Below are 132,452 nucleotides of genomic sequence, written 5' to 3' on the forward strand. Positions count from 1 at the left end.
TGTATATGTATATATATATATATATATATATATATATATATATATATATATATATATATATATATATATATATATATATATATACAAAACATAAAACCCAGCTAAAAGCGTGCAAGAGTGGTGAATTGAATATTGTTATTGGTTTAAGATAGACTTTCAATCCTGCCGTAGGGCCCCCTACTGTGAGTAATGGAAGAGCTTACGCAGCGCGTAATTAACTCAGCTTGTATTCAATTAGAGATATTTCGTCAAGACACTACCACTTCCGTTAGGGGTAATTAAACCTCATCATATCATGGTTCCACTTTCACGCCGTAGTTTCTGGTATTTTGGTCAGGTGTATCGACTGATGATTTCAACACTCGATAACCACAATCGTCCAGAGTTTCTTGATGCTTGCAATAATAAACTTGGCCTCTTTTCCTCTCTCACAAATTCATAAACAAAACTCTTCTTCTTCTTTGTCAACTTCCCTGTAAAGACACGAGCAATGTCTGAGACGAGCACCGAAGAAGAACCGCCGTTGGTGGGTAGAGCTATTGTTCAGTAAGTAATTCATTCACTGTGTTAGTAAATAATTTAATTGTCTCTCTTTTATTTTATTTTTCTTTTGTCTGTTTTACTTTAACTGAGCGGAAACCTGAAAGATATTGTTGTATTGAATACTTCGAGTTTGGATTTCGAAATATTTAATTCTTTAATGGAAATATGCATAATGCCATCCGTATTATATTAACCTTGTCAATTATGCTCAAAGTTATGTCTGTTTCATTTCAACGGAGAAGAAAACAAAAGATGATTTTGGTTAGTTAGCGAAAAAAATTAGATTTCTCAATATATAACTTAAACATATGTCATTTGAAGTTTCTTTCATCGTAACTGCCTAACACAAGGTTACAGCGATCCATTTTTGTTTTATTTTCAATGTAGCAGGAAAATTTTAACTCAGTAACTTAAAGAACAACTCATTTTAGATTTCAACTTTGTTCTAGTCTATAAATGCACTATAAATAAATTGAGTATCCTTTTATCTTAACTACATGAAAAAAAAAGATGCATGAATGAATGAATGAACAGATGATTGAAAGTTTTTTTTCTTCATATGGGCAGAAAATCTTGGTAATTTAATTATTAAATAAACAACAGTTACTTTGTAGCTCAATTTAAAGAATGAATATGCAAAAAAAAAACTTTCAAGTTTTACCTAATATAATGATCATGTCTCCACAGAAATATTTCAGTAAAAAATTGTTTCAGCTTTTTACGCCCGGAGCTTACACCTTGGACTGTTAGCGTCAGTGGTGTGATAAAAAAAATGGGGAGTGGGGGAGGAGGGACGGTGGAGGCATGTGAAACACACCCCAAAATGTTCCGTGCCCTTCCTCTCCAGTACCTCCCCCAACCCCGGTCCCCTCCCCGCCAATTGAATTTGCTATGTCCAAAAAAAAATCAGGCAGGGAGAAACACAATTCTTTTATTTCTATGGAATATAATTATCATGATTATTGCAATATGTAATTATCATACGTATGTCTCAAAAAGTCTGCTGGTTTGAAAGGTGATATAAGATCTGGAAACGAAGAAAACCGCAAAACTATAAAGTTTTTTTAAAGTAATTTTCATCACCTAGAGTAATTAGTGACCAATCTAGCAGAATGTTATGGGGAAAGCATACAGATTTGATACTGATTTCGTCTCATTTCATATCAGTTTTTATAAACTTTGTATCAAACATCAGACAGTTACTTTTAAAATATTAACAATATACGAAAAGTTTACAACTCATAATGGACTAAAACGTCTGAATTATTACTGGAATATACGGTAGGTCGGAACATTAATATCGTACAATTTATTCTTTAAACTTAAATTAGTTGATGTATAGTCATAAATTCATAACAGAAATTGAGATATAAGGGTCCTTGAAAAAAATGCGTATTCTGTTTTATTTATATTGGAAACATATGAGCATGGCAGGGTATAAGGGGTGTGGAATTAAGTTAGTTTTTACGTGTTGGATCTCAAATTTAATCTATTAATTAATTAATTGAATAATTAAAGATTGTCAACGATTGACGAAACGGTTTTATATTGAAAGAGGATGGACAGAGAATGGAATAGTGAAAACTGTGATGCCGGAAAAGTATTGCATCATTCTCGATGTTCAGGCCTATTTTTTATTTGGTGTTAATATCCATGAACTTACATGTTACATAGATTTCATTTATAACTTAAGACAACTGATGTACATGGAATTGCTTGACCATGTATTAGCGAGAGCCTATATACCATTGGGAGCTCTCAATTTTCATGTATTCATATGAAACACTATTCCGGTAGACGTTCAACGTGTTCAGAATGATATAAACTGAACCAATTTATTTCATTAATTAAGATCAATCAAATTTCCTACCGGAAGCACGATCTTGTATTAGTACTCAAATATTTAAAAACTCGTTAAATTATACCATAGGCATATAGGTATCGTTCGGGAAGCTTTATAGCTGGAATATATCGTGTATATGCACATTTGATTTAGCGTTTTAAGTCTTTGGGAGTTAGGGAATGCCTTTCGGGACGGAGAGTGGGTGACAAAGTATGAATGTACCAATGAGAGAGACAGAGATAGAGAAAGAGAGGAAGGGGAAGGGGTGAGGGGGGTAGGGGGTAGGAGGATGACTATAACCCACCCCACCCTTTCAGTAATCGTTAGTGTTTAATAGTTTGCTTTCAAGCCCTTTTTCAACTAGTTAGTGCACAGCTATATGGTAATGTGCCCAGTCTATACTTTGATGTATAACGTACCATTAGGGAATAATATAGCACCAACGATCTAATGATTTCTAAAGAAATCGATTCATCTGAAAATATCATCTAATTTTCTAAAAATATTGAGCGATCAATTCATACGATAATCCCCACCTCCCTACATCTCCCGTCCCGCCACTCTTTCTCTCATCAAACGTTGGACTATATATAAATTTGTACCATTCTAAATTCTTACCGAGCTAAATGTCATATTTGTTCACCATTGAGTGCTTCTGAATGTAACCATGTGATCTATTGAGTTACACTAATTTTGATTGCTTTCATATATCAGCGATACCACTAAACCTAACACAGAAGATGTGGTGTATAATTTAATGCAATGTATTGTAACATATGTATTACAAATTTAATTTGGAAAATCGTTTAGCGGTTTGTAAACCGCAATGGTTTCTGCCTGCTATCTTGGGTGACCACTAAACTTCAGTATGTTATATTCTTTGTCGTTATCGTATCCCATATTTGTTTTACGAGTGCAACGACGAGTCCGATTCCCTAGGCGTTAGTAGAGATGAGTATAGGCTACCAGTACTAGGCTCAAAGCGCGAGTACACTGGTATATAACAGTACAAGTTAACATTGCGATAGTTTCTATATACTACATTTTCAAAATATCCCGAGTATTCGAGTACAAAATTTATAATGAAAGTGAGTACAAGTGCGGGTACCGTTACGCTAGAATACGAGTTCGCAGACTCAATAATATGCACTAAGTTTTATCATTCCATTAACAATGAAATTTTGTTCCGTCAGATTGTTATAAATTTCACGCAAACTGCAACATTATTTTAAGAAGGTCGCCAGGATTCAAGGTAGTTTAGTAAATTACGTATACTCCCTGAAACAAAAGAACTATTCCCTCTTGAATTGTAAAACATCCGACTCTTATCCGATATCCGATATATATATATATATATATATATATATATATATATATATATATATATATATATATATATATATATATATATATATATATATTATGTATCCCTCAGTCTGTTAATTCCACGGTCCGTAATGTAAAACAATTGCATATAAAGTTTACCATGTCATTTATAGACGCGACATTTACAATCTTCTTGATAAATTACTTTTAAATGTCAAATGAATATTTTGTTATCTCTTGTATCGGATACATTACCTGTCTTGATGTTCGTGCTAAAGTAAATTGAGTTGATGGATGTATGTAGGCTATATGGCGGCAACACACATATAAACGACACGTAGGCTATATAAATAACCATAGTCGACTGTTGGTATAGTATAGGACACATATTAAACTTTTATAATTGGCTATAAAATATTCTTGATTTCACTTGTTCATTTTCTCACCCTGTCATGATGAAAGAAATGTATACTTTTTTAATATTACTTTTATTATTATGGGTTGAGTTTTTAACAGACTGAGGTCATCAAAAATACCGTAACATACCTGAGGATATGTGTGGGGGGGGGGGCGGGCGGGGGCGTATTCAGCGCCCTCTGTTGGTCTGTTTCAAGGGAAGCTGTTTATATATATCTCGACAAATACGGCTTACTTAATCTCTTGCGCAATCCTTTGAATATCAAGCATTGTTGAATTTACGTCCTAACCGTATGACGGCACTGCCATAATGTGAAACATTCTAAAAATGTTCAAAATTATATATGATCTGTTATTGTTGGAAAAATACACAGTCTTCTATTATAAGTCGGGGTTTAGAGTTAGTCTGGACAAATCGTCGGTTAGTCTATAGACGCCATGACAAGAATACAACACGACTATTGATTGTAACTGATTAACCGTGGTCATTATTCTTATCATTCAGCCTATACTCAGATACCAACAATCAACTATACCGAAAGAAGCAACAACTGTGATGCAAGTCGATCATTTATAGTATCTTTCGCAATCTTCTTAAACTTGTTCAAGTCGTCGCTTCATGTCAATGTGAAATATAGTGATTCGAGTCACACGATTCGTTGCAATACTGTCATATGTAATGTATAGTGTACCTATATAGCCGTGATACGTCTGGTGTTTAGGGAATATCCGGTACTCAAATCGGTCGCTCCGGTAAAATTGTTCTGTAACTTTAATTACCGGCGGTATACAAAACTGTATGATTGATTGATATGTATGTGCATGTTCTGAGCAGCTATATAGTAATTAAACGCGCCGTTGTTAAGAGTGTTTGTCAGTTCAATGTCACTACATCCGGTGGGACATTCTATCAGTCTTATCACATTCAGCATACGGCTATTTTTGGACAGCATGGGCGTAATTACCCGCCGCTTAAATAATGTATGTTTATAGATCACATTGATATAGTAACGTCAATATAACCAACTGAAGTTTATTACATATTAAATTCGTTGTTTTCCGACTGCGTAGGTAATTATACGCTGTTCAGTAGCCTATATACACGGTGCATATTAAATGGACTATGAAGTGAAGCAGAAAGAATCATGGCTATTTGATGTAAAAAAAAAGAAATCAGTGAAGACTGCCTACCTCACTTTACATCACCATGACAACTTGATAAAACAAAGATTATCACAAATGTTATGGGTGCCATGCAAATTGAGTACCATGCAAATTGATATTTCAAATCTGTCAGAGAGAGAGCCCGGGCGTTGGTGGTCAAGTCTGGTTAAGGCAATGGGCTTGATATCTAGACGATTGTAGGTTCGAGTCTGTCCAGACCGTTACGTTGTGACACTGGGCAAGGCACTTTATCTCCAACGACTTTCTTCACCCAGGTGTATAAATTGGGACCCGGGAGGTAACTTGTGAATATATTTGCGTGCGCCGTGTGGCTGCACCCTATGGAAATTCCCTCGAGGGACACGAAGATGTGGCGCACTGCATTGCACCACGGTGGGCGACCTTTGAATTGCGCACACTTTAGTTTGTAGTCGTGACAAGTTACCAACGACCAAGGGCTAAGTGTTATCAAGTCGTGACAGAAGGCATTGGCCTTGAAGCAGACTGTAAACCTTCAAGCTGCAAGCTTGAAAAGAAATGTTACAATCATATACAGGGCCTCATCGTGTGAGGTGGCGGTATATAATGTGATTAATATGATTAATAAGCGACAACTGTGAATTTAATTTATCCCTCTGCTCTGATAGCCTGATTTGCAAAAGTTCATACCCTGCCTCCTAAGCATGTAACAGCCCTGAAGTACGATTATTTTCTTGGCATCAGGAGAGTACATAAGTTTGTACTCATGTTTCTATGTGTTAGTATTCAAACGTCCAAGTACGAGTACGTGTAATTATGCAAGAATACGAGTAAGTACTCACTGTATAAGTAGGCTTCCCACTCTCGTCGGTGATGGAAGTTTGAATACTTTTTCTATGGCTTATATCTGGGCGTTTCTTTCAATATATATATATATATATATATATATATATATATATATATATATATATATATATATATATATATATATATATATATATATATATATATATATATATATATATATATATATATATATATATATATATATATATATAAACAATACGCATGACGTTCGCTCACGAAACTTTTAACCGGGATATTATACAAATAATGAATGGTTATGTGTGCAATAGTGCAAATATTTCATGAGTTGAAAGATGTAATTCGTTTCACACATAACCATTCATTTTTTGTTTTATACAACACCTTCAAATTTGGATATAATTGCATGTAAAATGCACTCATGCAACAGATTGTTTTGAACAGACAGGTTTCTCTGCTCTCTTACCATTGAAAAAAGTGCTATCAAAAAAGTATAACGAATGGTTCTATCATCATAGCGTGCAATAGAGCGGATTTTGCATGCAATCGACGAGCAATTGACCAATCAAATGGCCGGAATATAATTAGGTGTTGTATAATATGTAATATCTATTCATTTTCGAAGGCTTTCGAAGGCACCTCACATGACGTACCGTAAGTCCTTAATACTCACACGGTTATAGGACGGGCATGAGGTAGGATCAAATTGTTTGGTTTTCTTGCCCAGGCGCTATCTTGGGTGACAGTTCTTAAAAAGACTCACAAGTAGTTTATGATGAGCGCCATCCCAATATTGTCACACGCTTTCCCTTCGTAGGGTAATGCTCACCTACCTGTGGTCTATCTTGGTTAGACCTAAATTCATGCAACTGTCCAGGGGTGAGTTCGGGTAGATAAAACAGGTTAGAGTGTTCTCGCAACTGTTCTTTGTTTGCTAGATTGACTTATTCATGACTGCAGAACACGTACAGAGTCTCAGTTATGGGGGTGCATATGTATATTATTTCCCCTGTCATAGACCTACCTATATCGTACTATAGCTAAATCCGTAAATAATTTCTAATTAAAAGTGTCAAAGAAAAGTACTTGATTCTCAAGCTGCATCTTGCGATGGGTTATAACTTTGCATCAGTCTGACCATATAATATTCATACGTACAATGACGTAACGTCAGGGCCTAGTCGAGATGGGGAGAAGTACCGGGCCCGGGCCCTGATTGGCCTATAGTCTAGAAAGAAAAGACATCGGGTTCACACAACACATTGCGTTGATAAACAATATCATCAAAGAAAATGTGGGAACCGAATCTCAGCTAGTGAGGTCGCACCATTGCTCACTTCGATAGCCTTGAAGGCCCATCTAATCCTTTGCCCACGGGCCCCGAGTTAATCATAACGATGCTGCGGACATAATAGAGAGTCCCTCAATCAAATATAAGAGATCCATGGTTATCACCATTCGGATGCTCCTAATTTATGATTCAACTAATTTTTGTCAAACAAATTTATTGCCACGTTAAAAACCTTTGACAATCATTTAAGCATTATGACATTGAAGGTTCCTTGCATGAACTGTTGAAACAATTCCAAACACTTTAAATGAAAACGATGGTTCAAAGAAAATGTCAACTGCATATTTTCAACAATCAAATTAACCCAAACACAATCTACTTCAATCCAACATTTCTTGTTTAAGAACGTAATGCAGAGTTTCCCTTGACTGTATCATTGAATTTAATTCGTACACACTCAAGTCAATCGATAGAAATAACTGAATTGTATATTTTGATTTCACTTCATTACACAATTCTTTGTCTTTCTATATAGCCTGCCACATGTATTCAAACAATTTAACCTGGATTTCCTGGCAGGCCTTCTTTCATCCATGGTCTGTAATTACATGCACAGTTTGTTGTTAATGTTAATCTAATGAGTTTCTGAATGCATGGAATTCCTTTGAGATAGGATTGGTGAATAAAATTGCCACAGCTGGTTTAAAACAAACCTGAGAATGACCCTGCCTTACTTCATCTGACAGGAGTATATATTTGATCATAATTTCTGGATTTATTAAAGCAGCCAGTTGCTATATATATATATATATATATATATATATATATATATATATATATATATATATATATATATATATATATATATATTTATATATATATATATATATATTTTTATATATATATATATATTTATATATATATATATATAGTTTTTTCACTGTTTTCACTGAAGTTTTTTTCATTTTTCACTGTTCTTGATTTTCCAACTCATTACGATTTTCATTTATATGTATATATATATATATATATATATATATATATATATATATATATATATATATATATATATATATATATATATATTATAGTGTATGTATATTTATATATATAGGCAATTATCTTAACATCCCATTGCGGTCATTGTAAGGGAATGGTCCGGTAATATAATGGTCACAATTTATTACTCAAGTTTTAATAGGTATACATCGTTCAGTAGGATGGTACATACAGTCACGTCCAACACATGACTTCATATTCTATTTTAATGGCGCCATAGACGAATGCATACATCCCAAAATCATGTTGTTATAAGCGAACCTGTCACATCGTGGCCTCATAAGACCGATTCGATTATATTCCGTCATGTGTTATCCATACAATGATTGTTTATGTTGAATCGGAAGCTATAGATTAGATGTAATAGACATGAGCTCTGCCTACGTGCACGTCTTAAGTTGTATCTCATGGCCTCACTATACTTATTTACATTGAAAAGAACCGGTAAGGTATCTCCCTCTTTCTCTGAATCAGCTCACAAGTATTCACACACGTCTACTGTAGATGAAGGTTAACTATGGACTGAAGGTCTGTTGCCATGCCCATTTATATATATCTCTGTGTTGGGAGGCTAATCCCTATTGGATGTTGATACACATTCCATTGCGCTTGTGTTATGCCAGGTTGATTAGGTTCAATTCTGTTGACAATAACCCGTCCTAGCAGTGTCACATTTGACAGTGTAGCTCAAGGCTAGAACTAATTAGAATGTTACAAGAATATGGTTAACGTGATTCAAGTAACGCAAATACATTGTCAACTTTCTCGGAAGGGAAATCACAAGGGGATGGGGGAGGGAAGAAAAGAAGGAAGGAAGGGGGGGGGGGAGTGAAGGAGAGCTATGGAAGGAAGGAAGGAGGGAAGGGGGGGGGGGGTTGTTTGTGTATATTTCGAACGAAAATTACAACTTAAGTTTGATGCCAGTAAATTCGATTACCAGACAAACTTATAATTTTGTTAAAGGCTTACCTGGTGTAGTGCATCCTAGTTTACAGTCGCTGAGATGAGATGTGTATATGGTACATATTATTTCATTTTATTTTATTTTAAAAAGCAATGCTAAGAAGGCCCAGGGTCTTTCCTTTATCACATATCTTTTCCCCCCGCTGAATACGTCTGTCAGAGTTGAATCTCAAGCCGGAAAGAAGTTTATTGTTATTTTTTATAATCTTGCAGTTATTGAGCTTCAGTGCTGACAGAATTTTCATACATTCTTTACGTTTTTCAGAACTACCCTGAAACAGTAATAACAATAATCCATAGTGCCCATTGCAATTTACATCCCATAATGTTCTCTTTCCCAGTGGGGTGTAATTGGAAATGTCTTACATGATTGTTTCATAGCATGATCTTCAGTACCCTTCATAACCCCCCCCCTTCCCCTTACATAATAATTGTGTCTGGTATTGCAGTAGAAATAACTAATACACCAACACCACATTGTATACGGTAGGCAATACGCAGAACCTACATAAATTCGCACATAACAATGCACACGGCATATATCGCTGTACACTATAGTGTATATCGATTACATTAAAGTATATCTCAAATATAGGCCTACTTTAAAACTATCTTTATTATAGTATGGCGGAGTGTATAGCCTAGTGGTTAACGCCGGCGTCTCCCAGTCATGAGATCCCCGGTTCGATTCCCCGCCGACAGCAATGTGTGTCGTCTGGCAAGGGTGTTGTTCAATAACAACTTCCCGACATGGACGTTAAATGGATGTGTGCCGAGAGATTGGCTTCGGTCAGCTTGCGAGTCTACAAGCCTCCATGGCTTCTTTCGCGAGTTCCTGCTTGCGGGAAGATCACATATACATACATACATACATAGTATGGGGGTGGGTAGCTTTAGATCACACAATGTAGCACAAGTTTGCAACTAATCATTCTACCAAACTTTCTGAAAGGGGAGGGCCTATGCCTCCCATTTAACGATATAACATCTTCTCCCCCTCTCCGCCCCTCCCTCAGTGCGTATATTGTGGTTGCGCCCATTTATATAAGGTTCATCCTATGACAGTTGTATCATGACCACGTATAGACTGTACTGAGGCCTATAACCCGTTGTGGATGAGCCATAATTATAGTTGTTTAAGGCCTATATACGGTAACTGTTCAGGGATATTGCACGCATATTTATAACATCGAATTGATTTCCCTGTAGTGAATAATTGTCTCCATTATAGTAATCTAATACTGTGTCTTCACTTAACTATTGCAACACACGCCATAATATAGCACATATAGCGCTATATATATACCTGGGCCCTGAAGGCATTACGAGGGAACCTTATAGTGTGTAGGTTTAAACTGTATCGTGTATATTAAACTGTACCTTATACTGCTTCATATATACATTATATTGTATATAATGTAATGTATACAATTTGTAGAATGTATTGTATTTGTATATTATTAATGTAATGTTTAAAGATTACATTGATTGGATTTCTCTCTAGTGAATATTTTTCTTATTAATAGTCTATAGAGTTTATCCCAAGGACTGTCTGATGGAATTCAAATATATTTAGGGATGACGATCGTTATAGGATTCGCATGTTTTTACCTAGTAACATACTGATAAACCCCCTTCTTGAAATTCATCTACCCCAGATGAAATGATACATTAGCTCAGCTTATGACATCCCTTCTTCGATATATAAAACTACAGTAATGGAACCATGTGTTTGTTTAATGACTTTGACTAATGTACCCACAATCAAGTACATCTTACCAATCTTCTGTGGATGAAATTCATCTCACGTGATGTGCTTGCACATATTTCCTGTCCTTCTCTATAGGATGCTCAAATGCAACCACGGTGTTTATTTATAGTAACTTAGCTAATGTGCCCGCACCTTTCGATAGGCCTACATCACCATCTCTGGATGATGATAGCTCTGCAGTTGTCTAAACAATCACTGTCCTTGAATTAGGTTAGTATGGAACACCCACGTGTCATAGACAACTGGTGGATGTAACGTGCAATATGCACACGCATCTCTGGCATAGCTGCTGTATGATATAATCATCATACGATGAACATATATAGAATGGACTGAATAACATATTTTAAGCTTTGACATTACCATTGCTATGCATTCCAGAACATTTTACTTGAAGAGAGTCCATTTAAACCTCTCTCCGAAATTTTGTCTTAAATTTCGTTTATGTGCCTCTGCCAAATGATTATTCAACCACAGATATTTGTAACCGTGGCAACAGTATATCGCCCTCATATAGTTTATCCCCCACCCCAACCCTTTCTCCATCTTGTATAGAGGGCGCAGGTCTTTGAAATCGTGCAATTTGCATTTTACATGAACATCGGAGGGTTGGCAGCTTTCAGATAGCGATCCTGCTACGTATGCTGAATAGCAGCCAAGTAATCAGCGAAGACATATTTAAAGTCCTTCTCCGAATCAATTAAAGAATTACATGTAAGTTTGCTCTTTGTGTGTGTGTCGATGTTGGATTATTCTGACCTTAATTTGACCGCTATGACAGGTCGTATGCATGAATGCAACACATCACACGGGTTAGCCTTTAGAGAGGGAAATACCTATAGCCGTGGGGAGATGGGATTCATTTCGATTCCTGGAGATGAATCGTGAATGGTTTTCATCCAGAAATAATATCTATGGCATTAAATGCAGAGTTGCCATATACACAGTTGCATGCCTGTGTACACCCCAGGGGACCAAATATGAGGTTTAAAGGTGGGTGCGTAAAGAGTCACGATCCATGACTTTAATAATTAAAAAAAAAGACAATGGGCTGGGTATAACAGTTATAACAATTGAGGCCTCTTCTGGAAAGCAGTGCATCTGCACTGAGCATGACTACTCTCATTAAAGATGACAATAATAAAAAAGAAAAGAAAAAAAAAAGAAAACAATAACTGCCCTTAATTTAAGTATGGTAATAATGTAATAATGCCATAATAATGCCATAATAATGCCGTTGTAACACCAATGATTTATCTTAAATCCTCATTATTACAGCAAAGATCCCTAACAAATAGCGAAGTAGTATGAGTCCAGTAGTATTGGCCACAATCAGTGGTGTAGAGCTAAGGGTCAGCCTGGGGTGCATGACGACCCCATTTAATCACATAATGTGACTGAAGTGGACGAAAACCTTGCTCCTTTGTCGATAGTGCATTAACTGGTTCTTTCGATTATCTATAATTAATTGTATCGTTGAGATCAGAAACGGTTTGTCTCCAACACGGTCCATCATGAGCCAGGACGAGGCACAGGGGGACCCTGCCTGACCCCCCGGTGCACACTACTGGACCCCTCCCCCGATGTGAGGCACCATTAAGTATACAAAAGCTTTGTTACAGGACACGGATATAGTGCCACCTTAAATTATCGGTGCCCCGCTCCTCAGGTTGTTGTTACCGCCCATCCTACTCAGAATTCCTGGCTAGGGGTCTGTCTCTTACCCCTCTCTTACCCCCATCTATCCTAGCTAGTCCATCTAACTCCCTTCAGTTGATCTCAATCATTACACCCTGCATGTATATTGTATCCTCTGTCATATGTTTTGATTTGAAGACTCCTATTAATCGTTTCGAAATGACGGTAGGCATTTAAGACAATCCTAGTCTATAGTGATACCAATATAACGTCGCTTCAATTCTCTGATCAGTCAAATACGGTAAAGGGATGCGTAGAGAGCATTTATACACAGACGGCTGTCCATGATAACTGCATAAACTGTATATGTATACACTTTATCACAGTATATAATCACAACACTATCATCATCATTATTATCATCATGATGTCTCGTGGTAGAAGAGTGTCAACTTTTACGTTGGATTTAAATTATTTAAGTTCACTTTGGCCATCTGAGAGTAAATTTCTTGTCCGTTCGGGGGACGGACCACCAATCAATTTAGAAAAGACATCTCGTAATGAAGATGATGAAGGAATTAGGTAAGTTTCGTTTTGGGACTAACTATGTTATCTTGATGGTTCATTGTGTATAGAGAATTTGACTGCATAATAGTTCAATATAAATATACCGTCTGAAATGAAGACTTTACTTATATACATGTGTTGGCGGGATGGATCTCAATGGTATTCTTTCGGTATGTGAGACTGCATGTGTTCAATCTGGTATGGTTGAATATATGATAATTGTATAGACAAAGCTACGTGTGTGGCATGCTAATAACCATGGTATAGGATTTGTTAACAGTTCTCAGTATACTAATAACTGTAATATCTTGATTAGGCTATATACAATAAAGATATTTAAATTTATTGTGTATGGAAACTTCCCTGTTAAAAAAAAAACTAAACGTTTCGTTTTAGTTATTATCATTATTAATATTTACAAGGAGCCCCAAGTAGGGTAATTGATTCCTCTGGAATTTTTTTGCAAGTATGCACAAAGGGAAAGGAACAGTAAATCTGCATGAGTGATTTAAGTGTGATTAAGAAAAATAACCTTTAAGTTGAATTATCTAAATGCAATATTAGTTATTATATATATTTCAAGTTACTTTATGACTGGTCATTATATTTGTGTTTTGACCTACGCCGTATGCTCGTTTATGCTGACAATGCCCAGTTACGTCTTTAGAAATTGGGGGTACCTATAGACACTGTGGAGGTAGTTGGAAGATCCCCCCTTCTCCCCGCCCTCCCAAACACCCACACAAGCACGTGCATTTGTATCACCATTGGATCGGTGCATGGGAGGATTTCTCGTAACAGTTTCACTGAGGTCAGTCATATATATCCTGATAGAGATATCTTTTAGAGAGTCTGAAAGGTTGAGTAGCTTCAAGAAATTCACCCAACATAGAACCATGCAAGCACTTTAAAGAATATTCCGGGGGCAATGTGTCATTTGTACGAAACAAAATAAATTATTGTTCTTTAAGTAAGTACCCCGTGTTTTTATCATGTCCCTAACTCAAAATATGGTAATTATTTGGTAATTGTATGGTTAAAATATTGGGTGAATGAATGCAACCGATGTTGACTGGCTCCCCCCACCCCCCGATTCTTCCGTGACGTGGAGCACTGTATAAAGGTGGTCTGTGAAGCCGCTATAACGGCAAAAGTTCTTCAAAAAACTTTACATATACTATAGTATTGTTGTTAGTTTATCCTTGAAAAACTAATAATTTCGGAGAGTCTGCTCGGTTGTGTTTTTTTTAATACCCAAACGCGCAGAAATATTTATATAGGTTTACGAAGCACTCAACGATTTAGCACTTAAATATTCTTTTAAATTTAAGCGGAAAGCTGACTGTTGCCTTTGAAGTTCTAGGAAAATGATGATAAATATAATTCAGGCGAGTAAGTGAGATCGGTTTTTCCCTTGAGCTAGAAGAAACTATATACATCTGTGGTAGAGGTCTTTGTATACTTTCTGTGCTCTTCTATCGGGAGGAGGCATATATATATATATATATATATATATATATATATATATATATATATATATAAATATATATATATATATAAATATATATATATATATATATATATATATATATATATATAAATATATATATATATATATATATATATATATATATATATATATATATATATATATTATAATAATAATAATAATAATAATAATAATAATCAGCAGCAGTTATGTTTACGACGCTTAAAAGCGAGGGCTTATGGATTACAACTTACACGTCGGGTGACATCCAATTCCATATTTAAACTCAAAGTTGGAATCTTTTCAAGTTTAGAAAAGTCATTTTCAGATGGGAAAACCGTACATTGCTCTTGGATGAAAAACCCACCTTATTATGACCCGGCCGGGCATCGATCCCGGAACCTCCCGATTGCTACGCCTCATTGCTACAAATGCCACCGCTTTTATCCACTCGGCCACAGCACTGGCTTTGGCGTATGACTAATGAACTATAGTGTCAAAAACCCCGAGTCCTGTATCCTGTACTACCAATAATGCATTTGATTTCAAATGGCATACATACCTGAGCTTACGATTTTCAATAATTAAATCGGCAAAGAAAAATATATGCCAAATGATGTATTGTAAATTATAGCAACATACTGGTCACGGTTTTAAGAAGTTGTGTCAAACTTCGTTAAAATATATTGACTGTGTATAATTAATTTTGAGTTAACCTAACTTATAATAATAAATATAAATTTGTTTATATATCTTCCTATACATCGCGGTCCGTAAAACTTGCATTGTTTACCTCATAGACGCGTTCTTCTTTCTGCAGGTAGTAAATGACATGTTGATGTATTTTTAGATATTACATCATTCAATATAACCTGTACTATATATATATAGATTCTATAAACATTAATGTAGACGTGACGGAATTACATACCTTAAACTTGTATTCAGTGAAACTCACATGGACAGAATAATGTTATACTGTGACTGCGAGACGCATGTCTGGGTAAAACAACAAAAGAACAGAATTCTGATGGTATATCTGCATCTGGTTTTTCTGCCTCCTCAATCGCAGTATACTTTATCTTTTAGATACGTTATTTCGACAATTATCTGCGTTAATTCGGTCAGAACTCTAAATGCAAATGTCTGGATCGAGACAGTGTTGTAATCAAGGAGAAGTTTCCCGCTATTTGACATCGCGCTTACGTTGAAATTTGCAGTATGATTAAGGATTCCGGAGAAGAAAACTTTACTACATATAAATCAATTTGATGTCCTCTTGTTAAATATTGGCAGTGTCTTTCGTCCGGCTTGTCTATGGAATTTTTGACGGTCGATTAGGTGGTCACACAACTCGACATTCGCAGGATGTCAACTTCTTTTGCACCCAAATATTTCAGAAAATCAAATAATGGCATGGGGATTGGGGATGCAGGAACCCTTTCCACCAATACCCTACGATTCAGCCATGACGTCATAAATGCCGCTAATACTCAAACTTTAAATAGGTCCTTTCTTCTATCACCATGAAAGCACGTTGCGTTGTGAGACATTCAGTGATCTTGGTATTCTACAACACGCTTCAATGCTTGGGATAATTTCAAGGATCAGTATACTCCAAGAAAGTTTTTTTTTTTTTGTGGTAGATATACTGGCGACCTCAACTACCATAAGTATCGGATATGGAATGAGAAAATATAGAGCAAACTATTTGTTATTTGTTTTTATTATTATTGTTTTTTTTATGCGTAAAACCAACTTTTAGTTGCCATATAACAAACTGAATATTTCACGAGAATTATTGCTCACCCGACCCCCCACCCCCCTCGAGTCTTCCAGCTCCTGAAAGTCATTATTATCGTTCTCGTCATAAAAAAGATTATTTGCGTTCCCAGCTATCCCTGAAAATAAGGTCGTCCAAATTGATATCCGAATGAGGCGACAATTTGGCCTACTCAGGTTAATGTATGGAAAAGTGGCAAGTCTGAATATGAATGGCGCCATCTACTTCTTCTGGTCTTCCAATGAAATAGAAATAGTGATGCTGATTGTCCAAAATCGTGTATGTATATATATATATATATATATATATATATACGGATCTGCACCGGTCGTAATATTTTCTTTCGCCTGTATTGGTTCAAGAGTGTAAATTATATGTAAACAGTATTCATTGTTGATGGAAGTTATGCCGTCGTATTATTGAATACGAATTAATTGTTTCATATTAAATTTTCGATCTTTATTCGTTGCTATCTCTGTGTTAACTCTCAGCTCGCAAGCTACCGCTGGGGCCGGGCCAATATGCTCCTAACTAACTATCTAACCCTGTTCATCAACGCACGCCCCCGTCACCGCCACTGCAGTGGCAACCATTGTGATTTTTTGTCTTAAATTTTCCGTACACTGACAATGCTCTTTTTTTATTTTATGTTTATTTTCAGTGGCTATGATCCCTGCGAGACAGTGAGACTCAGTGCCGATAGAGGATATCTTCTCTGGGTCAAACCAAGAGGAACAGTACAAGTTAAATTTAAATATGGAAGAACTGGAGACGATTTCAAGTAAGCTACTCCTAACCACTCTCTGAAAGAAAACAAAAAACACACTATTCTTTACATCTCATGATAGAAAGAATCAATGAACACACGAAGGTTTCTATTAACAATTTTCCGTGTTTTGTTATATCTCATTTGTAAACATGAAATTTAATGATCCATTAAGTCCTAAACTTTGTGAGCGAATAAGTATATACCACATAGTTGATTGTCTGTTGACAAGCCAATTGTCGGTTACACCTCATACTGAATAGAACGTTAGGTATATACGTTACCCATTTATACTCCCAATAAATGGTACGTGGAGACTTCCGTACATTGAGTACTGCGAAGATTAACACTGTTCAGTTTCCATGGCAGGACTTCCTATACCACATGTCTCAAAATGAGTAACTCTCACTTTTCAACGATTTAAATTAACCCAATCGTATTTGTCAACTTTTACAAATACTTTTTACACAAACCTCGTATGTAACTTTCAATTCATGGGAGGAAGAGCGCCGGGGGGGGGGGGGGGGGAACATTCACAGAAGGAGAATCTTTACCCATGCATCATACCAGAAAAGGAACAGAATCATCCGTTTTTCCACAATGCTCACAAATTGAAGTTTGAAAAGCAAATTTACAATTGGTCGAGAGGAATTTGTTGCGTGACCCTCTCCCCCCTTCCCCTCCCGCCGTCTCCCCTTAGCCCTACATGGTTCGTTCTAAGACAAAAAGCTACGAATGAGGTCAGAAAAGATAACAATCTTAGATATAGTAAGCTGTATGAGACCTTTCATTGCATCCATGATTACATCAACAGTTGAGCGTTTGTCGTTTCACTTTTTCATTTTTCATTTTGTTTTCGTTTTCTGGAAAGCTTAAAGAAAAGTTGGGTTAGATTGGAATTTGGGTTATTTAGCCATCGACTTTCTGCATAAACCATGTGGTTTGCTGGTGATGCTAGTTAGAAGCTCTGGTACCTTGCATACAGTGTCACCAGGAATCACATGGATCTAGGGAATATACGAATCTAGTGAACCCCTCTTGCTTTCTAACTGGATGGATGAGGGTGGTACATTGTCCAATTTACAAATAGTATAATAAATAAATATCGTTTTTGTTTTTTGTTACTGTTTGAAATTTCTCCTCAGATGTTTCGTCAATCCGGAGCATAAAGGAGTCAAAGTTTACGAGATGAAAACCGTCGGGAAGGAATTGATCATTGATGGTGCAGTACCTTACGAGGAGAGTACTAACCCTCACTATATGAAGAAGAGTGCAGTGAGACCCAGAGAAAATAACTTCCAATTCCAATCAAGAAATGGAGAATTAAACTTACAGCTTGAAGCAATCAAAGACACCCAAGATGGCAATACGCTCCCTGCATTCAAACTGAACTATGTTTTAACTTTATAGGCTAAACATTTCCATTGTGAGGCTGAGGAAGGCGGCTTTCATTTCCTTTAACTCTCTCTCTTTTTTAATTTTTGTTATCTTTGTTGGTTTCATATACTTTGAACGACGCGCGCGCATTGATTAATTGCTTTCGACTGAGTTGACAGACAAAACTAATTATTAAGAAAGAAGTTGAGGTCAGTAATACACGAGACACAAACCCAACAATCGTTATTTGTAGAGATTACTATCTTGCACAACGTCCCCATATACAGTCAAGAAAATTGATGTTTATTCCATTTGGGAGATATCACAGAGTTAATGTGTTGTCACACACAATGCTAAAGACTTGGTCAAGTCTAAACATGACATCATAGAGCCACATAATGTGCTTCTAATTGTTTATGTTTGTTAGAACAATGATTATGTCTGTAATCGAGATGGGTTTTGCAAATGCTAAATCAAATCTATTGAACCTTTAACGTGACATATTGATGTCATGGTTTGAATATCAAAACTATTTACGTTCTACCTTGAAACATAGAAAGGAAAACAAACAGCGGGGTGAAATGTTTCCGTTCCTCATTGAGACATCATAGATTTTAGAAAATGACATCTTCAAAGAAGGATATCTCCCTATGGAACAATATGTTAGTTACATGTTTGGGGGAGAATTGTTTTCCATAGATCTCTGTCATATAAGCCAAAGATAATGGTTGGCTTTGTGTCCTATTTAAAGTTGGTTTTGAAAAGCGGTCAAATCTACACCAGGTGAGAAAAGGAATCTTAAATATTGATGTTGGATGAAGAGGGGTAAGGTAACAGTTATGACCAACCGATATCCCCGGTAATAACTTATGTCTACCACGCAATATCGAAGCAAATAAATCATTAAGTCGTTTCACAACGTTCTTTAAAACTCTTTTTTCGAAACTCGTGATTGTGTAGCAGAACTGGTATAACTTTAGGCTCTCCCACTGTTATCGCCCCTGGTAGATTAACCCTATTTACGCACAACTCTAAATAAGGACTAAAAACTATAGGCCTTGTGAAAATATAAAATACATGCAGAGAAAAGGAAATTATTTTAGAGAGTTTGTAAATATTAGAAATTTAATAATTAAAAGTGTTTAGTGCACGCAATGTAAAGCCAGCCAGTCAGCGCGTCGCTATCACTCACGTGATGCCTTTGTCAAAAATTTGTTGAAAGTAGCGTCTTGTCGGCATAGACACCAACATCAAATTTCCCAAAGGTTTAAAAAAAATGTAGATATGATTTTTTTTATACATATAAGAGTTTCTATTTCGATTTGTGATATTTTCAGCACAAATTGGAAACGTTTGATGACAAATTCAATATTTCTATATTTATTAATTTTTGACAATATATTCGCATGTTAATTTTTAAGGATATTGCTGACGTCAGTTTATGTATTCGTACCTCATATTATGTGCCATCGTTGTTACTCTAATAACCCTTAACCCCCCCCCCCCCCAAATAGCCAATGGAAACGGATATGAAATGAAATTCCTAAAATAATATTCATGAAAATGGGCGATGCAATTGAAAGATGGTTTTAGAGATCACAAAACAATTATACTGCACCTTTCGAGCGGATTAAATCACCAGTTGGACTAAACTAGTTACGCCAGTCGGTTTGTCTGGTGAGTCTTCTATATCAACGGACTAGTTTCTAGAAAAGTAATATGTTATTGAAACGTAGCATGCACTGATGGTGTTGTTGGTTCTAGTGGATTTGTTACATTATATACAAATGATCATTTTTACTAAAATTCATTTAGCCTTATTTCTTTCTTTATATCTCTATCATCAATTGGAAAATTATCCTTTTGGATACAGACATTTAAGAGAGAAAAATGATGTAAACGCTTTTTCTGAATGTTGATGATTTTATTATATCTAATGTTCTTTTCTATTTTTAATTTTGCAATATATTTGAGTTATTATATACGTCTTGTAAACTATGTGTAAAATTTTACAAAAGTGTTTTAAAGCAGAGAAATAACGTTTTTGACGATAAATGGAACAAAAGCAACAACATGAAAGTCAATCAAAATATTAGTTACATGTAAACAAAAATGTTCATCAGAATGACATTATTTTAGAAAGATTGTTATCGTTCAATAGTTGTAATACGCAACTGTCATATTTCAGAAAAAAACTTTACTTATTGATCTTAATATTTTATTGAAGTTAATGTTATTCAAGTTGATCCATATAATTATTAAATTGAAATATGAAATATAAACATATTGTAAAGATTACACCAGTGTTGCTGGTTCAAGCACCTTCCCCCTCCCCACACCATATCCACAAATGACCTAAAACTTGTACCGATTAGAAGACAGTGTACCTGCAACGCACAATTAGGAACGCCTATATCATATACCGTCCGATCAAATAATAAACCCCATCCATTTTAATGTAAGTTATACAGGCCCGCAGCCAGCTCCTTGATGCGAGAAGAAAAAGTCATAGTTGTTGTCCTCTTTTTTTTAAGAGTCAAAGAATCTAAGTTTAGTGAACGCTATACAATGATGACTTTTGTTTCTTTAATGGGGCTCAGAAACAAAATAGTGCTATCATTTTAACTATATTTGTATTTTTTCGACTTTGCGTCCGTAAGCAATTTCTTGGTTCGTCCTTGCTCATTCTGTGTGTGTGTGTGTGTGTGTGTGTTGGGGTAGAAGGTGGGGGGGGGGGGGGGGATTCGCTCCCAATGGCTAACTAAAAAGGTCGCTGGATTTGGCACTAACTATATAGAACCAATTTTGTTTCATGATAAGAAAACAAAATATTATACTTTGATCGTACCGACCACCAAAGTCCATTTGCGATTGACACTGCAGATATGTATTTATTAATACATTTCTTTTCCTGTTTGTATTTTAGTTGATCTTGTTGTTATATAGATGAAATGAAAGTTACTTGTATTAAATTTATTTAAACACTTCGTGGAGGAGCAGTCATAGCGTCGAAATATAGGCCTATTGTGTTATATTTTTGTAAAAATTTTGAGTATGTTAAAAAAAGTTGTTCTTATTTAAATCTTGTGTTGTTAGTTTCCTAATCTGTTAGGTTTAAGAATAAAAGGTAAATTGTTTCGTCCCATATGCATGTTTTCAGAAAACTGTAAAGAAAACAAAGACGTATGTTTACATAATAATTAGGAGCAAAAATATTTAAATTTAAGTCCATATGTTATGATAAATATCCAAGTACTGCCTCAGGAGGCTGCCTTCTCTGTTAATCTATATGTATAATATATAATGTAATAAGAACTCATAAACATTAATTTTAACATTTGCTTCGTCACTAAAGAGTAGACGCTCCCAGGCACACAGGCGTAGGATATTTAAACAAAAATGAGTCTCATAATATATAGTCATTGTTTTGGTTTTATTTTATTTTATTTTAATAAATGTTTTATTAATGTGTACCTTTGCCTACAAATCATCTCTCGCCATTTTTTTGCAACTTTGTGGTAATAGTTTTTATTTCCTTTACGTTGACGCGAGAAAGCATAAACAGAAACTTTGAAACTGTTTGTGTGAACACCATGAGCTGGTGGGATAAGGAAGGAAGGAGGATATTTGTATGCTGAAACGACAACCCCTCCATCCCTTATCGTTCGGGTGACTCCTATAACTACCACCCTCCCCCCCCCCCTCATTCAAACGAGACAGATATCGCTAAGATGGAGGATTAACCCCATTCTCTCGCAACTTTACATTTGTCAGTCAATTGCAAGGCTTCCTCAATTAAAACATTTTTCAGAGTTGTTACAGAAATATTGTTGAAGTACGTTTACTGACGTTGTTTTGATTTATTATAGAAATGGTGTAACGGACAACTGAATACCATATTCGTTACAAGGAAATAGGGAGGTGTGAAGAGGGGGGTGGGGGTTTATATAGTTAGTGATATGACTGAGGTGTTTGTCTGTCTAAATACTGCGATGCTTTAGTTGTACTTTTATCTGAGATATCAGCTCACCTTCTAACGCCCCTCTCACACTAACGTACTCCACCCACACGGTCACACCAACACACATGAGAATGTGAAAAAATAATATAAAATTCATATGAACATTTAACATATATATATATAGAATTCTCACCCTATACCTTGTAATATCGGACCAAATCCTATACACTGTGCAATTATTCTAATACATTGTAAAATAGAGCGGAATTCATGAAGGATGATGTCTTAGATGCACATTTCAACCTATATACAGTTTTGAAAACATTCGCAAAAATATATTATGATTTATTTCAAAAAGGTACCGTTTATGCATATTTTCCCCGCAAAATTTACTGTACAAACATTTCAATCAAAAGAATAAAATATCATTAGATTTCGTTCAAATCAAATAAACACTCTGTAATATATAGCCTACATTACATTACTACTATTATTATTTTTTTTACATTCATACATTTTCTTGGAAGACAGGGCCAGGGACTAATGTCTGTACTACCGAGATTTCGACCAAAATGGCGGCGCATAAGACAAACATTGGCAACAAGTAAGGAATGCTTGAAGCAAAGCCGAGGAAGGAATTTTGGAGTTCCCCAAAGGAAGCCTTAGTGCTTGCCTTAAAGTATGTTGCACTTTGGTTGGTTGAAATCTTCAGTTACGGAGTTTAACCTGTCCCTTGAGCTGTATATTAAGGCACGTATACGGCTTGATAGATAAGCTTTATCTTGTCTTTACAAATGCCAAGATATCGTATCATATACCCAAGCAATTATCTTTTCCACATCATCCTGTGAATTCATCGTCTGGAAGTAAAGTACCAAATTAATTACCTGTTGGTCTATGGTTATCACAGCATTGTAGATAAATCTCTGTATAACAAATAATAATATATTTGAACTTGTCTGCATATAGGTAAGGTCAGAGTTCACCGTAGGTACCGGTTATCTTCAAAATGTATTCAACTGTGTGTTTGCGTGGGTGTTAACAAGTAGGCCTTACTAGCTATATATTTTTTATTGCACTGTGCATGTTGCCTATAATTATTTCTGAGATTAAAAACCTCAACCAAAGCCCATCGAGAATTTTTTTTCTAGGTTTCCCCGAAATTTTCTTCAGCAATATTATCAGCTGACAGTGTGATATAATACAATTGAAACACACTCAACTGATTGTGAACATTCGTGCGTTCACATGATTAGGGATCCCGCGCGTATGCATTAGTCATGTGATGCACAACGTTGCTATGGTATCAAATTACAAAGGAAATTACAGATTACAAAGGAGAATTACGCATTACAATGCAATCCACAATAAAAATAAAATTCGGCTATATCATGCTGGTGGTAAACCTACACTTTCCGATGAAAATTGAACTTGTTTAATACTCCCAGACCAATATATAGTGTTAATATAGTGTTACGTTTGCAGTCGGAAAATTAATTTGGACCTCTGTTCTTTTCGTTAAGTTACGGTATGTAAATCAATCATAACTCTAAGATCGGGGAGACTGTAATATTGTGCCACTGGAAAGCCAGGAAGGTTATCACGAATGGACTTCTTACGGTCGTTGAATCGTAAGGCTTTACAACTCATCTGTTAGAGCTAGAAAATAAACAGAAAACGAGAGAAAGAAAGATAAAGGCAGTAATGGAACACAATAGACTACAATAGGATTAAAGAAAGTTACTAATTCATTCAGCATTAGAAGACTTTACATGTGGATTTATTTGATGTTTGTTTGATGAGACTTTCTAATAAATGTTTCTTCTTCTTTATGTTGCTATTATTTATTCCATCTTTAAAATGTTTACCTTTTAACTTGTACTACGGTTTGATTACTTATTTCCCTATGTATACAATCACCGTTTGCCTCTAGCATGAAATAAATTATGATGAAAAGATATGGAGAAGGCGGTACGGTATACTTTAACTAAAATGCATATGCAGGGTTCTGCCGCTGCCGGTCGGCGCCGGTCGGGCCCGACCAGCACGCTGAATTACCGACCACCACAATCTGCCTGAGTGACTTTTGCGACCGGCACTTATTTTCGATAGGAACTCCAAAAAACAGCTCCATAGCCGGAGGGTCGAACGTACAGAAACAATCTGTTTGAGACTAGGGGAAATCCAGTTCATAACTGTTCAAATTCAAAATATCCAACACATCACAGTGTCATACTTAGTAAAAATTACCAGAGTTCCGCATTCCAGACCAATGACTGTTTCCGTTTCCAACTCCCGATCGTACTTTTGATAGTTTCATTTATATCTATTTTTATCGCGCGAGACACAGGCATTATCCAGCTAGCTAGTACACATACGGCCGTTAACCTTCGTAGCGGGTGAATTTACATCATATTGCATTAGGCACGACCAGCGCACTCCGCCTCGTAGTGACTATACGTGACGGCTACACGAACTAGTCAGCCACGTGCACGGTGCATTGCTATTGCTTTTTAGTATACTTAATAGGCACCACCGGCTGGTCTGTACTCTGGTGCTCCAGATATTTGTCCTAACTTTTTCATTAATTATGAAAAATTCCAGACATGAGATCTCATTTCAAAGCTGTCTATATGTGGCTCAGAATACTCGGGAAGGGCCGTTTCCGGCCATCTGGGGGGTTTCCAAAACCCAAAATTTTCTTGTACGCTCCGCGCCAACCGATGGTGGCGCTCCGCTTAGATAGTCCTGCCGGCACTCAATCTACCCTGGGCAGAACCCTGCATATGGTGTGTATAGTGTGTGTGATGGGGGAGGGAAGTTGTGGGGGTCTAGTTTTATCACTAATTCAAACTTTAAAAGGTCATCAGTATTGCTCAAAAAAAGGTTTAAACAATGGCTTAGTGTGTACGGTATATGCTCAAAATGATACATTTTTTTTTCTAGTCACATTTAATGATATGGCATTTTACCACCGAAATTGTAATGAAATGTTATGATCTGATATGTAATCTTCTTTACAACTGAACACACATTTTGAAGGCTAGTATGTTTATATTATTTCAGCATTCTCAACTTGAGGACAATATTTTCAATGGCATTATGATTACCATTACTTTATATACGCAATGGTCACACGTGGACGTAGAAGATACGTTCATAAATAGAAAGGTATTGTCTACTCTTAACCTGTATGATCCCGGTCTATGTATGATCAAACAACAAAAGGACTTGTGTATTTAATTGTTTGACTAAAAGAGCAACTCTTCGCATTTCGTTATGCAGTCCAGGAAGTATCCAGCCGAATGGTTAAATGGTTTCCTATACAGGCATACCGGAAATCCCTTCAGTAAACTCACATGCATTTTGCTGAATTGATTAAAGCAGTAATACGCCTCGGCTTGGGTAAAGTGTGGGACGGGGGAATCATTTGCAACGGTCAATTTAGAGAGGGAGGTATGGGAGGTGAGGGGAGAGAGTTGTAAAAGTGGTGTACTAACTTTTATATACTGCAGTGATGGTGCATTCTTTCGATGCCCCTGTTGGATCAGCAAACATACAATGGAATGAGCCCTTCTTGCTGTTGTGAGTTAGTTCGTACAGTATTCTTAGTCTTCCCATTCCTGGTCCTTCCGATCTTGGGGAAGAAGTCAGGCTTGTAACGTAGATATTCTTGGGATCCATCACCGTACAGTTAATATTCGTAACCGACGGAGATTCCGCAACGCACGTTAAACTTCCTTTACCTCTCACAGCTGGTATTTCACAGTGAACACTGCATTCGGCACAGTCCTTGGCGGAAAACTCCGATGGGCCTGTCGGTAAAAACAAAACAAAAACAAACTTAAATTACTTTTCTGAACTTCAGCAGTAACAGGCGTCCGCAAATGGTTTGGGTGGGGACAGGGGGTATCAAGATTGTAAAAATACTAAAGACCGTGTTCTCTCACTAAAATTATGGTCAACCTGCTCAATTTGACGGTTAGCCAGCTAATCGGTTAATTCATTTCAATCATCAACCGTTTAGCCGGTTATTCTTTCTTCTAACCGGTTATCGATTAACCAGAAGTGTACTATCCCTTCCCTCCACCCCCTCCACAGTCTGTATTATGTTCTCCGGACGAATCTTTTACACAAGTATATAGATTAGTTATTTGGGAACATATTTTGTTTGGAGAAAACAGGTACTGGCGAAAATGATTCTGCTGGCGAGATGATACCACAATTACTTGGGATACGCGTGCATGCAATTGCAGTCTACAAATTGCGTGATATACTCATAGGCTATATAATCATAAGTTCCATGTGTGTTACAATATCATTACAAAATCTTTACGATATTCAGCCAAATCTTGCGTGAAAATCTCTAAAAGCACACAGACAAATACATGCACGCAAGCAGGAAGTAGGGCTACCATTCATTATCTGATTACTACATACGTTAATTACATTGGGTGTAGTGAGCATTTTACAAATTTTAGCAACGACATTCGTAGTTGCTTAATTCTAATCACTGTTAAAATTATTAAAATGAAGCCAATGCACAAGAACTCTTTCATATGTATAAACATATAATTAACCCTTTTAGTTTTATCTTCTATCATAATAATTATAATAATTATTATTCTTGCATTTTGACATCTGAATTTTTAGATGCGGTATTGTAAGGGATGAGTGGTGTGGTAGAATGTCCTGCCTAACAACCCCCCCCCCCCCCCTCACACTCATGAAACTGGCTGCAGAGGTAACATCGGAATGGATGAAGCAGTCCAATACAAGACCGAAAAGGATATTTAAAAAGGTAATGAAAGTCATGAAACAACTTTATAAATTGCTAAATAAGTGTTATTTGATAATATACTCTCACATCGAGATATAGGGATGGTATAGGTGGTAGACGCTTCAACGGGCTAATAGAATATGGAAGACTATCTAAACAAATTGTTTCCGGTGGACAGCCCCCCCCCCACCCATCCATTCCCTTACCTGGTGAGGAGTAGGCATGCGAGAACAAGGCCATAGTCACAGCCACAGTCAAAACGAAAACATACTTCATTTTTGCGTTCTGTAATTGGACAGTGGAAAAGGAAGTAAATTAAAAATATCTGTGAAAAGCTTATCTGTGTATAAAAAAAAAAACGAATCAATATTGACTTAAATGATGAGCTTCTACGCACTTCAAACTTTCAGACAGAAACAGTAATACATGTTGCGTGTCTATATTTAAATATTGCATCCAATGTATGGGCGTGTCTTTATTCAAAGGCTGCATCAGTAATGAATAGTAATGAGGCTTGTCTATATTTGTTTTACTGCATCAAAAATGTATTGGGGTATATGTCTATAGTCAAATATTGTATCATGAATGCAATTGGGCTTGTCTATATTCAGAGATTGCATCACTCATGTAAAGGGGCGTGTCTATATTTAATGCAGACGCAGGTGATGTGATATGGTGTGATGCGATTCCGTGCGATACCGTATCGAGATAATGTGATGCGATGAGATGTTTTGTGGTGTAGTGCAATGCGATGCGGTGTGTTACGTTGTGATGTCTCGCAGTGTGATGTGATACAGTGTTATTTCAATGCGATACGATACAAGTTCAGGCATGACTCTAAAATACACATATTTATATGGTACGATATTACGTTATCGATACATCCTTCCTTATTGAAGCTGTTTGCGCTCGACTTTAAATTTGATGAAATTTGACATATGAAGCATCCAAGATTGATAACATTAAATAAAGACTAATCAATGAGTAATAATCGAATCCGTTTAAAGTGATAACATTTTGTCATCCAAGCCTTACTTCATATTATTACTGACCATGCACATGTAATATAAAGCAAACTGGAATTCACCAAATTGTTTAACTTTCCTTCATTATACTTATTGAAATGAAACTTGATTAGTTATCGAACAGCATCGAAAAATGTATCAAAACGAACTCAGAAAGTAACGTGAATAACTATTTTTACCTTTACTATTTCTGTCTCTGGTGGTGTATATGCTTCAATCAAATCCTTTCTGGTTTACGATTCTGATGCGTTTGACGACCGTGTCCTCTAATATTACTTTACATACCTACTTCTTCCTATATATATAGGCCTACGTTGTTACTTTATCAACCAGATTTGTTAAGTGTCCAATACATGGTATATCATAAGAAGTCAGACTTTGATCAATAGATATTAGACCGTATTGACAAATCCCAGTGTGCAATCATACCGTATCTCTTTATTGAAGTTCTCTATTGTTGTTTTCATTAAATGGTGTACTTAACCAGACGATAACAACCTGACAATCCTTATAGTTTTCTTTTCCCACGGTGTCTTGTAACATAAGGAAATGACCTACCTTGAACCTTTCAAAGTTGATATTGCTGTTTGAGAATTGGAAGAACCATCATATCCGTAATACCGATGGCAAACATGTATTAACTCAAAATATCAATTTCAATATGAATGGATGATTCTTAGTTGTGTCCTTACCTTTCATTGGCTGTTGAGGATACAATTCGGTGTATGAAGTTAGTTATATTTGTAAGAGATCATTGCGTCTTTAAATTTAATGTACAGACGGAAGCTAAGATATCAGGTATGAGTAAATAGAGCTGGATCAGTGCATGGTCAGAGTGACAGACCTGTTCGAGCCGTGCAAGGCCCGGCTCCTGCAGGTAAGCTGGGTCAGTCAGGTCTGTAAATTACTTTATAGTCCTGTTCGGTAAGTGGTTCACCTTTAGGGAATGTGCTACAGGGTCAAAGGTTATTTCAACTTATTTGTAATAGTTGTTTCTGTACTGGTGGCGCAGGTACATGCGCGGTGCGCCAGGCCATGTCGTCCATAGGGACCGTGGTGGGCGAAGCCCCTTGAAGCCTTGCGGATTTCATCATTTCCAGAACTTATATAAGCTTTAAATCAGCAGATCTGTGACGGTAGACGTAAGGTAAATTGTAGCTGCAGAAGAAGAAACCAGGATGCAATATGCATTAAGGTTTCGATGACTTCATTGCAGCTTGTTAACCAGAAATAGCTGTCAAAATATAAATGGTTAGATCCACTATTTTGATGTACAATTACACTATGGCATGGTATACGCAGGTCAGTCTACTGTATGTGGCAATATACACACCTTCAACAAAAACAACATGGTCTTTGATTTAGTTTGATGCATGTATAGATAAGTGTGTATATATATATATATATATATATATATATATATATATATATATATATATATATATGGGTGTGTGTGTATATATATATTGGGTGCGTGTGTGTGTGTGACTATATCAACTGTTTCCATTATATTCAAGTTATAGTTCATATGCTTAAAACGTAAGTTTCGATCATTCAGACCGTGGTATGATATTTCTGTAATTTTGGTTGAGAATTTTCTTCCTAGTAACAATACACACGTTGTAATCAAATAGCCTACATCACCTTTTCCATATAAAGGCCTACATGATTTCCCACACGCAATGAAACAAATCTAGGGGTATGTACATGAGAAAGGTTATCGAGTGCATTAAATTCTTATGTTAACTAACCTAACAATAAAATTTCCTTCTCATTTGCTTTACCGAGATTTATTTACATAGCTTTGATAATCATATTTAGTTCAAACGGATTTTGACTTCCAGACAATGAACTCCAAAGTAGAGGGTATGTAAACAGACTAGTGCATTGTTATATTTGAAAACATAAGGTAAAGCTTATCCATCACTTTTAGTTAACTTTTATGGCAAGCCATATGGGACAAACACCGCATAATATTTACTCGTCTTCATACGAATATAAACTGGTATTATTAATTCGAGTATATAAACATGTTGACATAAGTACGTAGGGACTGAGTATATCAGCTGCTGATATACAATTTGCTAGTTTTTTATCAACTCGGCGACAGTATTGAAATCATGACCAGTTCCCTAGGGTGGTACCTGTATCCATGTCTGATTTCGGAAATGAGCAATTTTCTGAGCAGAAGAAGGGGCCAGAATGATACAAGCTGCCATTATATCTCAGAGAAAGCAACAAACCAACAACAACCATATTTCCCTTAGTTCACATTTCAGACATACTTTTTGCCTAGTAACATGAATAGTTGTACAAAGGGAGAGAGAGGGGGGGGGGGGGTGGTGGTGTTGGGATGGGGAAGGGGAGGGGGTGTGTATGTGGGGGGGGGGAGAAGATATTAGAGAACGTCTGCCAACCTCACCTCGCCCAACTGTTATTCAACGTTTGGTTTGTTATTGAGATTTTTTTTAGCAAATAACTTGGAGACGACTCGACCTCCTTTATAGATGATCTATCTATAACCGCTTCGAAATGTACAGCCAGGTTAGTTACGTAACAAACTTATGTGAAATTAAGCCCAGACTTGAAACTAATTTTCTGATGATAAAAGTTTGTTTATCTACAATTATGTCGGCTTTGACAGAAAGTGAGATTTTCTGGTGAAATATCTATCAGATTGTTTAACCACACGCTGTATTGTGAAAATTACATTTATTGCGTTGAATTCTAAACATCCTAACAGAAACACATTGAAAGGTTACTCAAGAAAATAAGGTATCTGATAACATTTTAATGCGTGACGTCACTCAGTGAAACGTCGGGCAGATTATCACAAATAATTTGTGTGCGTGTGTTGTCTGAGTGTGTGTCGGTGTGTTAGGATAAATATTTCGGTGATTTGAATTCTTTCTGACGGGATCATGTCTTACATATGCAAAGTATTCAATTGTAATCCTATAGCTACAAGAATTCTCTTTTTCTTTGTCAAATAATTTGGAACAAAAGTACGATTCAAGTTGATAACAAGCCAATAATTGCTTATCAGTGCATTGGAGTGAGCGTGACACATTTGCTTGTTACCCAATGGTAATACCAGTTCCTAGAATACCATGGTTATACATTAGTTTACCCCTCACTCATTCGCACAATGGGAGAATCCCTGCTAGGGAGAATCCCCTACTAGTGAACCTCTGCCAATCGTAGTTCATGCGATTTAAAGTTTGAAAAGAGTTGGGCCACAGTTGTGGAGGGGCGGTGGTGAAGGGAGAGTAGCTATGACCATGAAAGGGGTGCTATTGCCTCCTTTGGGGGCGGGGGGGGGGGAACTATCCACGCAAATGCCGCAGATTTAGAGGATCAATAAGCATATCAAGTTACTGCGGATTAAACAAAGTCTTGTAGTTGGCGAATTCGCGATCCCCGTGTTTCCCAAATCTACTTGCATAAACTCAAAACCCATATGAGTCCTGTTTCGGGTTTCGAATAACCGTGCTATTTCCAGCAATTTAGATCCCTAAATAAGATTAGTCACATGAAGTTAACGTGTTTGACTTAAAAGCATTGTCCCTTCCTCATTCAAAACGGTAGTGAAATGTGAATAGGTATTGTTTGTTGAAATTTCAAGCTTACTCAAGTTAATGATCGTCTGCGTAGAATATAGTTGTAAAAAGACACAATTTACAGAATGGGAATAAGAAGATTTCACGGAATCCGTTTTTCCAGCTGCTTGCTTCGAAGTCATCGATAGTATCGGGGCATAGTCCTATTGTACACTTACGGCTTGGAAGGAAACGACATTCTTACTGCTTGCTGCTATGTAAACAAAGACAAGCGTGAGCTTCTTGTAAATAAAGATATTCAGATCCGTTGTAGTAAAACAGGATGAATAGAGATTTTGTTGAAGGCAGTGTCGTTTACTGTTACCAATACATTTTATCCAGCCAACAATATCAATTTAAACTCGTAGAAAGTTAACTCGTCAAATGGTTCAGTGGGTAGAGCAATGGACTGGTAACCTGTTGAACTGAGTTCGACTCCATCCTTGTTGGTTATACACGTTTAAAATTTCTTTTTTCTATTTCAGTAGTCGACGCTGATGTCTTGATATATTAATTCAACCATATAAATTAATAGCTGATGTGATGGCCGATGCTGTTAAGAGGGTGACGAAAGACTCATTCCTTGTCGGTCGTGTAAATCGTGGCTAGGGTTCAAGACAGGCCTCTGGCGATAATACCTCTGGCTGTGGCATGGTGCTTTTTTGTGGCCTAGGATCCCGTACCATGTCTCCCTTGTTGTCGCAAAAGAACCCGGGAGGATGCGCAGAGGGTCGGTCAAATTGACCGGAAGCGTACTAGGTGGCGTGCGTGAATCCTTGCCTTTGGCCAGAGGTGGTGACATCTCTGCGACCGGCATGCTTGCAGCCACCGTCCACTGAATACGTGGCCTGATGAGGCGCTATTCTCCTAAAAGCGAATCTACGGGTGCCTTTAAAAGCCGTACAATATTTTTATATTAAAAAACACCCTGTTTCAAACTAGCGCCATCGAATTTCTTAAAAGTCTTTTTTTCTTTTCACTCTGAAGGTGGAATGGATTTTATTGTAATGGGTTATTTGTGGTAGGCCAAGCAACACATTCAAACAGTCATGCGGTTCACAAGGGTTGTAGGAACTTGATTAGGTTCATTGTTTGACATAAATGTGTTGGTAAAGATTTACACAACCTACACCAAAACAAGCATTATATTCGTTGCAATACTAGAGACACACCAGCAAGCAAGACCATGAAATAAAATTTTAATATACATAGAATTCAATCTATATCACTTTTGCAACAAAACCAAAGTATACCAGTTTCAATATGGTCCCATTATAAGCAACAGTGTTGTAGCAAATTCTCATACCGAATAGAAGGAAGTTTCGGAAACTGAGTGATTCTTAAGAACTATGTTTGAGATTCACCAAAAAAATACCCCGTACTGTGTTTTGATAACCTCAGCAACAAAATTAACTTTGATATGCGGTGGACCGTTAAAAACCACTAGAGGTTCACTAGATAAAGTGACTGCACCTTTTTTTGTTTTTGTTTAAACAGCCCATCAGACTTGTTAGTCGATTGCACTACAAAACTCAATAGGAAAAGTGAAGATTATATGGTCTCAAATGACATGTTTAAAATTTATTACAAATTTGTTAAGGACAAATGATGTCGAATGCCATCCAAGGGTGCTCTGTTGCTCATATGAGGATTAACAAACATATTCTGGTTGATCTAAAGAAAGAACGGATTAACATTAACTATAAGAACTGCAGTGAGGAGCCGACGTCATCATCAAGTTAGCCTAAACGATTATTCCAGAAATTAAGTATATTTAACGATACATATCTTGAAAAATACTGGAATAGCTACAGAAACATTATTGGACCCAAACTTGTCTGTTTTCTTTTTATTATAGCATATCAATACTAACATTCTGCCCTATTAATTATTTAATTATTTAAATGAGTTATCGTGTTACAGCAAAATCTACCTGTCGATCATTCTCCCATGATTGATTACCGGGTAAACTTTTTAAGAAAAGTCATCCAGGAAAGAACCTGGCCAGGAAAATCAAATTACCGAACGACTGATCCGCTCTCAACCCCAGTCCCCTTGCATCGAGACTGTGACTGTGTGATTATCGTCAGGTGTGTATAACCATTCACGTCGAAAGTGAACAGATACTACACATGATTTTCGGGAATGTTTTCAAATCTTCGGTCTATCTGTTCGTTGTACACGTCTCAGGATAAAACTAGTTTGCTCTCGGAAGAATGTTACCCGATTTCTTGTTCTTTGTTTTATTTGTTTTACAAGTCAATGGACTACATTCTGATGAACAATGAACATATGAAGGAAACTGCCATTCATGGAATACCAAGTAGTCCCCGTTATGTCCAACACGTAACACACTAATGGACTTTATCGATACTCATTGACAAACCACATCTTCCTTATTCAAAACAAGTTTATAACAATAGGGAGAGATTAATGCCATCAAGTGGTGCAGTTTACTTTAATATGCACTAAAACCTGTGCGACAAGATATTTACGCTATGTGAGCAGTCCAGAATTCACAGTGATCGTTAAGCGTTTTAACCGGCTTCCGGTAACACGTATCAAGCATTCAATTGATGACTATATAACGACGAAAAGACATTAAGCACATGGACATTAATATCCTCCTACTTGAGGTACGTATGTGAGGCTCATTTACATCCATTATTATCAAAATTTGCTGTAAAATAAACTGTGCTAGCAATTTTTTGCGCAATCTGGGAAATCAAACTCGACCGCTTCGAGGAAACTTAAGGTCCCTGAAAAAAAGAACCGTGTAATGGTATCCCCTCGGTAGGACCATGGAGGATTATATAAGAAAACCCCTTTCATGGGTTCCAAATGAGAAAAATAGAAGACTATAAATTAAATCCGTTGACAATTCGTTACTTGTTATTGGATAGACCCAGCTATGTTTTTTTATGACGTTTGTTTGGTAAAGTAACGCAAACCTGGTAATGGTGTGGTTCCAAGCGGAACAATTTTCGGCAACAGCACTAGAAGCCAATGGCGTGCTCAAGGAGGGAGGGCGGGAATGTCCCTTGCTTTGCAAGAACTTTCATTCGCATCTGGCTGTTTCCATAACAGTTCAGCCTACTAAACCTAATTCGCCACTACTGCAGGCATCTGTAAATGCTTGTATACAATATGACTCTCTAATAATATATGTACATACCCTTCTTAGAAGAGTCTTAGTTAAGGTAGCAAAACACACAAAACCATTATCAGGTGTCCATGTGATAGATATGAACGACATACCCCAAAAGGTAAGAACATGTTTATTCCACCCTGCAGGGAAATAGAAACTTAAAGGTTCTTTGACAGACAAAGGTAAAAGCTTGAACAAATCAACATATTACAGACCGATTCTCATTTACTTTGATTTTTATAGACTAATCATTTATTGCAGTATCTATATTCCGTTATAAAGTTGGGCTTCCCAAAATAACGGTGGATCAAACATGTTGAATTTCTGAGCATGTACCTAATAAGTAATGCTTTTAATTGTTTCAGTGTCAAATGTGTAAATTCAGCTTGAAAATGGAAAAAAAACAAGGAAAAATGAAAAGAAAAACAGAAGAAGAATAGCTTAGGGAATAGCCATGTTTGCACATCCTGGCAACACTTTGTTATCATGACCTGACAAAATGACACACTCATAACACAAATTTCCATCCTGATATCTCCCAAATATTTCGAAATATTCCTTGAAATGGTAACGTTTTTAAAGTTCAAGAAACTATTTTAATCTTTCTTAATTAATTCTGGTGTGTTATTCTTTATTTATTTACTATATATCTGTCATACCACTTGAGTGCATTAAATTCTTATCTCAACTAACCAAACAATGAAAGTTCCTTCTTATTTGCTTTACCGAGATTTATTTACATTGCTTTGATAATCATATTTAGTTCAGCAGGCTTTTTACTTCCAGACGACGACGAGAGTATGTAAACAGAATATTAAAATACCACATGTAAAAACATAAGATAATAATGCATGTCAAACCTGTCCCACCGTAGCATTTAGAAAACATACAAATACACAGTATGCATGTTAATAACATTGTCGAAGTTTCTCAGCTTTAACAAACTTATAGATTTTTTCGACCTTGTGTCACGAAAAGTCTCAACATAGGTCTATATATATTTATTGCTACATTATATGTCAAAAAAACGAAAGGTAATAATGCATAATTTTTAGTGAACGTATAACACGGACCTGATCACACATTCTAATATACGGCTCAATGACAAGGTTAAAGTTAGTAGCTGTAACTATCCCACCCATTCGCAGTGTACTCGAGGCAAGCCATCTCCAAAGGCCAACACCGATTTCCCAACTCACCTTTATCACTAACACACAAAAAGTGTTAACATAGGCCTTTATATATTTATTGACAAACTTGGGAGTTATTAACCGAAAAGACCAGTGTACAGGTACCGGTTATTTTCCAAATGTATTCACCTGTGTGCATTTGCGTGTGTGTAAACAAGTAGGACTTACTAGCTGTATACTTTTTTTTTGCACTGTCCATATTGCCTATAATTATTTCTGAGATAAAAAACCTCGAACCAAAGCCCATCGAGAAATTTTTTCCTAGGTTTCCCCGAAATTTTCTTCAGCAACATTATCAGCTGACAGTGTGATACACTACAATTGAAACACACTCAACTGATTTTGAACATTCGTGCGTTACATTGTACGTATCTCGCGAGTATACATTAGTGATGTGATGTACAACGTTGCTATGGTGCCAAATTACACAGGAAATTACATATTACAAAGGAGGAAAATGATTCATTACAATTCAACAGCAATAGAATATCAAACCCGGCTATATAAGACTAGTAGTAAAGTTACACTGTCCGATGGAAATTGAACTTGTTTAATACTTCCAGACCTTTATATAGTGCTAGTAGTGAACTTAGTTAAGTCTGCAGTCGGAAAATTAAACTGGATCTCCACTCTTTTCCGGAAGGAACGGTATGTAAATCAATGATAACCCTAAGATCGGAGAGACTGTAATATTGTGCCACCGGAAAGCCAGGAAAGTTATCACGAATGGACTTCTTAAGGTCATTGAATCGTAAGGCTTTACAACTCATCTTTTATTCCATCTAGAACATAAACAGAAAGAGAAGGAAAGAAAGATAAAGGCAATAATGGAACACCATAGACTACAATAGAATTAAAGGAATTTACTTATTCATGCAGCATTTGAAGGCTTTACACGTTATACTAAAATACATGTGGAGTGCATGGTTTGTATGTTGGGGGAGGGGAGTTGTGGGGTGGAGGCTGTCTAGTTTTATCACTTCACACTTAAAAGTTCATCAGTATTGCTCCAAAATATGTTTTAAACAATCAGTCACATTCACTGATATGGCATTTTATCACCGACAAATGTTATGATCTGATAATGAATCTTCTTTACATCTGAACAAACATTTCGAGGGCTAGTATGTTTACGTTATTTCGAACATTTTCAACTTGAGGACAGACAATTGTTATGATGGCATTATGATTACCATCACTTTATATACGCATTGGTCACACGTGGACGTAGAAGGAGATACGCTTAACAGCTTATAGAGAAGGGTATAGGTCTACTCTTAACCTGCATGATCCCGTTCTATATATGATCAAACAACAAAAGGACGTGTGCATTTGCTACCATGGGCCAGAATAGTTAAATTAACCAGACAGAAAAAATTGCAGTGTGGTTTCGATGATGCTACATTAATAACCTCATATGAATGTGATACACTAGGCTGTAGGGTATAGCCAGGATGAACAACATACTTCAATCTAAGTAGTACAGCAAAAAGCACTGAGTTTTGACAAACAATACTCAAATTGGCAGCTGATGACCGAGATGGAATCTTTCTTGTATTCAAATAACAGATTGATCTCTATCAAAGACAACAGGATTCTTCTGCTCAATATGGTACATCTAAAAGCCGTACATTAAGCAGGCGCCGAGCGTTTTTTTACCCTTTTACCCCCTGGTCCCTATGATGTTGCGTCTGGATTGCCTTTAAAACATCTAACATCTAAGGGTTGAGCGAGTGCACGGCCGACATTGCACTTGCACACGCAAAGAATATTTGGAAGGTTTAAGAAACCAACATTAGCTATAGTTACCACAATGTGAGCGTTGACTGTTTCTTCTGCCGACTCCCAATAGCTGATATATTGTAATAAATGAACAAAAGCACGAAGCAATAGAGGGTATTACAAGATACACAGTTTGTCCAAGCTTCCCTTCTTAAGATATCATGTTTACAAGGTCTCCACAATTTGACCCCTGGTGACTTCGAATGACCTGTCACCTCAATATATAAAAACAATAGGCTTCTTCTACTTAATGTGGTACTCTCTACACACCAAATATGAGATTGATCCAATCTTCCCTTCCTGAGATAAACACAGTCACCCGCCTGCACGTCTACAAAGTTTACGATTATCATCGAAACCAAAATTGGATTTTCACTTCTTTCCTGTACACATAATAATGTTCACATGCAGATGGGGAATCCCTTCAGAAATCTCATATGCATTTTCTGAACTTCAACAGCAGTAATAGGCGTCGGAGAGTTGGGGTAGAGTGTGGGACAGAGGTTATCATTTGCAACGAGCAATTTGAAAGCGTTCACCGTAACATCACGTCTGAGTTTAGGAAGGGATAGATGGGTGAGAATGGGTAAAAGTTGGAAACTTACTTTCATTTTGATATACTGCAGTGAATTTGCGTTCTGACAATGTCTCGGTTAGATCGGCAATCTTACAATGGATTGAGCCATTCGTGCTGTTGTTTGTTAGTTCGTACAGTATTGCTAGTCTTCCTGGTCCTTTGTATGTCACACTTGTAACTGAGATATTCTTGACATCGCTACAGTTTATACTCGTAACCGATGAAGATTCCGCAACGAACGTCAAATTTCCTTTACCTCCCACAGCTGGTATTTCACAGGGATCACTGCAATCGTCACATTCCTTTTCGAAAAATACCGATGGGTCTTTCGCTAAACAAAAAACAAGCAAAAAATAACTTGCGTGTATTTTTCTGAACTTCAGCAGTAACAGGCGTCCGCAAAGGGTACGGTTGGGGACAGGGGGTATCAAAGTGGTAAAACTACAAGAGACCGTGTTCTCTCACTAAAATTAGGGTCAACTAGCTCAATTTTGACGCTTAGCCAACTAACCGTTAACTCATTTCAATTATCAACCGTTTAGCCGGAAATTCTTTTGACTGTTAAGCGGTTGGCGACTAACCAGCAGTGTACTATCCCCTCCCTTCCTCCACCCCTTCCCCAGTCTGTAGTTTGTTCTGCGGACGTATATGAAAGCAATTAAAGGTGAAAGAACGTTCCGAAAACGGGGCCAATAAACTGCCACTGAACAACCGTAACGTCAATATTTTACACAAGTATTGATTTAAGGGAAAAACTTCGTTTGGAGAAAACAGGATAGTGGCGGAAATGATTCCACTGGCGAGTTAACATCACAATTAATTGGAATACGCGTGCATGCAATTCTAGTCTTGAGATTGCCTGATATACCTGTAGGATAAATAATCTTTAGTTCGGAAAATCTCAGACTTGTTTCAAAGATCCATCACATTGGGATTCGTCACATTGAAGTTTATAACCGTAACCGATGAAGATTCCGTGATATACTCATAGGCTAAATAATCATCAGGTCTATGAGTGTCATAATATCCTTACAAAATCATTACGATATTGTCTCAGCCAAACATTGCGTGAATTGTCTCTAAAGACACACACACACCAACAAGAACAAGGGCTATATCGTTTTACACATTTCACATATACCAGTATTTGATTAATAAGCAAATTTAAAGTTAATTACAGGGGTGTACTGCGTATCATAAGTTAGCAACGAAATTTGTAGTTGGTTAATTAAAACACATTAAAATGACATAGACATTAAAATGAAGCTAATACACAAAAATTCCTTCATATAATTACCCCTCTTAGTTTTATCTTTTGTACTATAAAAACAAACAATTATTCTTGCATCTTTAAATCTATTTTTGTTTATTTTGATTCGTTATTGTATAGTTTAAGGCAGGGTTGTCCAACCTACGGCCCGCGGGCCACAGTACGGCCCGCCGCAGGGTTGCGTCCGGCCCACCAGAGATGCTCTACTGTGCGAAATTTAGTGAGGTGTGTTACGGTGTGATGCGATGTCTCGAGGTGTGTTGTGATACAGTTTTATATTGATGCGATACGATACAAGTTCAGGCATGACTCTAAAATAAACGTATTGGTACGATATTATATGGTACGATATTACGTTATCGATACATCGATTCTTATTGAAGCTGTTTGCGCTTGACTTGATTATTAATAAGCAAAAGTTAATTAAAGGGGGTGTATTGAGCATCATAAATTAGCAACAGAATTCTGAAGTTGCTTAATTCTTATCACTGTAAATGACATTAAATGAAACTAATACACAAAAACTCTTTCATATGTTTATACATATAATAATGCCGTATAGTTTTTCATCTTCTATTATAAAAAACAACAATTATCGTTACAAATTTGAATCTAATTTTTTAGATGCGGTATTTTATAGATTAAGGGATGAGTGATGGGGTAGAGTATCCTGTCTCCTCCCCCCCCCCCCCCAATCCCCTCATGAAACTGGCTTGTAGCGGCTGCATCGGAATCGATGAAGGAGACAATACTAGACCGAAAAGAACGTTAAAAAAGTAAATGGAAATCATGAAACAAGTTTATATATTGCTTAAATAAGCGTTATTTTTATGCTCTCATATCAAGATATAGGGATGGTAGGTGGTAGACGCTTCAACGGGGACATAGAATATGGATGACTATCTAAACAAATTGTTTCAGGCGGATCCATCACAGTACAGTTAATATTCGTAACCAACAAAGATTCCGCAACGCACGTCAAATTTCCTTTACCTTTGTCACGGATTCTTTTCAAGAGAGCAGTCGACAATGGTGTAAAAACGGACAGAGAGAGTATATGAGTTTCACAAGTTCAATATAATTGTTAACAACAACAATAAAATTAATATTGGTTACATAGAACAAAATAAATCATCATTTTCTATATATATCCTTTTAAACTTCCACTTCTATACTTCATATGACTTTCTTTCTTATGGTCCTAGTTTTGTTCGTTGAGGGTTCTGTCAACGTTTATGGTTACTACACAAATGAATGTTCTTTCTCTCTATATACGAGCGTCGGCCTTTTCCTTTTCGTAGTTTCACGTTCTCTTTCTTTCCTCGTTCAAGCTTTAATTTAGTTTCTTCCCTGCCTCTTTTGCCATCTATAAAAGTACTATAAACACCGAATTTAATTCGTAAGGTAATGAGTCCATGTTATCTCAATGAAGGTGGAAATTGGTGTCTTTTGAACTAAAATTCTGAGCTAACATGTCATAATTAAACAAGAGCAACTTACGGTTTTGCTTTCGGTTCAAGACTGAGATTGAAAAGAGAGAGCACGTGGCTCTACTGTTCTATTTATACCCAATGCCGACGGAATTCCGATACTCGTTAACAAAGAAAAGATTACGTAATGCTTAAGGATGCACAAAACCATGGCTAATTACTTAGCATCCAATTAAATAAACACGTAAAGCAATCAATAAAATACTTGAGGGGGTTATACCCGAACCGGTTGTGACAACCTTCCACAGCTGGTTTATGACAGTGATCACTGCGTTCGGCACATTGCTGGTCTGAAAACTCCGATGGTTCTGTCGGTAAAAAAAATACATTATTTTTCTGAACTTCAGCTGCAGTAAAAGGCATCCGCAAAGGGTATGGTTGGGGACAGGGGGTATAAAAGTAGTAAAATTACCATAGACCGTGCTCTCTCACTAAAATTAGGGTCAACCTGCTCGATTTAAACGGTTAGCCAACTAACCGGTTAATTCATTTCAATTATCAACCGTTTAGCCTGAAATTCTTTGGACTGTTAAACGGTTATCGACTTATCCGCAGTGTACTATCCCCTCCCTTCCTCTGCCCCTTCTCCAGCCTGTAGTTATTTTCTGCGGATGTTTATGAAAGCAGTTAAAGGTGAAAGAACGTTCCGAAAACGGGGCCTATAATCTGCCACTCAACAACCGTAACGTCAATATTTTACACAAGTATTGATTTCCCACATGAATAGCGTCATATGAATGTGATACGCTAGGTTGTATGGTATAGCCAGGATGAACAACATACTTCAGTCTAAGTAGTACAGCAAAAAGCATTGAGATATGACAAACAATACTCAAATTGGCAGCTGATGAGCGAGATGGAAACATTTCTTGTATTCAGAATACATATCGATCTCTATCAAAGACAACAGGCTTCCTCTACTCAATGTGGTACACCTCCAAGCCGTTCATTAAGCAGGCGCCGAGCGTTTGTTTACCCCCTGGTCCCCATGATGTTGCGTCTGGATTGCCTTTAAAACATCTAACATCTAAGGGCTGAGCGAGTGCACGGCCGACATTGCACTTGCACATGCAAAGAATATTTGAGGGTTTAAGAAACCAACATTAAGCTAGTTACCACAATGTGAGCGTTGACTGTTTCTTCTGTCGATTCCCAAGAGCTGATATATTGTGATAAATGAACAAAAGCAAGAAGCAACAAAGCTATTGCAAGATACACAGTTTGTCCAAGCTTCCCTTCTTAAGATATCATGTTTACAAGGTCTCCACAATTTGACCCCTGGTGACTTCGAATGACCTGTCACCTCAATATAAAAACAATAGGCTTCTTCTACTTAATGTGGTACTCTCTACACACCAAATATGAGATTGATCCAATCTTCCCTTCCTGAGATAAACACAGACACCCGCCTGCACGTCTACAAAGTTTACGATTATCATCGAAACCAAAAATGAATATTCCCTGCTTTCCTGTACACATAATAATGTTCACATGCAGATGGGGAATCCCTTCAGAAATCTCATATGCATTTTTCTGAACTTCAACAGAAGTAAAAGGCGTCGGGAAGTTGGGGTAGAGTGTGGGACAGAGGTTATCATTTGCAACGAGCAATTTAAAAGCCTTCACCGTAACATCACGTCTGAGTTTAGAAAGGGATAGATGGGTGAGAATGGGTAAAAGTTGGAAACTTACTTTCATTTTGATATACTGCAGTGAAATTGCGTTCTGACAATGTCTCGGTTAGATCGGCAATCTTACAATGGATTGAGCCATTCATGCTGTTGTTTGTTAGTTCGTACAGTATTGCTAGTCTTCCTGGTTCTTCGTATGTCACACTTGTAACTGAGATATTCTTGACATCGCTACAGTTTATACTCGTAACCGATGAAGATTCCGCAACGAACGTCAAATTTCCTTTACCTCCCACAGCTGGTATTTCACAGGGATCACTGCAATCGTCTAATTCCTTTTCGGAAAACACCGACGGGTCTTTCGCTAAACAAAAAACAAAACAAAAAATAACTTGCATGTATTTTTCTGAACTTCAGCAGTAACAGGCGTCCGCAAAGGGTACGGTTGGGGACAGGGGGTATCAAAGTAGTAAAATTACCATAGACCGTGCTCTCTCACTAAAATTAGGGTCAACCTGCTCAATTTTGACGGTTAGCCAACTAACCGGTTAATTCAATTCCATTATCAACCGTTTAGCCGGAAAATCTTTGGACTGTTAAACGGTTATCGACTTACCCGCAGTGTACTACCCCCTCCCTTCCTCTGCCCCTTCCCCAGCCTGTAGTTTTTTTTCTGCGGACGTCTATGAAAGCAGTTAAAGGTGAAAGAACTTTCCGAAAACGGGGCCTGTAATCTGCCCCTAAACAACCGTAACGTCAATATTTTACACAAGTATTGATTTAAGGGGAAAAACTTCGTTTGGAGAAAACAGGATAGTGGCGGAAATGATTCCACTGGCGAGATAAAACCACAATTAATCGGAAAACGCGTGCATGCAATTCTAGTCTTGAGATTGCCTGATATACCCACAGACTAAATAATCATTAGTTCGGAATAACTCAGACTTTTTACAAAGATCCATCACATTGGGATCCATCACATTGAAGTTTATATCCATAACCGATGAAGATTCCGTGATATACTCATAGGCTAAATAATCATCAGTTCTATGAGTGTCATAATATCCTTACAAAATCATTACGATATTGTTTCAGCCAAACATTGCGTGAATTGTCTCTAAAGACACACACAAACCAACAAGAACAAGGGCTATATCGTTTTACACATTTCACATATACCAGTATTTGATTAATAAGCAAAAGTTAATTACAGGGTACTGCGTATCATAAGTTAGCAACGAAATTTGTAGTTGCTTAATTCTAATCACTGTTAATGGCATTAAAATGAAGCTAATACACAAAAACTCTTCCATAGAATTAACCCTTTTAGTTTTATCTTTTGTACTATAAAAACAAACAATTATTCTTGCATCTTTACTTCTATTTTTGTTTATTTTCATGCGTTATTGTATAGTTTAAGGGATGAGTGATGGGGAAGATTGTCCTGCCTTAACCCCCCCCCCAGGGAGGGCTAGTATGTTTACGTTATTTCGAACATTTGCAACAATATTTATGATGGCATTATGATTACCATCACTTTATATACGCAATGGTCACAAATGGACGAAGAAGGAGATACGCTTAACAGCTTATAGAGAAGGGTATAGGTCTACTCTTAACCTGTATGATCCCGTTCTATATACGATCAAACAACAAAAGGACGTGTGCATTTGATTAAATTCGACCAATTGAGCAGCTGTTCACATTTTGCCATGCATTCAGGAAGCTACCATGGGCCGGAATAGTTAAATTAACCAGACAGAAAAAAACGCATTGAGGTTTCGATGATGCTACATGAATAGCGTCGTATGAATGTGATACGCTAGGCTGTATGGTATAGCCAGGATGAACAACATACTTCAATCTAAGTAGTACAGCAAAAAGCATTGAGATATGACAAACAATACTTAAATTGGCAGCTGATGACCGAGATGGAAACGTTTCTTGTATTCAGAATACATATCGATCTCTATCAAAGACAACAGACTTCCTCTACTCAATGTGGTACACCTCCAAGCCGTTCATTAAGCAGGCGCCGAGCGTTTGTTTACCCCCCGGTCCCCATGATGTTGCGTCTGGATTGCCTTTAAAACATCTAACATCTAAGGGCTGAGCGAGTGCACGGCCGACATTGCACTTGCACATGCAAAGAATATTTGAGGGTTTAAGAAACCAACATTAAGCTAGTTACCACAATGTGAGCGTTGACTGTTTCTTCTGCCGATTCCCAAGAGCTGATATATTGTAATAAATGAACAAAAGCAAGAAGCAACAAAGCTATTGCAAGATACACAGTTTGTCCAAGCTTCCCTTCTTAAGATATCATGTTTACAAGGTCTCCACAATTTGACCCCTGGTGACTTCGAATGACCTGTCACCTCAATATAAAAACAATAGGCTTCTTCTACTTAATGTGGTACTCTCTACACACCAAATATGAGATTGATCCAATCTTCCCTTCCTGAGATAAACACAGACACCCGCCTGCACGTCTACAAAGTTTACGATTATCATCGAAACCAAAAATGGATATTCACTTTCCTGTACACATAATAATGTTCACATGTAGATGGGGAATCCCTTCAGAAATCTCATATGCATTTTTCTGAACTTCAACAGAAGTAAAAGGCGTCGGTTGGGGTAGAGTGTGGGCCAGAGGTTATCATTTGCAACGAGCAATTTAAAAACCTTCACCGTAACATCACGTCTGAGTTTAGAAAGGGATCGATGGGTGAGAATGGGTAAAAGTTGGAAACTTACTTTCATTTTGATATACTGCAGTGAAATTGCGTTCTGACAATGTCCCGGTTAGATCGGCAATCTTACAATGGATTGAGCCATTCATGCTGTTGTTTGTTAGTTCGTACAGTATTGCTAGTCTTCCTGGTTCTTCGTATGTCACACTTGTAACTGAGATATTCTTGACATCGCTACAGTTTATACTCGTAACCGATGAAGATTCCGCAACGAACGTCAAATTTCCTTTACCTCCCACAGCTGGTATTTCACAGGGATCACTGCAATCGTCTAATTCCTTTTCGGAAAACACCGATGGGTCTTTCGCTAAACAAAAAACAAGCAAAAAATAACTTGCATGTATTTTTCTGAACTTCAGCAGTAACAGGCGTCCGCAAAGGGTACGGTTGGGGACAGGGGGTATCAAAGTAGTAAAATTACCATAGACCGTGCTCTCTCACTAAAATTAGGGTCAACCTGCTCAATTTTGACGGTTAGCCAACTAACCGGTTAATTCAATTCAATTATCAACCGTTTAGCCGGAAAATCTTTGGACTGTTAAACGGTTATCGACTTACCCGCAGTGTACTACCCCCTCCCTTCCTCTGCCCCTTCCCCAGCCTGTAGTTTTTTTTTCTGCGGACGTCTATGAAAGCAGTTAAAGATGAAAGAACTTTCCGAAAACGGGGCCTATAATCTGCCACTCAACAACCGTAACGTCAATATTTTACACAAGTATTGATTTAAGGGGAAAAACTTCGTTTGGAGAAAACAGGAGAGTGGCGGAAATGATTCCACTGGCGAGATAAAACCACAATTAATTGGAATACGCGTGCATGCAATTCTCGTCTTGAGATTGCCTGATATACCCACAGACTAAATAATCATTAGTTCGGAATAACTCAGACCTTTTACAAGCATCCATCACATTGGAATCCATCACATTGAAGTTTATATCCATAACCGATGAAGATTCCGTGATATACTCATAGGCTAAATAATCATCAGTTCTATGAGTGTCATAATATCCTTACAAAATCATTACGATATTGTCTCAGTCAAACATTGCGTGAATTGTCTCTAAAGACACACACAAACCAACAAGAACAAGGGCTATATCGTTTTACACATTTCACATATACCAGTATTTGATTAATAAGCAAAAGTTAATTACAGGGTACTGCGTATCATAAGTTAGCAACGAAATTTGTAGTTGCTTAATTCTAATCACTGTTAATGGCATTAAAATGAAGCTAATACACAAAATCTCTTCCATAGAATTAACCCTTTTAAATTTATCTTTTGTACTATAAAAACAAACAATTATTCTTGCATCTTTACATCTATTTTTGTTTATTTTCATGCGTTATTGTATAGTTTAAGGGATGAGTGATGGGGAAGATTGTCCTGCCTTACCCCCCCCCCAGGGAGGGCTAGTATGTTTACGTTATTTCGAACATTTTCAACAATATTTATGATGGCATTATGATTACCATCACTTTATATACGCAATGGTCACACGTGGACGAAGAAGGAGATACGCTTAACAGCTTATAGAGAAGGGTATAGGTCTACTCTTAACCTGTATGATCCCGTTCTATATATGATCAAACAACAAAAGGACGTGTGCATTTGATTAAATTCGACCAATTGAGCAGCTGTTCACATTTCGCCATGCAGTTCAGGAGGCTACCATGGGCCCGAATAGTTAAATTAACCAGACAGAAAAAATGCAATGAGGTTTCGATGATGCTACATGAATAGCGTCATATGAATGTGATACGCTAGGCTGTATGGTATAGCCAGGATGAACAACATACTTCAATCTAAGTAGTACAGCAAAAAGCATTGAGATATGACAAACAATACTTAAATTGGCAGCTGATGACCGAGATGGAAACGTTTCTTGTATTCAGAATACATATCGATCTCTATCAAAGACAACAGGCTTCCTCTACTCAATGTGGTACACCTCCAAGCCGTTCATTAAGCAGGCGCCGAGCGTTTGTTTACCCCCCGGTCCCCATGATGTTGGGTCTGGATTGCCTTTAAAACATCTAACATCTAAGGGCTGAGCGAGTGCACGGCCGACATTGCACTTGCACATGCAAAGAATATTTGAGGGTTTAAGAAACCAACATTAAGCTAGTTACCACAATGTGAGCGTTGACTGTTTCTTCTGCCGATTCCCAAGAGCTGATGTATTGTAATAAATGAACAAAAGCAAGAAGCATCAAAGCTATTGCAAGATACACGGTTTGTCCAAGCTTCCCTTCTTAAGATATCTTTTTTTACAAGGTCTCCACAATTTGACCCCTGGTGACTTCGAATGACCTGTCACCTCAATATAAAAACAATAGGCTTCTTCTACTTAATGTGGTACTCTCTACACACCAAATATGAGATTGATCCAATCTTCCCTTCCTGAGATAAACACAGACACCCGCCTGCACGTCTACAAAGTTTACGATTATCATCGAAACCAAAATGGATATTCACTGCTTTCCTGTACACATAATAATGTTCACATGCAGATGGGGAATCCCTTCAGAAATCTCATATGCATTTTTCTGAACTTCAACAGAAGTAAAAGGCGTCGGTTGGGGTAGAGTGTGGGCCAGAGGTTATCATTTGCAACGAGCAATTTGAAAGCCTTCACCGTAACATCACGTCTGAGTTTAGAAAGGGATAGATGGGTGAGAATGGTCAAAAGTTGGAAACTTACTTTCATTTTGATATACTGCAGTGAAATTGCGTTCTGACAATGTCTCGGTTAGATCGGCAATCTTACAATGGATTGAGCCATTCATGCTGTTGTTTGTTAGTTCGTACAGTATTGCTAGTCTTTCTGGTTCTTCGTATGTCACACTTGTAACTGAGATATTCTTGACATCGCTACAGTTAATACTCGTAACCGATGAAGATTCCGCAACGAACGTCAAATTTCCTTTACCTCCCACAGCTGGTATTTCACAGGGATTACTGCAATCGTCTAATTCCTTTTCGGAAAACACCGATGGGTCTTTCGCTAAACAAAAAACAAAACAAAAAAATAACTTGCATGTATTTTTCTGAACTTCAGCAGTAACAGGCGTCCGCAAAGGGTACGGTTGGGGACAGGGGGTATCAAAGTAGTAAAATTACCATAGACCGTGCTCTCTCACTAAAATTAGGGTCAACCTGCTCAATTTTGACGGATAGCTAACTAACCGGTTAATTCAATTCCATTATCAACCGTTTAGCCGGAAAATCTTTGGACTGTTAAACGGTTATCGACTTACCCGCAGTGTACTACCCCCTCCCTTCCTCTGCCCCTTCCCCAGCCTGTAGTTTTTTTTTCTGCGAACGTCCATGAAAGCAGTTAAAGGTGAAAGAACTTTCCGAAAACGGGGCCTATAATCTGCCCCTCAACAACCGTAACGTCAATATTTTACACAAGTATTGATTTAAGGGGAAAAACTTCGTTTGGAGATAACAGGAGAGTGGCGGAAATGATTCCACTGACGAGATAAAACCACAATTAATTGGAATACGCGTGCATGCAATTCTAGTCTTGAGATTGCCTGATATACCCACAGACTAAATAATCATTAGTTCGGAATAACTCAGACTTTTTACAAACATCCATCACATTGGAATCCATCACATTTAAGTTTATATCCATAACCGATGAAGATTCCGTGATATACTCATAGGCTAAATAATCATCAGTTCTATGAGTGTCATAATATCCTTACAAAATCATTACGATATTGTCTCAGTCAAACATTGCGTGAATTGTCTCTAAAGACACACACAAACCAACAAGAACAAGGGCTATATCGTTTTACACATTACACATATACCAGTATTTAATTAATAAGCAAAAGTTAATTACAGGGTACTGCGTATCATAAGTTAGCAACGAAATTTGTAGTTGCTTAATTCTAATCACTGTTAATGGCATTACAATGAAGCTAATACACAAAAACTCATCCATAGAATTAACCCTTTTAGTTTTATCTTTGTACTATAAAAACAAACAATTATTTTTGCATCTTTACATCTATTTTTGTTTATTTTCATGCGTTATTGTATAGTTTAAGGGATGAGTGATGGGGAAGATTGTCCGCCTTACCCACCCCCCTTCCCCTCATGAAATTGACTGCAGATGTTACATCGGAATGGATGAAGCAGCCCAATTCGAGACCGAAAATAATATTAAAATAGGTAATGGAAATCATGAAACAAGTTTGCGTTTTGGTAAAATATAAGTGTAATTTGAAATATAGTGGTTGTAGGCGCTTCAACGGTGACATAACATATGGAAGACTATCTAAGCAAATTGTTTCCGGCGACAACCCACTCCCCCACCCATCCCTTCCCTTACCTGGTGAGGAGTAGGCATGCGAAAACAAGGCCACAGCCACAGTCAAAACGAAAACATACTTCATTTTTGCGTTCTGTAATTGGACAAAGGAAAAGGAAGTAAATTAAAATATTTGTGAAAAGCTTCTATGTGTAAAAAAACCCCAATTAATATTGACTCATGAGCTGCTATGCATTTTCAAACTTTCAGACAGAAACAGTAATACATGGTGCGTGTCTATATTTAAATATTGCATCCAATGTATGGATCCAATGTCTTTATTCAAAGGCTGCCTTATTAATGCATGAGGCCGTGTCTTTATTCATAGTTGCATCAGTAATGAATAATAATGAGGCTTGCCTATATTTCAATAAGGTTTTGGGTATGTCTATATTCAAATATTGTAACAGGAATGCAATAAGGCTTGTCTATATTCAGAGATTGCATCACTGATGTAAAGGGGCGTGTCAATATTTAATGCAGACGCAGGTGATGTGATATGGTGTGATGTGATGCGATTCCGTGCGGTACCGTACGAGATTATGTGGTGCGATGAGATGTTTTGTGATGTAGTGCAATGCGATGCGGTGTGGTACGGTGTGATGTGATGTCTCGAGGTGGGTTGTGATACAGTGTTATTTGATGCGATACGATACAAGTTCAGGCATGACTCTAAAATACACGTATTTATATGGTACGATATTACGTTATCGATACATCGATTCTTATTGAAGCTGTTTGCGCTTGACTTTAAATTGATGAAACTTGACATTGAGCATTCTAAGATCGACAACATTAAATAAAGACTAATCAACGAGTAATTACCGAATCCGTTAACAGTGATAACATGTTGTCATCCAAGCCTTATTTCATATTAGTACTGACCACATGTAATATAAAGCAAACTGGAATTCACCAAATTGTTCACCTTTCCTTCATTATACTTATTGAAATGAAACTTGAAAAGTTATCGAACAGCATCGAAAAACGTATCAAAAAATGAACTCAGAAAGTAACGTGAATAACTATTTTTACCTTTACTATTTCTGTCCTCTGATGGTGTATTTCAAAACCTTCTGGTTTACGATTTCGATGCGTTTGACGACCGTGTCCTCTAATATTACTTTATATACCTACTTCTTCCTATATATATATATATATATATATATATATATATATATAGGTCTACGTTATTACTTTATCAACCAGATTTGTTAAGTGTCCAATACATGGTATAACATAAGAAGTCAGACTTTGATCAATAGATATTAGACCGTATTGACAAATCTCAGTGTGCAATCGTATCATATCTCTTTATTGAAGCTCTCTATTGTTTTTGCATTAATTGGTGTACTTTACAAGACGATAACAACCTGATAATCCTTATAGTTTTCTTTTCCCACGGTGTCTTGTAACATAAGGAAATGACTTACCTTGAACCTTTCCAAGTTGATATTACTGTCTGAGAATTGGAAGGCTTTAAATCTACAAATATGATGAACCATCATATCAGTAATACCAATGGCAAACATGTATTAAACTCAAATATCAATTTTAATATGAATGGATGATTCTTAGCTGTGTCCTTACCTTTCATTGGCTGTTGAGGGCACAATTCAGTGTATAAAGTTAGTTATATTTGTAAGAGATCATTGTGTCTTTAAATTTAATGTACAGACGGAAGCTAAGATATCAGGTCTGAGTAAATAGAGCTGGGTCAGTGCATGGTCAGAGTGACAGACCTTTTCGAGCCGTGCAAGGCACGGCTCCTGCAGGTAAGCTGGGTCAGTCAGGTCTGAAAAGTTACTTTATAGTCCTGTTCGGTAAGTGGTTCACCTTTAGGGAATGTTCTACATGGTCAAAGGTTATTTCAACTTATTTGAAATAGTTGTTTCTGTACTGGTGGCGCAGGTACATGCGCGGTGCGCCAGGCCATGTCGGCCATAGGGCCTGTGGTGGGCGAAGCCCCTTGAAGCGTTGCGGATTTCATCATTTCCAGAACTTATATAAGCTTCAAATCAGCAGATCTGGGACGGTAGACGTAAGGTAAATTGTAGCTGCAGAAAAAGAAACCAGGATGCAATATGAATTAAGGTTTCGATGACTTCATTGCAGCTTGTTAACCAGAAATAGCTGTCAAAATATAAATGGCCAGATCCACTATTTTGATGTACAGTTACACTATGGCATGGTATACGCAGGTCAGTCTACTGTATGTGGCAATATACACACCTTCATCAAAAACAACATGGTCTTTGATTTAGTTTGATGCATGTATAGATAAGTGTGTATATATATAAGTGTGTGTGTATATATATTGGGTGCGTGTGTGTGTGTGACTATATCAACTGTTTCCATTATATTCAAGTTATAGTAAACGTAAGTTTTCGATCATTCAGACCGTGGTATGATATTTCTGTAATTTTGGTTGAGAATTTTCTTCTTAGTAACAATACACACGTTGTAATCAAATAGCCTACACCACCTTTTCCATGTAAAGGCCTACATGATTTCCCACACGCAATCAAACAACTCTAGGGGTATGTACATGAGAAAGGTTATCGAGTGCATTAAATTCTTATGTTAACTAACCTAACAATAAAATTTCCTTCTCATTTGCTTTACCGAGATTTATTTACATAGCTTTGATAATCATATTTAGTTCAAACGGATTATGACTTCCAGACGATTAACTCCAAAGTAGAGGGTATGTAAACAGACTAGTGCAATATTATATGTGAAAACATAAGGTAAAACTTATCCATCACTTTTAGTGAACGTTTATGGCAAGCCATATGGGACAAACACCGCATAATATTTACTCGTCTTCATACGAATATAAACTGGTATTTATTAATTCGACTATATAAACATGTTAACATAAGTACGTAGGGACTGAGTCATGACCAGTTCCCTAGGGTGGTATCCATGTATCCATGTCTGATTTCGGAAACGAGCAATTTTCTGAGCAGAAGAAGGGGCCAGAATGATACAAGCTGTCATTATATCTGAGAGAGAGCAACAAACCAACAACAACCATGCATATTTCCGTTAGTTCACATTTAAGACATACTTTTTGCCTAGTAACATGAATAGTTGTACAGAGAGAGAGAGAGGGGGGGTTGGGGACGTGGACGGGGACGGGGAAGGGGTGTGTATGTTGGGGGGAGGAGATATTCGAGAACGTCTCCCAACTATTATTCAACGTTTGGTATGTTATTGAGATGTTTTTTAGCAAATAACTTGGAGACGACTCGACCTCCTTTATAGATGATCTATCTATAACCGCTTCGAAATGTACAGCCAGGTTTGTTACGCAACGAAATTATGTCAAATTTAGCCCAGGCTTGAAAAGAAATTTTCTGATTATAAAAGTTGGTTTATCTACAATTATGTCGGCTTTGACAGAAAGTGAGATTTTCTGGTAAAATATCTATCAGATTGTTCAACCACACGCTGTATTGTGAAAATTACATTTATTGCGTTGAATTCTAAACATCCTAACAGAAACACATTGAAAGGTTACTCAAGAAAATAAGGTCTCTGATAACATTTTAATGCGTGACGTCACTCAGTGAAACGTCGTGCAGATTATCACAAATAATTTGTGTGCGTGTGTTGTCTGAGTGTGTGTCAGTGTGTTAGCCTAAGGATAAATATTTCGGTGATTTGAATTCTTTCTGGCGGGATCATGTCTTACATATGCAAAGTATTCAATTGTAATCCTATAGCTACAAGAATTCTCTTTTTCTTTGTCAAATAATTTGGAACAAAAGTACGATTCAAGTTGATAACAAGCCAATAATTGCTTATCATGCATTGGAGTGAGCGTGACACATTTGCTTGTTACCCAATGGTAATACCAGTTCTTATAATAACATGGTTATACATTAGTTTACCCCTCACTCATTCGCACAATGGGAGAATCCCTGCTAGGGAGAATCCCCTACTAGTGAACCTCTGCCAATCGTAGTTCATGCGATTTAAAGTTTGAAAAAAGTTGGGCCACGGTTGTGGAGGGGCGGTGGTGAAGGGAGGGTAGCTATGACCATGAAAGGGATGCTATTGCCTCCTTTGGGGGCGGGGGGGGGGGAACTATCCACGCAAATGCCGCAGATTTAGAGGATCAATAAGCATATCAAGTTACTGCGGACTAAACAAAGTCTTGTAGTTGACGAATTCCCGATCCCCGTGTTTCCCAAATCTACTTGCATAAACTCAAAACCCTATGAGTCCTGTTTCGGGTTTCGAATAACCGTGCTATTTCCAGCAATTTAGATCCCTAAATAAGATTAGTCACATGAAGTTAACGTGTTTTACTTAAAAGCATTCTCCATTCCTTATTCAAAACGGTAGTGAAATGTGAATAGGTATTGTTTGCTGAAATTTCAAGCTTACTCCAGTTAATGATCGTCTGCGTAGAATATAGTTGTAAAAGGACACAATTTACAGAATGGGAATAAGAAGATTTCACGGAATCTGTTTTTCTTTTACTGCTTGCTTCGAAGTCATCGATAGTATCGGGGCATAATCCTATTGTACACTTACGGCTTGGAAGGAAACGACATTCTTACTGCTTGCTGCAATGTAAACAAAGACAAGCGTGAGCTTCTTGTAACTAAAGATATTCAGATCCGTTGTAGTAAAACAGGATGAATAGAGATTTTGTTGAAGGCAGTGTCGTTTACTGTTACCAATAGATTTTATCCAGCCAACAATATCAATTTAAGCTCGTAGGAAGTTAACTCGTCAAATGGTTCAGTGGGTAGAGCATTGGACTGGTAACCTGATGAACTGAGTTCGACTCCATCAATGGTTGGTTAGACACGTTTAAAATTTCTTTTTCTATTTCAGTAGTCGACGCTGATGTCTTGATATATTAATTCAACCAAATAAATTACTAGCTGATGTGATGGCCGATGCTGTTAAGAGGGTGACGAAAGACTCATTCCTCGTCGGTCGTGTAAATCGTGGCTAGGGTTCAAGACAGGCCTCTGGCGATAATACCTCTGGCTGTGGCATGGTGCTTTTTTGTGGCCTAGGATCCCGTACCATGTCTCCCTTGTTGTCGCAAAAGAACCCGGGAGGATGCGCAGAGGGTCGGCCAAATCGACCAGAAGCGTACTAGGTGGCGTGCGTGAATCCTTGCCTTTGGCCAGAGGTGGTGACATCTCTGCGACCGGCATGCTTGCAGCCACCGTCCACTGAATACGTGGCCTGATGAGGCGCTATTCTCCTAAAAGTGAATCTACGGATGCCTTTAAGAGCCATACAATTATTTTATATTAAAAAACACCCTGTTTCAAACTAGCGCCATCGAATTTATTAAAAAGGCTTTTTTTTTCCTTGTCACTCTGAAGGTGGAATAGACTCTATTGTAATGGGTTATTTGTGGTAGGCCAAGCAACACATTCAAACAGTCATGCGGTTCACAAGGGTTTGCAGGAACTTGATTAGGTTCATTGTTTGACATAAATGTGTTGGTAAAGATTTACACAACCTTCACCAAAACAAGCATTATATTTGTTGCAATATTAGAGACTTACCAGCAAGCAAGACCATGAGATAAAATTTTTATATACATAGAATTTAATCTATATCACTTTTGCAAGAAAACCAAACTATACCTGTTTCTGTATGGTCCCATTATAAGCAACAGTGTTGTAGCACATTCTCATACGGATAGTAGGTAGTTTCGGAAACTGAGTGATTCTTAAGAACTTTGTTTGAGATTCACCAAAAAATACTCCGTACTGTGTTTTGATAACTTCAGCAACAAAATTAACTTTGATATGCCGTGGACCGTAAAAACCACTCGAGGTTCTATAGTGAAAGTGACTGGACCTTTTAGTTTTTTTACACAGCCCATAAGACTAGTTCCTCGGTTGCACTACAAAACTCAATAGGAGAAATGAAGATTATATGGTCTCAAATGAAATGTTTATTATTTATTACAAATTTGTTAAAGACAAATGATGTCGAATGCCATCCAAGGGTGCTCTGTTGCTTATATGAAGATTAACAAACATATTCTGGTTGATCTAAAGAAACAACGGATTAACATTAACTATAAGAACTGCAGTGAGGAGCCGACGTCACCATCAAGTTAGCCTAAACGAATATTCCAGAAATTAAGTTTATTTAACGATACATATCTTGAAAAATACTGGAATAGCTACAGAAACATTATTGGACCCAAAGTTGTCTGTTTTCTTTTTACTATAGCATATCAAGACTAAAAGTCTGCCCTATTCATTATTTAATTATTTAAATGAGTTATCAAGTTACAGCAAAATCTACCTGTCGATCATTCTCCCATGATTGATTACCGGGGATACTTTTTAAGTAAAGTCATCCAGGAAAGAACCTGGGCACGAAATCTGAACGTCTGATCCGCTCGCAACCCCAGTGCCCTTGCATCGAGACTGTGACTGTGTGATCATCGTCAGGTGTGTATAACCATTTCCCTCGTAGGGGAACAGATACTACACATGACCTTCGGGATGTCTTCAACTCTTCGGTCTATCTGTTTGTTGTACACGTCACAGGATAAAACTAGTTTGCTCTCGGAAGAATGTTACCCGATTCCTTGTTCTTTATTCTATTTGTTTTACAAGTCAATGGGCTACATTCTGATGAACAATGAACATATTAAGAAACCTGCCATTAATGGAATACCAAGTAGTCCCCGTTATGTCCAACACGTAACACACTAATGAACTTTATCGATTCTCATTGACGAACCATGCATCTTCCTTATTCGAAATAAGTTTATAACAATAGAGAGAGCTTAATGCCATTCGATTGGTGCAGTTTACTTTAATATCACTGAAACCTGTACGACAAGATATTTACGCTATGTGAGCAGTCCAGAATTCACAGTGAACGTTAAGCGTTTTAACCGGCTTCCGGTAACACGTATTCAAGCATTCAATAGAGAAGACATTAAACACATGGACATTAATATCCTCCTACTATTGAGGTACGTATGTGAGGCTCATTTGCATCCATTAATATCATTTGCTGTAAAACAAACTTTGCTAGCAATTGTTTTGCGCAATCTGGGAAATCAAACTCGACCGCTTCGAGGAAACTTAAGGTCCCTGAAAAAGCACCGTGAAGAGACTAGGAAACATTTGGGTAATTAAGGAAATATAACTGTTCACCTTTTCTCCAAGTAAAAGCTGAAAAATGAAAGATGTACGAGTGAATTCTACCCTTTTACGTTGAAATGTGGTCCGTTAACGAAGGCCTGGGTTTTGCATTGTATAAGTACATGAAAAATATGACATTTGAAATATGTTGCGTATTTTGTCATTTATTTGCATGTAACATTTCTTATTTGTAAAATTCTGTAAATATACATTTATTCAGAAATGCAGGATACATAGCCATTTACATGGAATAATTTTACACAACAGTGTTACCTTGTTAATTCATAGTAAAACGAGCAGACATAAACATTTTATCTCTATTCTGGTGGATTAGATGTCTTAAAAGAGTTTGCTGTTACAGATACTAACAAATTAAGCAATTTAGCGATAACATTCACTATATTTTGAATAAACCATCACTTACTAACAAAAGCAAAGATTTTTATCGATCAAGTTGACAAAATATAGCAAATATTTAATATATGATTAATTTTGGTATGATTTTCCCAAAGCGAACATAATATACAAGTATTTTTTGATAAATAGTCATTTTGGGGCACAATGGATAAATTGTACAATTTTTTTGTATCTTTGGGGCGTTCCAATACGCCCCAACCAGTTAAGTGTAGCAATACACCTCTACTTGTAATTATTTTTATCTAATAACCCTACTAGCGATTGTTTCTATCTTTGGGGCGTACCAGTACGCCCCTAACCAGTTAAGTGTAGCAATACACCAATATGATAAATTGTATATATCTTTGGGGCGTACCAGTTCGCCCCAACCAGTTAAGTGTAGCAATACACCACTATGATAAATTGTATATATCTTTGGGGCGTAACCAGTTTAGTGTAGAAATACACCACTATGATAAATTGTATATATCTTTGGGGCGTACCAGTACGCCCCAACCAGTTTAGTGTAGCAATACACCTGTATATATCTTTGGGGTGTACCAATACGCCCCTAACCAGTAGCAATATAACCCTACTAGCGATTGTTTCTATCTTTGGGGCGTACCAGTACGCCCCAACCAATTTAGTGTAGCAATACACTGCTATGATAAATTGTATGTATCTTTGGGGCGTACCAGTACGCCCCAACCAGTTCAGTGTAGCAATACACCTCTATGATAAATTGTATATATCTTTGGGGCGTACCAATACGCCCCTAACCAGTACCAATATAACCCTACTAGCAATTGTTTCTATCTTTGGGGCGTACCAGTAAGCCCCAACCAGTTAAGTGTAGCAAATAGCAATACACCTCTACTAGACCAATTGATAGTACTTTTTGGCTTTAAGCTCCTCGTTAGAAAGAAGGATTTCTATAAGCCTACATCTATACTTAATTAATGTGCCAAACTTAAGATGGTTGGATGAAAAATTAAGATTTTTATTCATTTAGAGAAGTTCTGGTGACCATTTCAACACCAGATGCATTTTTTTATGTACTTTCAGTAGGAGGCATATCAATAGCAGCTCTTTAATGGGGGGGGGGGGGCAGAGAAAATTATGTATGTTTTTAAAAACTACATGTATATCTTCCTTTACACCAGTTGTTACAAGAAAATAAGATTAAACACTGCCCACTCAATAATATGTGTAACACATAAGGTGTCCTAGTTGTTCAGCTCAAATTCTTCATCTATAGCTGCATATCTTTCTCAAGTCACAAACTACCCTCTTTGGAAGGCGATATTTTTTGGGTAAAATTAAAGCCCCACAACATTAGGGAATGGAAAGAAACTGATGATGTGTATGGCTGCTTATTTCTTCCTTGGCCACAGTCTAGCAGTTTCCAGTCTCCAGTCCAGGATCCCTTCATCCAATGTAAGATAACCTCATCCTTTTCAATCTTTGTGACTTCTCCAATGTATGGTCATTTGCTTGATTCAATGAGGTTCACGGCTGCTATGTTCCTAACTTGAATCGATGAATAATCAGATACCTCAATGACTTCTTTAGCAACAACATCACGGCCTTGAGTTCCAATTGTTACCTGCAAAGGTTTCAGCAAAAACAACAGAATAGGGTAAAAGCACATCTTGAGCACCTTTTTGGAGATATCATGATAAACCAGAACACACAAACTAATCGCATTTTGGAAAATGCAACATGGTTAATTTATTTTGTATGAAAGTGATAGTGTATATACAACAAAAGTTATAACAATAAGCATTGATATTTTACAAACAATATATTCTAAAAGTCAGCTGCTGACCTATAATGTTTACATGTTGACCACAAGTGATGTTTCCACAATCATCAATACCAATAAGTTTGTTTTAAGCAGTGTGACACATGCATACTCATGCCAGCATTAATACATTGGTTACAGAGCCTCCAGCATAGGAATACAAATTTGAAAATTAATAGGTGAATTGCCCATTAATTGTTCAATTTCTAGTATTGAAATAATCTACATATTCAACATCACCAATTTTAGTTCAGAATAATAAGAAAGAAAGACATTGTAAAGTGAAACAGATAAACATCTCACCACAGGGCATGTTGGTTGGATTCTACCCTTCAAAGTCTCTAACTGGGCAGAACTTTGTTCCTCACTATCAGGAATTCTCTCAACTTGGTCAAGCTCTAAGAGGTCCCAAATGTCAGGCAGAGGTGGTAGCTATGTGCCAAGAGAAGAGTTATGATCAGAAAAATAACCTTATAAGGAGAACCACACAAAAAAATGTTTGCCTACAGCAAATTATGTTTGTTATCCTGCTGATGAAAGAAAATAAAATACTTATTTGATCTGCTATTCCTGGCTTGAAAAAAGAACTGTATTCAAACCACGACCACGGTCAATACCTATATTAAGTGTCATGAGCTAAGTGAAGACTAAACAAACATAAAATAATTAAAAAGGAACTATATCATATATGAGAATTCATTTCTTTAAGTTATATTATAATATGTTACCTTTTGCCATCCTTAATATCTATCGGTAAAACAATTATTGCAAATCGGTATTACTAATTTACTTGTGGAAATAGCAAGCACTGTTCACTCTAGCACTGTTTGGGATGACACTTCATTGTCAAAACATAAGGAAGCACTTTGCTTAAACTTAACTTCTCCTTACAGGCAAACTCTAAGTTTATTGTTAATGTAATGTTTAAAAAACATGTTTCGTTGTATGAACCTTTATTACCTCTTCAAGACGTGAAATGGAGTTAAGATACTCTTTCAATTCAGCTCTCTTTGTGACGGGCAAACGTTCACCATATCGATCAGGAATATCCTTCAAAAGATTTGGCAGATCAGTTCTTTCCAAACATGGTACAACCCATCCTGGCTTGATTGAGAGATCTGGCATTGACTGCACAATGAAATATAAAAAATATAGACATTAGATAGTAAGGTAATATTTGATATAATTCTGACTTTGGGATTTCCAAATGTATTACCTAATTTCATAATTTGTAATTTTTTTTTTCAAGATCAATGTGAATAAAACATTTCATTGTTGGTAGAGGGGGAGGGGGTTATCTTGAATTTAAAACAATGTTTAATAAATCAATGTTTTCACCCCAATTTGAAATAAACAATTAATATTTTTTTTACCTTGAGACAATGGCACATGTCTCTGGTTGCCATGGATCCTGATGCCACATCTTGTACCTCATTTCAGCATGACCATTTTGATAGGTAAATTCAAACCATAGGGGCTTGGAATGGTTTGCAAAACTACCAGCAAGATGAGGAGTTAACCATTCCTTCACATTCAAGTTATGTTGAATTTCCTCCACCTCAATGGCAGGTGTGAAGCTAGCTTTGATGAAAGAACTTAGTTCTATAACAACAAAAGTAAATAAATAATACAATGAATACCCACATCAAAAATACATAGAATGTGACATTACTTCAAATATACGTATTTGTCAATATACTCAATTAGTTGGGAGTACAAATATTAATTTACACTTATGTAGAAGTTGACATAATTTACCCAAACTAAAATAAAATATACAGATTGTTCCAACAGTTTGCATTACCAAAATAAAACATTGAGAATGCACATTGAATACAAATTCATGAAGCATAACACATTTTTAAAGATTAAGCAATTTCTTCTATACATCAGCATATGGTGTCATTTGACATAGGTAGGTGTTAGGAGCCTACGATCCAGTTGCCAACAATCCTTGCAAGTTGATGTTTGGTACATGATTATTTCATGACAACCTATTTTAAGGCATCCTATTTTTTGCTATGCAAAGGTTGGATGTGGGATTTTTGCACAGATTAGACAAGTATTTGTTGCCCAACTCATGGTGAGCTCTTCTTTGAGCTTATAGTTTGGCCCATATTGTGTTGAGTATTGCTTAACTCCAAGCATTGTGATTCCCATATCATAATTCCCATGAAGTAGTATTTTATTTAGGTGTTAAGAACAATTCAAGTTGCCTATGCAATGTAAAATAGGTCATTTGAAATTGGTAGCCACAATTCCAAATCGAACAACTTCAATGTTACTTTTAGATAGATAGAATAGTTTTACATTGTTGTCATAAACGCCTACTCACAGATACAGTATGCATGAGATACACAAGACCCTACCCAACCTGACGCCAGCTATTGAGAATTCATACCCATGAAAAATAAATGTTAATTGTCCTATATCCTGTATCTCTATGGTTTTGTAGCCGTAATATCAACATCCAATATGGTAGCACAATACAACCTTCCATTTGATATTGGCCTCTGGATATGCTCACTTTACCTACAACTTTTCACACACAGACATGTGCACATTCTGATCTGACAGCATTTGTTCATGATAATTATGAGATTATTAACCAAAAGTAAAGTAACTGTAAATAAAGATGAGATAGATCCTGGTTCAGTGATTGACTAAATTAAATACCTTGATCTGTATAAGTGTTCTGTTTCTTCAGTGCCCTGGCGATACAGCTGAACATTTGGTCTACATCCTCGTGAGTGTGGCCCACAGGTAAGAAATGCACAGTGACCTGTAGATTGAGTGAAGATTTTAGTCAAAGGTTATCATGTTTGTAACATTTTCAAAAACTGACCCTGTTTACTTTGAATGACTTATCACCTCCAGCCGAAGCAAAAGGGGATTATCTACTTACAAAGAGCTACCTACATAACAACTTCAAGCAAGGTTACAGTACTTTTGAGATATAGTGTTTACAAGGTATCTAGTCTTTGAAGTCTATTGAAGTCAAATGACCTTTGACTACCATGAAAAACAATAGGAATCATTTACTGACCACAGGCTACCATTATAGCACTGTAAGTTTAAAGTTCAACCAACTTTTAATTCTTGAGATAAAATGTTTACAAAGTTTTCTGACTTGAACAAGTCTGTTGACCTCAAATGACCTTTGACCTCCATGATAAACAATAGGGTTCATCCTCACACCATGGGCATCCTCACACCATGGGCTACCTCAATTGCATACCATGAAGTTTGAAGTTCAAGCAACTTCTACTTCTTGAGATATTATATTTACGAGCCACGATGTCACATACTGTACACACATGCACAAAATCATAATCGCATAGATTCCTTACAATTCAGCAATGAAGTAAGACAGCTGTTAACAAGTTATAACATTAATATATATTACCACTCTGAAGATCTTCAACTCTACCAGCAAGGAGCAGAAGGACAGAAGATATCGGTTCTTATTCTCCCTGTAACAATTATCCAATTGCAAAAAGAGATCCTTCCCAAGAGTATCCTTATGCTTCACTAGTGTCCGCAAAATGCACGTTATGGTCATGTTTGAATCATGTGGGATATGCTTCACATCAGTGTATACAACAGACCTTCAACATCAGGAAAAGAGAAAAGAAAGGTTCAACACAAGTTACCTGTGCTTCACAAGAAGAGGAAGAGCAATAAGGATCAGCCAGTTGTCAGCCCTCTAGAAAGCGTCAAGAAGGAAGTCAATGCAGCATTTTTAGGTGAGAACCCTTAGAAGGTGTCAGGTACGGTAGCAGTACAATAAACTGCCTCAGGAATTGGAACTGTTGTGGTTTAAGTACAGGGATTCTCTACTGGCCAGATTGAGCATACCAGACAATCTAATCAGGCCCATCAAAAATACAAAGGAAACAAACCCAACATTTTGGTTCACCAACTTACTGGAGGAAAAGTTGTGAAGAGAATTGGGATAAGCATTAAGTTTCATCATTATAAAACGTTGATAAAAGTTTGTCCTGTGCTAAAACAATCATCTTCCATTTCCATCAATCTATTCTTGGCCCTTTATTAGTCAAAATGTCCTCCATGGTGGGCCTGCATACTGTATGAGTGATAAACAGAGTTGTTAAATTCATTAACATCACTTTCTGTGCAGTGTACTTCATACTGAGCCATCTGTATGCCTCCTACTGCATGCCCATTAAGAACTGCCTCAACTGTTCACTTTTTCACCGGAAATTCACAACATAGATAGAAGTATTATTTTTTTATTTGAGTGTTATCGGGGAGGGGGCCATAGTTAACCCAATAAATAATGTGTTCATTAACTGAACATTGCTTTTCAACATACTGTAACAATCATTATATTCACTGTGCACAGTTGGTTTGAATAGTATTGGCATGCTTTAAGGAAAACCTTTTGCATACCTACAGTATGGCATTTCCCTGTCAGTTAATTGATGTTAACTTTGTTACAGAAATTGATTTACCATTGTTTTAACTTCTCCACAGGTGTTGCAAATATTGACATTGAAAATCTAGAAGTTGGTCTGAAGTTGAGAGAAGTGAATGTGCAATTTCTCACCAAACTGAAAGAGGCAATGTTAGATTTTACCAACCACAGTTATCAACCACTGACTGTCATAGCAAAAACTTTGGAAAACTGGGAGAATTTTTCAGAAGCCACAGTGAGTAATCAGCACTTGATTATAAAGTGATTTTGATAATGGAGTGAATTTTAATTGTTTATCAAAAACCATGCAGCAGTGACTGCATGTGTGTGCATATGTGAGAGAGAGACATCTTAGCTCAAATTTTGAAAACTTTGATAATTCAACAATTGCAATATGCATGAAGTTCATACTGTACTTGGTAGAAAGCTACCCCTTTGCAAATTCTCAGCTACAATTGTTTTCGGGAGAGGTCAAAGGTCACTTGAATCGACAATGGTCAACAAGTAAAAACTCTATAAACATATCTCACCAAGTACAGCTTGCATGAAGTTAATGCTCAGTATGTAGACACTCTTAGTAAATAATCAGCTGGTAGTGTGTTGGGAGAAGTCAAGGTCATTTGAGGTCACTAGTGGTCAACAAATGACAACTTTTATAACTGAAGGAGTGAAACTTTTGTTAATGTCAAATTTGGTACGAAATAGGTCTCCTTTATAAGCATTGTCTTCTATTTTTTGTTGTGTCGGTCAAGGTCATTTGGGGTCAGTTTAATTCACAGTCTGAAAACTCCTAAAACATGGTATCTCACCATGTACATGGGAATATAAGCCCTAGACGAGAAGAACAACATGAACAGATATTTTACTTGACATATGGATCCCACATACATCATAATTTTAAAAACCTTTCAAAACACGATAACTCAGGGTTGTCCACACCATATCTTTGAATACACGTTTAATTCTCCTTTGCTAATAATATTTTTCCATTACACTGTGGATCCCCTGTACTCAGTAGAACTCTCCCCTCCAATGCCCTACAATAACAATAGCCAAGGAATCACTAAGCCTAGTGGCTTTCTGTTTGTATGTCAATTACACCTGATCTTTGAGGACCAAAGTCATGAAATTACGCTTCTTTTTGATAAATGTAACATTTTGTAACAAATTTTTCTTTCAGGTTAATGGATACCATTATGAAGTAATTGGTGGCATCCACAATCTGACAGCCTGTAAGGACTTGAGAGAAGAAAATCCTGACAAGAATGTGTTTGCTACCCGTCTGTGTGTAATTTACAGCAGGTCTCTATCTAAAGATGCAAAACTTTGGTTGGCTAACAAACACAACAAAATAGGGGAAACCAGGCATCAGATGAGCCTTAAGGAGAAGGTGACTACCATGAATGTAACATTGTTTTAATAGAAGAATTTCTGCCATGCAGTTATTCATTTCATTCCTCCATATTGTATATTCAGGTTGCAATGACCAATGCATTATGACATTAAAGTGTGCATGGAAAGTCTTTGTCTATACATAACACATAACTTTGTGTTGTGCACATAGAATAGCTCTCTTACAGTATGTGAATTTTCAAATGATTGTTATCTAATTACTCTCATAGGGAGGATTAGGTACAATATTGTAGTTCTTTTGCCAGTTGGACCATTAACAGTAACACGCAACAGTTGCCTTGGTAGTGATTATTTTTCCTATGTAGGGACAATCGAGGGGTCATTCATTGTTGGGTATTGCATGGTGATCGGAGGTGCATGACTGAGGGAGGGGTAAAAAGTTGTCTGTATGTGGGGTCCTCTTGAATGGCTGGTTTGATTTTCTTAAAACATGGTATGAAGCTGTCCTAGGGTAAATGTCTATGTCTAGCAGACCCCAGAAACATAGGTCAAATGTCACGTCAAATTAAATTCAATATTTTAATTCAATATTATTCCAAGGGTAAACATAACATTCAAATGGAATCTTCACTTGTATAATGAGAACAACATGTAGGCTACTAATACAGGCAGAAACTTGACCTATTCCATAGTATTACTCAGATTGTAGAGGACAGCAGAGTGATAACACTGAAATCATATGACAGTATAGTCCTGCTAACTTATCATATCAAAAAACATTAGAGCACCATGATGCATTGTGTTCGTGAGTAATCCAACATTGTGAAAGCTTGTTTGGGATTCACCTTCTGCTTGTCCAAATTGGACACAGACTAGGCCTATAGCTATATGGGAACGCAAAGTCTGGTGGTGTACATACACTTTAAAGGCATACAGTAGGCACATATATAAGGGTGTCAATGTACGAATAAAACATATTTTTTACATTGGTCATAATGGTAATATCTGTTTATAAGTATGCTGATGATGAAATATGCAACTCTATATACTGCCCTCTTGTGTATAACTATACACGTATACATATAATCACATTGGTAATACTGCTTTAACCTTAAAATATTTTCACCCTAAAGCAGACATGGATTGCAGACCCTGGAGCAATAATACTAAAGTATACAAATATATGACCCAAGCATTGTTTTATCTTAAGAAACAAAAGTAGGTGTGACATAATGACATAAGGAGCAGAACAACTTTGGTTGCCTTGCCCAGTTTCGGTTCTGCTCTCCAAATGATGAACATGGTATGTTATATCTAGTTTGCATTTGGATTAGTTCGGATTCAGTTTGGATTAGTTCAAGAATATTGTTGTGTTTTGATGGGTTCAATAAGTAACATTGTCCCTTTTTTAACTTGTCCTGATTCTGGTTAGATTTACTGTTCCTTTAGGGGTGTAGGGGGGGGGGAGCTGGAGGGAGTGATTGGTGTCAAAAAGTGTACATGGTCACCAACAGTCTTGCATAAACTGTGGAGGAACTTCTGTACATATCAAGTATAACTTTTCAACCAAGGTATGCTAAAACTGTATAATTAAATTTGACTACTGTATTCAGGCTAAAAGAACCTTAGACCAATATAAGTAATTTCTTTCCCATGGAAATTAAAATTTCTTAACATTAAGAACATTAAGAACGATTCCCAGTACTTATCAAAGGTATATATGTTTCAATCAACTATCTTTAGCATCTCTTGCCTCAATAAACATTGAACTCCATGGTAAACTATAGTGGTTAACCCAAGGAGAATATATGCAACATGTTTCATATTCAATCAATTTTCACTTATGAAAATAGCTAAAAGGTAATAGCTAAAACTGTTGTGCATTATGGTGGTAATTGTGGAAAACAGAAATGCACCTTGTGTAATAGACCAGTGTGCATCCATACTAAACTGTTTCTCAAGTATTGAATGTTATCACATCTTTCAGGTTAAAGAGCAAAGAACCATTAATCTCCTCTGCAACATTGTGAGTAGAGACGATGATGAGGAATACAACCTCCTTGAAGAAGTCCTGCAGATGAGCGAACACGGGCAGCTGCTTGGACAAAAGGTGAAGACAGGGAAAATGTTCGTTGATGCAGTCAAGCCTTGTCAACTGCGTTACTTGACTGGACTCCCTGCTTCATCTACTAAAACCCTTTTGAAGGAGCTGTCCAATGGAATGATGACTTTGGGGCGCGCAATTCAAGGAGGAAACGCATAAGCTGATAAAGCTCCTCAAAATCCAGCAAATGATCCTGGACTTGGTTGGTTTGGAGACGTGGGAGGAGGCAGAAGAGAAGTTTCCAGAAGAGACAGGGAGATAAATCATTTTCCCCTTCATAAGGTCCCTCAGGAACTGAAGAGTTATTGTAGTCTCCTGAAGGCTAAGGAAGAGACCAATGGCCTATCAAGACCATATCAAATTGGAGGAGCCAGCTGTGTGTTGAGCCAGCTGGATCCAAGGGCAATTACCTTGCCAACAATGCAGCTGCCAGATGCATTCAAAGGATTTCCTTTGATTGTGCTGAATACGCCAAAGGTTTGTCAATCAATGTTAATTCAACAGAGGCCTCCACGTCGACCCTCTCAGATTTGGCTGAAACTGATATATAGTAAGCTGTCTCAAATGCAGATATTGGGAAAAAAGATGTTGGATACACTTTTGCAACAAAACTATGGTATTTCTGAAAGGGCCCTACAGTTTCCTTCAAATGTGGAGGCATTTTTACATACATGTTGAGTATTTGATGTCTGAAATTGCAAATGTTGTAAAACACATGAAACCAGACATCCAATTTAGCTAATTTTGGTCATAATTTAGGGCCTTTTAAAAGCTACCATTGATTTGTTGGTAGGTGTGGCCATATCTTAGCAAGCAAAATGTTTGGAACATTTTTTTTGGGTCCAACATTGCCTATGCGACATGTGACAAGACAATGTATCAGTTTCAGCCAAATCTGAGAGAGTCGACATGGAATCGGTCAAAAAATCTGTTGATTTGACATGGATTGACTCTTTTGTCTTTTTCATGTGAAAGCAGATCATTCTAAACTTATATGTGTCAATCTGATTGTGTCTGGGACACTGCATGCACAATTTGTGCATGCATTAAGCAAAGTATGAACCTTAATCTAGAATCATGACATGTATGATGCTCTCTCACTGTTTAATTTACAATACAATGTTAGTTTTCAAAGCTATGTGCCATTTAGATTTACAAAATTACTATTTGAAGAAGGCTGGTTTCTACTCTGTGTATCAAGCTTGCTATAACTACTGTCTTGGTATACATTTAAGTCACATAGTCAGACCTAAAACCTTTAATAACCTTACACAGTACAAACAACAGTTTGGTGATTATATAATGAAAATTGGTGGCAACGTCATATTACACTGCAAACTCATGCTTCAAAAATGTTATCCTAGTTACTGCATTACGGTACTAGTCACACACACAAACAGTAATTTTGCACATGTAGGGACATGCATCACTGTTGCTACAGTATAATCATCATATGTTGTTTAACGGTTGGTTTGTTTGAAAGTTTTATTGGGCTTAATGAAAAGAGGAGAGAGCTCTGTATTGTATATCTAGGATTGAGTATGGGGTGTTCATTTAAAATGACTTGTCTCTGCAAGATTAACCTACAGTGGTTAATACTCATCATTTTTTTCTCAATTTGTTATGATCTCTACAGGGATGGATATGTGAAGATGTAAAGAGGTTCACAAACAAGGCTGTTTCCCTGAATCTGAAAGTTGGGCTCAGAGATTTTAAGTTGGTTGTGATGTGTCCAGCAGCAGATTTGCAGATTATGTGTGAAGACATAAGGGCAACAGAGCATTTTAATTCTGTGATCCCTGCTTACTTTCACATTAGAAATGCAAGATCAGGTAAGTTTCTGAATTCAAATGCTGCCAGACAGCTTTTATAATGTTGTGATAGGATTCACAAAGTAGTAGTGTATATTGCTCTAGTAATGTGTTGTAGTAGTGTATATTGTATATTGGGTTTTTGCCATTTCCTGGGACTCTGCAAAAATTTTCCCATACAAGTTAGTGATTAAAATACTGTTGTCTTAATGTCAAGCTTAGGAATATGTCTCTTTAAAAGTTGACTTATTCAATTGGTTTATTTCATTTTATGTTTGCTACTCAATAAGATTATTAAGTTTATGATTTAAGCATTTAACAGCATGGTAAGACTTACAATCAGGGGATTGTTTACTGGTAATGGTTCTAAAGACAATAGGAAAAATTGAAGCACAGAAGTTATAATTTTGGCCTATTTTGAAAACAGCAAAGAAAAAAGAAATAGCACAGCAGAATAGTTGTAACGAATGAGTTTGGATTTTCATTGTCCTTAGCACATGTACCTGATTGTGATTTAGTAACCATATGTCTGAATTGTCATTATGTAGTTAATAGGTATTAAATATGGAAAAAATAAATTCCTGTGTAGTTAGGCTGGCCCAAACAAATGCTGTTGCAACAGGTGAATCTGATTTGCCAGTGGTAGTTCTGAACTCAAAAAGTAATATTCAAATACGTCCTAGTTTTCAGAATTGTAAAAATCTATGAGAAAGTATATAAACATATTTATGAGAGTCAGGTAGATTGTGACAATTAAGGACTTTGATTATGATGAGTAAAATGTCCTGGTAATATATGCCTGTCTTCCGATCTTAAAGTACATTTCAATCAACCAATAAAGCTCTGTACATGAATTACTATGCTTTATTCAAAATGAGCAAAACAATTATGTTTGTGTAAAAGGTTAACTGTTGAAAAATTATGATTGTTGCAGTCTTTGTTCATTTGTTATTTTACTATCAATGCATCACATGGAAATAAAGGGTAAGACTGTCAGGGTACAATAAAGCTTTATTTCTCTCTTTTTTTCTGAAGATGACACAGAAATGCTCACGCAGAGTCTGTTTGGTCTGGCCATTGCATTTAAGGGGAAGACCGTTGCAAGGAAACTTATATGGGATGATGGCACAGACCTTAATGTGCTTACTGTTGCTAGGGATGATCCTCTGAACACAGAGGATGAAATTTCTTTAGATGATGAAATAATCACCTCAGGAGAGTTGTACCAGAGATTGGTTGCAACATTCACTACAACTGGCCAGTGGGTTTTGGATGCATGTTGTGGCACAGGTAAGAACATATTGTGATGCTGTCAGTGGAACAAGTACTGATTCCTAGAAAAATGTATCTGTGTATTTATAAATGCCTTATTGTGGTTTTCTTAAAATAAAGTACTGTTAAAGTTTGTACTTAGTTGCTGGTTATCCTAGTGGGATTAACATGTATGATATTGAGTGAGCTGTACTTCTTTAGAAAACTAATATCTGCATAATCATGTGCAACGTTTACATTAATTGGTTTTCTATCCACATTAAATGGTGATTAGGGATATCGCTAGTGCAAAAACAGAGAATATTAAGCCGTTCAATGTGTGTGCTTGAATATGGGGAGTTATCAATTCACATACTTCAAACATTGTTGCTCTTTAGCAAGATATGAATCATAGTCCTTGGAATCTAACGTTTTCTGATCTTCAGGAAGGAGTTAGCCCCTACTTTACTTTACATTAATCATCTTTGTTTAAATATTCATACATACAGATAACGGGGTTGTTGCAATTCTGAAAAGTGGGAGGAATTGTGCAGGTGTGGACTGGGATGACGGCAAAATAAAGATGGCCAGAGTGAGAATGGCAAGGTGTTTAGCCATTGCTAAGCGACCAGAAGAGGAGAAAGAAATAGAAATAGAAATATAAGCAGAGGAGGAAGTAGGTGAGGAGGCAGAAGAGGAGGAGGAGGAACTAGAAGAGGAAGAGGCAGAAGAAGAAGAAAGCATTTAGTAAATTTAAGTGTCACATCTCAAGGCTTCATTCTGTAATAATTAGATGTAGTTCATTATTAATCCTGACTAAAACCTACAGTATATCAGATACATAAAAGATTATTGATCATTTATTCAATGTTAAAAAAGTACTGTAAGCTTCTTTTGTTATGTTGTATGGTGTTTGCATTCATGATGGTGTATGTATAGGTGCGGGTGTGTATGTGCGTTTGTGACACCCAGCTTGTAAACACAATATCTGAAGAAGAGAATGTCGGACCAAATTCATATTTAGTGTAGAGAAGTACCACATTAAGTACAAAGAGTCTATTGGTTTTGGTGGAGGTCAAAGGTCATATGGGGTCATCAGAGGTCAACTTTTGAAACCTTGTAAAAAAAATATCTCAATATTGGAAGCTTGGGCAGATCTCATACGTGGTATGAAGGTACTATAGCACTGATTAAAAAAAGCCTATTGATTTTGGTCAAAGGTCATTTGTGGACGGCAGGGAGGTTAATTGTCCTGTAGGGTATATATTTTCATAATCAGGAAGTGGCAACCCTGAAACAGCCACGAGGTCTACTGCTCTACAAATCCTAAATTGCTTATTTTAAGCGTAAATGAAATAAAAAAAATAAAGCCAATCTAACATACTTCTACTGACATTTCTCTCATTTAGCTTCCTGTACCCCTTACTCAAATATAATTTAAAGACAAACAAACTTCATGGCGCGGGCAGAGGTCAATGGTCATGGGTCAAATCGTGAAAACCATGCTTCACACAATATTTCAACGAGACAGATGCCAGTTGATGAAAGTTAGTATGTAGTATCACATTAGTACTAGAATCTCAGGACAGCCTGTGTCATTGTGAATTTATTGTTTGTTGTCAAATCACACTGCTTGTCACTCTATTACCAGGATCAAGTATGTTGTACCCCTTCACAATATATTACGACAGATTCATGAAGAAAACTGCTCGTTACTTCGTCGAAAACACTGTTGCATTCTGCTTCTTGGTTCTCAAACAAATTACAATAAGTGTGAGGGTGAGTGGGGGAGGGGGTGGGTGTGTAAGGTTACAATGGCTTCTATCATTGTATTTTTTTGGTTTAAAATCATTAATAGGGGTATTGGTATGCCCAATGGGGCTGAGTGGGGGGGGGGGCAGGGGGTGGGCAAGGTTACAATAACTTCTCCTATCATTGTATTTTTTTGGTGCAAAATCATTAGTAGGGGCATTAGTATGCCCATTAGAGCAATCTGAGGGTCTTAATACATCCTTCAGAACTGCATTATAAGCCACTTAGTGTTGTTATTAATGGTATAATTTCTTTGTGATAAATGACACTACAACCAGTAGCGGGGCGTATTGGTACGCCCCTCAGAACTATACTGTAAGCCACTTAATGGTGTTACTTTTTGGTGATAAATGACACTACAACCAGTTCAGAACTGTACTGTAAGCCACTTAATGGTGTTACTTCTTGGTGATAAATGACACTACAACCAGTAGCGGGGCGTACTGGTACGCCCCTCAGAACTGTATTGTAAGCCACTTGATGGTGTTACTTCTTGGTGATAAATGACACTACAACCAGTAGCGGGGCGTATTGGTACGCCCCTCAGAACTGTACTGTTAGCCACTTAATGGTGTTACTTCTTCTACTTCTTGGTGATAAATGACACTACAACTAGTAGCGGGGCGTATTGGTACGCCCCTCAGAACTGTACTGTATGCCACTTAATGGTGTTACTTCTTGGTGATAAATGACACAACAACCAGTAGTGGGGCGTATTGGTACGCCCCTCAGAACTGTACTGTAAGCCACTTGATGGTGTTACTTCTTGGTGATAAATGACACTACAACCAGTAGCGGGGCGTATTGGTACGCCCCTCAGAACTGTACTGTTAGCCACTTAATGGTGTTACTTCTTCTACTTCTTGGTGATAAATGACACTACAACTAGTAGCGGGGCGTATTGGTACGCCCCTCAGAACTGTACTGTATGCCACTTAATGGTGTTACTTCTTGGTGATAAATGACACTACAACCAGTAGTGGGGCGTATTGGTACGCCCCTCAGAACTGTACTGTAAGCCACTTTATGGTGTTACTTCTTGGTGATAAATGACACTACAACCAGTAGCGGGGCGTATTGGTAAGCCATTCAATGGTGTTTCTTTTTGGTGCTTAATGACACTCCAAGCAGTAGTGGGGTGATTGTTTACACTGATTCACTCTTTTACAGGGACAAAAGGTATTTATTTTCCTTTTACTTCATGTAAGATAGTAACCTACTAAAATTAAGTTTATGGTCATGGTCATAAAATATAACATGAAATACATAAGTGAGTACAAACAAAGAACAATTTTCTCATTGTGTTATTTTTTGTCTCAAATTTATGTACCTGCAGTATGATTACAATGCATTTGACCTTTCTAACTCACATTTTGAAGGTTTATAGACAATGACAGTCATAGCGTAGTTTTTTCCCTTATATATACAATATTTTCATACCCGAGTGCAAACGTCATCAGAAGCTATATAATTGCTGGTAAATTTATCAACGTCGAACAAAAAGGTTTTTTTCTTGGATAAAAGTCAGGTTAAACTAGTTCCTAGAAACCCTAAATGTTTCCTATCCTCTTCGTGTAATGGTATCCCCTCGGTAGGACCAGGGAGGATTATATAAGAAAACCCCTTTTATGGGATACAAATGAGAAAAATAGAGGACTATAAATTAAATTCGTTGACAATTCGTTACTTGTTATTGGATAGATCCAGCTATGTTTTTTTTATGACGTTTGTTTGGTAAAGTAACGCAAACCCGGTCATGGTGTGGTTCCAAGCGGAACAATTTTCTGCAACAGCACTAAAAACCAATGGCGTGCGCAAGGAGGGAGGGCGGGAATGTCCCTTGCTTTGCAAGAACTTTCATTCGCATCTGGCTGTTTCCATAACATTTCAGCCTACTATACCTAATTCGCCACTGCTGCAGGCATCTGAAAATGCTTGTATACAATATGGTTCTCTAATAATATATGTACATACCCTTCTAAGAAGAGTCTTAGTTAAGGTAGCCAAAGCACACCAAACCATTATCGACATTTTAAAGAAAGTTTTTAGAAAATGCCAACATTTCCACGGACTTTGGTAGGCCTATGACAAACCACAAAATAATAAATTGTCGGTTAGCTAGCTGTCAATTTCCTCATAGAAATGAAACCGGGCATTGCTTTTACGTCGGTATACCAATGTGCTATGCAGTCATACTTGTAACATTGACTCGAATTTTCAAAGATTACATCTGCCTGGGTTAGTATTATACATGTTTAGACATGGCAAAACTAGAAATGACGGATAAATCCACACCTCAGCTCCCCCCTTCTTCGCCGTTCATGTAGAAGGTGAATAACCGACACTCGATGTAGTAGGCTATATAATTGGTCAAACTGGTGCAGAAAGTGTCCTGCAAAGTCATTCCTATAAAACGGAAATGCTTTGAACGCTGAGCTTTGTGATGAATGCTATGTTTTTTGTGTAATATTGAACCTTCGTGGTTCACGATCCACACGCTTATGTTGTCTGAATAATTCTTACGTCATATCATGGTTCATTCTCCTCCTTTAGTTTCGACCTCTAACGACTAGCTCTATACAAATCGCCAATACAATCGCTTTGTCTTTATTATTGATTACTTGCAGCGAGTTTTTATATACCTTGCACACACATACCTCATCGATGAGAGATGCCATTCATTTTATCCCGACGATTTGAGCAAATAGCACGTAGGCAGTGTCTGTCTGTAACGTTACCATCCACCTCATGTCTTTCGACCTAAAAAAAAAAAAAATTACCGCCGAGCTATAATTCGATCTAATTTGCATTGTATCTGTAGGACAGACATTCTAGCTGAAGTTACAGATTTAAGATCAGGTTGTAAATGCTGTCAACTTTCGCCGACCCCCCCCCCCCCCGAAAAACATGATAATATTAAAGTTAATAGGCAAGTATTTCGTACAAAAAGGAATTGTAGAGGCTCCGACACTATTCCACAAAGCTCGAAAACCTCTGCAGATGATTTTCGAATCAGTTTGATATAGTACAGAAGATAAACACACTGGCTGTTGACATAATTGACCAATCATGGTTACAACAAGAAGGCAATCACTGCAGTTGATAATCCCAATATTTGCATATTTGATAACTGCAAATGCACCTATATCTTATTTTTTTTAACTGAGAGAGGGTTTTTTCAATATTTTTCAAGCATGTTGTCACAAAATGCTTGAAAAACATTAATAAAATGCAGTCTAAAACATATATATAGCTATGTTGATAGTATTGTTCTGACATTTCTCTTGATGAATTTCAGCATTAAAACAAATTTGTCAGCTGGAAACAATATGTAAATGCTAAATGGCCATCTAAATGTTCTAAACCAAGACACCCTGCTTTGATCCTGCGTACATCCTTGGACCTTGGAACCATGGGCGTCCGCAGGGAGGGACAAGGGGGGGGGGCACTTTTCCCCCGAAAATCAAAAACTGAAAAAAAAGTTAAACATTTGAAATTTCAATGATTTCCCCCAACCAACAGTTCTCTAGTTATGTTCATTGCATACGGACCCATCATGCAATACTGAAATTATTGAAAGTCAAAATCCTAAGACATTGAGATCTCAAAATAACCGATGTGTAAATACAACTTGAAACGCCCGGGAAGTGTCTTTTCCGACGATCTAGGAGTATGCTGCGCTTAGATAATATCAAGTAGTATGTTACACCTACATGACCTACTGATTCCCACCCCCTTGAGAACATTTCTGCGGACGTCCTTGCTTGGACCTCCTAATAGGGGCTCCTTTGGGCCAGGAGCCGGGGACCAGGCTCATCGTTTCGCCACTGTCTGAATGGATGGATATAAAGAAGTAACCATTAAACATACCGGTACTGTGTGATGCCAATTTAATTAAGTAAGTACAAATATATGATATGATTTGCTTTGGGACCAAGATTTGAATGTAAGGTAATTCCGTTAAGTCGGACGTACATGTTGGACAGTCTGTTGAACCATATCTCAATGGCTATATGTAGGAGATTACTTTTCATTTTGGTTTCATGGAACACCTGCCGTCCAGCTTACTATTCTGTTATAGAGTTTCAGTCTTAGTCCCTCCAATTAAACCACAAAAATACTGGGAAAAAGCTCCCTGTGACGGACGTACCCAGAGGAAATGACTTTTCCAGATGGAATGAGATACAAATAAAAACTATTTACATGTTATGAAGAAGACTCTTAACTGCACATACCAGTAAATAAGCAGTTGAAACAATTATTATTTCCCTGCAATATTTTCAAAAATTCCTTCCTGACGGACTTCCATTTTTTGGCGATGGACGTACATTAGGTAAGTTATTTTATAAATTTACGTCCTTCACAAACAAAAGCACTACTTGAGTTATTTATTTCATTTATTTGTTTTATCGCCAATTGTGTACAAAGGGAAAGTAAGTCTCCTAAAAAGTCATAAAAGACTTAACAAGGTAGGAGACTCCCTGGGAGAAAAGAAAAGAAAAATGTACAAATATATATAATACAGTATATACGTAAGGATTAAAATATACAGTAAGAATATCCTAATGATGCTGAGATGGATACGTGAATAGATTAAATATTACTAGTACGAGTTAATGAATTCCTTTTTCAAATGTCTGGTGAATGTGGGTTTTGAAGTAATGAACTTCAAATTTTTTGATAGATCATTCCAGATTTGTATTGCTCTGTTTCGAAGACCGAATTTCCCTATGTTACTATGGTAAAAATTGCAATGAGCGTTGTCGGCTTGTCTTGTGTGATGGTTATGTAAGACTCTGTTACTACAAATAAAGTCTCCCAGAGTTCTCCCAGAGTTTCTTTTGTTGATAGCTGTACACAATAGTTCAGCATTTAATTGTGCCTAATGGAACGACTTATAGGTAATAGTGAAACGTGGGTACACCTTCTCACAAACACTGTGAAGTTAAGATGCACCTTCTGGTAATTCTGTCCGCCAACACATAAAACTATGAACACATGTGGATTCAAAATAAACTTTTCCTCCACATAATATCACCAGAAACCCAACACAGAAGGTAACGAACCTAAAACCAAATTAGATAACAACAGTAACAAAATACTAACAATTGCAATAACAGTTCTCGCCGACTCTTTAACAATCTTCATTCCCAAAACTGATTTATTATTGCTCAAAATTCGTTGAACATATTTGTAATCTAATATGTTCTATATCGATAGGAACGTCACGAAAGGAGGAAAGAATTAATGGCAGAACTACGAAGAAACAATGTTGTACACAAACAACGAGTTTGTAGCTAATAGTTCTATATATATGTCCATGGTTAATTAGACTAATAGTGCGTGGAACAGGCAGGGTGTTATGTAGGTCGTTTGTCTTGATCTCGGGTCACCTTCATCCTCCGAGTGTTCACACTCCTGAACAGATATCCCCGAGAACAGGGGACCCAACGTCTCGCGGTCTGACTCTGAGTAGGAGAGGGTATACACTAGGGTGTTGATCTCGAGCAGGGGACTTAATTCGGATCGGATCCCCTCTGTGCGTTTTCTAATAAGAACAAGGCTTTGAGATGAAAGTGTCATATCAATGTAGAAAAAAGCATACTGTACATGTGGTTCAATACCATGTCATTTCTTTGATATTTTGCCAAGTACTAATCAATAACAGGAGTATGCTAGTTAATAGTTGACACTGTAGAATGCAGTGTACATACCTCTACAGTTATGCTAATGGAACAACTACAAAACTACCTTAATGGCTGTGTGAACGGGATTCATCATTTAATTCAGAGGTAATGTAGTGATAAACACGTTAAAATACATTTAATTATCATTAACATATACATTTAATGTATTATACATTATGTGTATCTAAAGAAAAAGATTGCGACGGACGTACTAATTATATCACTTTAGCAAATCCAAGAATATTTATTCCTCTGAGGATACACATGCAAAAATAGGCATTTGGGGGGGGGGGATTTTTCTGAAGCAAATCTGAGATTTTTTCAATTGAATAATACACACTGAACCCAATGTTTTCTGTACAAATTAGCTACATATTATGAAACTTCATAGTCTTAGCTTTCATATGATACCGGACTTGTAATGACACATCAAACTGAAAAGTTAAAGTTTGACTGCTTATTTCATATTTGATTGACATAACCCGCCTACATTTTGTAAGACCAATGGATGTTTCAACTTAGTGACCCAAATTGGGTAAAACTTTGCTCCGTTACATTTGCCCTATTTAGGCCAACCCAGATTTGACAATGGTATAGTTCCTAAATGAAAATGAAAATGTGCACCAAAGGCAAAACAAAACAAAACATGTGTGGGATAGTTCATGGTTCTACATGTTTCCGTTTGTGGTAAGCACAACAATTTTTCCAAGTCAACTTATTTCTTTGACAGGAATTTGACAGCCAGTTATAACTACAATTTACCTTACGTCTATACCCCTACAGTTCCGCTGATTTGAAGCTTATATAAGTTCTGGAAATGGCGTCGCGCACCGCGCTTTCACTTGCGCCGCTAGCACAGTAACAACTGTTACTAATAAGTTGAAAATAACCTTTGACCCTGATATTTTGACTTTAATACATGATTACCATCGGTATTAAGGACATGACGGTTTCTTCATATTTGTTGATTTAAAGTCTTCCCATTCTAAAAGCAGCAATATCAACTTGGGAAGCTTCAAAGTAAGTCATTTCCTTATATTTCAAGAAACATTGGGATAAGAAAACTATAAGGATTGTCAGGTTGTTATCGTCTGGTAAAGTAAACAATAATGAAAACGAAAGAAATTAGAGAGCTTCAATAAACATATTTGGTACGATTGCACACGGAGATTTATCAATATTCAATAGATAAAAGTTGACTCCTTTATACCCTCATAATGGTTGCCATAGAATGTTATGTATATAATACGGAGGGCCAAACGTTCCATAAATGTCGAAAAAGAAGGTGAAGTGTCAAAGTTGTGGAATGTTAGCTCAGTGGTTAACGCCGGTGCCTTTCAATCATAAGGTCCCGTTAAATATGAATCTAAGCGACTGACGTCGGTCAGCTTGGGGCTTTGATAAGCCAACGATGGCTTCTTCGCGAGTTCTTGGAACTAAAATACATACATACATACATACATACATACAAGTTATATTTATACGCCTACAGTGGAGTTACGACCTTCCTTACCGGAGTCGAACCTATATATATATATATATATATATATATATATATATATATCGATCTCAACATGTTACAATTCCATGATATGACCATATCGAACCCAAATACAATATGTCATTACGTCTATTAACATTTATGGAATGCTTTCTCATCCGTAATATTTGAACATCGATTTTGAACGAGAATAAAATATTGATTGTGCTTTCATATGATAAGACATTCTTATTTGCTATGTTAATACTTGGTCTACTTTTCTTATGCTACAAACACTGTACGTATTGGACAACATTATCAATTCTGGATGAAAAATTAACAAAGTAAGTACGTATACAAAGTCGTTAGTCGCATACATAGCTCGAACAGGTTTCAACCGGCTAACACAAAGTCAGAAACTAGAAAGGATTTGATTGAAGCATATACACCACCAGAGACAGAATTGGCAGAGACAGAATGGGCAGACAGGTAAATATAGTTATTCAAGTAAACTTTCTAAGTTCGTTTTGATACATTTTTCGATTTTTACCTTGGCGCTTGTGTCGAGCTGCCGTGTGGAGAATGGTTCTTGTAGTCATGATTTTCTCATGTTTTTTTCTTTGTTTAAGTGTTTTAACTTGTGTTTACGTGTGGGTGGATGTCTTTCAGAGGAAGAACTTACCCTTGTAATGTGACTTTGCAAGAAATTCGTAATATTTTTTGAGTTGTTGCAGAACATTTATTTGTTACACCATAGGTATGGTCCTATATGTATTTACGATATACCTTACAATGGCCTATACTAGCATAATGAACGTTAGTAGTAGTATATAAAACATTATTACAAACCGTAGCCTATACCATAGCTCACGGACATTTCGTAATATTTGTAAAGGAATGAACGACTTCACAATAGAGTCACGGTTGATGAACAAGAATACAGAAGAGTCGATTATACAACAATACAGGGGTACCTGAGCAGGAACACATACACAGATAAAGCATACACAGAAATCTAATTTAAGCTTACCTGACGGGTTGATTGCAAATGTATACAATTTACAAGGGAAAATCTTACATCTGGAACAGACAATATTGAACTTGAAAAACTTGTGTTTTATAACGCTACAAGAAACGAAACTACAGAATATGGACAAGGAATGGCACAATGAGAGACCACAACACAGACTGCCGGATGAGGCACTACGCATCGAGGATTAGTTTATGTTTCTGCTAACGGAGGAGGACTTATTACATATATTGCTAAGGACTGGTCAGTCAGTTGCCCGAAAGTATGTTCTACTCTATCAACGCCGGATATTGAACTCACTGCTAAAAGAGCAAGTCCACGCTCTCTTCCTAGTGATGTATCAAATGTTACCATAATTAATGTGTATACAAGACCATCATCTAACTTCTCTCTGGCTGAAGTCAAGAAATGTTAAGTAAAAGTAATAAGAAGCGTTTAAAAAATAGGACGAACTATGGAACTCACTAAAGTGAGTACTTTTAACGTATCTGACGAGTAGAAATCCTCCTTTCAGCAACATAATTGTGTACAACCACGCCGAGCCATAAGTAAACATTTGTTACACTCTTTGGGTACGAAGTCACGCTTGATGATATCAGCATAATTAAAACACAAATAAGCTTTACATGCAAGGTACTGGTCTTGCACAACGAAAGTCGGGTGTACTGGTTTTGTACTGTGATATTACCTTACAATGGCCTATACTAGCATAACGAACGTTAGTAGTAGTATAGAAATCATTAGTACAAACCATATAGCATATACCATAACTAGCAGACATTGAAAGAATGCATATATGTTAGGACGAGGTAACTCATTATCATGAGTTAAAAATAAAAACTGTGTTGTCTTTATTAGCCTTCGCACCATTTAACCTCATGGGCTCAACATTCAGTAAGGACATGACTAACCTATCTTCTGCTTCCCCCTCCCACCCTGTTCTCCTCTGTCACCCCTCTACTCCCAGCCCTCTTTCGCCTATTTTCTCCTCACTTATCCTGTCTTTGTCCTTTTGCAGTTTCTTCCCTACCCTCTTCCCTTAACTTTCCTTTTTACTTCTACAGTTTATATCCTACCTCTCCTCTTCCCCCTGTTGGTTCCTTTCATTTCTTTCTTCTCTCCACCCATTGTCAACTAATTCTCTTACATCAATCTCTTTTGTGTTCACCTTGCTCATTGTCCTATCTGTATTCTGTGTTTGTAGTTTGGCCCTTGTAGTTTCTGTTACTTGTCATTCAGCCTCTGTAGAAGATTCTCTTAGGATCGAACGTCAGGCCCACTTACTTTTACACATTATTATGTATTTAGTCTTTATTAAGTGACACTATCTACGAGGGTGGAACTGGATTAGATTAATTGATCACGGAAGTCATCAGCCTCAGAATGTTTCCTGTTAAGTTTCATCAAATTTAAAATCGAGCGCAACAGCTTCAATCAGAATCGATGTATATATTACGTAATATCATAGCATATAAATATGTGTATTTTAGAGTCATGTCTGAACATGTATCGTATCGCATGAACTAACAATGTATCACAACACACCGCGACAGTTCACATCACACCATCGCATTGCACTACTTCACAAAACATCTCATAGCATTAAATATAGTCATGCTCCATTGGATTACTGATGTCAATATATATAAAGACATGTTGCCAAACATTATTGATTAAATGTTTGAAATATAGGCAAGCTCAATTACTTATGAAACCTTTGAATACAGAATACACGCTCTATTGCATTTGTAACGAGGCAACAGAACGGTTGCCATCGTATTATTTTAATTGAACGTATTTTTATACACGTATAGCAAGCAGTATTGTGATACGGCTTCTTGTAAATGTCGTTTAATCGAGGCTTAAGTCATGTGTTGAATTGCCAGGGTTATGTTCAGGTAGTCGCTCGTTACTTAGTTATCGAACAGGGGCGTATCCAGGGGGGGCGCAACAGGCGCGCGCCCCCCTATTGGCCGTCACCAAAAAAAAAAAAGTTTAGCAAAAAGAAAAAAAAAATTGATGACGACCTTTATGTGAGATGTCGGTGATCGCTCAACCCCCCCCCCCTCCCGTATGCTTTATTTTTTGTTTGCCAAAAAAAGGTTCTGGCGAAGTTCGGCGGCATAATAGTTTTAGAAACATAGACGGTAATTGTGTTTGTATTATCACTATAAACACTAAGTGACATGCCAGCCATACTAAATTGTGCATTTTGTGTCCATATTTACTGGAAATGTTGCTTATTATTAAGGTCGAAAAATGGATCACATATGGCCATGGGCGGCGATCCTGGGGGGAGGGGGGATATATCCCTCCATGAAAATGGGTGGAGGGGATGTAATACACCATATCCCCCCCCCCACCAAATGCCAGGGATAAGAATATTTTCATGCCTACATTTATGCATCTTCGTTAATGTACGGCCCTTTTTTAGCTTCATTTCTCGCCTACCATAAACGCAGTGCGATCTTTTCAAATAAAGCGTCTTTATAAAGCAAGAATAGTTGACTGTAGGCTTCATTGGCCCTATAACAACAAAATGTATTATTGCGCCCACGGTATTGATATAGTACATATATGCACCCTCATAGTATTCATATAGGCCCTATAGTAGGCCTACACACGTACATGTTCCCTCGAACAGCTGAGAATCTCATGTTACCAGGGTAATGCTTTATACACGTTTCACCTGGATGCCCTAGCAATCGGTACCTAGGAATGTAACTATGTGTAATTGTGTATTGCATGTGTATAGGCCTATAATAGCCTGCATGAGGCCATTTTCTTCATCGAATAATATAAAAGAGCTCTCGAACATTCTAACGTTGCGCCTGAAACAAGATTGACAGGGGCAATTTTCCCAAAATAACAACCGAAATTAAAAAAAAAGTATTTTGGATCCTGATTATGAGATATTTCGGACATGACATCCCTATTTTAAAGTTGGGTATATGCCGCTTGGAAACCTCGGGAAGTGCCGTTTCCGGCCATCTAGAGGGTTTTTTAATCCCAAAATTTTCTTGTACGCTTCGCGCCAACTCATGGTGGCGCTACGCTTAGATAGTCAACAAGGTCATATCCCCCCCCCCCCACTCGGAAGTACGGATCGCCGCCCATACATATGACACCATTTTGCATTTCAGCCCTTCTTCGAAAGCAAAAATTGTACACCGCTCCCCTTAGACCCATCCCCCAGGACGGCGATCATTCATGCCTGACGCCCCCCCCCCCTATTGGAAAATCCTGGATACGCCCCTGATCGGAGCTGTGTCGCTTTTGATGTGCCCGGATGGTTTCCCAGGGAGGTTCTTCTACAATTGCATTGTTTGTTAAGGCGGTGCTAGTGTCAGTTGATTAGTACTATAAAGTTGACGGACTTCTATTGGATGAACTTTGAAGGAATATAAGGGTGTTTAACATTTGTTAATATTGGAAACAGTGCTTTGGGTGCAGGAGGACAGGTATAGTATAAAAGAGCGTGTCGGTTGACGCGCGGCTCTCCCTCTCTCTCTCTTCACTCTGCTGCTGTACCAATTATATCATCGGTTGTGTTCTGTGCTGCAGAGTACACCGTATACGTTTTCCGTACTTTGAAGTTTTCTCAATGTGTTCAAGTTGCAATAACTTAACTTGTACGCTAGTAGTAGTAAATTGAGTCTCGTCCATCCAATATGCTCAGTGATTAACCTCCGCGATCACGACCTTGCGCAAGGTTTATTGCTTCCTCGAAATTGTTAACGGGCCTTCCTACTGGTTTAGCAGTAGGTCTCAATGCTTCTCTTAAAGCAACGTTTGCTGGAGCGTCCTCCTGGAGTCTTGCTACATGACCGACAAATATCAATCTTCTTTATGCGACTATGGATGACCAAAAGTGTTTGGTTGGTTTCATCGTAGAGCTCATCGTTTGATAAACAATTGTTATTGGTCCATCTAATGTTGAGAATATTACGAAGTAGTCTCCTTTGAACAGTGTCAATTTTGCGATCAAGATCTTTCGTTGTGCTCCACAGTTCGCAATTGTACAAAAACATACTCTTTAATAAAGCCTCGAAAATCCTAAGCTTAATTTTTTCGGCTTCTGTTTTTGCTTTTGAAAATACTTGACAGTGTGTTGAAAGCACCGTTGGTTATACCAATTCTTCGGTTGATATCTTCTTCGGTCCCCAGCAAGCTTCCAACAGATTAATTAACACTTCCTCTACCTTTCATTTCCTTTTCTTGTGATTGAAAATTTCTCAGTTTTTGTGCAATTGATTTTCAGATTCCTTCCTGCCAGTTTCTCAGAAACTCGTTTTCGATATCTTGCAGTATATGCTGACCAGTTGATGCCCAAGAGATATCATCAGCGTATTGTTGGTCTACTGTGACAAAAAAAAGAAAGAATTAGTGGTTGTGCTGTAAGCGTGATCAGCTAACTGATATGGCAGGATAACTGCATCGATATCATTATCATCTGATTACAAAGAGTTGGCTAGATAAGTTATAAAAAATAGTGCGCTTGCACTATCTCCTTGTGGTGAACCAATGTTAGTGTTTAAAGGAAGTCAGAGTTTGCTCTCTAGTTTAACGGTGTAGGAGACATTAGCAGTGATATCAGGTGAAGTTCGACGTTGTCAAGAGTCTGTTCTAAGTCCTTAAGTAAAGATCCTCTTTGAATTGTGTCGAACGCCTTGCTCATATCTAGCATCAATAGATTTATAGTGTAACCTATGGATGTTATAGCTTTTTCTGCTAGCACTTTAAAAGCGAAGACAAGTTCAGCTGTGCGACGTCCTGAAGTGTAGGCAGTTTGGTTAATGGGGAGGATATGCTCATCAATTGACGGACGAATCCTCCTGGCCACACAAACCGCAAGAATTTTCCCCAGAGTTGAAAATAAAATGACTGGTCTTAAGTTTTCTGAAAGACCTTTAGTCTTTCCAGGCTTTTGGATAGGAGTTAGGATTCCTTGTTTAATGCCAATTGGGAATCTCCTGATTCGGCTATACTATTTAAGATATTTGATATGTGTTTGTGGGTGCATGTTCGGCTGTGACTTTGTCACAACCTGGGGTTTTATTATTTTTTAAGGATGAGACTGCTCGTTTAATTTCATCTTCATCAAAGGTCGTGTTTAGTTTTTCAGGAAACACGTTTGGCTTAGGCTGCATGGGAAATTGCAGTTAAAAATATTTTCGAAATGTTTGCTGATTTCTTTAACTTTTGCGTTGGTATCTCTCATGTGTTTATCGCCAATTTTAACTGTAATGGGGTCTCTCTTACTTTTTTTGTTGTACTACTCTTATTGCTTTAAAGAAACGGTGGGAGTCATCCTTGCAATTTTCAATTTCGGAAATTTCGTCAATTAATTTTTGTTCATGCATGGGCAGTTTTGATTAGAAAATGTTGTTGTTTAATTATTTAGTTCCTTTAAGTTTTTAACTCTCTCTTTTGATCATTATCTTTACAGTTGTCAATTTGGAGTCTAAGGTCTTTTTGTTTCTTGGATAAGTTTGCAATTTTAGCATTATAAAAACGTACTTTTTTTGTGGGCGGATTTAAGTTTTGGGCATTGTCTAAACAAATTGTTGACAGTTCATTCCAATAAGTAGCAGGTGATTGGGAAAAATTGGCTTCGTTTAATCTCTTACTTACGATTTCATTATAGTCAATTTTGTTTGATTTAAGATGGCAGGAATTACTACTTTCAACAGTCTTATTGACTGGTTAAATTTGTCTTCTTGTGAGTTATTTAGGGTGAAACTACTTATAATGATTTTGTGATCAGTGTTAATATGAAGGCAATTTTAAGCTCGAGCATCAATATTAATTGATTTGAAGTTTAATGGGGCTATATGATATAGTCATTTTGGCTTCTGATAGGGTTTCTGTGATTATTAGGTATAAAATTACTTGTATAAGTGTTGATATGCTCAAGTTTGTGTTTGTAGAATGTATTACAAATATAGATCGTTACGCACAATTAGGGCTGTTAAGAAATCACCATTAGTGTGTTGCCAGTGGTGTATTTTCCAATATGTTTAGGAAAGAAAGGATTTGATGAGCCAACTATTGCATTGAAATCACCACATATAATTACTTCTTTTTGACAGTATTTAGTAGATTTTCAAGATTTTGTTAAAATTGTTCGGTTTCTTCAGGATTCTTATAAGTTATTACTGATATAGGGGCATTGGCAATAATAATATGTAGTGAGTGGAGTTTGTTATTATAAGTTCCATAAATCGTCAGCAGAGCAAGGCGATCGGATATGGTTTTAAAAACACACCCATTTCCTCTCTTAACAAAGGAACCTACACTGTGATCAGGTGCGTATCCAGGGGGGGGCGTTGGGGGCGCGCGCCCCCCCGGGTAAGAAAAAGAGGAGAGAAAAAAAGAGAAGAAAAAAGGAAGAAAGAGGGAAAAAAAGAGGAGGAGGAGGAGAGGAAGGAAGGAAGGGAAAAGAAAAAGAAGAAGGAGAGAAAAAGGAGAAAGGGAGGAAGCAGAAGATAAACGCCAAGACACCGGGAAGAGAAAGAGGAACAGTCATAGCGCTGCGCTGAACCTAGTATTACATACACATGGTCGGGTAGCCAGTGACGGATCGAGGATTTCGAAAGGGGCGTACGCCTCACCCTACCCCTTACACCGACAACTCCATTTTTGACGTTTCCATCTTTCCTCTCTCACTAATGTATCATATATATACTATATATGGTCTACCATAACGCGCGTGTGTATATGGACGCCTTAAACAATTGTGCTATGAAACCAACTGTGGCTGGTCTCGAACTCGACCGAGGCGTCGGGGAACATGACGCATTTCGGGAATGGGGCGACCGCCGCCCCCTCCCCCCCCCCCCGAGCATATATTTTTTATGATATCGCTAGTCAATTCGAAATAGAAAATGCTTAGATGCAACTTACAAGGCATGGGAAGTGTCATTTCCAGCGATCTCGGAGGCATTTTCGAGCAAAATGTTCTTGTACGCTTCGCGCCAACCCATCGCGGCGCTACGCTTAGATAGTTTGCCAACAGGCTTCGCCCCTCCCTTGGCAAATTATTCGCTACGCACCAGATCGAATTTGTAAAGCAAACAGCAGATATCACATCATATTAGTGAGCATGAAAATGGCGTTCCAAGATGAAGAACCTCAAAACTGTTTGTGTGTAGTGAAAGGCGAAGGAGCCCAATTTGATTTGGGGAGCTGTAACGACTTCCCCGAAAAATATAACAAAAATTATAAAAAAATATAACATAATCAACATTGTTAATGTCAATATCATATAAGCAAGCATCGGTTATTACTTCGCATGACATCATGTACCGTACGGTCACTGATAGTTGCGCAGTATACCGCTGGATGCTCATATAAACAACGTTTTGTCCTATGTAGATTGAGAAAAAGCATGGAGGTCCAATTATGTCAAAACTCTTTTACATTAGTAATGGCGAATTAGTCGGCCAAGCTTAGAACTTTATTTTAATTACCAAGGAGAAAAAAATATATATATGAATATATAAATATGCAGTAGCTTGCCCGAATCTTTTTCAAATTTTGCCCGAAAATTCTGTGGAGAGCGTTTTATGTTATCTGTTTTGTGACATTAATATTAATAAAGGCCTTATAATTTTCTTAATTAGCATCATGCTGCCCGAATATTTCCGTGTAACACCACCGTAAGCGCAGCTCATCTGGGCTACCACGCTTTTTGCACTATCATCTAAAACTTTTTCTAAGTAGTCAACTGTATACCTGGACATCCCCGACATGAGTGTATATAAGAAACGTTTTCTTGTTCATGGATGGTGGGGGGGGGGGGTAGTGCCTACAAGCCTAGAAGTACAGGTTTATCATATTCTTTGTTATTTTTTATATTTTTTTGTGAGACAAATTGCAGTCTCACCCGACACAGCGATATTATCCCGCCTACAATTGAACAATGTATGTTTTTCTGGAAGTAGCTGAGTACTGTGTTAAAATAATAAATATCGGTAACTAAATAGGAGCCTAAAAAATATACTGTCCTATTTTTCCCCTTCAAAGTGATGTTACCATTTTTTCTTCTTCTAATTTACTAAATTTTTGGGGGAGTGTTAATTTCTAAGATGTGAGATTATAAAATAAAGAATGTTTAGATGCAACTTGCAAGGCCTCAGAAGTGCCATTTCCGGCAATCTGAGAGGCATCTTTTGCCAAAAAATTTCTTGTACGCTACGCGCCAACCGATGGTGGCGCTCCGCTTAGGAACTTTCGGGCACAAAAGTTTCTGCCCCCCCCCCAAACTGAAATGGTCCCGTACGCCTATGATCATACTTCCCTCTACTCGTGCAATTTTGACCAGTCTGTTAGGGGTTCAGGGAGGTTTTTTATATTGGTTGTCCATAGATGAAATTTTTTGCAACATTATGGGTATGTTTTGAAGTGAGTTTAATCACGACAAATGTGAATTTTGAAATTCTGAACAAAAAATGGGCTTATAACCTGAGGCTGTCGGGTATTGTGGGCCGCGACGTAGAATCACCTACAAAAAGCAATGATCCACAGGAGACGCGATGAGGTCGAACATGATGTGTGACTGGTGAAAATCTTCAAAAAGGTTATGGATGGGAAAAAACTATTGGGAAATAATTGGTTCCCAGGCAAAAGTGTACATCTGGTTGGTCATTTTCAAGCCCGAGAAGTGTCATTTCCGGTGATCTGAGGGGGTATCAAAACCAGAAATTTTCTTGTACGCTGCACGCCAACCGATGGTGGCGCTCCGCTTAGATAGTAATTCGCGCCCCCCGGGTTAGAAAATCCTGGATACACGCCTGGTGATATGAATTACTACAAGCTGCTTTAAAAATGTACATGAACTGGATTGATCTGGCCTTAGTACTTTGACATCATCTGGACCTCTAATCTTTGTTTCTTGTTAGGCGGTGATGTCAAGATATTTGAATATTGACAGGCTCCATTGAAATTACTGATGCAACCTTTGAATAAAGACACGGCATCATGCATTAATGATGCAATATTTGGATATAGACACGCACCTTGTATTCGTTATTCTGTATGCAATTTGAAAGTGCGCTACTCAATAATAATTCGTTTTCTTTGAAACAGTTGGGATTTACATAAATATTTAAATTTACTTCCCTTACCTCTGTCCAATTACAGAACGCCAAAATGAAGATCGTTATCATTTTGGCTGTGGCTACGGTGGCTGTATGCTCCGATGCCTACTCCTTATCAGGTAAGGGACGTTGTGGGCGTGCCCGCCGAAAACAACTTGTTTAGATAATCTTCCATATTCTATGTGCCCGTTGAAGCGTCTACCACATATAACATCCCTATATCTCGATGTGAGAGTATATCATCAATTTGCATTTACTTTAGCAATATATAAAGTTTTTCCATGATTTCCAGTACGGTACCTGTTTTAATACAATTATTCTTTTTACTGGTTTATGTGAAATGTGTAAAACGATATAGCCCTAGTTACTGCGGGTGTGTGTGTGTGTGTTTAGAGATAATTCACGCAATGTTTGGCTGAGACAATATCGTAATGATTTTATAAGGATATTATGACACTCATAGAACTGATGATTATTTAGCATATATATATATATATATATATATATATATATATATATATACATATATATATATACATATACATATATATATATATATATATATATATATATATATATAGCGTATATCACGCAATCTGAAGACTACAACTGCATGGACGCGTATCTCAAATAATTGTGGTACCATCTCGCCAGCAGAATCGTTTTCGAAACTATCTGTTTTCACCAAACAAAGTATTTTCCCCACTAATCTATACTTGTGTCAAAATATTGACATTATGGTTGTTTAGCGGCAGTTTATAGGCCCCATTTTTGGTAACTTCTTTTCACCTGTTGTCAACTGTTGTCATGGACGTCAGTAGGAAACACAATCTAGACGGGGGTTGGGAGGGGTGGGGATGGTGGGGATGGTGGGGAGGGGTGGGGAGGGGTTGTGGGGAGGGCAAAACTCACTTTGGACACTCGATAATCGGTTAATAGTCTAAAGAATTGCCGGCTAAACGGTTAATAATTGAAATGAATTAACGGTTGGTTGGCTCACTGTCAAAATTGAGCAGGTTGACCATAATTTTAGTGAGAGAGCACGGTCTTTGGTAGTTTTACTACTTTGATCCCTCTGTCCCCAACCATAGCCTTTGCGGACGCCTGTTACTGCTGAAGTTTAGAAAAATACATGCAATTTGTTTCTGTGTTTTTTTTACACCGAAAGACCCATCGGTGTTTTCCGCCAAGGAATGTGCCGAATGCAGTGATGACTGTGAAATACCAGCTGTGAGAGGTAAAGGAAGTTTGACGTGCGTTGCGGAATCTTCATCGGTTACGAATATAACCTGTACTGTGATGGATCCCAAGAATATCTACGTTACAAGCCTGACTTCTTCCCCAAGATCAGAAGGACCAGGAATGGGAAGACTAAGAATACTGTACGAACTAACTCACAACAGCAAGAAGGGCTCATTCCATTGTATGTTTGCTGATCCAACAGAAGCATCGAAAGAATGCACCATCACTGCAGTATATAAAAGTTAGTACCCCACTTTTACAACTCTCTCCCCTCACCTCCCATCCCTCCCTCTCTAAATTGACCGTTGCAAATGATTCCCCCGTCCCACACTCTACCCAAGCCGCGGCGTATTACTGCTTTAATCAATTAAAGGGATTTCCGATCTGCCTGTAAACATATGTATACAGGAAACCATTTAACCATTCGGCCGGGGACTTCCTGAACTGCATGACGAAATGTGAGGAGCTGCTCACTTGGTCGATTTAATCAAATGCACAAGTCCTTTTGTTGTTTGATCATACATAGACCGGGATCATACAGGTTAAGAGTAGACCTACACCCTTCTCTATGAGCGTATCTGCTTCTACGTCCACGTGTGATCATTGCGTATATAAAGTGATGGTATAAATAATGCCATCATAAATATTGTCCTCAAGTTGAGAATGCTGAAATAATGTAAACATACTTGCCCTCGAAATGTATGTCTAGATGTAAAGAAGATTAATTATCAGATCATAACTGTGTCCTTACTTATTTCGGTAATAAAATGCCATATCATTAAATGTGACTGAAAAAAAAAGTATCATTTTGAGCATTTACCGTACACACTAAGCCATTTTGCAACATAATTTAGAGCAATACTAATGAACTTTAAAGTTTGAAGTGATAAAACTAGACTCCCACAACTCCCACCTCCTCCAACACACACACCATTCACAACATATGCATTTGAGTTAAAGTACGGTATCGCCTTCTCCATATCTTTTAATCATAAAATATTTCATGCTAGATGCAAGCGATGATTGTATACATAGGAAAATAAATAGTCAAACCGTATCACATGTAAAGAGGTAAACATATAAAGATGGACTAAATATCAGTGACATAAAGAAGAAGAAACATTTGTGAGAAAGTCTCATCAAACAAACATGAAATAAATCCACATGTAAAGCCTTCTAATGCTGAATGAATTAGTGACTTTCATTAATTATATTGTAGTCTATTGTGTTCCATTCCTGCCTTTATCTTTCTTTCGTTTTCTGTTTATTTTCTAGCTCTAAATGATGAGTTGTAAAGCCTTACGATTCAACGACCATAAGACGTCCATTCGTCATAACCTTCCTGGCTTTCCGGTGGCACAATTTTACAGTCTCCCGATCTTAGGGTTATGATTGATTTACATACCGTAACTTACCGAAAAGAATAGAGGTCCAATTAATTTTCCGACTGCAGACTTAACACAAATAACACTATCTAAAGGTCTGGGAGTATTAAACAAGTTCAATTTTCATCGGACAGTGTAGGTTTACCACCAGCCTGATAAAGCCAAATTTTTTTTTTATTGGATTTCATTGTAATGCGTAATTTTCCTTTGTAATCTGTAATTTGACACCATAGCAACATTGTATATCACATGACTAAAACGCGCGAGATACCTATAATGTGAACGCACGAATTTTCAATATTAGTTGAGTGTGTTTAAATATTAGTATATCACACTGTCAGCTGATAACATTGCAGAAGAAAAGTTCAGGGAACCTAATATGTTTTTTTCTTACTCGACGGATGGGCTTTGGTTGAAATGTTTCATCTCAGGAAATAATTATAGGCAATATGGACAGTGCAATCAAATATACAGCTATTAAGGCCTACATGTTCATACACATGCACGCTAACGCACACAGGTGAATACATTTGGAAGATAACCATTTAGTGTTGGGTGTGTTAGTTTAGTGGTTAACGCCGGTGCCGTTCAATCATAAGGTCCCCAGTTCGAGTCACTCCATGATTTTATGTATGTCGTCCAGTTACAGAGTTGTTGACAATTGACAATTCATAATCATGGACGTTAAATATGAATGTAAGAGACTGACTTCGGTCAGCTTGCGGGTTTGATAAGCCAATGAGGATTCGTCGCGAGTTCCTGCTTGGAGGAGGATCGAAAATACATACATAACCGTTACCTGTGGTAAACTCTTATCATACATATAGGCATACAAGTTCAAATATATTCTTATTTGTAATGCAGAGATTTATCTACAATGTTGTGATAACCATAGTTCAAAGCTAGTTAATTTGGTATTTTACTTCCAGACGATGAATTCACAGGGTGATTTGAAAAAGATTATAGCTTGAGTATATGATACAACGACTTGGCCTTTGTAAAGACATACGATATAATTAATCTGGCAAGCCGTATACGTGCCTTAATATGCAGCTTAACTGACAGATTGAACTCCGTTACTAAATATTTCCCCCAAACGAAGTGCACCGTACGTTAAAAGGCAAGCGCTAAGGCTTCCTTTGGCGAACTCAGAGCATTCCTTTTACTAAGCTTGTTACCAGTGTTTTTTTGTTTTTTTAGCGCCGTCATTTCGGTATCAACAGACACTTATCCCCGGCTCTTTCGTCCGAAAAAAATGTTAGAATTTTACGTCGCGATATATATTACAGCGTGTTTATTTGATTTAAATGAAACATATTTATAGTTTATTCTTATGATTGAATTGTGGTACAGTAACTTTTACGGGGAAAATATTCATGAACGTGTCTTTTATGAAATAAATCATAATTTGTTTTTGCGATTGTTTTCAAATTGTATCTGCTGAAATAATACGCCATCCTGCATTAATTCAGCACTATTTTACAATGTAAATTGACATCATTGCACAGTAGTGTACAATATTTGTTCAAAGGTTAAAATGTACGTCAAGAAGTTTATGTATATGTTATATGTTTATATTAGGCCTATATTAAAAGTTTTTCACATTCTCATGCGTGTTGGTGTGACCGTGTGGGTTATACGTTAATGTGAGAGGGGCGTTAGAAGGAGAGCTGATATCTAAGACATAAGTACCACTTAAGCATCGTAGCATAGAGGCAGACGAACAACTCATTCATATCACTAACTATTTAACCCCACCTCCGCCTTCCCTACCGCCCTATTTCCTTTTAACGAGCATAGTATTCAGTTGCACGTTATACCATTTCTATAAAAGTCAAAACACCGTCAGTAAAAGTACTTCAACAATATTTTTATTGTAACAACTCTGAAATTTGATTTAAGGAGGAAGCCTTGCAATTGACTGACAAACGTTAAGGTGAGAGGGAATTGGATTATCACCATTCCCTTTAGCGATATATGTCCCGTTTGAATGAGGGGTGGGGGAGTTATATCAGTCACCAGAACGACACGGGATGGAGGGGTTGTCGTTACCGCGCACAAATAGTCTCCTTCATTATCCCAGCCTCACAGGGTGTTCACTCGGACACTTTCAATGTTTCTGTAATCTGTATGTATGCTTTCTCTATGCTTTCTGTGTGCTTTCAGTATATATGCTTTCTGTATGCTTTTTATATGCGTTCTGTATGCTTTCTGTATGCTTTTTGTATGCCTTCTTGGGTCCACGAATAGGAAACCAGAACCATAAAATCGCAAATAAAATGTCGAAAATGGATTTATAAGCAAAGTTATTCATACATAAATTAAACATATCAAACTTAAAAACAATTATGATTCTAGAGTTTTCTTGGGTCTGCACCTGGCAACTACCAATCCATAGCGATGAAGCAAATGTGAATGAAAATATGTTCTTGCGAGTTTTTTAACGAAGGTTTGATTTATATTGCCCTTTAAAACCTCTTGAAATAATTTTAATTCTATCACTTAGCTTTCAATTTGATAGATTACAAAGTGCTCCGTTCATATGCTGTCCACTCGGTGAGTATAGATATAAACTGAACCCTCGTCCGATTCAACAGTGTCAACAAGGGTTGTGTAATTTTTTTAATGTAGACAGAATTTCACTCATATGCAAAATGGGAGCAGGGACATCCAGCAAGCAAGCAGGGAGAATCCCCTGCTAGGGAGAATCCCCTACTAGTGAGGAAACTTCGCCTGACCTCTGCCAATCGTAGTTCCTGTGATTGAAAGATTAAAAACGGGTGTGCCACGGTTGTATCATTCCCTTTTCTTTCGATCTAATGTCGTTAGTTTTAAATCCATAGAAAGGAAAAAGCAGCATATAGCTCTGTTATGATTGTGTAAAGTGTATTTTTTCAGAGGAAATTTCTTATAAGAATGCTTTCCCTTTTAGCTTTCCTTCCATTTCATGGCGATTAGTTCTTTGGATCAACGTAATCTCTAATCCTCCATGACTTGAAACGGAATACAAAGAACCTTTCCATAGTTCACATGTTCTCATTGGTTCTTCCTTCCTTTGACACTTACAACACTTACAATACCTTTTGTAACATGATGTTCCTTTCTTTCAAGATTAAATTTGTTGCATGAATAAATTTGGTTCAGTTGATGAAGTTAACGTTAGTTGGGGGGGGGGGGTCACTGTTGGCACATAGTCTAATTAAATATGCCGGTCCCACCCAATTTTGCATGTTTTTGATGATAAGATATATTTGCCTCAAACCGTATGAATTGAGCGTGACACAATTGCTTGTTACTCAATGGCAATATAAGATCCTAATACAAGACGATACCATGCATGGTTACGTACATAAGGTTACCCACTTTACCTAGCTACGTTTATACCTTTCATGCTTAAACCTGATTTTTTTGTCATGTCACGCCTATTTCAATGATACAACATATTTTGTGAAAAGGATTAAACAGAGTTTTGGATGAAAGACAAATAATAAGTTAAAGCAGAGTTCTGGATGAATTATGTCAATTATTTCAAACCCACACTCTATGAGAGGTGACGCAAATACCTCTTTTCAAATCAATAGGAGGAGAAAACTTAATTTTCATTCCGTTCGTTTATTTCTTTATTATAGAGATCTGATCTGAGATACAAATTTCATGGTTCAATGACGTATCGGCAAATGAAATAAGAAGGAGGGGCGGCGGTAGGGGTAGAGTAGCTACGACCTTAAAGGGATGCTATTGCCTCATATAACTTATGCTTCGATTTTAGCTGCTGATAGAGTCGACCATGTCAGAGTGTTGACTTGTATTGCACATATAAAAGCTATAAAATCATCCACAACCCCGTCCTCGTCACCGTCCCTTCCTCATTACCATTGTCTTTCAAAATGCAACAATTGTAAATAACGTTGGCTGATAATAGATCCAAATTTGATATTTAAAAAGATGATTCTAACATTTTGTATTAAACTAAATACACACTTCGTATGTGTGTGTGTGAGATGGGGGGGGGGGGGCTTTACACGCAAATACCGCAGTTTCAGAGGATCAATAAACACATCTAGTCACTTGCGGACTATAAACAGTCTTGTATTTGACAAATTCCCGATCCCCGTGTTTCCCAAATCTACTTGCATAAACTCAAAACCCTATGAATTAAGTTTCAGGTTTCGAATTACTGTGCTATTTCCAGACTTTCAGATCCCTAAATAAGATCAGTCACATGTAGTTAACGTGTTTGACTTAATAAGTATTGTCTCGTCCACATTCAAAAAGGTCTTGATATGTGAATATGTATTGTTTTTTGAAATTTCAAGCTTAATCCCAGTTCATGATCGTCTGCATAAAATATAGTTGTAAAGGGAAACAACTTACAGCATAATCTTAAGCAACCTTTTGTGAATAAGAAGATTTCACGGAATCCGTTTTTCTTTTACTGCTTGCTTCGAAGTCATCGATAGTATCGGTGCATAAGCCTATTGTACATTTACGTCTTGGAAGGAAACGACATTCTTACTGCTTGCTGCAATGTAAACAAAGACAAGCGTGAGCTTCTTGTAGATAAAGATATTCAGATCCTTTGTTCTAATGAGAGTGGTGAAACAGGAGGAATAGAGATTTCGTTGAAGGCAGTGTCGTTCACTGTTACCAATAGATTGTATACAGCCAATAATACAAATTTAAGCTCGTTAAAAGTTAACTTGACAAATGGCTCAGATGGTAGAGCAGTGGACTGATAACCCGATGAAACTGAGTTCGACTCCATCAATGGTTGGTTATACACGTTATAAATTTCTTTTTCTCTTTCAGTAGTCGACGCTGAAATCTTGATATATTAATTCAACCACATAATTTACTAGCCGATGTGGTGGCCGATGCTGTTAAGAGGGTGACGAAAAACTCATTCCTCGTCGGTCGTGTAAATCGTGGCTAGGGTTCAAGACAGGCCTCTGGCGATAATACCTTTGGCTGTAGGTATGGTACTTTTTGTGGCCTAGGATCCCGTGCCATGTCTCCCTTGTTGTCGCAAAAGAACCCGGGAGGATGCGCAGAAGGTCGGTCAAATCGACCAGAAGCGTACTAGGTGGCGTGCGTGAATCCTTGCCTTTGGCCAGAGGTGGTGACATCTCTGCGACCGGCATGCTTGCAGCCACCGTCCACTGAATACGTGGCCTGATGAGGCGCTATTCTCCTAAAAGTGAATCTACGGATGCCTTTAAGAGCCATATAATTATTTTATATTAAAAAAATCACCCTGTTTCAAACTAGCGCCATCGAATACCTTAAAAGCCGTTTTTTTTTCTTGTCACTCAACTCTGAAGGTGGAATGGATTTTATTGTATTGGTTATTTGTGGTAGGCCAAGCAACACATTCAAACGGTTATGCGGTTCACAAGGGTTTGCAGGAACTTAATTAAACTCATTGTTTGACATAAATGTGTTGGTAACGATTAACACAACCTACACCAAAACAAGCATTATATTCGTTGCAATGCCAGAGACATACAAGCCAGTAAGACCATGAGATACAACTTTAATATACATAGAATTCAATCTATATCACTTTTGCAAGCAAACCAAAGTATACCAGTGTCAATATGGTCCCATTATAAGCAACAGTGTTCTAGCAAATTCTCATACCTAATAGTAGGTAGTTTCGCAAACTGAGTGTTTCTTAAGAACTATGTTTGAGATTCACCAAAAAATAAACCTCGTATTGTGTTTTTATAACTTCAGGAACAAAATAAACTTTGATATGCCGTGGACCGTTAAAAACCACTACTCTCGGTCTAGCTAGGGTTGTATACCACATTTACTTATTTTTTGTTTGCTTTTTGGAATGACCCTTAAAATAGTTGAGGTTCACTGGTTAACGTGACTGGACCTTTTAGTTTTTTACACAGCCCATCAGAGTAGTTCCTCAGTTGCACTACAAAACTCAATGAGAGAAATAAAGATGATATGGTCTCAAATGACATGTTTATAATTTATTACAAATTTGTTAAGGACAAATGATGTTGAATGCCATCCAAGGGTGCTATGTTGCTTATATGAAGATTAACCAACATATTCTGGTTGACCTCAAAAACAACGGATTAACATTAGCTATAAGAACTGCAGTGAGGAGCCGACGTCACCATCAAGTTTGCCTTAACGAATATTCCAGAAATTAAGTATATTTAACGATACATATCTTGAAAAATACTGGAATAGCTACACAAACATTATTGGACTGTTCTTTTTTTGTATTAAAACATATCAAGACTAGAATTCTGCCTTATTCATTATTTAATAATTTAAGTGAGTTTTCAAGTTACAGCAAAGTCTATCTGTCGATCATTCTCCCATAATGAAATACCGGGGATACTTTAACATCGAACATATTGAATTTCTGAGCATGTACCTAATAAGTTATGCATTCAATGTTTTCAGTGTCAAGTGTGTAAATTCAGCTTCAAAATGGAAAACAAAGACGGAAAACTGAAAAGAAAAAAGAAGACGAAGAATAGCTAAGGTAATAGCCATGTTTGCACCTCCTGACAACACTTTGTCATCATGACTTGACAAAATGACACACTCATGACACAAATTTCATTCCTGATATCTCCAAACTATCTCGATGTTTTCTGTGAAATTGTAACGTTTTTTTAATGGTCCAACAGACTATTTTAATCTCAAATTATCATGATCAAAATATCATTTGGTGGTACTCAATAAAGTAGGGGAGTGTATGAGGGTATAACGAAAGGTAAAAATAAACTGTTGAATATTTCGGTGCTTTCCTCAAACTTTCGACCTTATTGGGAAAGTTTTAAGGTAAATGCCAAAATTTCCACGGGTTTTGGTAGGCCTATGACAAAACACAAAATGATAATTTGACGGTTAGCTAGCTGTCAATTTCCTCGTAGAAATGAAACCGGGCATTGCTTTTACGTCGGTATACCAATGTACTATGCAGTTATACTTGTAACATTGACTCGAATTTTCAATGATTACAGATGCCTGGGTTATTATTATACATGTTTAGACATGGCAAATCTAAAAATGACTGATAAAGCCACACCTCAGTTCCCCCTTCTCCGCCGGTCCTATAGAAGGTGAATAACTGGCCTAGCGATTATAGTAGGCTACCGGTATATATAGAATTGGTCAAACTGGTGCAGGAAAGTGTGCTGCAAAGTCATTCCTATAAAACGGAAATGCTTCGAACGCTTGACTGGTTTTGTGATGGATGTTATATTTTCATGTAACGTTGAACCTTCGTGGTTCACGATCCACACGCTTATGGTTGTCTGAATAATTCTTGCGTCACATTTTGGTTCATTCTCCTCCTTTAATTTCGAACTCTAACGACTGTGTTTTGTACATTGGCTCTATACAAATCGCCAATACACACGCTTTGTCTTTATTACTGATTACTTGCAGTGAGTTATATAAACCGTACACACACATGCCTCATCGATGATACATGCCATGCCATGCATCCCCGACGATTTGAGTAAAACAGCACAGCACGTAGGCAGAGTCTGTCTGTAACTTTACCACCACCTCATGTCTATAAACTTAATGAAAAATTAAAAAAAAACGCCGAGCTTTAAGTCGATCTAATTTCTATTGTATCTGTAGGACAGACATTCTAGCTGAAGTTAAAGATTAAAGATCAGGTTGTAAATGTTGTCAACAAAATCCCGCAAAGCATGGTTATATTAAAATTTAGACGGGTATTTCGTACAAAAAAAAAAGAAATGTAGAGGCTCCGACACTATTCCGCAAATCTCGGAAACCTATGCAGATTTTTTCGAATGAGTTTGATATAGTACAGACGATAAAGACACTGGCTGCTAACACAATTGACCAATCATGGTTACAACAAGAAGGCAATCAATGCAGTTGATAATCCCAATATTTGCATGATGATAACTGCAAATGCATCTATATCTTATCTTTAAAAGTATTCGGGGTTGTCAAAATTCAATTTCATAAAAAAGTGGGGTAAAATTATTTGAAAGTCACTGGTATTATATTCAGTGATATGAAGTTGTATATGAAGTCTCGAAAACAAGAAGAAAATAAACAACAGTGAGACGGTAAAACTCCTACTGAAAACTCCCCCTTTCATAATCCACTGCACATGTATTTATGTGATATACGGGTTTTTGTTTGTAACATTCGCTAGTGTAACGTTGACCAGTGTCTCCCGAAGTCCAGCTGTTTGAACTATAGAAATAAAAATCTTTAACACACATCAAGACAAAAATCGGAGAAGAGGTTGATGACTGGTTGATCTCTTATTTATTGATGTAATCAGTCGGTCTTTGATTCACTGGCATATGAATTTACCACAGATTACGGCATTGACAGGCTTTACAGAAACTTTGATAAACAGTTAATAGAAATGGTACAGGAATGTCTGCACACTTAAGCGGTAACACAGTTACACAATTACGCACTTAGGAAGTTACGCAATTACGCAGTTATACGCAGTAACGCACTTATGCACTTACGCAGTTAGGTAGCTACGCAGTTACGCACTTACGCAGTTACGTACTTACGCAGTTACGCACTTACGCAGTTACGTACTTACGCAGTTACGCAACTACGCACTTACGCAGCTACGCAATTACGCACTTACGCAGTTACACTAACTCGTGAGGCATACAAGATATTTTGCTAGGAATTACTCAACAACAGGCTTAAAGACTTAAACATTTTAGATTACTAAATAAAACATCTCTTTTCGAATCACCACCGAACCAGTACGTGGGTAAATTTATGTACAGATGAAGGATAATACTAGCGTTTATTGACACTACTCTTTCTCACTACTTGCTTTGATTAAGAAAACATAAAAGATATATACAAGACAAACGCCCACATGAAAAACATGGTCTAGCGTTTGTGAGTATCCTATAGTGAAGTCGAAATTACAATTATCGAACCCCTATAGAAAGTGACAACAAATATGAAGTCTCTTAAAAATACACCCTCGTTTCTTGTTACTTAAATCAGGAACTCCCTGCTTAAATGCACTTAGCGCAACGATAGTTTTCTTAGAATTCCCTAGGTGTACGAATAAAATCCCCCGTCACCCCAAAGTTACCCGATTTTATCTTTCCTAAGACAAAACTTAAACTTAGAAGTCATGCCAAGCATATAATCGTGTGATAGAACAAATATACCAGTTAAGTGGTAGCAACTTACAGAAAATAGGCGGTTCTCTCAGTTCTTTCTCTGTCAGGGGCCAATCTCGGAATACCTCGTGAGGGTGGTGAGCTAAAAACTAATTAAACAATCTGCGCTACCACTAACAATGGGGACACATCTCCAAATTCGGGTGCTGATTCAACAAAGTTTACAAACAAAACAGGGGTAAGATTTTCATTGTCCCCACCTGCAACTCGCAACAGCTCTACACATATTTTGGGAATGATACAATTACAGACTTCTGGGGGCCATCGACGGGTAGAACTGAGGGGGACGCTCAATTCCTATGACGATAATATTACACTAACAAATTACTGAAAGGGATACATTTCCGTTACAATATGAACTGGAATCATAATTAACAAATTAGTATTGTTTTATTTAAGTTTAGTCAGGCTGGTATGAAGAGCTTTTCTTCTTTTAATTCTTGCTTTCGTTTCATTTATTTTCTTCTTATCATTATTATTAGTAGACCTATCTTCCTTATTGAATTCATTTTTTGTTCCCTTTTATTTCTTGTTTTCAAGTGCAAACCTTAAGCAGTTTACGTTCATCAGTTAAAGTGAATGTAGTCTAACACTGACTATTAGATCAGTTCCATCAAATGTAAGACTAAACTCAACGGGAAAAATAAGGCATTTTATGGCCCTCACATGACATGTTAACAATGCATATGCAAATGTGTCAAGCACAGAGGGTGCTCAATGTCATCCAATGATGCTTGCTGTTGTTTATATGATATTAATAAGAGCAATATGTTTTTGGCTAAATTATTAAAATTGATAGAAGAGTTGATTAACCTCAACTTTTAGATATGCAATGAGGAAGTGACGTCATCATCATCAATGTAAGCCTTCAAATATTAAGCATATTTTAATTTTTGAAAACCGGAGTAGCTATATATTGAAACACTATCAGCATCTTCCAAATCTTCCCAACGGACAGTCAAGATGAATATACCCTTTGACGTCAGTTTTCCGTTGCTTAAGATATCGACCCGGTTAAAGCTGTCCATAGTTAAAGCAGCCCTTTGTGTAGATGCTGATAGTTATTGCCCATGTTGCTTCTCCCTCGTATCCTCAAACCAACCCCCCTGAACCACTCACTCCACCCCATCCCCCTAAAAAATAACTTTGTTTTGAAACTGCATTCATGGAATGGCACCCGCCTACTTGTCGGACGATCTGTCCTTCCAGGCCAATACTCGTTATACCTTGCGTTCTAGCAATACACTCACTCTCACTGTTCCCAGAACTAAACTGAAAACCTATGGCGACCGTGCCTTTACATCAGCCGGGCCCAAGCTCTGGAATGGTCTACCCATATCTGTGCGGAGTTCTCCCACTCTCATTCAGTTCAAGTCTTGCTTGAAGACTCATTTTTTTTAAGTTGGCTTTCTATTAGGGTTGTACAGCGCTATTGAATACTTCGTAGATTTTAGCGCTTTATAAGTTCATTTATTATTATTATTATTAATAACGATTGCAAATAAAGGAGAGAAATTGATGGCAGATGAATATTGCATCAACCTCCCAACACCCATAGGTAATGTTCGGCCCCCTTGTGTAACCCATGCTGAACTTTACTCCGCAATTCCATAGTATATTACTATCGTATGGAAATATGATGCTCGGGAGTTATCTACTATATATAAAATATAAAATACCAAACACCCACACCATTTGCTTTAACTGCCTACGCTTTTGTCAGTTGTGTATTCACACGATGTTCTGATACGTCCTATATGAAAACATGTGTACATGAGTACGTATAGGGACTAAGTATATCAGCTGCTGATATACAATTTGCGGTTGCTTACTCGGCGAAAGTATTGGACTGAATACCAGTTAACCAGGGTGGATAAGTACTTGTATTCATGTCGGATTTCGGAAACGAGCAATTTTCTGAGCAGAAGAAGGAGCCAGAATGATACAAGCTGTCATTATATCTGAGAGGAAACAACCAACCAACACCACCCATATTTCCGTTAGTTCACATTTAAGACATTCTTTTTGCCTACTGACACGAATAGTTGTACAGAGAGAGGAGACGGGAGGGGGAGGGGTGTGTATGGGGGGATATTAATTAGAGAACGTCTGTCAACCTCACCTCTCCCAACTGCTATTCAAAAACGTTTGGTATGTTATTGAGATGCTTTTTAGCAAATATCTTGAAGATGACTCGACCTCCTTTATAGATGATATATCGATAACCGCTTCGAAATGTACAGCCTGGTAAGTATAAGTAACGAAATTATGTCAATAAAAACCAAGATATGAAAACTGATTTTCTGATCATAAAAGTTTGTTTATTTACAATTATATCGGCTTCGACAGAAAGTGAAATAATCTGGTAAAATTTATATCAGATTGTTCAAAATCACGGGGTAATGTGAAAACTGCATTTTGTTGCGTTGAATTCTAAACATCCTGACAGAAACACATTGAAAGGTTACTGAAAAATAGGGTATCTGATAACAATTAAATGCGTGAAGTCACTCAGTGAAATGTCAGGCAGATTGAAACGAGACGGTAATATTAACAAAGGTGTACCCATTCAAACAGTAAAAAAAACATTTAAATTCGTTATACACAAATGATTTGTGTGCATGAGCTTGAACTGACAATCAGGGGACTTGTGATTGAATACATACCTAGAAGGGGAGGGGGACAATTGTTTTAATTGGGGGACATCTTGGTGTCCTGTAATTGAGGTGTGTATTCAAACAGTGTGTTTTGATATCTGAAACACAAAACACACTAATATTGGTGTATAACATGATAGAATAGCGCCCACTTAAAAGGTTGCAGTTGAGGGTGTGCATTCAGATTACTGGTAATTTGTACAGTTTTTTGGGGGTTGGCAAAGGGTGTTGGTACCTGGGCGTGCCTAAGCCGTGGCCATTTAAATGCAAAAATGGTCAGGTGAAGGTTAAGGTTATTTGATCATCATTTAATTATCTTTCACATTGCATTAAACTTTGGTCATTGTGTGTCCCGACTGCACTGTAATCACTTGAGATGGTCAATCAGTGTTTACAGTTTGATATCATTACCTGTTATAAGTAGCATTTAGGGTGTTCCAGCTTTCAGCATTTCCAATTACATTTATTATAAAACTCTTTTTTATTTTACTTTCTCAAAGCCTAAAAATAATTATTACATGCTGTGGATATTGCCTGTATTTTCTTATTTTGCAAAACTACTTAATTGAGCTGAATGCTTCTGTGGTTGTGCTTATTCATTATCTTCATTGGCAGTCTAAGTTTGAAAGTAATTACTATTTTAAGGTAACCTTGAATATTTTATGTCCAGTGTAGATTGCAAACTTAATCTATAAGTTTACCATTTTCCTCATCCTAAAAAATATTGAACAATCTTCATCATTATAGAAATTTAAAGAGAGTAAATTCTCCTTTTCATGATCCAAGTGTCATGCAAGGTATGAGGACTCATCTTCATTTTGCAGGAAATGAGCACATTACTGATGGGTAAGTTAATATCATTTAATTATCCAATATATGTAAGGGGATAGCTCTGCAGGCTTAATATATTCATTGAACATTGATGTGTACTCTGCTAGCTCTCTTGGATTCTTTGTTATGAATCCAAAGCCCTGTATATAGACTTGCTTTACATAGAGGCATGACTACTGATTGTCAATATTGAATTTATGACTATACAGACTCCCCTTCCCACTGCCTCATCCAAAAGAAAAAAACAATTAGGGTTTCCCCAATAAGTGCAAATTGCAAATCATGCAGCTTTGCTCAATATCTACACTCTCTGACACAAGACCATAAAGAATGTGAATGTAGTATTCTTACTTCACTTATGGCCAGTCATATCAGAAGTATGAAAATAACAGGCATTTTATAATGAGTGATTCTGAAATTGATTTTTTTTTACCAATACACTTTCAGCTTCCCAATATTCCCTTCAACTGCAAAAAGAAACACTAAGGTATTTTGTTTGGAATTCATCCTGGAGGATTTACTTCAAAACTTGAATATTCAATACAAAATATATTCAGCATCTATAAATTTACCATAAATTCAATATTTTAAATTCCAGATATGAAATGCACTGTCAGTATGGTAGCATGAATATCGAACTATGTAGATTTGTTCTAAACTAATTCATTTTCTATATCATTTTTTTTTATCCTCTTTGATTACTTTTTGGATCGTATATGTTATAAAGAATTCACACACTTCATACTATAGCATGTCCAACTACTAATGATATTGCAACTTTGTAAACTACCTAGTGCACTGTAAAATATTGAAAAGTGATGACATCCAAGTGGTTGTCACCCAAAGATGTAAAGTCTTAACGAACCCCTTTCCTGACCCCCCCCCCACCCCGCCACACACACACATACAAATCATGTGTTGATAACTTTGATGATGTACATGCTTTAATTATCATACTCTAATTACTAATTTACTAAATATGATTACTCATGACTCTTAAACCCAAACTAGGAGACTATTTGGTATACCTGAAGTAAAACCCTTACGGAATCTTAAAAGGTTCATCAACATAGAAAAATTTGCCCCATGAGTTGACAAAAATAAACTATTTAGATCACAAGATAAGATCTTATTAAACATCAAAAAAGTGTTGGATTGCTCAGTTGCTTTAACTCCACAGTTAAGTATTCTTATGCAAAATATAAACTCTTCAATCCATGCCAACTGAGCAATTGAAACATTTTCTGAAAAAATATTTAATTGACAACTTATCTACGGCAGTCATAAGGTGATGTGGAAGATGTAGAGTTACCATATTAGTATAACACAACAACTTGACAAAATATTGTTGAGATATCGAGTTACGCTAGCTTGACATCACCGTAAAATTCGTCGAAACGTTGAGTTGCCATTTTACACCTAACTCGTCATCTCGACAAAATTTCGATTTTTGGCGAGATACCAAGTTACGCTAGCTTGACGTCTCATTAAAATGTTAAAATTTGAGACAAAACATGACCAAATGATAAGGTCACCTATGCTAAAATGTTTCCTTCATCACATGTAATAATGTAAAAAATATGTAAGAAGGACCAAAAAAGGTTTCTGATAACTTTCTCCCCGTCCAGATGCCATTGAATTGTGTTATAATAGTTGTTCGATCCTAAGCATATACTGTAAGTTTTTTGTAAGCTCTAGATGGAAAAGTTCAAGAATGAGCTCCATACAGTATCAATGAAAGCATTGTAAAACCTTTGTCTGCACACATCAAGACATGTACAACATGAAACCTATACCCTTTCTTCAAGTTTTTGGTTGCAACTACATTACAAGAAAATGTTATTAACGTTAATACCATAAACCCTTCTAATTATATGTAACAGAGAATCTTTTAGCATTCAGATTCCAGGCCATGCAACTTTAGTCAATGTTGTGAACACTCTAATGTGTTACATAAGGTGCAAGCTACATCCATTCAAATATAGTATGCATTACTTGTGTTAATTAGATATGAAATTTCATTACTTCCAATTCTAACATATTTCAATTGTTCTAAAAGTCATAAGGGGAAGTATATGGTATTCTTCGGAATTGAACAAAGCAAATTTTTGACTGGAATGAACTACTACCAACTATAGACCTTAGTTTAGAACTGCATTGCTTAATTGTGACCTTATTTTAGATGGTGTTGACAATTTACATTTTGCTCTGAAGAGTTTACTGAATCAGTGGAAGCGTATAGGCCCAATGCATTGGTCTGTACCTTTGGTACAAAGCAGCATTTTCAGGGGGTCATTATAAGAGTATTAGTTTAATTGCTCACTCACTACAAAGCAAAATAGCTGTTAATGATACTTTGCTCTCTTTGTCCGTGTCTTATAGTAGTTCTTATAAGCAAGAAGATGTTTTTAGAGAAGGCTCTAACTTAGTGGGGAAACTCAAAAGGAAAGCCTTTTCGTCTGCAACTCCTTTGTATGTCATTACTAATTAAAAGCTAATGCTACAATGTGAATGATGAAAGCATCCCTTCTTAGGATGGTAGTATTTTACATAGATACAATTCTCCAGTTCACTGCGATCTATAAACAATTATTTCCAATTAGTCCTGGATACATTAGTGACAAAGGGTTTGCTGTTTTAAATTCTGGCTTGTACCTCTTCTCCCAGCCCCTTTCCAACTGGCTCTTGAACAATTTATATTAAAGCTATCACCACATGTGCCTGTACGCAATAACATACTTTAAAATGTAAAAGTTCTCAAACTTTATACCTATGGAGACGTTCATTGGTACTATACTATCCTTGTTTAATATCAATCAAATATTCACAAACAAGGACTCCAAAGTTAAATCAGTTAACCAGAGTAAAATTAGTACTCCCACACTGTACTGTTTACAAAGAATTATGTAAGATGTGCACCTACTTGAGCTCAGACATAGAAATTAACTTGAGTTGCAACTTCAAATAGTCACAAACAAGGACTCGAAAGTTTACACAGTACTCCACAATAAACATCAGTACCCCACACTGTACTGTATACCACAAATTATGTAAGGTTTGCTAGTTTCTTGTCTGAAATATGAGGTCAAAGTTGGGAAATTTTAATTCAAAAATTTGTTTTCTATATAAAGCACATATTTGAGCTGAGACAAAGAAAGTAACTTGAGTTGCAACTTGAAAGAGTCACAAACAAGGACTCCAAATTTAAAACAGTACCCCAAACTAAAAATCAGTACCCCCACACTATACTGTATACCAAGAATTATGTAAGATTAGCTAGTTTCTTGTCTGAAATATGAGGTCAAAGTTGGGAAATTTTAATTCAAAGATTTGTTTCCAATGAAAGACACATATTTGAGTTCAGACATATAAATGAACTTGAGTTGCAACTTCAAATAGTCACAAAGAAGGACTCCAAAGTTAAAACAGTACTCTGATCATTGTTTGAACCAACACCTTCATTTGGGTACCATGTATTCCCTATATAATGTTCTAGATCCATTCATTTGAATATTTTTTCAGGCCAATGAGAATCATTGATTAATGCCTATCCTCAGTTCCCTACCCACATCATGACCTATTCCCTACAGTCATCAAACTCTTGATTGACTGCAATTGTATACAAGTCCTATAAATTCATTTATGCAGAGATGTACAGTGAGTATAATGTAGGTATAATCATTGTTTAAACCAACACCTTAATTTAGGTACTATGTAATCCCCAATTAATGTTCTAGATCCATTCATTAGAATAATTTTTCATGTCCATGGGAGTCATTGATTATTGCCTATCCTCAGTTCCCTTCCCACATACTGACCCCCTCCCTACAGTAATAAACTTCTAGGTTCACAGCAATTTTATACAAGTTCTTTTAAAGTGTATCTTCAGAAATGTACGGTGAGTATCACCATGTTCTTAATCCATTCATTTGAATAACTTTACAGATTCCCATAGTGAAATAATGTTATATAACTAAATAACCTACTAACAACTATTTAAAATGGAATATCAGATGCACATTCATCTGCCCATTCATAAACTGAATATTAAATAGTAAATATTGCCCATGTACCCACTGTAATATACATGATTATGAAAAATCTTCTGGTACTGAATCCCAATTGTATTCTTTACTTTCCATTGAGTTGCCTCAGAATGTGTACTATGTTCGAGACTCATTCATTATGATATAATTTTAAATTTCCATAATGATACTACTGCTACTCTACTTTCAGCTGAACATAGTAGACTGTTACAAACAGTATGGCTTATAACCCCAAAACAATGTTATTCGTTTATGTTTTGTTAACTCAATATTAGAAGTAAGAGAAAAATCCATACATTCTAAGCGAATCAGGTGGATTTTAGGCAGGTGCCACATTACTGCCTTTCTTAACCTCACTGGAAAGAATTGTTTTGCCTATGTAGTTTTTTTTTTATATTTTATATCAATGTCTCATTTGAAAGAAATATTAAACGCCTGCTCTCTCCAATCAAACTATCAATAGCTGACAGTTCTCATAACCTGTTTACAATAATTTATATTTTTAATGTCAATGATAAATGTCATATTGTTCATGTATCATGCGAAATAAAAAAAAAGTCAAAATAGCACAACATGATTTACACTACATACAGCATATAGGTGCAGATCAGAAACAGAAACTGGCCAACATGTTAGTAATTATACAGCCTGTTCCCCCGTGTTCATCTTCTAAACCATATTTTACAATATGTTTCCTATTAAAGTCCGTCATGTTTCCCAAAGTTACAAAATGTTACCCAGTAAAGTGGCTTCAAAGGATCCGGCAGTGCTGTCCCACACCTGGGGTATTGGTGTGTTAACCCTTTATAAGATACTTCAAATCCAATTACATCAAAAAATATATAAGTTTGATATTTCTTACCATGGTTATATGTATAAGGACTACTACGTGGTCCAGAATTAAAGTTTTAACTATGAAAGTGATGTGTAGGATTGCCTGCAAATTGCAGTATTAATTTATGTTGTAAGTTTGTTATTACATTTTTCATTTACAACAATAAGAAATAAATTGTATGAAATTTGTTGTTCCATGTAAGGCATGCATCGAACAACACAAGAGGATTTGCAAAAGAAAATGGGAGTATCTACACTCTGGGATCCTTACTATGATGTCTGGAACCATAATTCAATGTGTTTCTTTCTTGGTACCTTAGTTTGTCCAAAGATACAATTCTGTACCCCAACTATAGGTTTATAATGTGCCAAGAGTGGTTTCCCAAACTGCGGTGTCGTAAAATGTAAACATCCCCCCAAAATATCTCCAGAACCCGAACATCAAAATAGGTCATAAAGGCAGTATGAACGTCATCCAGGGTTAGCTAGCAAACTACTCTTCTGCTGCATATGCAATGTATATAAAGGCTAGTAACCGCTGGGGGTGGTTTCCCTCTGAATAAGATTTGTAACATTACAAAGCTGTGAAGAAAACACAAACGCAGCTTGACATTTCGGATCTTATTGCAGGTCAATCTTTGTTAAATAACCTCCGAGTCTCCCAAGGGATGAATTCTAACGCTTTAAGAAGTGCAGTGCGGATTGTTAGAAGATGACTTCAGGCGAAATTCTAGTATGGCTATATGCCATAGTCCAAGCAGAAATAAACGTTTAAGAAATACTAATGTTTCCATTGCTATCCCGGCTTCTCTGCAAAGCAAATGAAAGCTAAATTAATGATGACGTCGATCCGCTTTTAGGATTTTCTGGTGACAAACAATGTAAAACTTATATTGAAGAGGACATATTCTAGAACGATAGTTGAAAAACCGATATCCATACATTTCTACTCTACTCAAGTTATGGTTGATTAAATGTACCGTATTTTGGAGGCCTAAACCGTCAACCACTCCAGGTAGACGGATCACGGCACGGTATGTGATTCATCTGTCTTTGAGAATAACAAGAGCCCAAGGGCACCATGGTTCCTTGTTTGTAAGGAATATTTACAAGGGTAGCAGCACTGTCCTAAAATTGTTATGTGGTCCGATGTACACATAATATTATTGCCAACAATATCACAAATCCACCGTTGGTACAGGTTTTGAGAACCAGATGTCTGATATGAGCAAGAGTTGGCTCTTTATACAGAAATCACAGAATCATCCTAACTGTACTTATTAAGAATTTTAACAAAACCATGCAAAACCTTGATCTCTAATAACTATGCACATAAAGGTTGTCAGTTGTTGGTTGAGTCAAATGCAGGTCAACTATTGGATAAGGTAACTTCCAATTTTGATGGAACTTAGGTTCTCAAGTTATTGAAAAAAACTAGCTTTTGACCCCTACTTGACCTTTGCTGACCTTGGATCACATGACGGTTATCTTTGGAAACGATCCCCAACCCCATTTACAACTAGTCCCAAAATATCATCTGTGCCCTATCCTGTCAGTGGGAGTTTCACAAGTAATTGCCCAAAAAACAAAACATTTTGACCCATAATTGACCTTTGGTGACCTTGGAGCACATCACGGTTATTTTCGAAAACGTGCCCCTACTTCATCACAACTTGTCCCAATATATCAGCCATGTCAGACTTCGTGACTAGAAGTTGTTGCAAGAATTAGCATAAGTTGGCAGTTTTTTGTTTTTTGATGGTTTTTATCAAAAACATTTCCCTCGATGATGTGAAGCCTCTCCTAAAATTGTTATGTGCTCCAATGTACACACACAATGTTATTGCTAATAAGGTATCAAAACCAACTTTTGGCCCCTCATAACTTGAGAACCGGTGTACGATTGAAGCGGGAGTTGGTTTCCTCTATAAAGCAGAAAGAGCTTTATCATAAATCAAAATATTGACAAACTTATTTTGTTTTGCCCCGTATCTCCTAAAATGAGCATATTTTTCCAAAATTTGACCTTTGACCTTTGAACTCACGGTCAGATGTAGTTTGACACGCTGATTCCAAAATGCAATATGACAAGTCTGTACGACCATCCTAACTGTACTTATTAAAAACAAACTTGACCTCTGATAACTTCACACATGAAGGTCGCACAGGGGTCAACCAAGGACAATTTTGATCGGAAGGTACCTTTGAGATCCGATTATGGCCACGAAAATTCAAATTACCAATGAAGCTGATAAAGGTCAACGGAGGTCAAACTTAGGTCAAAGGTCACCTAGATGTGGGTCGACTAATGGATTACCATAGCGTGACTCAAACCTTGACGGACATTTTGTTCTCAAGTTATTGCAAAAATACTATTTGTTGACCCATAATTGACCTTTATTGACCTTCGATCACATGACCATCATGTTTGGAAACGATCCCTTACCTCATTCACAACTACTCACAAAATATCAACCATGTCGGACACTGTCAATAGGAGTTATTGCTGTTTTTAATATATTGGTTTTTGGCATCTTACTGACCTTTAGTTGACCTTTGCGGGCACCAAAAACAATAGGGATCTTCCTCTTACTATGGGATATCCACCCACCAAGTTTGATCATGATACATCATTTCCTTATTGAGATATCGTGTACACAAGCCAAGCGTCACATACACACACCTACACACACGCCAAGTTGAATGCATAGGTTCCTTGCTTTGCAAAAAGCAAGCAACCCAAAGATGCTTCGGGATGTGGCTTCTGCCTGAAGATTCAATAAACTTTTCAGCAATGTTGCTAAACATTTACCATCAGCCACCAGTGTTTTTGTTTGTTTTATAACTAGAGAACAAGGTTTTTAAAGTATGATCTTTAAACTTCAAACAAACACTTAGCTATCGGTGATTTTTAACATCTTTGGGTAAATTAAGAGATACGATAAGTTGTCAATTAAACATTTGCAGAAAATCGTTCATTTGCTCAGTTGGAATATAGTGAACTATAAAACATGTTGCAGCAAAATGTACGATAAGTTGTCAATTGAACATTTTGCCGAAAATTGTTCAATTGCTCAGATGGAATGAGGTGAACAATTGAACAGTTTGCAGAAAAATGTTAAATTGGCGAGATATGATTAGCTGTCAATTAAACATTTTGCAGAAAATTGTTCAATTGCTCAGTTAAAGCAACTGAGAAATCCAACATTTTCTGATTTTTGATAAGATATTATCTTGTTATCTAAACAATTTACTGAAATATGTCAACTTATGGGGCAAAGTTTTTCTTATGTTGTTGGCACTTTTAAGCTTCCGTATCCAAGAGTCTAGAAAGGGAATATTCCATTGCTATATTTGAATCCAGGGAAAGTAAGTGCAGTGCAAACCTTTATCGGACGCCCAACTAAGTTGACTGCGTCATAGAAGAATGTACTGCAATACAGAAAGTGGCGACAAACGGTACGTACACGATTGATCACACTGCCAGTGACCAAGACCTCCGACCAATTCTACAGAAAACGTAAGTAAATTTATCACTTGATTTGATTTTCTGAAAGAGAAATGAATAAACATCGTTACGACATAATATCAGACTCAATCTATCTCACTAGGCTACAACAATTCAATAGTTGGCAAGTTACACTTTCTTAATTATGGACATTGTTCTTATCGTTATTAATCCGCAAATGTGTAGACTATGGCTTACTTCATGCAATTTTTCACAAGTAAACAATCACAAACGGGTGGTAACTTTTTTGAAGAAAACATTATAGCATGTTCCATATTGTTGTACAATGTTACCTTAGACACTTCACTCGATACATAGAGCACAAAGTCAAGTCGTCTATATTGTTCACCGTATTAATTTTGATTAGACAGAAATGTAGGAGAAACGGTCGTATCATACCGTATGGAAATGTTTGTAGGATCACCAACAATTTATGGAGGTGCACCGATATTTAAAGGAGGGTTACAATAGGGGATGTTACTTGTGAAGCTTCTGTTCACATGATGGTGGGACAAATTAAGGGGTTAGGGGTAGCAGATCACTAGTCTGAAAGTGGAGGGAGCATGCTCCTGGGCCCAGACTGGCTACCGGACTGCTAGGGGAAGGTTTAACATTCAAATGGAGTCATACAGCCGCCTTAGGTAAATGCTCAGAAAATGTTTAAGACTGATATACACTGTCAACTCATATTTAGGTAAAACATTTTTATGGCAATTACTCAACTTGCTGTGTATAATTTGATGATGCAGGAGCTTAGAAATAGGTCAAAATCAAATCATATCACATCTGCAAAACAGAACTTCCCACAATGTATTGCTCTGTACTTTCTGAAAAGTTAAAAACAGCATTTTAAAATTTCTTGGCACCTTTAAAACTTTCTGAAGGGTGCGGGACACAACATCAAATCCACCTCCCCTCATGCTTAGTCACTGACTCGTGTAGGCAATCAGTCTCAATAGACTCGTTTATCTCATAAAAGGAGCTCATCATTTTACAGTGAAAATGTTTAACCATATTCGCAAACAAAATAGTGATGAAAGCTGGTAAAAATAGTAGTGTAAGTTGACGCATTTGGGTAAGCTGTAGATCTTCAATTTGCTGCTATCGACAAGCAGGAAGTAGCTTCTGTGTGTTGAATGTCTGTGATATGTTTACTGTGTGCTGTGTGTAACTGTAAAAGATGAAGTATATACGTCATGTGTATACAACAAGTGTTATTTATTAACGATGTAGACACAGACCTAGTATCGTTATCATTTTACAGTGAAAATGTTTAACCATGTTCGCAAAAAATAGTGACTTAAAGCTGGTAAAAATAGTTACTGTAGTGTAGATTGATGCATTTGGGTAAGCTGTTGATCTTCAATTTGCTGCTAGCGACAAGCAGGAAGTAGCTTGTGTGTTGAACATAGTAACATTATAACCTTTTACAGTGAAATTGTGTTCGCCAAAAATAGTGATTAAAGCTGATTCAAAACCATTGCGGTTAACTTGTTGTTCACATTAACCTTCATTGATGACTGAAGGCTGAACGTAACTATGAAACATCGTTGATGATAAACTGTGGTCACAGCCCATTTTCCACAAACGATTGACATAGCTCTACATATTGGAATGCCCTCTCATGCCCTCTTTAGCGCCGCCATTTTCGACAAGAAGGAATACCATCAATGTTCACTTTTCACATAATTCACAGGAACAGATTGGGTATTAATAATAATGAGTATAAATAAAACTCAGAACGCATTCACACAAATGAATTTGGTATCAATACGAATGAGTATCAATGAAAAGTACGATAATGGACATTGAGTCATTTCTCTCAGTTTTCGAGTATTAATAGTTCCCCTGTTTGGGTTGTTTTTTATTGGGACATGGAATATTTTCTCTAGATCTTAGAGTAAAAAGCTTTCTCAATTACTTTCTTTTTTGTTACTTTTAGTATCGGAAATTAAATATTTTCTCTCCCTTATAAAGTAATACTATTTCTCTCTTTTTATTTCGATATAATGTCAATGATGGAATGTTCTGATTATATTAATGCAAGGGTTTTATAATGACGTATCCGACGGAGCCGGTGTAGCAACTGCAGGGGAATGCTTGGACCTATACATTATTTTCAAACTTTGTGAACATTGAAATCGCGTAGGAAACGATTAGGGTCAATGATGGGTCGTTCACATCATAACTATGCTCGTGTATCCGTTTTCAAAGTTTCTTAACATTAAACTCGCCTAATAAATACTTCTTCGGTGCAGTCAGTCCCAGGTGAACATTGAGAAATCTCGACGTAGCCACGCGATTTAAGGGTGTTTTCGCATGGCGGGTAGTCTATAATTGCCCAATTCCTTGAACTGTTGCAGTTTTCAATTGTCATTCTGCACTTTACTTGGAGAAGGTACAGCTTTGGAGTTTTTTGTTCAACTAGGCCTAACGTTAGGCCTACCATGGGAAACCAAAGACAACAACTTTGATAAGACTCATCATCATGAATTATACAAGCTACACAAACGTATCACAATTGTTGGTTCTGGTGATCTCAGCGACATTGTGGGCTTCAACAAATATGTTAACTTTGAAGGTATGGTCTTATAAACCGTCTTTGACAAATCAGCCTAAAGATAATTTATATTTTTAATATGTCTATAATGTCAGCAGAACGTATGCTATAAACTGCTGCCAACTGAACACTAAGAAACCATAAGCAACCAGGGCGGACGAAAGAACTGCATCTGCATTGCATTTGCATAAGGATACCAGTAAAATTCCTGAGATGGTAAGGATATGTGTCTGGCACGCATAACCTGGTCACTGCAGGTTTACTCATCTCTGCTACTAACGTAAACGTCACAACATATCAACGCACAGAACGGATTATCATAATAATTCATGACTACAAGAAAACACAACACCAAGCAACAGCAATATGAGAATGCGTCAGTATACCGGGGCTGTTGGTGGGTTATTGTGAACGAGCAAGAGTGCCACAGACCATTATTTCAACAAATATTTGTAAAAGTAAAACAAGACTGATTGACGTTCACTTTTTGTTTTAATACCAGAGTATATAACCATCTGCAATATCGAATACTTCTGTTGTAGACAGATGTGAATAACCCCGCAGAAGGCAACGAATCAACTATCTTGAGAATGGAGGTTACGAATGCATTTGAAGCTTTGGAGTTTTGTTTACGCTGTCTTAATGATATTCTGGTATTGCACTCCTATTTTTACGCTATCAATTTATTGTATCAATTTAATTGAAAGCATATTGTTCGCGGAGTATTCAATCTACCGTGCTGCAACAAGTTAATATTCATATCCATATTTATATTCATATTATTAATCGCTATATCTTATGTTCATCACTTTGTTGCAGTTTATGTTGCATTCGTTATAATCAAGTCTAAAGTCTAATGGTTACCAACCCAAAGTTTCACTCGTGACTCGTAAAACATAATATATGGAAACACTAAGGCATATGGAAACACTAAGGCGATTTTTAAATATGTTTTAGAAAAAATAATTGATGTAAGCTTTTCCTAATCTTAAATACTTTAATGAACTTATTAAAGGGTGTTATATCATCCTGGGGATGGGTCATTAAAATGTTCTGATAAATTGGGTGCCTTGATGCAATTGGTGCTGTTTTATGCAGCGTTTAAAACAATATACTCTATACTAAATTTATAAGTGCATTTATTGTTCTCAAAGATTATTCAGTGTCCTTCAGTTGGGCCGAAGGGGGGGGGGGGGTGGTTGGCTGAGGTATTTTTAGTGTCTCAGCGTACAGCGCGGCTTATGTTGTACAATGCGTTGTGTGATTTCCTTCCCCGTAGAAAATTCGAAAATTTCAATTGCACCACGGCGTGTCCTTACATAACTGCTGATCATTGGTGGCATGTAATCCTGTTTTGAATTAATAAAGTACATATCGTTTTCCTAACGTCCAGTTCATACACAGAGAACTAAGTTAACGTCCTTTTTTAATATTTGAAATTATATTGTTTTCGTCACTAGTTGTTATTAATAACATTACACTTTAACTGTGAGTAAGTCAGCAAGGTATAATTATAATCACCCTTCTTATGCCTAGATCACTATGAAGTATAAATATATAACTCAATTATTTTCAATGCTTTCAAGGATCTTCCATTATCAACAAACGAAGAAGTCTTCACTGAAGAGACGATTGCCGATGTACGAAAATTAGCTGAGGCAGCCATTTATTTCAGGAAGAAGAAAAACTATGGCGTCATTGGTGGAAGCTTAGCAGGATTAGTAGGTGGTGCAATGTCACTCGCTGGGGCAATCTTGATTCCTTTCACATTTGCAACAAGCATCGCACTAATAGCTTCTGGGGCAGCAGTAGGACTGGCCGGAGCTGGTGTGAACATCGGGTTTTCGGTCGAGAAGGCCATTGGGGATAAAAAAAGGTTTAAAGAGTTTAAACCTGTTCTTGCAATGTTCGTCGACTTTAATAAGCATTTCGCAAATGCAACAGTTACTATCCATTTGCTGCTAAAGTTTGTCTCAAGCCATATGAGGCCATATCTTAATTCGAAGCAATTAGGAAATGACGAATTAACACAAAAAACAAAGATGGAAAACGAAATCAATCAACTTTATCAAAGAGGAGAGAACCATATGAATATTCACCAACAGTTTTGTCTTCTGGATGGTTGCGTCCAAAATATTCTTACAGAGATGGGTGATATGCTGAGGCACATGCTCAGGGTAAAAGATATTGTAGATTTTGCTGCGGTTGCAAAAGAGGCAGAAACAGCTTCATTTGATCATCTTAAAGAGGCAGTTCCAAAAAGAGGACTTAGTGATACGGATACAACATTTCGTGTCTTTGTTAGGCGTTACCTCGCCGCTGACACCGAACTTCCTAGTGTTAAGATGGCTGCCCCTATAGGACAGATTGGTCAGGCTGCTGCAAGGACAGTCGTTGGAGGAGGAGGAGCGGCTGCAGCTCGAACAGCACTAAGGGCTATTGATGTAAGTGTAAATCTAATTGGATATGGTTTTATCATATTGTTTACTTTACATTGGTTAACAGGGACATGTTTTTCACTTTGATAAATTTCTAGACGCGTCCACTCTTGAATTTTCAGATAGTTATTAAACAAGACATATGGCGACATTAAGCAGGAGTTAGAAGATTTATGGTTTTGCTTCTGCTGCCCAATATATATGTAACTGAATCAATGCCATTTAGTAATTTTAATAATTAACTAATATATTTTGTCCCAAAAAATTGCCCCATTTCGAATGTTGTTTTATTCCGCTGTTTGTTAATCGTTAAATCCTATTCTTCCCAGACCACAGAGGTAACAATGTGACGTAAAATGTTCACTTACATATTTCATTGTGCACCTTGATCATCTTGACGTCAATAAACTAGATCTAATAGAACATACGCTTCAGCTTTAAATATGTCAAAAATAACTATAATACCATGGGTGACAAGTGCATGAAGATATGCGATTCCATAGAGCAAAACTATGTGAATACAAATTGTATTGAACTGAAAAATTAAGCCGTCTATGTTTTAACGCGTTCCTATAGCGATTAGGTAAATGACTTTTAAAGAGATGTACGTATCGAAACCTGAACGAAGTCTCTTTTTTGTTCCCTTTGCCAGTCAGATGAATTGATAAAATTGAGTAAATGATAGCTTATCCATTCTTTGAAGAATATACTTAGAATTCACAACCGGTTCAGAAATATTGAAAGTACATGTAAATCATACTTCCCAGAAATTTTGAGAGCAATAAGCAAGAAAGGGCTTATGATGTGGGACCATACTGACAGTCAACGATATGAATAAAATATGATTCAAAATTTTTCCCCTTTATCTACACAGACTGCTGATGATCTTGCTAAAGTAGGAGGAGCAGTCGCAAAGGTTGCTAGTGGAGTTTCTGCGGCATCGATTGTTTTGAGTGCCGTTGGTATCGGTATAGACTTGGCATTTCTTGGTCATGCAATTTATGATCTTGTTCAGATAAGCAAGGACGAAGACAGACGAAACGAAATTTCCAGCGAATCGAATGGTGCCGAAAGTAACAAAAAAAAGTCAAAAGAGTTGTCGGAGCAGCTCCTTGACCTTGCAGAAATTATGGAATTCGTGAATGAGATTTACCAGGCAGAGTAACATTTATTTAACATTAATACAATATTTTAATATGTTGTTGACGTTTGTCAGTAAACTTTCCATTGTATATATAATGTAACATGGAATACACAGGAATACACAAAAATATTTATGCCTAAAATATTGGCACACTTCGGCAAGGAATCTTGTCTAATGCTTTCCGATTTTCATAAAAAATAAACGACCAATAAAAAATCGATAATGCACGGCTTTGTTTGAAGAAGCCAATGAAAGTATATTAGGTAATGCATATTAAGTAAGTCGAAATAACAAATAGTTGATACCAAACAACGTAACAAAGTAGACTAAATAGCACATGTACCGTACTAGTCTACACATCGTATCCACACAGTACATGTATATTGGATCGTTACTTCATTTCGCTAATGTCCACTTTAGCAAGCATGGAAGCAAGTAGTTTCCGCAAAAGAACGAAGGGACTAAGTAATCATCAATAAAGGCAGGAAGAACCCAAACAGCGAAGGGAATAGAGTAAAAGACGAAACTATATCGACGAAGAGAAGGACATAACGTACCCCTTAGCCGTGCAATAGACCCAGTTTAAATTGGGTCTAGGGCTACCTGAGTTTAAAGGTACCATACATTCTGGCGCTGCTCGTGCGGCGACAAAGCTCGCAGTCCTGTCTTTTCAATTTCTCAAATTTTCTACTTCTTGGTCGGGATATCGGCAAAAATTGCTGTTGGTGTGTGTTTGCAATTGTGTACTTTAGTAATGTGCATTTTATTGCTTTGTTTTATGGGTGGACGATCAGAAATTCAAGATTGTTTCACTTCGTCGAGCCCTACCTTAACTTTAGGGGAAATAACATTTGCACAGAGTAGCAAGGGTGCTAAGTAACGGGCCCTTATTCTTAATAACTGGTATAAGAATTGTTCATATTACGTTATCTCCAACTAAATTAACTTTGATCTCTCTATGGCAACTCAATGGAAAGTAAAAAGACAAGTTGAGATTTAGAACTGGAAGATTTGTCATAATCATGTATATTACAGTGTGTATGTTGGATGTTGGGCTCTAATTACTATTTAATATTCAATATATGCATGGGGAAACTTGGATATTGGAAATCACATTTAAATAGTTGGTAATAAGTACTAATAAGTTATATCATGTTATGTCACTATGGGAATCTGTAAACTTAATCAACTGAATTGATCTAGAACATTATTTGTGGACTATATATTATCCAAATTAAGGTGTCGGTTCAAACAATGAGTATTGAAATTTTAAATTTCCTATATTTACTGTACATCTTAGAAGAAGGGTACCAACATCTTCGGCTAATAAACAACTCAAATTGGCCATACCCGATCTTGCTTGGAGCTGAGTCGTTGTAGAATGAACTACTTTGCATCTGAGGGGGTTTGGGACCGAGGTGGTTAGGTCCGTGTTTGGGTTAAAGTAATAGGAGCCCAAACTACTCAGTTCCATAAACAACTGGGACCTAACCAACTTGGACCTATTCGAGTCCCTTAGACAACTTGACTATAACCTGTTGGTTACATGGGCCGAGTTGTTTAGGGAATCATTGGTTATGGGACAAATAATTTATGCGCCGAAGTGGTTTAGATCCCTACTACTTTAGCCCTAATACTTTAGCCTAAAAACTTACTTTGCCCCGTAACCACTTCGGCCATAACCAACTCGGCCCTACCTCATTCGGCTATAACCAACATTGTCTCTCACCACTTCGGCCCCAAACTAGTTCAGGATTATTCACTTTGGCGACAAACACCCAGTTGGGACATGTTTTTTTCTATACTGTACTGTCAATGTCCCGCTTTCTAAACACTCGTAGTGTCAGTATGAGCAGTATGTATATCATGTTTCTATCAGGTAAAGGTTAGGAACTGTTTGTACTGTCAATACGAGTGCTTTGAAACACAGTATGGGAGGACAATACAGACTGTGGTATTATAAGCACTGGGAAATTGTCCCAACTGGCTGCCAAAAGCCACATATTCATGAATACGAGGTTCAGCGGAAGAAAGTACGAGGCATCTCAACCCTAACCAGCTCGATAACATAAAAAAGGTGGGCCGACTTGGTTGTGGACAAGTTGGTTAGGGACCGAGTTCTGTCTCGTGTTTTCTTTATACAAACTTGAAGATGACGGCAGTTGTCAATGTGCACAATCGGAAGATTTATTCAGAAAATAATTGCTCTACAATTCAATGTGTGTACCATTAGACTCAACTGAATTTACTTACTGCACATGCGCTCTATACCTTTTGCATACTCCATATAGTGACTCTTGCGTAAATAAACAAATGGCTTTGGCTTCGAAATTTTGTTTTTATCGAAGTGACATCATAGGTGTTTTTGCGGGGTAATCATTGGGTGTTTTAATCAAGGACATTTGGTTACATTGTGAAGGACTCCTAGATCTAGTAACTAGGACAAGTTAACACATTTTGGTGCTCATGGGATACCTACTGAGCAAATTAAGACGTTACAAAGAACTCACTTCACAACCTCTTGTTAATGTTGATGGTAATGGTTAATGTTTATCCATTCTTTTATCAGTTTTATTTACCCTGTAAAAACTTCTTTTACAATCAATAACAGAGCATTTAAGAATAAATATCAAGACAATATTTCTGTGAAATTTGTAATGTTATTTAAGTAAGTGTCCTGAATGAGACCACAAATGTAGTATCTAATGGGTCTAATGGGTCAAAGCTATCCATTAGCACTTCAAGGTACTACATTATTAAGATGGAGCAACCTCATGTGTAGCATTTGATGAGTGGTAATGACAATGCCAATCTTTGCCATTAGTCATGATCACACTTTAGTTATTTCTTGACATATGACTGGTCATGTTGATATATCCATGGGACCAGTTGCATCAATAAAGCAGTGTTGGTGCCAGTCACTATATATGACTGATAAAATGTCTGATTGTAAGGGAATGTAAGGGAGGGGGGGTGGGGAAACATGTACTTATTGAATCAACTTCCAATTATTTCAAATGCTGTTTAGGGACAGCCCCTGCCATCAGTCTAAGGCAATTCGCCCATATGGGGATATGTATCTTAAAATTAAACAAAAAGTACCCAGTAATAAATTTGTGCAAACGTTTGCATAAGGAAGGTTCTGCATGTTTCAATTGGTTTACAATACATTTCAATGGTAGAAATTGGTAATGCCCCAACCCTGCATAGCCGCCACTGCCCACCAGCACTGCAGTGTTTCCTCTCCTTAAAAAAAGAAAAGAATTATGAGGTAATATTGATGAGAGGGGAAGTTAGAGGCATTCTAGCTAATACAGAAGGTGTTGATGGGTGAGAATGTCTTGTTTCGCTATTTTAACTTTATCATGTTCATTAGCTTTCAGCTTTATTTGATCTGAGTATCAAATTTAAAATTAAATGTTCACATCACAATTAGGACAAATGTACCTACCATTTAGGGTTAAGTGATGTTCTCCCAGTTGCGACTAACAAGTAATTTAACCTCTCTCAGTTTCCGTTGACTGCAGAGCGTCACTATAACTGGCATTTACGGTGAGAAACAGAGGCGGGATTTGAGTTGTGAAAGTGGGGGAAGGGGGGGGGGGGCAAATCTGCCAGCAAGACTATCTAAGCTGAGCGCCACCATCGGTTGGCGCGGAGCTCACAAGAATTTTTTGGGCTTTACAATCCCTCCAGATGGCCGGAAACGGCACTTCCCGAGTGCTCTAAGCTGCATGTACCCATCCTTGAAATATGGATCTCATGTCTACAATTGTATCTAGATAGTTAATTATCGTTTAAAAATTGAAGAGGATTGATAGTAGAACATATGGTCGGATGGTGATGTACAACTTTTGTTATACGTCACTATTTAAGCGGAGCACCATCATCGGTTGGCAAGGAGCGTCGAAATTTTCGATGAAAGGTACCCTTAGATCGGTAAAATTAACACCCATATTGGCTCTAAATTGCATCTAAACAATTAATGAACTTGTGTAAATTTAGGGAGGACGGATAGAAGAACTTATATGGTGATGTACAACTGAAGCTTATACGTCACTATCTGGCGGTGCACCACCATCAGTTGGCGCGGCGCGTCGAAATTTAAGCAAAAAGGAAATCCTAGATCAGCAAAAATGACACCTCTGGTAACAATTAATCGCATCTAGACAGTTTTTTCCCCCTAAAATTATTAGTATATTGTGCATTGGACAGATCAAGAATATGTTCAGCACCCACTTCGAAATTCTCCCCGCGGTCCCCACTTTGCCATTGCATATTGTTGAATGACACGGGGGGGGGGGGTGTCATGTGTCAGTGTATTAAATTTAATTATTGATATACCCAATATGATAATCTGGCTTTCGTAAATCGTTTCTCTGGATTTAGTTATTCAACGCATTCAGTAGAGCAGCAACGTTGAAAATTAATTCCTGAAGCTAGCACTGTAGCACATGCCGCGGAATCATCACATGCAGAATGGAATCGCTAGTGTGTTAGCTCCAGGATTCGTAACCTGGGCTGCGAACCATGTGCTCCAGCTCCAGTTATTCTGCATGCTACATGTTATGATGTTAAACATAAATTCGACTTAGATTCGAACAAATCGGCCTATTTGATAGAGCTGTTGTGGGGGGAAATTTCGATTAGGGTTGTGCACATGTGTCTGCAAAAACGACAAAAAAGTGAACTAAGGTCTGGGAAAAAGTGGGGGGAAAATGCCCCCTCTTGCCCCTCCCCCCCCCCCGTAATCCCGCCCATGGTGAGAAATCAGATTAGCCCATCAGCACCATTTCACACATTTGAAGTTATCCACGAAGAAAAATAGCACTTGTATATTTAGCATATATTAGAAAATTACTGATGATACACTATAAGTTATAGATCTTCAGCTCCTGCATAAACTAACACCTACTGTACTCACCCACAGACATTTGTTACTAGATCAAATGAACAGTTAAAATGAGAGAGATATTATGGTGCATTCCATATAATGTAATTCCGTTCATAAATGTACCTTCTAACTCTAGCTGAACTTTATTTCTTAACTGCACCAATTATAATCAAATATATAACAATTTTTTAATCCTTTACCGTGTTAGTCTGACATCTCATTGTGCTTACCTGCCAAGTTTGTAGCAAGACAATGTCTTAATGGAATTTTCTGTCAGTCTCTGGTCACCGTGATATATTATATTCTTCAGGTGAAATAAAAGTGATTTTATCTTTGAGTTGTTGTTAAGAAGAAGAAATAAAATTTGCATGCTAACAGGACATCCGGATTGTTATTTTGTTTATAGGAGATAACTACAATGCCATCTTTTATCTTTCCTGTGCATATACTCAACTCAGAGACGTGATTAACCACACCCAATCACGGTTTGAAACGTCCATCTTTTCAGTGAGATATTTGACAAAAGTCAAGGCGGTATATATCAAAAGTAAATAAATGTTTAATTCCAGAAAAGAAATTAATCAGCCCGAGCCTTTAGTTGTTAACAGATCAAACTGATGTGACCCTTGCAAGCTATATAATGAAAAAATTCTGATCAATAGGCAATTTTTTCCCCACTTATACAATACAAGTTACGGTTTTGATATTTCTTTACAAATGACTTTTGATCTGATTAAATCGCTATTATCTCATAACTTTCTATTATCATGATTTATAACTTAAACTATACAAGTCAACCCCAATTTCTACTGAATACTGTATCAGATATTACAAGACGAGATGACCTTACAATACATGGTTACAATATACCAACTACGACAAAACTTGTTGATCATTCCGATAGGAGGTCATGAATTCAATCAAAATTCAATAACTTTCTGACATGACCTAAATTTGACTGCATGTTTACGGCTTTCTTTTGGTTCCTGCATATCTCACGATTTACAGTTTAAACTTCATAAATTCATACTAACATAATCACTCACAGGAAGATTACCACAGTGACAGTAGGCCTACAGCATTAGGAAATTTTATGATCTAGCTAGACTAGAGGCCACGGTAGCTATTACTAATACTATTACTAGGCTACTGAGCCTACCTCATTTCATGATTTATACAAACCTAGCAAAGCACAAGCTGTAGGTATGAGAAAAAGTGGAAAAGGGGAAAATCACGGGGGCTCGAACTCGCGGTCTTTCGTTTTCCACCTTATGTTATTGAAGCGAAGCATTTACCAGAATGACCATCTTTACTGAGTAGTACGTCATCAACACAGCCTCGCTCTGATTGGCTTAACTCCACGTACACTGCCCGAAAGGTTCAGGGAAAAAAATTCGCGGGCGGGGCATGCTTATTTGTTTGATGTGGTACTCAGTTGGGAATAGCTAGGACAATTAATGAATAACTAGCAGAGAGCTTTCTTAAATATAATCAGATTCTTCTTGTTTTAACATATAATCTGACAGTAATTGGACAGAACGCAAATACTGAAACCATTAAAAAACCAGGCTCAAAATCAAAATAATCCAGCACAAGATAATCCTTGCGAGTTTTGTCCACTCTGAGGCACTACAATCAAAAACTTTATTTGTACTGTTTAAATCAGTTTAGAATAATATTTACAGCTTCGAATCTTGACACTAATGAAAGAATGTACAAAACTTCAACATATAAAATAAGGTTACAACTTCTCAGTCCAATAAACATGAAGGTTTACAACATGACTCTGTGAGATTCTTGTCGAACTTTGTTTTTTAAATTCTATTTAAGAAGAGACGTATTCCCAGATCAAGAGTATCATATTAAAATATATTATCTGTTAACATTCTTTTTTTCTGCATAATAAACATACATATATGAACGACATATATGACGATGAAATAATGAGACCAAAATTGTATAACGCTTTTGGCCCTTTGCAACTAAAGGTGAAGATGAAATCCATGAAGCAAGCAGATTATTATTATGATCACATCTAAATATATATATATATAAATATATATATATATATATCAATATATATCCACATATATATATATACATATATATATATCAATATATATATATATAAATATATATATATATGTATATATATATATAAATATATTTTGGTTTTTGTTCGTTTTTCTTCTCATTTAGCTGCTTTTAGTGGCAGGGTATGAGTTTTATCAACCAGTAGATGACTCAACTTGGAACCTTGTGGTTCCTTTGGTATTGGTACTCCTAAACTATCACTGAAGACATGAAATTAAATATGATTTTTTTTGGGGGGGGGGTGGGGGAGGAGAAGATGAAACAAGTAGGACGTTACTTCATAACAGATGAACATTTTTAACACAATTACATTTTAAAACCAGAGCAATAAAACTGGTCGTCTCCCGGACCAATGATGGATGATTTTGTAGGATGATATCAATTTTGTATATGTATAATGATGACAAGGCATTTATTATTCAAAATACAAGTTTCTTGGAGAATCTTGTCAGATTTAAAAGCCTGCAATTCAGTCTTGACGGTGAAAGCAATCTATTTCCTTACGCTGTGTTGTATGTAAATGATCACACAATCATTGTTTTCAGTACAATGTATCACAATTAAGGCAATTAATAAAACAAAAGATAAAGAAGAGGCTAGGAAACATTTAGGGTTTCTAGGAACTATTTAAACCTGACTTTTATCCAAGAAAAAAAAAACTTTCTGTTCAACATTGATAAATTTACCAGAAATGATATTGCTTTTAATGACGTTTGCATCCGGGTATAAAAATATGGTATATATAGGGAAAAATCTACGCTATGACTGTCATTGTCTTTAAACCTTCAAAATGTGAGTTAAAAAGGCAAATGCATTGTAATCATACTGCAGATACATAAATTTGAGACAAAAAATAACACAATGAGAAAATTATTCTTTGTTTGTACCAACTTATGTATTTCATGTTATATTTTATCTACATGACCATAAACTGAAATTTAGTACGTTAATTTCTTACATGAATTAAAAGGAACAAAAATACCTCTTGTCCCTGTACAAAAGTGAATCAGTGAAACAAATACACCCCACAACTGCAAGGGAGTGTCATTTAGCACCAAGAAGTAACAACATTTAGTGGCTTACAATACAGTTCTGAGGGGCGTACCAATACGCCCCACTACTGGTTGGAGTGTCATTTAGCAACAAGAAGTTACAAAATTTAGTGGCTTGCAATACAGTTCTAAAGGGCGTACCAATACGCCCCACTACTGGTTGGAGTGTCATTTAGCACAAGGAAAAAACACCATTAAGGGGCGTACCAATACGCCCCGCTTCTGGTTGGAGTGTCACTTAGCACAAAGAAGTAACAAAATTTAGTGGCTTGCAATACAGTTCTAAGGGGCGTACCAATACGCCCCGCTAATGGTTGGAGTGTCATTTAGTTCCAAGAAGTACCAACATTTAGTGGCTTACAATACAGTTCTAAGGGGCGTACCAAAACGCCCCGCTACTGATTGGAGTGTCATTTAGCACCAATAAGTAACAACATTTAGTGGCTTACAATACAGTTCTGAGGGGCGTATCAATACGCCCCACTATTGGTTGGAGTGTCATTTAGCAACAAGAAGTTACAAAATTTAGTGGCTTGCAATACAGTTCTAAGGGGCGTACCAATACGCCCCGCTACTGGTTGGAGTGTCATTTAGCACAAAGAAGTAACACCATTAAGGGGCGTACCAATACGCCCCGCTTCTGGTTGGAGTGTCATTTAGCACCAAGAAGTAACAAAATTAAGTGGCTTGCAATACAGTTCTAAGGGGCGTACCAATACGCCCCGCTAATGGTTGGAGTGTCATTTAGTTCCAAGAAGTACCAACATTTAGTGGCTTACAATACAGTTCTAAGGGGCGTACCAATACGCCCCGCTACTGATTGGAGTGTCAATTAGCACCAAGAAGTACAGTAACAACATTTAGTGGCGTACAATACAGTTCTGAGGGGCGTACCAATACGCCCCGCTACTGGTTGGAGTGTCATTTAGCACCAAGAAGTGACAAAATTTAGTGGCTTGCAAAACAGTTCTGAGAGGTGTACCAAAACGCCCCGCTAATGGTTGGAGTGTCATTTAGCACCAAGAAGTTACACCATTAGTTCTGAAATAACATAATAACACCATTAGGTGGCTAAGAATGCAGTTCTGAGGTCCGTACCGATACACCCCCTACTGCTTGGAGTGTCATTTAGCAATATGAAATTACATCATTAATAACAACAATAAGTGGCTTACAATGCAGTTCTGAAGGATGTACTATTCAGACCCTCAGATTGCTCTAATGGGCATACTGATACCCCTACTAATAATTTTATACCAAAAAAGTACAATAATAAGAGAAGTCACTGTAACCTTACCCAACCCTCCCACCCCCCCCCCCCCTTTTTATTTCACACACACTTAAAACAAGCATTTTAGGATTTGCAGAGTAGAAGACCATGTGCCTGTTCCAGTGTTGCCACTTCCTAAAGATGAACACATATACCCTACAAGACAATTAACCTCCCTGTTGTCCCCAAATGACCTTTGACCTTCACCAAACTCAATACGCTTCTTTTAATCAGTGCTATACACATTTTTTTCATCCTCTGTGATCTAGGATCATCCCTAGCAACAATAGGCACAGTAAGTTCTGTGCCATCATCCCATCAAAGTTTCCTTGCAATGGTTTTCCTCTTGAACGCAATGGCCAGACCAAACAGACTCAGTGTGAGCATTTCTGTGTCATCTTCAGAAAAAAAGAGAGAAATAAAACTTTATTCTACACTGACAGTCTAACCATTTTATTTATTTTTTATCTGTTGCATTGATAGTAAAAAAACAAATGAACAAAGACTGCAAATGTTTTTTTTTGATATGATAAGTTAGCAGGACTATACTGTCATATGATTGCAGTGCTATCACTCTGCTGTCCTCTACAATCTGATTAATACTATGACAGAGGTCACATGTCTGCCTGTATTAGTAGCCTACATGTTGTTCCCATTATACAAGTGAAGATTCCATTTGAATGTAATGTGTCCCCTTGGAGTAATATTGAATTAAAACATTGAATTTAATTTGATGTGACATTTGACCTGTTTCTGGGGGGTCTGCTAGACATAGACTTTAACCCTAAAACACCTTCATACCAAGTTTTAAGAAAATCAACACAGCCATTTAAGAGGACTGTTTGACATAAAATTGGACACCCAACACAGACAACTTTTACCCCTCCCTCAGTCAAACACTTCCGGTGACCATGCAATACCCCACAATGAATGACCCCTATTGGGAAAACTAACCACTACCATGGCAACTGTTGCGTAATACTGTTAATGGTCCAACTGGCAAAGGAACTACAATATTGTACCTAATCCTCCCTATGAGAGTGATTAGATAACAATTATTTGAAAATTCACATACTGTAAGAGAGCGATTCTGTGTGCACAACACAAAGTTATGTGTTATGTGTAGACAAGGACTTTCCATACACACTTTCAATGTCTTAATGCATAGGTCATTGCAACCTGAATATACAATATGGAGGAATGAGATGAATAACTGCTCGGCAGAAATTCTTCTATAAACAAGAGCCCAAGGGCACTGTGGTTCCTTGCTTGGGGTATATGACAATACACATAATATTATCAAGCAAGATTGGGCTCAAATAGTCCAAGTAATTGTGGTCCTACATGTTCCCATAAAGTAACCAACACTATAGACAACACTTTTGTGATCACAAAATGTGATCAGATTTTTTATCAAAAGACACTTTTGAGATCTAAATATGGCGTCGGAAATGTAAGAAATATAAGAGACCTACAAGCGTGTCAACAGATATGATAACATTGGTGACCTCAGATGACATGACCTTTAAGTTTTAAAATGTTCCACCACCCCATTCACAACTTGTCCCAAAATATCAACCATTTCACACCTTGGCATTGAGATTTAATTGCATTAAATGTCAAAAAATTAACTTTGAACTTGTATACATAACTTCACACACAAAGGTCACCCGGAGGTCAACCAATTGACATTTTTGATCGGTGAGACCTAAATAGAGCATGACTGTAAAAATTCAAACATTTTTTCTTTGCCCATTTTCTCCCCCCCCCCCCCAAAATACTACTTTTTTAACATTAGCTGACCTTTGGTGACGTTGGATCACATGACCATTAAGTTTGAAAATATTCCCCTATACCATTTGCAACTTGTCCAAAAAAATCAACCTTGTAACACCTTGGAACTGGGAGTTATTGCATTAAATGTCTGAAAATTAACTTTGACCTCATATAACTTCGCACACGAAGGTCACACGGGGGTCAACCCATTGACATTTGGGTCAGATCCAAAACCTGTCAACCTCAGGGCTAAAATTTAGATGATCATAGTTATCAATTTTGATAGTTTTGTCCAAAAGAAGAACAATTTAAGCTTGCTTGGCAAAAAAATTAAATTTGTATGTTTCTTTGTTAACGAGTACTGCTTAATTATATCGACAATGCACATAAGCCAGCGTTATGGACGGAAACAGCAATTTGTGCCACTGAACTGCAAGGAATGATGGAATTCACAGGAATCTGCACCTGAATAATTGTTTATGGTACTGATCTCTCCAAAATAGTTTTTGGAAAAATTAAGTAGGGCATTCCTAATTAAGATGCTGATCGAGAAGAAAATCATTAATTCCGTCCATAACGCTACCTGATGTCATTAATCTCCTGGCAATTTTAAAGTTCACTTCAGTGATAAAATTTACATGTAATCTTCTGAAGGTTATCAATGCCATTAAGGATGAAGTGAAAAATTACCAGATTCTTGCACATAGATAAACTGGGGTTCAATGAAACATCTGTGTTATGGATGGAATTAGAAAAACGTTATGGACGGAATGTGAATGTTATGGATGGAAATTACTATCTTTGGTAAAAACTATGCAGAATGTTTTTTAATAAGTTAAATCAAAGACATCAAATGTGAATGAATGTTATTTAGGATGGAAAACCTTTTTTAACATGTACATTACAGTATTTTTCTAGGCTTTCAGGTGATGTTTTCCCTAAATTAAAAACAAAAGAATAGAAGAAATTATTGTAAAATTCCAAAACATTGAGGATATTTCATTTCAAAATAAGGCAAACCACCCTCCTGAAATTTTTTGTACAAACAGGGTGGTACTATATCTCTTCCAGAAAAAATTATCAGATTTTTTCAACATGACGCGTTTTGAGTTATTGGCCGTCAAAGACGACCTCTTTTGTACATGGAGCAGCTTAACAACTTCATAATTTATTATTGAGAACAGCTAGAACCCTGAAATTTGTTTAGGTGTAAGAACTTGATACTTAAAATTAAAGTATAAAACCCTGACAGCTCTAACATGGTTACTTTGGTGAAAAATTGGCATCAAAACTCATGCCTCATTGCTGAATCATGCCTCATGCTGAATCGCAGCATGAAATAGCAACTTCAGAGTTGCACAACTTGCAAACATATCATAGGAAAGCATTGTAATCATTATTTTGTAATAGTTGTACCAGACATAATAACCTCCGAAAGAATCAAGTACCCTGAAGCAATGGTTTAGGAGCAATTCATCACTAAAAGTAGCACATTTTTTAGTGAAAAGTATAAAAATCGAATATTTTGACACTTTTAAGTTGACCTAACTCCACAAGACAATATTTTTGTAGCCTAATTTTTTATTTTCCTATTCTATGGGATAGACTCTATACGCATCTGTAATAGAAAGGTAGTAGAATGGTTAATTGCTGAGAAATGAGACCTCAAAAGTCAAGAAAATGCCAAAATGCCATGGTGGCGACAAATTGCAGAATTTCAAAGTGTGATAAATCGGCCAATTGTAAAGCAATGCAACTGAAATTTTCAGAA

General features: G+C 37.1%; 8 protein-coding genes across 17 annotated transcripts; 5 read left to right on the forward strand and 3 right to left on the reverse strand.

Moving 5' to 3' along the window:
- Window positions 1-279: 279 nt before the first annotated feature.
- On the forward strand, window positions 280-22,272 carry LOC139970603 (uncharacterized). 2 transcript variants are annotated; one of them, XM_071976414.1, is made up of 3 exons: window positions 280-546; window positions 17,320-17,439; window positions 18,570-22,272. In XM_071976414.1, exons 1-3 carry the CDS (start codon window positions 491-493, stop codon window positions 18,832-18,834), a joined length of 441 nt encoding a protein of 146 aa, XP_071832515.1. In that variant the 5' UTR covers window positions 280-490; the 3' UTR covers window positions 18,835-22,272. The 2 variants fall into 2 exon arrangements, with proteins under 2 accessions (XP_071832515.1, XP_071832514.1); XM_071976413.1 differs by lacking the exon at window positions 280-546 and adding an exon at window positions 13,128-13,401.
- A 648-nt stretch (window positions 22,273-22,920) lies between these two features.
- On the reverse strand, window positions 22,921-28,907 carry LOC139970604 (uncharacterized). Its single transcript, XM_071976416.1, has 4 exons — window positions 28,747-28,907; window positions 27,749-27,827; window positions 26,263-26,577; window positions 22,921-24,421 (listed from the first exon to the last, which is right to left on the reverse strand). The coding sequence occupies exons 2-4, from the start codon at window positions 27,816-27,818 to the stop codon at window positions 24,402-24,404; spliced, it is 405 nt and encodes a 134-aa protein (XP_071832517.1). The 5' UTR covers window positions 27,819-27,827; window positions 28,747-28,907; the 3' UTR covers window positions 22,921-24,401.
- Window positions 28,908-36,216: 7,309 nt separating this feature from the next.
- LOC139970605 (uncharacterized) lies at window positions 36,217-51,505 on the reverse strand. 5 transcript variants are annotated; one of them, XM_071976418.1, is made up of 9 exons: window positions 51,374-51,505; window positions 50,360-50,432; window positions 48,716-49,018; window positions 46,015-46,317; window positions 43,316-43,618; window positions 41,863-41,931; window positions 38,892-39,194; window positions 38,314-38,356; window positions 36,217-37,286 (listed from the first exon to the last, which is right to left on the reverse strand). In XM_071976418.1, coding segments are annotated over exons 2-9 (1,389 nt in total). In that variant the 5' UTR covers window positions 50,424-50,432; window positions 51,374-51,505; the 3' UTR covers window positions 36,217-37,285. The 5 variants fall into 5 exon arrangements, with proteins under 5 accessions (XP_071832519.1, XP_071832521.1, XP_071832520.1 ...); XM_071976420.1 differs by lacking the exon at window positions 38,314-38,356 and having other exon boundaries at window positions 36,217-37,274; XM_071976419.1 differs by lacking the exon at window positions 38,314-38,356.
- A 7,501-nt stretch (window positions 51,506-59,006) lies between these two features.
- On the reverse strand, window positions 59,007-61,098 carry LOC139970451 (uncharacterized). The gene is made up of 4 exons (XM_071976178.1): window positions 61,066-61,098; window positions 60,653-60,820; window positions 59,996-60,124; window positions 59,007-59,494 (listed from the first exon to the last, which is right to left on the reverse strand). The coding sequence occupies exons 1-4, from the start codon at window positions 61,096-61,098 to the stop codon at window positions 59,375-59,377; spliced, it is 450 nt and encodes a 149-aa protein (XP_071832279.1). The 3' UTR covers window positions 59,007-59,374.
- A 1,618-nt stretch (window positions 61,099-62,716) lies between these two features.
- LOC139970494 (uncharacterized) lies at window positions 62,717-67,746 on the forward strand. The gene is made up of 4 exons (XM_071976255.1): window positions 62,717-63,438; window positions 64,190-64,365; window positions 65,311-65,520; window positions 67,471-67,746. The coding sequence occupies exons 1-4, from the start codon at window positions 63,264-63,266 to the stop codon at window positions 67,744-67,746; spliced, it is 837 nt and encodes a 278-aa protein (XP_071832356.1). The 5' UTR covers window positions 62,717-63,263.
- Window positions 67,747-67,931: 185 nt separating this feature from the next.
- LOC139970495 (uncharacterized) lies at window positions 67,932-72,410 on the forward strand. Its single transcript, XM_071976256.1, has 4 exons — window positions 67,932-68,064; window positions 69,224-69,419; window positions 70,434-70,688; window positions 71,159-72,410. The coding sequence occupies exons 1-4, from the start codon at window positions 68,008-68,010 to the stop codon at window positions 71,311-71,313; spliced, it is 663 nt and encodes a 220-aa protein (XP_071832357.1). The 5' UTR covers window positions 67,932-68,007; the 3' UTR covers window positions 71,314-72,410.
- A 7,421-nt stretch (window positions 72,411-79,831) lies between these two features.
- LOC139970497 (uncharacterized) lies at window positions 79,832-95,888 on the forward strand. The gene is made up of 4 exons (XM_071976257.1): window positions 79,832-80,117; window positions 89,803-89,878; window positions 90,928-91,242; window positions 92,277-95,888. Exons 1-4 carry the CDS (start codon window positions 80,106-80,108, stop codon window positions 92,294-92,296), a joined length of 423 nt encoding a protein of 140 aa, XP_071832358.1. The 5' UTR covers window positions 79,832-80,105; the 3' UTR covers window positions 92,297-95,888.
- A 17,424-nt stretch (window positions 95,889-113,312) lies between these two features.
- On the forward strand, window positions 113,313-124,337 carry LOC139972165 (uncharacterized). 5 transcript variants are annotated; one of them, XM_071979157.1, is made up of 4 exons: window positions 113,313-113,465; window positions 116,556-116,666; window positions 117,600-118,457; window positions 119,326-124,337. In XM_071979157.1, the coding sequence occupies exons 2-4, from the start codon at window positions 116,604-116,606 to the stop codon at window positions 119,614-119,616; spliced, it is 1,212 nt and encodes a 403-aa protein (XP_071835258.1). In that variant the 5' UTR covers window positions 113,313-113,465; window positions 116,556-116,603; the 3' UTR covers window positions 119,617-124,337. The 5 variants fall into 5 exon arrangements, with proteins under 5 accessions (XP_071835258.1, XP_071835261.1, XP_071835257.1 ...); XM_071979158.1 differs by having other exon boundaries at window positions 113,319-113,465; window positions 116,516-116,666; XM_071979159.1 differs by having other exon boundaries at window positions 113,320-113,465; window positions 116,560-116,666.
- Window positions 124,338-132,452: the final 8,115 nt, after the last annotated feature.

This window comes from Apostichopus japonicus, chromosome 8, assembly GCF_037975245.1.
Source record: "Apostichopus japonicus isolate 1M-3 chromosome 8, ASM3797524v1, whole genome shotgun sequence".
NCBI classification, from domain to species: domain Eukaryota; kingdom Metazoa; phylum Echinodermata; class Holothuroidea; order Aspidochirotida; family Stichopodidae; genus Apostichopus; species Apostichopus japonicus.

What these genes read in the sequence shown, in the direction of transcription:
- LOC139970603 (XM_071976413.1), top strand. Translation starts at nt 13,244, where the DNA reads ATGATGTCTCGTGGTAGAAGAGTGTCAACTTTTACGTTGGATTTAAAT. An exon ending in GAAGATGATGAAGGAATTAG is followed by an intron (nt 13,402 to 17,319) that starts GTAAGTTTCGTT and finishes GTTTATTTTCAG; the next exon opens with TGGCTATGATCCCTGCGAGA. An exon ending in AGAACTGGAGACGATTTCAA is followed by an intron (nt 17,440 to 18,569) that starts GTAAGCTACTCC and finishes ATTTCTCCTCAG; the next exon opens with ATGTTTCGTCAATCCGGAGC.
- LOC139970604 (XM_071976416.1), bottom strand. Translation starts at nt 27,818, where the DNA reads ATGAAGTATGTTTTCGTTTTGACTGTGGCTGTGACTATGGCCTTGTTC. An exon ending in GCATGCCTACTCCTCACCAG is followed by an intron (nt 26,578 to 27,748) that starts GTAAGGGAATGG and finishes TTTTACCGACAG; the next exon opens with GCCCATCGGAGTTTTCCGCC. An exon ending in CATCACTGCAGTATATAAAA is followed by an intron (nt 24,422 to 26,262) that starts GTTAGTACACCA and finishes TTTATTTTCTAG; the next exon opens with CTCTAACAGATGAGTTGTAA.
- LOC139970605 (XM_071976417.1), bottom strand. Translation starts at nt 50,423, where the DNA reads ATGAAGTATGTTTTCGTTTTGACTGTGGCTGTGGCCTTGTTTTCGCAT. An exon ending in TGCAGTATATCAAAATGAAA is followed by an intron (nt 43,619 to 46,014) that starts GTAAGTTTCCAA and finishes TTTTTTGTTTAG; the next exon opens with CGAAAGACCCGTCGGTGTTT. An exon ending in TCATAAACCAGCTGTGGAAG is followed by an intron (nt 39,195 to 41,862) that starts GTTGTCACAACC and finishes TTTTTTGTTTAG; the next exon opens with CGAAAGACCCATCGGTATTT.
- LOC139970451 (XM_071976178.1), bottom strand. Translation starts at nt 61,098, where the DNA reads ATGGCAACCAGAGACATGTGCCATTGTCTCAAG. An exon ending in ACATGTGCCATTGTCTCAAG is followed by an intron (nt 60,821 to 61,065) that starts GTAAAAAAAATA and finishes TTCATTGTGCAG; the next exon opens with TCAATGCCAGATCTCTCAAT. An exon ending in CCATTTCACGTCTTGAAGAG is followed by an intron (nt 60,125 to 60,652) that starts GTAATAAAGGTT and finishes CTTGGCACATAG; the next exon opens with CTACCACCTCTGCCTGACAT.
- LOC139970494 (XM_071976255.1), top strand. Translation starts at nt 63,264, where the DNA reads ATGTGGGATATGCTTCACATCAGTGTATACAACAGACCTTCAACATCA. An exon ending in AGAATTTTTCAGAAGCCACA is followed by an intron (nt 64,366 to 65,310) that starts GTGAGTAATCAG and finishes TTTTTCTTTCAG; the next exon opens with GTTAATGGATACCATTATGA. An exon ending in AGATGAGCCTTAAGGAGAAG is followed by an intron (nt 65,521 to 67,470) that starts GTGACTACCATG and finishes CACATCTTTCAG; the next exon opens with GTTAAAGAGCAAAGAACCAT.
- LOC139970495 (XM_071976256.1), top strand. Translation starts at nt 68,008, where the DNA reads ATGCAGCTGCCAGATGCATTCAAAGGATTTCCTTTGATTGTGCTGAAT. An exon ending in TTGTGCTGAATACGCCAAAG is followed by an intron (nt 68,065 to 69,223) that starts GTTTGTCAATCA and finishes TGATCTCTACAG; the next exon opens with GGATGGATATGTGAAGATGT. An exon ending in GGATGCATGTTGTGGCACAG is followed by an intron (nt 70,689 to 71,158) that starts GTAAGAACATAT and finishes TCATACATACAG; the next exon opens with ATAACGGGGTTGTTGCAATT.
- LOC139970497 (XM_071976257.1), top strand. An exon ending in CGATGCCTACTCCTTATCAG is followed by an intron (nt 89,879 to 90,927) that starts GTAAGGGACGTT and finishes TTACACCGAAAG; the next exon opens with ACCCATCGGTGTTTTCCGCC. An exon ending in CATCACTGCAGTATATAAAA is followed by an intron (nt 91,243 to 92,276) that starts GTTAGTACCCCA and finishes TTTATTTTCTAG; the next exon opens with CTCTAAATGATGAGTTGTAA.
- LOC139972165 (XM_071979157.1), top strand. Translation starts at nt 116,604, where the DNA reads ATGGAGGTTACGAATGCATTTGAAGCTTTGGAGTTTTGTTTACGCTGT. An exon ending in GCTGTCTTAATGATATTCTG is followed by an intron (nt 116,667 to 117,599) that starts GTATTGCACTCC and finishes AATGCTTTCAAG; the next exon opens with GATCTTCCATTATCAACAAA. An exon ending in CAGCACTAAGGGCTATTGAT is followed by an intron (nt 118,458 to 119,325) that starts GTAAGTGTAAAT and finishes TTATCTACACAG; the next exon opens with ACTGCTGATGATCTTGCTAA.